Source organism: Toxotes jaculatrix, chromosome 17, assembly GCF_017976425.1.
Source record: "Toxotes jaculatrix isolate fToxJac2 chromosome 17, fToxJac2.pri, whole genome shotgun sequence".
Lineage (NCBI taxonomy): Eukaryota > Metazoa > Chordata > Actinopteri > Toxotidae > Toxotes > Toxotes jaculatrix.
Window position 1 is genome coordinate 18,718,861 of NC_054410.1, and position 111,529 is coordinate 18,830,389.

General features: G+C 39.9%; 9 protein-coding genes and 1 long non-coding RNA gene across 22 annotated transcripts in view; 5 read left to right on the forward strand and 5 right to left on the reverse strand.

Moving 5' to 3' along the window:
• Window positions 1-14,024, forward strand: part of ralgapa1 (Ral GTPase activating protein catalytic subunit alpha 1) — a 59,942-nt gene extending 45,918 nt beyond the window's left edge. For 6 of the 7 annotated variants that reach the window (XM_041060335.1, XM_041060334.1, XM_041060328.1 and 3 more), the window contains 2 exons: window positions 8,665-8,789; window positions 13,361-14,024. In XM_041060335.1, the coding sequence (XP_040916269.1) occupies window positions 8,665-8,789; window positions 13,361-13,506 (271 nt within the window). In that variant the 3' untranslated portion in view covers window positions 13,507-14,024. Of the gene's footprint in view, window positions 1-8,664; window positions 8,790-10,388; window positions 10,421-13,360 lie in introns of all 7 variants that reach the window. The other variant, XM_041060332.1, reaches the window with a different exon arrangement.
• Window positions 14,025-18,949: 4,925 nt separating this feature from the next.
• LOC121197486 (insulinoma-associated protein 2) lies at window positions 18,950-20,959 on the reverse strand. Its single transcript, XM_041061117.1, has one exon. It carries the CDS (start codon window positions 20,957-20,959, stop codon window positions 18,950-18,952), a length of 2,010 nt encoding a protein of 669 aa, XP_040917051.1.
• An 8,106-nt stretch (window positions 20,960-29,065) lies between these two features.
• Window positions 29,066-33,970, forward strand: nfkbiab (nuclear factor of kappa light polypeptide gene enhancer in B-cells inhibitor, alpha b). Of its 3 annotated transcripts, XM_041061044.1 has the most exons (7): window positions 29,066-29,075; window positions 29,971-30,254; window positions 31,523-31,628; window positions 31,786-31,996; window positions 32,773-32,861; window positions 33,016-33,273; window positions 33,387-33,970. In XM_041061044.1, exons 2-7 carry the CDS (start codon window positions 30,019-30,021, stop codon window positions 33,423-33,425), a joined length of 939 nt encoding a protein of 312 aa, XP_040916978.1. In that variant the 5' UTR covers window positions 29,066-29,075; window positions 29,971-30,018; the 3' UTR covers window positions 33,426-33,970. The 3 variants fall into 3 exon arrangements, with proteins under 3 accessions (XP_040916978.1, XP_040916977.1, XP_040916976.1); XM_041061043.1 differs by lacking the exon at window positions 29,066-29,075 and having other exon boundaries at window positions 29,935-30,254; XM_041061042.1 differs by lacking the exon at window positions 29,066-29,075 and having other exon boundaries at window positions 29,962-30,254; window positions 33,390-33,970.
• A 1,281-nt stretch (window positions 33,971-35,251) lies between these two features.
• Window positions 35,252-39,732, reverse strand: psma6a (proteasome 20S subunit alpha 6a). Its single transcript, XM_041061045.1, has 7 exons — window positions 39,574-39,732; window positions 38,852-38,946; window positions 38,627-38,708; window positions 38,066-38,221; window positions 37,423-37,601; window positions 36,783-36,877; window positions 35,252-36,281 (listed from the first exon to the last, which is right to left on the reverse strand). Exons 1-7 carry the CDS (start codon window positions 39,647-39,649, stop codon window positions 36,224-36,226), a joined length of 741 nt encoding a protein of 246 aa, XP_040916979.1. The 5' UTR covers window positions 39,650-39,732; the 3' UTR covers window positions 35,252-36,223.
• On the forward strand, window positions 38,863-46,606 carry LOC121197436. Its single transcript, XR_005896246.1, has 3 exons — window positions 38,863-39,012; window positions 40,338-40,516; window positions 45,458-46,606. It is a non-coding gene; the product is annotated as an uncharacterized LOC121197436 (long non-coding RNA).
• LOC121197430 (protein only RNase P catalytic subunit) lies at window positions 39,945-50,694 on the reverse strand. The gene is made up of 10 exons (XM_041061039.1): window positions 49,954-50,694; window positions 49,722-49,860; window positions 49,399-49,633; window positions 48,988-49,292; window positions 48,671-48,718; window positions 48,364-48,496; window positions 42,545-42,655; window positions 40,896-41,044; window positions 40,290-40,488; window positions 39,945-40,177 (listed from the first exon to the last, which is right to left on the reverse strand). The coding sequence occupies exons 1-10, from the start codon at window positions 50,402-50,404 to the stop codon at window positions 40,049-40,051; spliced, it is 1,899 nt and encodes a 632-aa protein (XP_040916973.1). The 5' UTR covers window positions 50,405-50,694; the 3' UTR covers window positions 39,945-40,048.
• Window positions 50,695-50,947: 253 nt separating this feature from the next.
• On the forward strand, window positions 50,948-56,502 carry ppp2r3c (protein phosphatase 2, regulatory subunit B'', gamma). Of its 2 annotated transcripts, XM_041061041.1 has the most exons (14): window positions 50,948-51,246; window positions 51,418-51,542; window positions 51,874-51,978; window positions 52,103-52,215; window positions 52,554-52,651; window positions 52,748-52,818; window positions 52,910-53,042; window positions 54,119-54,174; window positions 54,509-54,584; window positions 54,950-55,086; window positions 55,498-55,635; window positions 55,752-55,811; window positions 56,024-56,227; window positions 56,331-56,502. In XM_041061041.1, exons 1-13 carry the CDS (start codon window positions 51,180-51,182, stop codon window positions 56,216-56,218), a joined length of 1,374 nt encoding a protein of 457 aa, XP_040916975.1. In that variant the 5' UTR covers window positions 50,948-51,179; the 3' UTR covers window positions 56,219-56,227; window positions 56,331-56,502. The 2 variants fall into 2 exon arrangements, with proteins under 2 accessions (XP_040916975.1, XP_040916974.1); XM_041061040.1 differs by having other exon boundaries at window positions 56,024-56,502.
• A 1,362-nt stretch (window positions 56,503-57,864) lies between these two features.
• On the reverse strand, window positions 57,865-60,377 carry fam177a1 (family with sequence similarity 177 member A1). 2 transcript variants are annotated; one of them, XM_041061046.1, is made up of 6 exons: window positions 60,272-60,371; window positions 59,891-59,923; window positions 59,596-59,781; window positions 58,896-58,962; window positions 58,524-58,621; window positions 57,865-58,371 (listed from the first exon to the last, which is right to left on the reverse strand). In XM_041061046.1, the coding sequence occupies exons 1-6, from the start codon at window positions 60,338-60,340 to the stop codon at window positions 58,156-58,158; spliced, it is 669 nt and encodes a 222-aa protein (XP_040916980.1). In that variant the 5' UTR covers window positions 60,341-60,371; the 3' UTR covers window positions 57,865-58,155. The 2 variants fall into 2 exon arrangements, with proteins under 2 accessions (XP_040916980.1, XP_040916981.1); XM_041061047.1 differs by lacking the exon at window positions 59,891-59,923 and having other exon boundaries at window positions 60,272-60,377.
• A 740-nt stretch (window positions 60,378-61,117) lies between these two features.
• ttc7b (tetratricopeptide repeat domain 7B) lies at window positions 61,118-82,430 on the forward strand. Of its 3 annotated transcripts, none has more exons than XM_041060615.1 (22): window positions 61,118-61,281; window positions 62,967-63,121; window positions 63,459-63,534; window positions 63,711-63,803; window positions 64,425-64,588; window positions 66,002-66,123; window positions 67,040-67,118; window positions 67,558-67,733; window positions 67,902-67,965; window positions 68,081-68,218; window positions 68,442-68,630; window positions 68,778-68,895; window positions 69,353-69,410; window positions 70,065-70,137; window positions 70,315-70,475; window positions 70,605-70,721; window positions 71,113-71,210; window positions 71,814-72,107; window positions 77,307-77,447; window positions 78,844-79,046; window positions 79,670-79,743; window positions 79,988-82,430. In XM_041060615.1, the coding sequence occupies exons 1-22, from the start codon at window positions 61,161-61,163 to the stop codon at window positions 80,133-80,135; spliced, it is 2,862 nt and encodes a 953-aa protein (XP_040916549.1). In that variant the 5' UTR covers window positions 61,118-61,160; the 3' UTR covers window positions 80,136-82,430. The 3 variants fall into 3 exon arrangements, with proteins under 3 accessions (XP_040916549.1, XP_040916551.1, XP_040916550.1); XM_041060617.1 differs by lacking the exon at window positions 71,814-72,107 and adding an exon at window positions 74,545-74,595; XM_041060616.1 differs by lacking the exon at window positions 71,814-72,107.
• Window positions 82,431-85,260: 2,830 nt separating this feature from the next.
• calm1a (calmodulin 1a) lies at window positions 85,261-92,387 on the reverse strand. Its single transcript, XM_041060187.1, has 6 exons — window positions 92,260-92,387; window positions 87,618-87,648; window positions 87,337-87,480; window positions 87,126-87,232; window positions 86,797-86,932; window positions 85,261-86,482 (listed from the first exon to the last, which is right to left on the reverse strand). Exons 1-6 carry the CDS (start codon window positions 92,260-92,262, stop codon window positions 86,454-86,456), a joined length of 450 nt encoding a protein of 149 aa, XP_040916121.1. The 5' UTR covers window positions 92,263-92,387; the 3' UTR covers window positions 85,261-86,453.
• Between the last annotated feature and the right edge of the window lie 19,142 nt (window positions 92,388-111,529).

A 111,529-nucleotide genomic window follows, 5' to 3' on the forward strand; every position in this document is an offset into this window, starting at 1 on the left:
AAAAAATCTTCAAACCTTTTATTCACATTCCTTGGCTTAAATATTACTTTAATATGCAGCAGATTAAGCTTTCTTTATCAGTTAATCTGCAAATGATTGATTTACTCAACAGCTTAACTATCAAAAATAGTCAGAGAATTGTCTTCATATGTCTTGTTTTGTCCACCCAATAGTCCAAACCCCAAAAATACTAAGTTCACTATAATTTAAGACCAGACATCAGCAGATGAAATGTTTAGCTGTCGTGCTTGAAAAGCAACTCAGCAGTTATTAAGATCGTTCACAGTTCGCTTTCTGTTGGTTAATTAATCAATTAATATTTGCATTTATATATTATTATGATTATTATTATCATTATTATAGTTGTTTATAGTTCCTAACTTGTGCTATATAACTAATTGTCTTTATAATTAAGGCAGACAGTTTTGTGAACAGTGTAATAAGTGGAAAGATGAACATGTTAAAGGTCCTTAGCTTTGAATTTAACATCAGTACAAAACATCTGGGTTGTCAGGTGGTTTTTGTATCACCTCTTATATCCATATGTCCAGGATTCATATCTGTGTGTATATGGATATATGTGCATGTGCTGAATATTGTCTAACTGTTGTTAGAGCCTGCAGATAAGAACAGGATCCATCTCCCTAATCAGAGAATTATTATCATGGCCTCAGTGACGATCTCTAACTCCCATGCTGTGTGTGTGTGTGCGCGCGCGCTTGCACATGTGTGTTTGTGCACTTTGGTGTGTGTGTGTGTGTCTGTTAAATAAAGCTTGTAATTGCACTGGCAGCTTTAGGGCTCCCCAGTGGTGACAGGGAGGAGGGTCAGGGTCTGTGTGTGTGTGTGTGTGTGTGTGTGTGTGTGTGTGTGTGTGTGTGTGTGTGCGCGTGTGTGTGTGTGTGTGTGTGTGTGTGCGCGTGTGTGTGTGTCAAAGGGTGAAATAGTGGGATGACAAGGGGCCAATTAATGTATCACGTCTGTTTCTCTCCTCGGCCTCTGTTTTTGCATCGGTTAAAGAGCAGATGAATAGGGGTAAATATGATTGTGGAAGTGTGTGTGTGTGTGTGTGTGTGTGTGGTGCTCGTGCACATCAAGCCCTAACAATAAGTAGTGCATTAGACCAACCTATCTCTGTCCTCATCTTTGGCGTACGTGGACACACACACACTCGTAATGAAATCACAAAGCCTCCATATCATTGCTATCACAGAAAAATATAAACCCATTAGCTTGTTCCTTTGGGCATGGACACACACACACACACACAGGTTTATCATTACACGCTGTAAAGCTTTTCCAATTGTATTATCCCTCTGATGTCCTTCCCTCTGTTGTCTGTTCCAATGCCTTGGGTGGAGAGGACAGATAGGGTGGGTGTTGGTTAATGTGTGTGTGACAGTGTGTGAGAGTGAGAGAGAGAGAGAGAGAGAGCGATGCGGAGTGAGATACAGTGTGTATGTGTTCCTGAGAAGACACACAAATTAGCACATTTATGCAGGTTTTTTAAACACGGATAAACCCACTAAAAAAAAAAAAAAAAAAGGGAACAGTAAACGAGTTTGCCTTTCTGTTTGTTTGTTTTTTTCCTGGTGTGTCATGTTCAACATCACAGATACACAGGAAAACAAGATTAGTAAACAGCAGAAAGAAGCATGGAGGCCAGTGACTGTGGTCGCTGACTTACACTCACCTTGCTGTCTTGACAGTGGTGCATCTTGCAGTGATGCATATGAAAGAATTAATGTTCCTGACTGTTTACATGCCAACATGTAGATCTTCGACGCAGGTTACAGCCTCACGCCGGAAAAGAAAAATCAGCGAGTCCACCAGGATGTCATGTTTCTGTCAGTCAGAGCTACGGCCGATAAATACCTGTGACCACTGCAGAGTCATTTGACCTGGGAATGAATGTCAATTGCTGGATGTTAGTGTTTTTTTCGTCCAGTGTGAAAGGGGCTTTAGAAAATGGGCAGAATTGGTTTTGTTGCAGTTTAAATATAATCTTTCACTTTTTAGAAGCAGGTGTTCGTTCACAGTGGAAAGAAGGGAAGACTGTGCTTCTTCACAGTGACAGGGACGTTAGCGATTTCCCCAGCTGAATGATGGTGTGATCCGTTCACTGGTCTGACCAAAGGAAAGGATTCATAAAAACTTCAAGGGAAAATCTGAATAGCAGTGAGTGAACATTGTCCAGAGGGAGCTGGACTCAGCAGTGTTGGTTCCTCTAACTCTCTTATCGCTTTGGTATATTTCAGTATAAAAGCATCGCAGACCAGCCGGGCTTGTAAACATGACAGTACTGTCTACATTTAACTGACATCATATTCACAGTATTTCCAGATCTGAAAAACATTTTCAGACGAGAGGCCATTAAGAGCAGCATGGAGAATTTCTGTGTATAGGGATGGGCATTATTGGGAAATAAAAAAAGTTATGGGATGTTTCACAAACTTCACATATGTTAATTGTTGACACCAGGGCCGGTGCAGAGAGGAGAGAGGACTCTCACTCAAAGGCTATCGATCTGCTCTCTCACCATCACTGTAGCTGCTGTCAGTGAAGCCATTTCTTCACTGTTAGTACAGTGTCCATACCTGTCAGTGACAATGACTTGTATACGTGGCTGCGTGGTTTTTTTTACTGGGGTTCCACTGTTCTGTGTTTACGTTCAGAGAACTTGTTGTTTGGAAATTTTAAGATATGTATTCCAGAGAGGGAGAGTCAGTCGGGATTTTCCAAATATCTCACTTGACAGGAATATACCTCAACTGATTATTTCCCACATTAACTGCATTAGAGTGTGGTTTTCTGAACCGCTTATCTCAGGGAGGTCTGGAGGGAATTTCTTGGCACAAACGTTAACTTGGACGTAACCTCACTAAACACGCAACAGGGTAAAATGAAGAAGTGATGACATTTTATATCCAAAAGTTCAAAGGTCAGCTTCCCTGTGACATTACAATGTTCTGCAAATACATGTACCACCATACCAAAGCATTAAAGGAACTGAACTGTTCAGCAACTGGTTATTAATGTAGTTTTATTTGGGTTTTTTTGTGGCATCCTGTGCAACAATATGAGGTTCTGTTTCTTATCCCTCACTCAGACAAACACAGCGACTCAGTTTTAATGCAGCGTTCGATCTAAATGTTAAAATGCACGTCATTCAGGCCAGTGAACAGGAGTCTTTATTGTTGGGTTGTGAATTTAATGTTATTGATGTTTAAACAACATACAGCCAGCTTCTTTTAACAAAGAGTGAAAGAAAGCAAGAAAAATACAGTACCATGAGAGAATAGCCTGCGTCAGCAGTCTACAGATAGGTCAGATCTTATTGAACACGTTCAGTCGACCTGCTTCATGTACTTGTCTTTTGTATGAACTGTATGAAATTTTGTTATTCAGCAAGTTGAAGACCTGTAAAATGAGCCATGAAACTGGGGCGTAACAGAAGGTAGAGAAAGGTACTTTTTGCTTTTGACATAGAGAATCTACATACATGCTATGTGACATTACACTGAAAATAAAATCTGATTTAAATATGCGACATGTATGAAGTACTTCTAGTTGGACCAGATTACATAGAGCCTGTTTTTTTTTTTTTAATTTCCTAATGGTGGAGCTAAGTGTCCTGCCTTTTTCCCAGATGATTCAGTCACCATCCTGTTCTTGACTCTTTGAGATCCTGTCATTTGCTGTAGACACTGTAATGAACAGACTCCAGCTAAGCAATAGACACCCGTCGTGGCAGAAGGTCTGATTTTCTTTTAAGCCATGACTGACACAGTAAAAGATATGACATTATAAAATTTTCATTGTCATTTTAAAATAATTACAATCTGTAAATTGAGTTAAATGACTTAGATTATAAATTAAAACCATTTGTATTTATCCTCTGGGTCATTATGTAAATAACAACAAGAAAGAAATAGTAAATTAACCCTCTTCTATCCAAAGGCTGCCACAAACAGTGGGGGTGAACACTCTCAGTAGGTACTATACTCTCACATTTACATATACACAGTATATTCACACCATATTCTACATACAAACATTGCCCCACAAACACACACACACACACACATCCCAGCAGTGGGCTCAGCTCCTAATGCGCTAACAAGCTCCCTTTCTCCTCCTCTCGCCTCCTCTCCTCCGGCCTCCCTCAGTCTCAAGTGATCGCAGTAGTCGAACACCGCCACAATGAACTGCACTGCGGGAGAGAGAGGGAGAGAAAGGGTTGAAATGGAGAGAGAGAGGGAGAGAGGGAGCTGGTGAAAGCACAAACACTTCACTATCTCCTCTCTTTTCAGGCACACACACACAAGAAAATGAGTTTCTGACTCGACACAAAAGAGTCTTTTTATCCGCCCCCTCTCTCCTCTATCTTTCTCCTGTGTGCCTCTCTCCTTTTTCTCCCTCACCAGCCTTTATCCCTCTTTCTCCCCTTATAATTTTCCCTCTTTCTTTCCATTTCTCTGCGAAAGAGCGATACTTTGCTGCTAATGACTTAATAAGAGGAGCCATCTGAAATTCAATTACAGTAGATTTCATAGTGACGACTGCCATTTGGATGGAGGCAGAGATGTGTGAACGTAATGCGCGTCTATTTTCTTTGACCTCTCACTAGTTTCTACTTTTTTTTTTAATACCGATAATAATAACTTTATTTGTATAGCATGTTTCGTGCAGAGATGCCAAACAAAATGCCTCACATAACAGAGTTAAAATTAGGAAACAAAGTTAAGCAGGAATACAACTAAATCACAAATAAAGAAAATGTGATAGGACTGAAAGCTCTAGGACAGCAGCTAAATATCACATAGTGCTTCCAAGGTCAGGAATGAATTTTCAAATAAGGGAATATGCATTAACCTTAAAACAGTAAAACCAACTTATTAGAATAAAAGCATAAAAGATGAGGAATAGACTTTACTCAAGAATAAAAGCTTGATTAATTAACAAATGTCTTTCTTAAAAAAAAAAAAAAAAAAAACCCAAGGGAGCTCACCAGTGTTTTGCTGTAAAAATCCCTTCATGCAAAAATAGTGGTGTAGTGGGTTTTTTTTTTTTTTTTGCCAGCAGCTGCAGCTCCAGCAGCAGCAGCAGAAGAAGAAGAAGTAGGTAGATAGATTGAGTGGTGATACCTGCTGGCAAGGGAAATTTCCCTTATGTTAACATGTGCTGTGTGGCAATAGAAATGTAAAGATGAATGGCAAAGACTGGTTTAGCATGAAGACAAAAGAAAAAAAGCCCAGGAAGAATAAGGAGAGCTACCAAAATCAATTTGACAGCATGATTGGATGTAAAATAAGCTTAATTTAATTAATTTAATTAAGTACATAAACTTGCTGTTTATGAGGTAGCTCCTAGTCCACATACACAGGAGTTTTTCCTTATGTTTCCTGATTTGACCTCAAGACTGAGGCCACGTCCGCAATCACTCCCTGTCTGCTCTAATTTACACCATATTTACCCTCCGCCATTTTCCTCCACTTATGTGTTTGAAGTGTAAAAGTAATGCTCTATGCATGTCATATACCATACAGACACTATACAGTGTCTGCTTTCTACTAACAATCCCCCATTTTACAGATTCATAAATTACCATTGTACAGCTCTTCACCTGTCAGTGATGACACAAAATGATGATGACTCGTGTGTGTCGAAAACCTCGGTTTACTGCTCACTGGTGTGAAGTCCTGAGCATCTGTGACGGAGGGACACACGCGCTTGTGTGTGTCCACGTAGACTCTGCCTGATGGACAGCTCCTTCGCTTTCCTGTGCACTTTTGTTGCACCTGTGAGGGTGGGACATTTTAAGCTGTTATCATAAAGACTGTTTCCATTCACCAGAGTTTTTCTGCTCATCCAGTTGGTGTGTCGTTCAAAAACAATGGACACAGACATACACCGTGTGACAGGCAGTATTACTGCTCACGTCAAAGTTTCACATTAGGGTCCAGCCGTCTCTCTGTTGATGTTGCCTCTTGTCAGTCGGGAGCTGGTGTTTGTGACACAGTGACATAAGGCCACAGGCAGAAACCCACGCTGAGAGGAAGAAAGAAGGAGAGAGAGAGAGAGATAAAGGCGGCAGACAGAGAAAGAGTGGAGGACAGTAAAGTGATGCCCCCATCATTTATCTCAGCAGTGGTACCATGTCTGTGTATTTATTTCTCCTCATTCTCTTTCAGTCTCCCTGTCTCTGCAGACTTCTTTCTGTCCTGCAGGTGTCCTTTAAACCTTTTCACCTACTCAGAAATGAAAAAAAAAAAACATTGGGCCTTTTTTATGTGTAATATTCTTTTTCATTATTTTTTTTCTAGCTGCTGCTTTACACTGCCACACATTGTTAAAACATGACATAAAGATAAGTACGTGTTGTTTGGAGGAATATATAATACTTCTTGTTCCTAATTGCATCACCTCCCCACATTTCTCCCTCTCTCACACACACACACACACACATTCATCCACCAAAGGGGGAAGTGCGATGCGGGGGAGCGGGAAGCAGGAAAAGGCAAACGGTGAGATCACATAGAGACTCGGTGTGAGAGACACTGACACTGACACTCTGTGTGACTGCTGCTCTTCCCTCAGCTCTGACTGGGAGAAAGACACACACACACACACACACACCACATCATTTTGTTACTTAAATAACCTCCTCCCTGTCTCACCCGCTGTCCTCCCCTCTCACCTCCTCTGTGACTCGCTGCGGTATACTCACCCCTCTTCCTCTTCACCCCCACTATCCCCCCGTCTTTTTACAAGTTCTCTTCCTCCCTCGGCATCTCACTTTCTTTGCACCTCTAGCCTCCATCCCTGCCTTTCTCCCACCTTCGTTCCCTCTCCGACTAGCTCCCCCTCCTTTCCTCACCTTCATCAGTATGATTTAAACATGAGTTTGAAAAGTATTTTTGAAACAATAACTGTTTTTTATTTTTTTTATTTGTAAAATCAAGTTTGGTTAATTTCAGCAAAATGTTAGACAAACTGCATCAACAGTCTTAAGTTTATTAAAGTTTCTCCCTCTCTGCTCTGCCAGCTTTCTCCACTCATCCTCCCCACCCCCCGCCGCCTTTCTCTTTTCTGCCAGCGCAGTCTGTCCCTCCACTTTAAAGGAGCCATATTGTTGTTATTATCATTGTCTCTAACTGGATCAGTTACCATTAGACCTGAATCTTTCTCCTTCTGAGGCCCATAGACCAGCTCTCTAACCCAATAGAAAACCCATGGGCACTATTACAGATGGCTGACCCATTCACAACGCACGCACACACACACACGCACACACACACACATACACACACTGAGGCACAAACACACAGATTTCATTCTGAAAATTCATTGGCTTAATCCCATCACACACTCAAACAGGGACATACACTTACGTACACACGTTGTGCCTGTTCACAACCAACCTTAATAAACACACACACACACACACACACACACACACACACACACACATAAACACTCTGCTCTCATTGAAAATCCTCTATTATTGGAGCTCACTGAGCAAATGGTAATACTATTGGGAGACGATGGGACTGACGCGTGCACGTGTGTGTGTGTGTGTGTGTGTGTGTGTGTGTGTGTGTGTGTGTGTGTGTGTGTGTGTGTGTGTGTGTGTGCGTGTGTGTGCGTGTGTGTCAGGAGACTAACAGCTGCATATGGCTGTCATTATGGTTGGATGTATGAGTAAGACTAAGGAAGAGAGGGTAAATGTCATTCCATCAATGAGGTTATCTCTAATAGATGGACAGTTGAAGTCCTGGTTTCCATTTACTCTGTTCTCTGCTGAATCCCTGTACCTCTCTCTGAATTCATCGCTAAAGGCTGTAATAACAAGTGATAAAAGGGCTTTGGTTTACTGCCCCCCGCCCCCAGCCAGAGTGTTCTCGGTGTGTTCACATGGAAAACTAGGTATAGCGAGCTAACTGTCCTGTGTTGTCAACTGTGTTTTTATCTGCGAATCTTGTTTATTCAACAACTACATGACATTTTATTTTATAATAATTTATTCTATTATAGTTTTAGTTGTTTCCTTTGTTCTGTAATCTATTGTTGTGCTGTTGTTTAGCTTTAGTTCACTGTGTCCAGTTCAGTTTTGTCATTGTTGTTTTTATTTTCTATTCAGATCAGTGTTACTGTTTGTTTTTGTTATATTCTCATGATTTGTTCTTTTTTTTTTTAAAGCTCTTTTATGCTCAAAGATTGAACCAGCAGCACCTAAACCTTGCAACACTTTAAAAGGATGCTACAGCAATTTTTGTGCACTTACTTAAATTTCAGAGACTTCACAAGAGACAGAAGAGGGAGATTTGAAACCCTTTTTTTATGAGCACACAATTTTCTGCCAAAGTTTGAGCAGTTTGCTTTATTTCAGTTGAGAGATTTTTTCTACAATGTAGTTGTTTTCTGGTTGTTTATGGTTTATTATCAAAATTTTTCTAGTTCAGCTACAGTGGAAGTTAATTGGAGAGAACCGTGTTTTTCAGGCTGTGTATTTAGCCATGTTTTCTTAATTGATGGGTGATACTGTACAGTCACAGGATTTTATCATCATCTCCAGCCCACTTCTGTCTTATTCATTTTCCTTTTTTTATTCTGTTGGTATTTGTGTCTGTGTTTCTGTTTGGCCTTGACCTCTAACCTAAGCTATGAGGAGCGAGCTCGATACCTGGAAACCATCGTGCAGCACCACCAGGAGCCGACCACGTTTGAGGATTACGCGGCTCGAGTTTACAGTCCAGCCCCCTGTACTCACCTGCCATCTGACACAGGTAAGACCTGATCTTTCACTCGCTGAAATATCTTGTGACCGGATAAACTGTCCACCACACCAACTGATACACCTGTCAGTCAAACCTCGGTGGCAGGCTCTCAGAGAATGGGTGGCTAATGCGACTCTGTGAAACTGCTTGTCGGCCAGCAGGAGGGTTTGTTTACTTGCATGGATTAAATATTCACAATAACTTGATTTAGAGAACAAAGGCAAGTTAAGAGACACTTAACTATGCTGATTCTCCTACTCTTTAACGCATATAAGGAGAAATCTGCCTTCTAGAGTTTGAACTGTCTCCCCTTCAGCGTCATTTTAACTACAAAGAGTCGGCACACACAGTGGCAGCTCTCAGTCTGATGCAGAGCTTTGCATCCGATGAGTTCTGTTTTCTATCCAAAGCTGTGCTCGGCCTTCTTCTGTCTCCAGAACATCTCTGAGGAATTAGCTGACATCTGATCAGCCGTAGAGATGCCAGGCATGCACGTGGGAGTTATATTCTAATGTATATGTATCCTGTCAAGTTTATTAGATGGATACTGATCATTTTTTTCTGTAATGTGTCTGGCTAGGTGTAATTTAAAATAGTGCATTGTCCTTTGACGCACTTCTCATCCAATTAATTAACATTGCAGTTATTTAGAATAATTTAATTCCACAACCAAGCCACACATTATCTTCATAAGGAGGTTATATGTGTCCACAGCACAAGGGAATAGCACTGTATGGTGTAGGCCTGTGTTAGTCTCATATGAGTGTTTTAATGGAGCACCTCATAGACATAAGTACCTGATATCCAGAGACTACGTGTTTGTCTGTATGTATAATTGATCAATGTTGTTTTTCTTTACCACCCGCTCCTCATCTCACCAGCTATTGTGTTGAAAATAATAATCTTTTTATGAGAATAATCGACTTGCTTTGAGGCTGAATGACATCTAACAACCTGATACACTCCCCTTAAATCCCCTGTCAGCTCTGTGTGGGGTTGGTGGTGTGTTGTTCAGCCCCAAATGCCATTTCAGAACACAGGATCAAAAAGTTAGTGAGTCAGTCATATAACAAGATATTGAGGCCTCTCATAGCCACTGATTGCAGTACTTGCTTTTCTGTTTATACTAGTAATTGTAATAATACTACGAATGCGTATCATGTTCAAAATTCAGACTGTTTTTATTGAATCCTGTGCTCTGAAATACACCCTGCTCAAATTACTACAGCCCCCCTTCCCCATCCTCTCTGTCCAGCTATCTATCTATCTATCTATCTATCTATCTATCTATCTATCTATCTATCTATCTATCTATCTATCTATCTATCTGTCTCTCTATCTGTCTATCTTCCTATCTATCTGTCTGTCTGTCCGTCTGTGTCTACCTTTCTCCCTCTCTCTCCCTCCCCTCCCTCTCCCTATATTAACTCACAGGTTCCCCTCCCTTAACAGCACAATGATCAAACATTCTTCTCTCTTTCTGTTTTTATTTTACTTTCAATTATTTTGTTCATTTATTTTTTGTTTTGTGTTTTTTTGTTTTATTTTTGTTTGTTTCCTTTTTATTTCGTCTTTTTTTCTCCATTTTTTTGTTCCCCCTTCCTTTAGATCGTAATGTCTCACTTGCCTATAGTTAAAAGGTAAGCCTTGTCACATGATTGACATGCCCTGTTTTGATTGGCTCTTCCTATTGACATTTCAGCCTAACCTACGCTTTCCTCCGATTCCTCCGCCATTTTGTGTTTATTTCTCTCTCTTTTTTCCTGTGTCTCTTACAGCTTAAGAAGGTCTGCATGTGTTTATAGCAGTCATGTCTTACTGTTCAGAAGGATGTGTCATTTTCAACTCATCTCTGAGTGTAGTTTGGTATGACTCTCTCTGGTTTACATCAGGTCATGAGATTAAGAGAGATTTATTTATTTATTTATTCATTGTGCAGCTTCATCTTTAAGCACAAAGAACAAAGCGTAATGTTCGTGTTGTCGTCCTCCCTCTTGGGTAATCAAGTTTTTATCTCATCCCTCGTTCTTAATTGTCATTTAGAGAAGAGCATATTGACAGAAGATGTGTTGAACGGATCTGAAGCTGCTCGTGATGTTTCAGTGTTTATTTTAAACCTGCATCGCTAATTTTTTTGGCCACTTTGGGGCAGTGGAAAAGCTGTAAACAGAACACTGACATATTACCATCTTACAGTGTTGTTATGGCAAATATATTAGCAGACAGTTTCCTTTCTACAGTATCTAGTCCAATATTCACTCTTCTTTTAGCTCTGTTTTTGGTCTCTACCACCTCCTGAGGTAAGTACCTGACCCTTTGGCTGTTCAATGCTCCTTTGTGGTCTCCACCACTTTGTCTGTCTGGTTTTTGGTAACTGGTAGGTAATATCCAGTGTGTTTTTAGAGCTTTTTTTTTCTGAGAACAGCTGCCTGCTGCGGCCAAAAAAAAACTAACGCGAGTCATGAGACTGAACAGCTACATGATGGCCCTGCCCATACCTGAGGGTATATACAGTAGCCAAAAACGTACATACTCTGAAAGACATATTTAGGCAAACCTGAGGAATTCAGACCCGCAGATTCAGACTGATGATAAATTATTCATCCCATTTTTTCATTTTGAAAAAATAACTCGAATTTCTAACTGAATCAGACATTGAAATACGTTTGTGCCAATTCTTGTTCAAGCTCCTCTGAGATTTTGACCCCATTTTTCCTTGTGCATGTTGTTTCATGTTGACAGGCTTCAGTTTTTATGCTCGTCTGACTGACTGGTGTCAGCCAGGGTGTTGACTTTTATTCCTTAAACACTATATCTCATACCAAACTACACTCAGTGGCACAGTGAAAGTGAGAAATCCTTTTTTCTATAACGACGTGAGATTTCTCCTCTTCCGTCTGTTCACTCACACAATAATTTTCCCGTTTGTTCTGTTAACCTGCGGTGTCGCACTGAACTGGTGAAGCTTTACCTCTAACCTTTTTGTATGCTCCCGTCTTCCTGGTTTTGATGATGTAGCACTGTAGCACCTACTCACACACACACACACACACACATATGGACACATTTAATTATGGGTAAGAAATACATATCCTCATGGGTGTACACACTGTCTGAATGTATAACTTTAACATTAAAGTTTTGTTTCTTCTATGGTAGAGTTGTTTGTATTGTTACATTTGAGTTAAGTACCTAAGTGGTGAGAATAAGTTAAATTAATCATAAAAATAATGTAGTTAAAATGTTTCCTGTATCATCATCATCATCATCATCATATATATATATGTACATGTTGTAAAACGTTCTGTGTGTTGTCCGTCTGTGTGTCTTATGTCTTTCCATTCTGTCTGTTGAATGTTTTGGCCTGTTTCTCTTTACATGTTTGGCAAATTCTTATTCTTTGTTTTCATTCATTTTTTTCTGTTTTCTTTCTTTTCTCTGACCATCCCTCCTTCACTCTCCTGGGCTGCTCCTTCGTCCTGTCCTCCTTTTATACCTTCTCTTTTCTCCTCTCTCTCCCTCTTTCCTGTTTATTTCCTTTTCCTTATATTTTATTTCTCCTCTTTTCTGGGGTTTCCTTCTTTCCTGTATCCTCCCTGCTTCCATCTTCTCACCTCTTTTTGTTCCTGGCCATTCTTTCTCTTCCTCTCCTCTCCTCTCCTCTCCTCCTCTCTCCAGAGGAGCATAGTGTTATGTGTCTGATGGTCCCTAAACCACTAGACAGCTTTAACCTGCTCAGGGTGAAGGGGAAAGGCCTCAAACAGAAGGTCCTGCATGCCGGCTGTGAATGGTATGCTTGATAGATAGAATATCACTTGGCCGCATTCCTTTTCTTTCCTCCCAAGTTAAGTTTCCTGGTCAAGCTCAGTAGCTAATGTGGAAAAAGAAAGACCTGAGCTTCAGAAGACAAATCGAAGACGATTTTTTTAACGAGCAGTTTGTGCAGCATCAACACTTTGCTTTTGTGGTGTCACTAAGTCCTGATACTTGTCAAGCACATGTTGCCTCTAATGCAGATATATTTAGCAAAAGGCAGGTGTTAAACATTTGATGTCAAGTTTATTTACGTACTTTTCAATTACACATACTGTATCAAGGGGCCTCACAGGGAGGAAAAGATCTTTTCAGAAGCTTTTTCACTCTATTTCATTGTGTTGTTTTTTTCTGGTATGTGAAGCTTAAGTGTCAAAAAAGTCTGCTTTTCATAGTATTCATTGTATTTCTATCATATAAACTTGTCTAGAATTTTTAAAAGAGCTAGACAGAACCCAATATAAAATCATTTTTTAAAAAATAAGTTAATAGAGCTTGTATGTTGCCTGTCTTTCTAGCTGTCTGTCTGTCTGTCTGTTGTCCTTCCTGTGCCTGTGTGTGATGTCCTGTGTTTGTCTCTGTAGGAGTCTTTGCAGTCTGGCACAGTAGAACATCATGGGGTGTGATGTAATTTTCTTTTTGTCCCCTTCATCCTTTTCTCCTTGTATTTACCTCCTCCCTCCACTCCTTTATCCCTCCGTCCCCCATCAATCCATCCCCCTCACTTGCCTCCCTCCCCTCTCCTCACCCCCCATCCTCCTCCTCAGGCTCCTGCCTAGAGATTCTTCGGGGAGAAAGTCCGGCTCTTGGGGAGGCCGGGAGCGACTCGGCATCCCCCATGTCTCCTCGGACTAGCAAGAGCCGCATGTCCATGAAGCTGCGACGCTCCTCTGGATCGGCCAATAAGACCTGATCTTTGCAGGTTACTCAGCTGAACTGATACTTCATATCATGTTAGCAAACAAGAAGCAGTCTTTTCCCTTTCACCATCCTATGAGACTTAGTCCTTAAAAGGTTTTATTCTGGAGGAAATTTGGTCTATAATTGTCCTCAAAGTACAAGAAATTGACAAATTAAAATTAACTGCTCTGGAGGAATTTCACTTAGATATTATTTTCAATAGGAGAAATTATGGGCGGTATTCCCAGAAATGAACCTAGCCGCCGTGGGTGTCAGTATACCTTGATTCATCCTGTCACCTCCAGCATGTTGCCGTTCTGATCAGACACTGGCTTTTTGTGTACGGAACGCTTCGTCGCACAGTTGTACTCTCAACAGCACTTGTAATAGTATTTTGTGTACTATGCTATACTGTAACTTGCTCACAGCTGCTGTAGTTATCCTCAGCTTTACTCACAACAAAAAAAAACAACAAAAGAACACAGAAACCAGTTGAACCAGCGCTGCAGCATGCTGATCTTTGCCGTAGTGGCTAAAGCTGAATAAGTGCTGCCTGTGCAGTATTAGCTCATAATCTGTGCCATGTTAAAAACTGCAAGAACTCCAGTGTTAACTTGGACTGCTAAAAGCTAAAGTGTGCCACATTATACACTGCTCTGCGAACCGCTTTCGGAGAGCACATTCAATGACTGCCGAACAAAGAGCGGAGTCTCTTCAGTCTCTGCGTGTTGTGTCGTTGAACGTTGCCATGGGGAACTTGTATATTTGTACTATAGTCAGGCTGAGTGTGTACAGACAGACAGAACCTTGAGTTTTGATATAAAAAGAACCCAGAGTGATGGCTGCAAAGTGTTGCAGGGAGAAAGCAAGATAAAAGTCTATTTTTGTTCTCAGTGCAGCATTAGGCCTAAAAATATAAAGGGCAGGGGTCGGTCTCTATTCAGTCCTCCATAAAATGTAAATAGAATCTCATTCATTTGCTAAAAAAAATCAACATAAAACATCTGGTGGATGTGGCAACGTTCTCAAACCAAAAATGTTTTCTGTGTGCGAATTGAGAAGAAAATCCCCTCCCTGAGGTCAGGGGGGCTGAAAGTGACCCGAGCGTTTCTCTGAGTGGAGGAGATGTGATGTGAGGAACAGTGTTACTGTGTGTGGAGGCAGGAGGGCGGGATGATTCGTCTTTCATAAAACAGAGAAAAGCGTTTCTAGAAGGCAAGCTGATCAAAGAACGAGCACCTGTTACTTTCATTGTTGCTCGTGCTGTAAAATGTGGACAAGCACTGATGTTGATTGCATTTATTTACACCTTTTTTTTCTTTCTTTTTTTTTTACTGTAAAATGTGTTTTGATCCAAACAAGAATGTTGCTGTATTTTTAGTCACTATGTCGCCTGATGCAGTGGAACCACAGCTTTTCTTTCTTTGTTCATTGGAGTACATATATATATATTCTGTATATCTATATATGTATGAGTATAAATATATCACTATAACTACAATATTGTATGTATGTATATATACATATATATCTAAATTCACATATATATGTATATATACATATATATGTATATGTGTGTGTGTGTGTGTGAGAGAGAGAGAGAGAGAGAGAGAGAGAGAGAGAGAGAGAGAGAGAGAGAGAGAGAGAGGGGCGCTTGTTGTGTATATACTGTTCTGTGAGAATAGCTGCCAAAACCAAACTGGTTTAACCTCAGACCACATATCTGCTAAAAGTGGGTTGACACTACAAGGTTTCATGCGTCAGTAGTTTCTCTTTCGTAGTAACCAGTCTGAGCTTCATTCTGTAGGAATTTTCTGAGCACTTGATGCGTTCAGCTGTGGAACCACAGCCAGACTGGGGAAATTGGAGGAAACATTAGCATTTACTGTGATCTTGTACATTTTTTTTGTGGGATGCCACTTTGTGTGTTTTTTTTTTCCTCCAAAATGAACATCACTGTAACTATAATGTTTTAGTTATCAGGATATACTGTATCTTTATCATGCCTGATAACTGCCAGTCTCATTAATACCTGTGCGTTTCCCTGACACATTAGTTACTGAGACCCATTGTTTTTTTGTTAGAGGCATGTTTAGGTTTGGAAAAGGAGGAAAATCAAAGTTATACAAAACCGAGATACTACAGATCCAAGGCCAAAGAGGGGAAGGAGAGATGTCGACTTATTCTCACTTAGATGTGAATGGGGGTTTGTTTCTTTTTGTTCTTTCTCTTTCTTTCTTTCTTTCTTTCTTTCTTTTTTTCCCCCCTTAAATTAAACCTGCTCTTATATTTAGACTCGTCCCCAGCTCCAGATCTGGATGGAGGGGATCAGCATGTAATCGCAATCCAGAAAATGTAACTTCAACACTACCGCAGATGATTTACATGTATTTAACGTCCTCATTTCAGCGCTCCATCAGTTCAACTCAACTTACTAAAACTGACAAGTTTTCAAATTAGCATAAAAGGGTGAAGTACTTCAGGTTTCCCTTTAGAAAATGTCAAGGTTGTGGTTTTACAGGTTTTATCAGGCTTGAACGTCCTTCCATTAATTTAATATGATGGCTTGTTTTGCCATCATTTCTGTTTTCCATAGCCTGAGAGTAAGTGTATTCACAGCTGTATTTTCTGTTACTGTTCAAATGTTTTATTTTGTATTTCAGCCATAGTGTCTCTGTAGAGAGGAAAGGGATTGTACTTTTTTTTTTTTTCTCGTTGTAAATTGAGGCTAAATTCATGTTGTATTACTTTGTGTGTGAATATTTGAAGTCAGCTGAGATCAAAGTTGTCCCTTAAATTATTGCTGTTACAATTATTAATGCTGAGGTTGAAGCACCGTAGTAGTGCCCTGGGGCTGATCTGTACACACTGTATAAAGACTACAGCTCACCTGCCAGTAAGCAGCTGTGTCCCGGTTTGTTTGGTTACATCCTGTTAAAACTGCGACAACCTGAACCGGATCACATGACCATATCCCAGGCTCTGTCCCAGTGCCTAAACCTGTTTATTTACACTCCTTCATACTAAACTTCGCCTCCTCTTCCAATTTAAATACTTGCGACTCCACATGACGACTTGAGTCCTGATGCTGCTTTAATGTCCCACGAGAAAGACAGGAAATTTCGCACTTCCGATTTTCTTTTACAGATTGTAAATATTCCTGAGGATCTCAGGTTTGGCATGAATTGAAAAATATCTGCACCGAACTCAGATGTATGACTCCATAAATGCATGTTTGTTTAGTCTGAAAAAGCCTGAGCAACCTTAGCAGCAACCAAAATGTATAGAAAACCCAAGTTACCCAAAGCTTTTCAGTATCATCAAAAATTCATATCAGCTACGCCGAGGCACTGTCCTGCTGGAGGATTCTGACTCAGGTTGTTTAGGTAGAAATATTTTTCAGCCTTTTTTTTTTCCCCCAAATCTGACTTCTTCGTTGTCTGAAGAGGGGAAAATGTCAGACTCCCTTTGTTCCCCCCGTTTGTGCAGCCATAACAGCAGCAAAAAAAAAATTCCCTTTAGAAATAACAATTTGGAGCATCTGTGTCTGATGTGGATTGAACACGAGGGCTGTGATGGATACGGGTTCAGCTGTTGTCCAGACTTTAGTCTGGGACGAAGCTGATGTATGTAACTACTGACTATACATACTGCATGACGCCAGTTCAGTACTAACTGCCTGTGTTGACCATGTATCAGCTGTACCACGACACACACATGCACGCTTGCACATACACACCCAGTTAACTATGTTACTGTCGAACCTGTAGTATGTAAATCTGTTCCGTCTGTTTCAGAAACACAGAGAGCGTGGATGTGCAATGATGGAATTTAACAATAAATGATTCGTACCACTCACTGTTAGACCCGTTCATATATTGGACGTATGTGCTTGTGTGTGTGTACACATCAGATTTACAAAAAGTAACAGTGACAGAGTGGACAGAGGAGGACTGCTCATTGATCGTACCGTATTACCATTTATTGACAATAATTTAGAATAAATTTCACATTCAACTTGAAACATATCAAAATAGTACTGTATAGGCTTCTTAGAACCACAATTACATTTATAGCACTGGGAAGCCATTTAGCAAATATTTGAACAGTAATTTATAATCATTAAACACAAAAGACGTTTTTTCTACGAGCAGTACTAACATTAAATGTTCCATTTCTGTATGAAAATATTTTATAGCTGAGAAGATAACTGGCACATTTACTATAAAAGGCATATTATGGTCTGATGATGCGATTATTTTCTTTTTTCTTTTTTTTTTAAATTATTGTTCACTGTACATGAAACTGTCTTTGAAATAGAGTTAGGACATTGATTCTGTCTCCAGTTTTCAGGTTAAGGAAGGTCACTTTCTAAATGTGATTACAGGTCACTGATTATGGTCTGGCTCTTTGCTTCACGTATTACACCAGTCAGTAATGTAACCCACTGAACTTCTCCTGAACATCAGTGTAATCTGATTACTTTTGCCCCAGAAATATGTTGAACATGAGCTTAAACATCTGCTACATGTAGAGAGAACGCTGTCAGTCACTGCTTCAGCATGTCTGTAATATTACTCCTGCTTAATCAAAATGCCCTTTGTCAAACTTCACTCTGTTCCGTTCCTTCAACTGAAACAGCTGTTTAAATGTCAACCCATTTACAGAGCGCAGTTCTAATATGAGAAGATGCAAGAAAAGCTGAAAAGAGATGGAATCCACTTTGTAAATACAGATTAGAAATATAGAAACAGTGTGTGCCTTATGATTGTAACAACAAATTAAATACTTAGAGAGACTGTGTTTTTCTCAAAGGACTTCAACAAAAGAAACAGCCTTTTTGAACAAAGGCCACTTGAATTTAAAATGTAGATCATTATAATAATCCCGCTTTTAGTTTATTTGATTGAGTCCTTTTTTGTCTCTAAAAGCATAATCGTTTCATTCATGATGATAGTGTTACAGTCCTGCTTATACAGTAGCATGGACAGTACCATGGACAGTACCATGGACAGGGGCTGTGGTTTATTTGTACAAGTTTCAGTAGGTTGTTTGTTTACTTTCAGCACCATGGACAGTTGCAGTGTTTTGTTTAATTGTCTGGTGTCATGACCGCGGGAAGCTGTACATCCTCCTAGTGTCAGTATATCACACGTGGACCATTATGAATCTGCTTACAAGTCTGGTTGTACTGATCTTTAAAGACAAGGCACAGTGACTCAGTCGTAATTCTTGTCCTGTTACTCAAGGGATCAACTTTTTGGTTTTTTGACCGCAACTGAAACAAACAGGCCTCAGTCCGAATTTACAACAGAAGCATAGCTGACATGAACGTGAACTTCAGTGTGAATGAAAACAACCAGCCACAGTCAATAGTTTCCCCGTAACGGTAATCGATGACTCATCGTTCTGTTGCCTTGTTGATTGACTGTCTGTAGCCGATCTCGCGCGCGTTTTTACGGGCGCACGGTCATCTGCAGCAGCATCACCTGCCGATTCTCGGTGGGATGAGACTTATTGATATGTCTCGTGAGCCCCGGGGAGCTGAAGAATGTAGACGGACAGTGCTTGCACGTGAAGATCTGTTGCTGCTGCTGCTGCTCGCATTCCCCGGCGCCGCTCTCTTCTCTGTGCGCGTGGAACATTTCTGGTCTGAGTCCTCCTCCCAGTGTCCCCGCCAGTAACTCGTCCCTCATCGCGTGCCAGAGACGGTGCTTGTCCCTGATTTCGACCGACGGGAAGCGCGCGCCGCACAAGTGACACAAGAACACCTGGCCCTGTCCGCCACTGTTCTCGCGCGCCTGACCGTAAGATGATGGAGGCGGAGAAGCTCGCGCTGTCATCTCGTGCGCAGCCAGGTGTTTCTTGAGGTAAGCCTGTCGGCGGAATTTCTTCCCACAGTACCGGCACTCGTACACCTCCTCCTCCGGTAACGACTGGACGAAAGGTAAAGGAGGATGCGAGAGTGACGGCGGCTGCTGCTGCGGCAGGTCCGCGCGCTCGTCTGGGTTGCCGTTCAGTAGAAGGAGGCTGGATGGCGGGCTGTCCGCCGCTCTCACCTGCTGCTGCAGGTCCAGACAGCTCTCCCCCGGGTTCCGGTAATGAGGCGACGAATCATAGTGAGGAGGCGCGAGGCTCTCGCTGTCGGGGCTGTCCCGAGACCGACCGTGGAGCAGAAGCAGGGACGGCTCGCGCCTGATGCGGGAGCTGTCCAGGGCTCTGTGGTGCTGATTAGTGTTGATGCGCAGCAGGTCGTTCTCTTTGCCCTCCAGCTCCACCGGCTGCCTCTCGTGCTGAATGAGCCCTCGTGCCTCTTTTAATGGCTGGCTCTTGTTTGTCGGAGTCTCTCCTGCTTGGTTGGTTACCGGGCGGGGTTTGTGCCAACGGCGGTGGGAGGCCAAGTTGGCGGGACAGCTGAAGACTTTGTCGCACTCGGGACACCGGTACTCCACGCGCACAATGCGGGAGCATTTGTGCTGCGCGAGGGAGAAGGGGTCGGGGTACTCCTCTTTACAAAGTTGGCAGATGAACTCTCCCAGCGGTTGATTCCCGGTGGGGGCGGACGACTTCTCCCGCTGCCTCCTCAGCTCGGGGCTCTCCTTCTTGATCCGCAGACCCAAAACCGGCGAGGTCGTGACCTCATCCTCGAAGTTAAGTTTCCGGTTCACTTTGGGTTTCTTTGACGAGTTTCCCGCTGACGGTTTGTTGTGTCTGTTGCCGTTCAAGCGTTGATCCGGTTCAAGGAACGAGCGTTTTCTCGCTGCGTGGTGCCGATCCTGGTTCATCAGTGTTAGTGGCGGGAACAGGTGCACGTGAGTCATACTCGGGTCATACTTGTCACCGTGACCGTAGGATGGCGCGTGGTGGCGGCTGCTGCTTGCGAGTAGCCTCTCGATAGAACTAGACACCGAGGTTGGCGTGGAGCTCACCAGGAACGGCAGCTCCGGTAACTCCGACACCGGGGGTGATGTTAAGCACCTGCCGGGGAACAACGGTTGCTTCTCTCCTTCCCCGTGCTGTTCCAGCAGTCTCGTGCCGACTGGTTTGACTGGACTGCAGGACTCCGCTAATGTCAAGTCGCGTGGTGGTGGAGGAGGAGGAGGGAAAAAGCAGGAGAAATCACCATCAGGGGTCAAAACGTCCACCTCGCTCACCTGCTCCTCGGTCTCCGGTAACTGCGCGCGCCGATCCGCCTCAGCCTCCAGCGCGGACTCCACGTGCGGGCTCCACGCCTCTCTCACACCGGCGGAGTCCTCGCGGGACACCGGGAGCAATCCATCTTGTCTTTCAAACGGGAAGAGACCCAGCACATCGTTCTCCTTCACCGCCTGCGGTTTGGTCGCTTCAGAGTTGTCGCTGCTGTTCCTGTCACGATCATATGTTACAGATTTGTTATTACCGTTATTTCGTGGCCGATATGACGCCGAGCAGCGCCGGTTTCTCTTCACCAAAAATCCTCGAGGCATGGTGATGATGACGATAGTGCTCGGCGCGTGGCACCACCAGGCGGAAAGGACAACAACTCTTGTCTCGAACCCACTTTCAAGTAGATCTTTGAAGTGAGAGAGAGAGAGAGAGAGAGAGAGAGAGAGAGAGAGAGAGAGAGAGGGGCGCGCGCGCAGGTGTGATGAGAGCATGACTGAGAGACAGAGACAACAGTATCCGCGATGCGCGTGTTAGTTTTTTCTTTTCCTTTCTTTTGCTCACACACATACACTGTCCCCCTAAAGCTGGTTTGGTCTTTTCACTTTTGAATTCAAATACCAGACAGAACACAGGCGGAACAACGACTCATGACTGAAGACGTTATTTAGTCACTGTGATTAATTCCTACGGTATATTTAACTCCCACAATACATTTAAAAGGACATATTTCTATTTTCTATTCGAAAGAATAACAACAGGAATAAATAGGCGCTCACTTTTTAATGTTGAGTGTGGGGCTGTGAGGTCCAAAGAGTCTTGTTCAGTAAGGTCTGTTATCTGTCCACCCATACATGAACATCGGTGTTCGCTTATCAAATGTTTTAAAAAATTGAACACCCTAAAAAACACAAGTTGTTTTGTATACTGGCATATGTTTATAATTTTATGTGACTTTTATCAGTCTTTTATATGACATTGTTTTTACTGTTTGTGTTCTGTTTCTGTCTGTGGTTCCTCTTCTGTCATAATGTGGCTCAGCTTGAAATATGGCAGGTTTTTACGTTTAAATCAGTGGTTAAACATATTTGACAACTGCAGTTTTTTTTTTTTTTTTTGCTCTCATCTTTTCCATAAAGAAAAAAGAGGCTTGAAGCTTCTGATTTCAAAGGTAAAAAAGGAAATCAAGGACAAACCTTTATGTTGCATTAAAAAATTTAAATATTATCATTATTATTATTCATAATAATTCAGTTCACTGAATTATTCTGCTCAGAAGAGTTGGGCTTTTAATAGCCAGTGTAGTTTAGGAATAGAGTCGTTTTATAATAGTCTTTTTTGTTTGCTGGGGTGTGAAATAACTTGCTGTTGATGATATTCTGCCACTGTTCATGTTCACCTGCCACCTGATCAGATTTGTGTGTTGGAGAGTAATGAGGAACAGCATCTGTAGGGGATACAGATCATATACTAATGATCGTTTCCTTTCTTCTTAAGTGTCTGATTATCAGTGTCTTTGTTGTTGTTGGTGGGAATACCTCGGGTATAGCTTTCCCTCCGCGTGTGTGTGTTTGCATGTGCGTGCGCTCGTGCGTGTACGTTATCTCTCCAGCAGAACAGAAGGGCAATGTAGTGAAAGACTGAACGAGATGGTGATCTTGTTTCGGGGTGTGTGTGTGTGTGTGTAGGAGGGCGGGAGGGACTGTTCACACCCGTCCTCCCCCCACTAGAAGCTGCTCTGGCTGATAAGAGATCGGAGAGAGATTCGGTCATCTATCCATCCTCCTTCCCCCGGGCTCGGTCGGCCCCTCCGTGCGGGCCAGGCGCTCTATAGCTCGGCCAGTGAGCTCAGGCCAGCCGGCGTCGCTCCCTGGAAATCAATCAAGGAGGATGAGCGTGAGAACGAGCTTGAGGGTTGGTCTGCTGGCTTTGACGAGGGCCGCCTGGGGAATAGAACTGTGAATGGAGATGAGATGGGTGGTGAAGAGTCCAACACTAAAAACTAATTAAGCACCGAGCTTCCTGGATCTTCGGTTTGGTTGTTTTTCACTGTAATTGTCTCCCACTGAGAGGAAACCTTGACCCGGTTCAGCCTTTATTGACCCCACTGACTGGAACAGTAAACATGTGAGTGACTGAGGCCTTTGCTCATTTTCATCTGTTCACCCAAGCCATGAATAAGTAAAATAAAAAATACTCATGAAGAGTACTTAGAAAAAAATTCAAAATTATGACTTTTTTATTTCATAATTTTGACCAAGAGACCAAAAGTCCAAACTCATTTCCTAAGTATGGCTTAATTTCTGATAATTTTGACTTATTATGAGCATTTTTTTTCTGTACCTGGCAGTTATGGGCTTCCATGATGATATCATACCATTTATTATTACTGTAATAAATCTGACAAACTGCTTCATGGTACTCTCCCTCCCACTGTCTCTAATATACAGTGAAACACAAAGATCCAGATGTGAGAACCAAACTACGCAGCAGATGGCAAATGAGCTGTATCAAAGATGGAAGTTACACTCCAGTACTTTCAAGGTAGGCCCACCCTCCTTTTATTTTGCCACTACACTGCAGATTTACTGTTCAATAAAGTGTTTAAGTCTCACTTTAAACCCTGAGGTAATGCAACCAGCAGCAACAGGTTGTACAGTATCTTGGAATTATGGCGATATTTCTTTTGTTATTTATGAAATGACAGAATTTTTATTTACTATTGAGCTGACACATCAAATGGTAACTATTCAGAGAAAAGGATGATTCAGATCACATCATGAGACGACGGAGCAGGGCTGAGACACAGCCCTCTGCCTTGAGGTTAAAATAATGAAACTGATGTAAGGATGGACAGGACAGAGCAGGCAGCTTAAGAACGGGGTAAAAGTTCTCAATCTCCTGTAAAAATATGGATTCACAGATAGTCTGGAGAGGCTGCCAGCTAGAGGACATGAAGTGTCTGTTTGTATGAGTGTGTGTGTGTGTGTGTGTGTGTCTTTAGTTTGCATCACATCAGTGGGCAGTGAGGTGGATAATCCTCCAGACTGCTGAAAATGACTATTGATCTGTGCTTCTCAGTCACAAGCCTTTAAGTACTGCAGCATTATACAGCTGAGCTGTCTTTCCGCCTGTCTGTGTTTACATGGAGTTTACATCTTAACTACGACTGATGGGAATTCAGTTTGTGCATGATTGTGTCAGCGTGTGTTGAGCCAAATGTATAACAAAAATCTACTTGTTAATCTTAGTTGTTAATTCAGAGTCTGGTAGTTCAGTTTTAGGACTTGGAGTTCTGAGTGACTGAAAGAGTAAGAATAGGTTTCATTTAGGGTTAATGATACTGGGTGGGAACGTAGCCAGTAAGAGCAGTAATACATCATTTGACTTTCTCACCTTGAGATGACTTTACTTATTTGCCTCATGAGTCCCCATAAGTAAAGCAAGTTCCACTGTGCCTGAGTCTGGGTTCTGTTGGTTGCCTCTGTGATTGCTATGAGAACAGAACCCAGATTAGACAACACTACAGGTGGTTTATTATCTTTTTGATTACATTCATGTACTCAGTCATAAAAATGTATGTATAAGTTAACATTCAATAAGACAAATACATTAAGATCATAGTCTAACAGGAGACAGACAGAAATGTAGCCTTCTCCTTGTAAATTCAGACTTCTCACCCATCCATCAGTCAGTTTACAGTCTTACAAAAAGGCTAGTGTGTAGAACCACAACATGGTTCTTCAGGCATGCAACTGACAGTTTTGTGTCTTACAGAACATATTTAGACAGTTTCTCTTTGTCAACATTCGTGTTTTTACATATAAATGTTGTTTCAATGAACTTAATACATGAAAAACAACCACAGTAAAAGAACAGGGAGTTCCAACTGTGCAGGACCAATCTGAACAGTGACCCGGTGTTCCCCTGATGTCAGAGGCACTGACCAGAAGCTTCCATGATTCCCTGTTAATAAACTGATCCTGTGCTCCATGCTCATACTGGAGTATCATATTGGGCATCAGACGGTAGATGTCTGTCACGTCTCAGTAAAGTGGTCCTCTATCTCCATCTAGTGGTGGAGATTCCCAGGTTTGGCTCATCAGACGAACCATGGCTTAACTGGATGATTGAGTTAAAGTGATTACTGGTTTTTGAAGATGTAGTTTGACTGAACAAGTCCATCTCAAGATCTGCTAATTAGCTTTCAACCATATATAACAGATGGATTTTTAAGCTTTCTGGCCTGAACTTGCACAGATGAGAAGTCCTAAAGATGAAAACCTGATGATATGGCTGAAAGCCCCAAGAGAAGGTAATAAGTGGGCCTTGACTTGAGATTGTTTTTGTCTTTAAACTGCATGACTCATTTGACAAAACAATCTCACCTCATGTAATGACTTTTCTGGAACTTTCAAGCATATGACATGATCTTCATCAGCAGATGGCGTTTGCCCAGTTGTCACAGATTGCTGATGTTCAAATTTCACTCTTCTTTACCACATGTGTGCAAAAGCTGAAGTCTGAGGTTCATTCTTGATCATCAGCTGAATCAGGTTTAAATTTCAATGTGAGCCAACCTCTACCATGCTGACGTGACCATTAATGCTGTCAGCCCTGCCAGCTCCAAGGATGCTGTGACTGACACTGACCTTTGACCTCCCTGTGGAGGGCAGAGTCGAAAAGATTATTATCATTACAAAATACATGCTGCCTTTTCATTATCTGATCTACTGACACTGATGATGTGTGTTTCAACAGGCCTGTTTTGAACAGAAACTGCTTTGTTGACTGACAGCAGCCCTCTTACTCCCCCTGCTGACAGAGATCTTGTCTGCAGAGCAAACAGCTGCTTCAATGGTTTAATTCTTCCCAGTGATCCACCCTGGTGCCTGGCATTAATTCACCCTCCCTGACAGTGTGGTCCAGAGTCTGGGTGGCCTGCTTGGGCGTCTGTGCACCCAGTGACCAACTCAGTGCTCTCTGGCACAGATGAGGTCAGCTTTCCTCAGTCGGCGCACTGGGGTCATTGTTCAGATTTGATCCCCAGGAAAGAAACACTTGACTCAGGTTGTCTGTTGCGCACTAACACTAGATGACAGGAAACTAGAGCTGTGAATCTCTGCAGGATCATCCCCATTTGCTGAATCTGCTCAGTAACTTTTTAAACAAAGTGCTATGAGATAGAAGGAATGAAAAACAATCAGCTTCAGTAAAAAGGAAGTCTGCACTGCTGACTGCATAAAACCCCACAGCTCATTAAGGCAGACTCAGCAAAGTTCAGGAACATCAACAAATGAGTTCACAACACTTACTGCAAAGTGATGAGAACAAAGCCCAGCTGGATCTTCAAAGTGTATTTTCTATAGGAAGTTGACACAAAGGTTAACAGCACTGTTTGCTAATGTGAAACTGCTGGTACAATCCAATGTTTCTTCACAAAGAGGAAAATATTTTGGGCATTCAGTAAAATATTAGATTAATAGCTGATGAATCAAATACAGATTATATGCAATTTTGTGATGTTCACATAAGTCATGTTCACAGACTTGTATGTAAAACTGCATTTTAACTAACACTCTAAACACACCTGTGAATCAAAGCTCAGAATACATTTTTCTGTAGCTCTGTTTCGAATCACTTCTGAGAAATAAATATAGTGTGTTATATAGTGTAGTAAATATAGACAGTAAAATTCTCCTGTAAATATAGTGGAAAGTCTGCCAGGCATGAAGTCAGTCTGCAGCTCTGTAAAGGAAGCAAGAAATGGAGATAAAGAGGAAGCAGGTACAGACACAGGTGAACACAGCGAAACCCCAGTTCGTCAGGGGGTTTTTCTGTCTCCCAGTCACAAGTTCAGAATGTGATTTAATGAGTCATCATTCGCTCTGACCCTTCACCTTCATGTATTTGACTGTGTGCGGCTGGTTGAGTGAGTCATTGTGAGCCGTTCGGTGTTGAACATGTCTGCTCATGTCCACAACGCCCAGGGATTCCCACTGACACGTGTGAATGTGCACAGATACTGTACACACAGGTGTGCACGCAGTCACGCACTAATGTATCAGAGACTGTTCTTCTAGAAGATACTCAGTAGAAATATGTAACATATGCTTAACACACCTTCAGGCTCAGTTATGGAGCAAAGGCCTTCATTTAAAACGCTGTATATTCATTTATATCCTGTATTCATTACATATATATATACATATATATATATATATGTAACAAAAACCCCATTGATTCAATGATTGTTTTTTTGAAGGAATTAAATCAGTTGGTAACTTTAATATAGAGTCTTTTGGGCCATGTTGGCTGTGGTTTGTTGAAACAACTATTGATTACTGTCAACCAAACCAGGCTGGGTGACAGGAACTGGCAGCGTTAGCCCTTAATGCCAATGTTATTTTGCCGCTTACGCTCACTTTCCATGTTGTTCTTTGTGTGATCAATGAGTTTTCATTATTTTTACTGTAATCATGAGAGTGAGCGATTAGGCTGCCAAGGAAAATATCTGGCCTTCATTCAACTCAGTTCTCTCTATGCACTTTATTCAAGTGAAAGCTTAAAAACCTGTAAAAATCCAATGTTAAAAGCATTAATAATGGCAATCATATAGCTCACAAATATGCATCACAAAAGTACTGTAGATACCACATACAATAAAATCTAAATGATCTATTCTCACATTTATAAATAGACAGCCAGAAAAACAGGTCTGCTGCTGTGAAATATACTGTGTCCAGTTAAAGAGTGGTAAATCCCTCTTCTGCAAATCTGCAATGACAGAACTATCATAAACAGAGACTCGATGACTCTCTCTGTGCTTCCTTTCCCCTGGTTTTCCAGCTGAAGCTCATTCCAACCATGAGTTGGTAATCTGGCTAAGTGCTGATGACTTGAGATTACATTTAGAAAAACCCCAAAAAGACACTAAAACTACTGATAACACACAAAAACCCAGGGACATTTATTCCTTATGAAACTCTATTTGCTCCCTTTCATGTCTTAGGCTGCTACTAAAATGTTCAGACAATTTTTTTGGGAATTTTATTTCTGTACTGTTTTAAGAAACAGTTGTTTCAGAATTTCGTGTCAGATAATGCAGTGGTGTCCCTGACTTCCAGTCAGTTCAGCTGCGCTGGTTTCATCTGACTGGTTTCCACTCAAAATGATTCAGTTCCACTGAGTCTAATCATTTCTGCATCATTTAAACATATCGATATTTATTTCGAAAAAGCAGACTTAGTGTTAATGCACCCCGATGTTTCAGATTGGTTTGACTCCTCCTTGGGATCATTATCGGATGCTGTGTATCTCTGTGTTGTGCACCATCCAAAAAAAAGGGGACAGGACATAAAAAGAGTGATTGATTATAAGTATTAATTAACAAATGTAATGCTGGATGTAGAGATTTGGCAGATGTTTCTAACATACCTGAAATATTACATTCCCTCGGGGGTAAATACACACAGCTTTATGCAAATGTGTGGAGCTGCTTTGTGTTCCCTGTCTACGTCTTCCAGCCTGCTGTGTGCATTCCTTTCCTCCTTTCATCTGCCTTCTTATGGTTCAAACACAGATCATATGTTACTGTGCCTTTAAAGCTGACAGTGATCAGTATGTATTTGCAATAATCTGTGTGTGTGTGTGTGAATGTGGCTAATATGGTTGGTTGTCCTGTGTACAATCTTTCCATTCTCACTTCTGATCAACAGAAGCAGAATTCAAGGTTAAACATTAACGCAGAGTGAATTATACCTAATGTAACACAGTAAATACCTTAATCTAGTTAATGATGCACACCATCCTGAACACAAACTTTACTAGCTGAAACACTGTGCATTTGCATATACGTGCGAAATCTGCTAAATGTTGCTCAACAGCTGCTAACGTGAGAGCAGAAATGTGCTGAGAGCGAAGCCTGAGCTTCCCAGTCTAACTGGTCACACGGGCTGAACAATGGGTGGTAAAACAAGCCCGGAGTTTCCCCCAGGCCTCCAGAACATCACGTTCAGCTTGATGTTTGTTTTTAAAGGGATAGGTCACAGCCTCGTGAAGTCTCACGGCCCTGTTGAGAACTTGGAGTCCTTCCATTTTATCTGCAGAGGAATTGAATGAGTGAATTGATAGTGGATTATCAGAGGCAATCTGACAGGAGTCAGAGTGAGTTTAATCTACTGTACCGTTATTCACTGTGTTTATAAATAACTGGCAGGATATTACGCACATTTAGTAAATGCATTGCAACCTCTACCATCAATGTTTGCAAGACTGATATAGTTTTTAGCACAAAATCTATTAGTCTGTATGCACCAGAATTATGGCTTCTCAGACAAACTTATGAGCTCATTTGACATAAATTATAAAAGCTGTCACTGTTATATCAAAGTGGAATATATCTTTAAGGTCAGGCACATGAACATGAGCGTGTGGTCTAGACCTGTGGGTATTGTGGACACTCCACTGCAGGGGCCTGCAGGTTTGTTCTTGTGTTCCTCACACACTCCTCACAGCGTGATAAACAAACTGAAATCACTTTGCAATCACGCTTGAACTTTTGGAGGAAAGTCCTGTGCATACTGCAGGCCCCCTCCTGCAGGTCTGCCCACCCACTCAAACAGTGAGGGGCTGCAACATTTCCTTTTGTTTCAGTGATTCAGTGGGGGACACGCTAACAAAGGTGGAGTTTAAGGACTTTCCGTGCGTCCATCCCTTGCTCATGTCAAAACAGAAACTCATCAATGGAACACTAACGCGCCGACATGTGTGACCAGTGTTCCCTGAAGGGGAAACATAGAATGTATGAGCTTCAAGTTAAACTGACTTCCTGGATTTTAGAGTTTCCCCTTCTCGAAGCATTAATACATTTGATTTCACTTGTAAGGTTATAATCTCCTGCTCTTACTGTTGAATACTCTGACATGGAAAGTGTAAAATTCTGATAAAGCACTAAATACTAATACTGAATCGTTTGCATAATAACTCTTTTGGAGTAATTGCTGATAGTAAGTTTAAAACAGATAGAAACCGCATATGCATTGTTTTTGTAGCAATGTGGCAATTTTCTAAGTCCAAATACTTATGTAAAGGCTGAAATACTTTTAAAAAATACATATATATTTTAAGTGCAGCAGATGTAGCCTGCAAAATTACTTTACTCTCTTGGTTACAGGCTGAGTAGTGTATTTATATGTGTCTCTATAGAAATCCCCTCTTGGAGCCAGCAATCTGCTGTGTTATTCTAAGTGACAGTTTTCTGGAAATCCCCCACCTAGTTGTTAGCTCCGCCCGTCGCAGCCAAACAGAGGGCACTTACAGACTGCAGCACAACTCCGTCTGAATACAACCAAACGCACCTCGTCGCGAACAACAAACCACCATGGACCTCCATCGGACCAGTATATTAAACCAAATGGATTACAATCGGGAATCTAAATCGACAGAGGAGCGGCTCGACAGCGGTCTGGACTCGCTGAAAGAAGAGGAGTACCAGGCTGTGGCGGCCGAGATCCGTCGGCTCCAGGTGGACTGTGATCCGCCGCAGCACAAACAAGCTCCCGGTGTCAGCGAAGAGCTGCAGGAGTGGAAAACACAGATCACAGAGGACGGAGACACGTAAGTCTGACCAGAAATAACGTTACCGAACAAGCATGTTGATATTTACGAGGTCTCGGGGGTATAGCTAGTGTTGCACCATCGCCTGACTAGGCCTAGCTCGGGTCTTGGAGGTAATTTGATCCCTTTCCTGTGGGGAATGTGTTCCGCTAGCTTGTCATTACAATGCACAGGCCCAGGCCTAGCTTAGTCCGGGTTTGAGCTCGACCGTAAAGCTTCGCGGCTCATAAAAAAAATACGCCGCTGCCGTGCTAACAGTACACAGAAGTGGTGTCCGGTTTGTTACGGGGTCTATCTGCGGTCAGACTCCGTGGTACTGGACGTAAACAAAAGGCTATTATCAGGAGGGAATCTACTATGGCCGCGGGTCAGGCTGGGAAAGTCCCGGGCGCGCCGCCAAGGAATCTGAGCGACGCGCGCGCCCGTGAAGCGAGAAGAAGGAAAAAAAAAAAAGTAGAAAAAAGTACCTTGAACTACTGCAGCGTGGAGTCAGTGGAGGTGGAGGGCGAAACCAGACCCTGACACCGACGCCTGCGGGTTATTGCTCTAATAAAACCGAGGGGAAAAACTTTAAAATAGTCCCCCCAATTTTTTTTTATTACAACACAATTCCTCTGCTGAGAAATATAGTTCAAACCCAGTGCAGCCCATGCACTCATTATATTTCACTGGGCCAAAGTTGAACAGCGTGATTTAAGTAATCAAAACTGAGGACAGGAACTGTCTCATTCACAGCACTGAAGCGTGAAACGGTATCATACTGATTTTAATCAAAGCAAATGTTTCAGTGTTTAAAAGCGGGCCAGAGCAGTGGTTCTTAATGAGAGGGTTCAGAGATCAGCAGCAACCTTTAGAGGGGTCATTGTCTATTTATTAGAGTAAAACTAAACATAAATACAAACATAAATGCAAACTTGGCGACCAGCTGTATTATAGAATCCACAGATATATTTTAATCAGAGGAAATCAGCATTTTCAGGGCTGTTTTCTAAATTGTATGCAATAATCGCAAAGTAAAACGGTTGTCGTCTCATTCTAATCCTTAAGGTTGTCATCAAAACCTTTAGGTATTAGGTCTGTCAGCTTTCCACTGTTCAAAGGTGGCAGTATGTGATGTAGATAGAAAAACACAATCGGGGTATATAATTGTTATATTTGCTGTTGTTTACTTGCGTACAACAAAATGTCAAATTTCCTTGTGGAACATATTCTTTTTGTCTTGTACATTTAGGTGTGTTGTTTATTCTATTTATTATCTCTCTCTATAGGCTTCTTCACCTGGCCATCATCCATGAGGCCAAGGACTACATCAAAACTATGATTGATGCATCCAGGAACACAGACTTCCTCAACACACAAAATGACCTGAGACAGGTATGAGAGCGACACTTCTGAAGAGGATTTAAAAAAAAAAAAAAAATATATATATATATATATATATATATATAGTCTGTCGTCACATGAAGAATAATTAAAGTTCCTGCTGACTCAGTAACTCACCTGTCTTACTGGGATTTTTTTTCCTCTCCAGACTTCTCTCCACTTAGCAGTAATAACAAACCAGGCCGACGTGTGTCAGCATCTCCTGGTGTCCGGCTGTGACCCCACGCTGGTGGATAACAGAGGGGACACACCACTTCACATTGCCTGTCGCCATGGTAAACTGCTGTGCTTCAGCGTCATCACACAGTACTGTCAGAAAGAGCATCTACAAACAGTGATGGCCGCCTGCAACTATCATGGTAAGACTGTAGCTGATGAGCAGTGTTTTCTTTCCTGAACTGACGTAGTTTGGACTTTGTCTTTGCTGTTGTCCTTGTCCCACTTTGGACAAACTGAGCTTTTAATGTTTTTAGCATTTCTGATAAACACTGTGGTTGCCAGCATTAAAACTGCACTTGATGCATGTTAGGCAACAAAAAATGTTTGAATTTTAGCAGTAATATGCTAAATTATAATGTTTCAGTACTATTAGAATATTGTATTTTGTGGTGATGGTAATTGCCATGCCGTGGCGGCCCACCCATGCTGCATGGAAACAGACAGAGTACTGACCAGTCTGCTTCTGGTCTTAACTACTATTTAAAAGTAGACTGGTGGGTACAAAGAGTAAATTCTGCTGCCCATTATCCCTGAACACTATGGTTAAGAGGAAGGAAACATCTAAGCAAGCAAGGGGAATCCCATAGCTTTTCATAGCATTACTTCCTGACTGAAACCCTTCTATTACATGGCACATAATGTTAGATGCTCAGGCTCCAAAATAGAAAGGTGGAAGGTTCCTCTTTTAGACTTGTACACAGACATTTTTAAGGCGTTGTTGACTTATTTACAGATTCCTTCAGGAAACCAAAATTTCAAAATAAAATTAAATTTAAAAAAAACTTTCTTTGAAAGTCTGTTTTCCTGTATCATCTGCATTGGGCTGCTGGACTTTCCTGCTGACCTGCTGTTATAAAATGACAGGTACTGGTCTGGTATCAGCTGTTAAACTGTTCCTCTGATGTTGTTTGTGCAGGTCAGAACTGCCTCCACCTTGCCTCAGTTCATGGTTTCCTCTCACTGGTGGAAAACATGGTGGAACTAGGAGCCGACATTAATGCAAAGGTAAATAACCCGCACACCATATCTGTATGTGAGAATACACACTTTATTACTCAGAGTATCTGGACCCACAGTCAGCAGCCAGCCTTCTGGTTGTCTTTAGGCTTTGCCTCTCCCTGTGTTAATAAGAGTCTCCTGTCCTCTCCCTGTCCTGTAGGAGCAGCATAACGGCCGCAGTGCACTGCATCTGGCCGTGGATCAGCAGAACCTCTCACTGGTCAAACTGCTGCTGAAAAAAGGTGCAGACCCCAACCTCCTGAGCTCCGGAGGCCACACCCCCTACCACCTCACCTACGGCTACGGCAGCTTCGACATCAGGGAAGAACTGTACGCGCTGACCGATCCTGACCTGAGGGAGCTGCCTGACAGTGAATCAGATGACAGCGAGGAAGAGGACGATGAGTCTGATGAGGAGGTGAGTGTTGAAAATGTAGAATTTCCACTGCACAGACAGTCTGGCATTAATGAAACATAAAAATTCCCTGCTTAGCGTATAACAGGGTTTTTTTCCTGCTCTCTATGTCCCAGCAGGTGGGTTATGACGACATTCATTGGAATGGACATTAGCAGGAAACAAGACAGAGAGAGGAAGTTACAGAGGCAGGAGGCTGTGATGATGACGGTAAAGGACAGGAGAAATGGCTCGGCTCGTCTACTACTTCCTGGAATGACGTCATAGGAGCCCGACAGTGTGGGTATTGCGGTGCGGCCGTGACCGCTGACTAAATGGACAGACAGGCAGCTGCAGACAGGCAGGCAAATAAAACAGAGACTGAGGGCCGAATAATCCAGAGAGAGCGCTTCAGGCTGCAGGAGAGCAAACACACAACGAGATGTGAAACCATGACACATAATGATGGGATGGCATTGCTGTATGATAAGAGGATCACTTTTATTCTGTGGACACTGCATCATTGTCTCCAAAAAAAAAAAAAAAAAAAACCATCCATCCACACAGATGTACCTGCAACAGCTCTGTTGTATGATATTGTAAATTCTGTCTATACTAAGATGTATTTTTTATGTGAATGTGTACAGTTGAGAAGGTTGTATATGTCAGACAGCAAACAGCCCAACACACTCCAGTTAAATTAAAAGACTCATATTTAACAGTTGAGACCTCCTGTGTGAATGTGTTTGTGGAGATGTGGGACACGGTGGGGGAGCAGGTGGCATGTGATTGGAAAATTGCACTTGGTCCGGGATGGCACTTTGGCAGTTTGGACTGGAATGCTTTCACATGCGTGTACATTAGACGCCACAGTTTTGGTAATATCACATTATAAGGCTCAGACAGATCCTAGCATATAATCAACAGCGCCTGACAATATTACAAAGCTGCAATTAATGGGGAAATTACCATAACCACGTGCCTCTCTGCTGCCGTCAGTGTGTCTGTATAAATGCCTCCATCAAAGCATGACAGCTGAGTTTCACTTCTGACATGTGGCTCTTTATTTTCATACGATGCATGTCACTCTGGGAAGAGCCGATAATTCGACAACTCGCCTCCACTGAATGAGGAACTGGCGGCAGAAATTGAGCCTGCGCCCGAGTTCTTCCTGCTGCGTGCGTGAGTGTAGACAGAGATAAGAGGTTTTGGGGAATTTTGTGTGTGTGTGTGTGTGGAATGAGGCTGATCGCTCAGTTATGTAAATCAGGAAGTTTTTTTTGAAGGGTGGGGCTAAGAGGAAAGGGACAGGAAATTCCCAAGAGCACAACACTCAGCTGTTAGCGACATTCCTGCTTCTCATCCTCCAAAGAAGGGAATTACTGCGGAACAACCGGATGCTTCAGTCAAGCACTGGGAGGAAGGGAGTTTTACTTAAAGCTGAGTAAAATAAATATCCAATGTCATCTAAACACTTGTGCAACTCTATGATCCCACTGTGGATTTGTGCTTCAAATTAATCAGCAGCTCAGTGAATGCATTGTACAACAAAATACTGTAATTTATATTTTAAGCAAGTAAACTGTATGCCTAAATTCTTGTGTAGACTTGTGTATTAAAAGGGCTGCTGTAGACCTGTTAGTTTACTTCAGTGCATTATACAGTCTGATGTACACCTGTGCATTAGACTGTATAGGTGAATCTAATAAAGTACCCACTTTATTAGGTATGCCTGCACACTCTAATATAATCCAAGTGTTCTCCCCTCAGGTGGACTTGAAGGTAACACAGATCTACTTTTATAACACCTATGCTGTTCAGTGTTCTTTGATGCTGTCACAGAGTTGTTAATGAAATTGTATGTTTTAGCACTGAGGTCATTGTGATGTTGCACTGGGCTGCACTATTTTCAGAGGTGCTTCTAATATTCTAACATTTCTAACACTGTACAAGTCTGAACTGAATGTCATCACACAGGGAAAAAAACAGACAACCTTAAGTGTTCAATAAAAACACTTTTTAATAGAGGTGCAGTAGTGTACAGCAATGGCAGCAGAGGAGAGGAGGATCAAGACACAAGGGAGAGACAGAAATAATAAGCGACTTCCCATTGACATTGACCTGAGCAGACATAAGCAGGGGTGTGACGATGGTGACTGTCACAATGGGAGAATTCCCACAGCTGTTCCCTGGGTCATCGAAAAGTACGTCAGAGAATAAACATCACCCTGGGGCTAAAGACAACAGAGAGGAGACACTTTGAGGCAGATGAATAAAATGAGAGATTCGGAAAGTACAAGTCATGGCAGCCCTGAGTAGAGATGGTTAGGAAGCACTGTTTTAAATACAGTGACTCAAGAAGCTACTGGACCATACCGAGTCCATACTTCAGAGGTATTGTGCTGTAGTTGTAGTGTTACCACACCTCCGTCCTCCAATCTGCTCACGTCACACTTGACAACTGAAGTCATTTGGGCTGAGCTGCATACACAGAGGCCACTGTGGTCAATGGCTGTCTGACACACAGAGACCGAGGAGCATATCAGGCCGATGTGTCATGGTGGACTGATGTCAATGTCCAGCATCTTTCCAGGCCCTGTGAGATGTCTCAGTGTGTCTAGAAGGAAAATGCAGGAGGGGGGCGCGATTTGTGGATAATGTTGTGTCCAGTCAGGTCCTGACTATGACCAGGGAGGATGGAGGGGGTGTAAGTGCCATGGTGGGAGCACAGACAGTGGAGCTGGGTGACGTATTCTACCCACCTGGTAAAACATGACCTTATTGTTCTGTATTGTTTTGTCTCAACTTTACTGTGTTGTTCATGTCTTCTAAACAAGATGATCCCAGCTCCTCCTTTATCTTCCTTCTAGATGAAACCTTTGTGTGAGTGAGGTGGGGTTTTTCTGGATCTACCATTCATCATCCTTTTCAGAGCACGTAATGACGACGGCTGCACAATGGCTGCCAACTTTCCTCACTCTCTCTCAGACAAAGCCACCAGGTGAGCATCAATCTCAGACTCTGACAAAATCCTGGAACACAAACACACAAGTTAAAGGTCATATTTTTTGTTCTGCCAGATTTTGTGAGCCATACACACACACGCTGAGAACTCAACCATGTAAGCCCTTACTTTGATCTTATCCCTGGTTTTAGTTGTAGGGAATTTCCATTACAACACTTTTTTCTCAAATTTAAAACATAACTCCAATGTATTTCCAGAGCCAACACATTATTCACAACAACACATTCAATTTTTTTTTTCTGTTTCAGCAGAATCATAAAAGACTTCAAAGGCAGCAGCGATGGAGCTGCATGTTTGGTTGGGCAATAAAGTTTAATTTGCTTTTCTTTGATTCTGTGAAGTTTGGCTAAACCCATGCACCTTTTTCAGCAATAACCTACTTCACTTTTTCTCTCTAATACCCATACAGCAGCCTCTGGCCACTGAAACCACTGAAACGTCCTGTACTTGTGGCAAAAGATCATATTCAAAACTTTTGGGATGTTTTCTATCTCAGAAAAATACTCACTTGAATCGAGGTTCCTGTGTTGTGACGACTCCCACCTCCAGCTCTGACGGCTTGAAGTCGATGGACAGTACCGTTGACAAACATGAGATAGCCGTCTGGAGGGGGGAGAAGTGGAGAGAAGCATGAAAGCAAGAAGAAGGAGGAGAAGAAAACAAACATTACATCTGAGAGATAGATCATATGCGATTACAAAAAGTAGATGTAACATTAAACTGAAATAAATTAGAACTATCAGGACTCTTACAGATATTTTCACTTTGTATAACTAAATCCATCCAGTGACTGTTTGGTTTTCATTCCAGCTGGCCAGAAAACCACCAAATAATTTGGTGATATTCCAGTAAGGTGACACAGACATTTCCAGACATTTCCTGACATTCAAAAAAAATGACCAAGACCCCCTGACCTTCCCTGTTAAGAAAATATCCAACAAAATTCAATGACATTCCAGAAAATAAATAACCAGTGAAAACCCTGGAATGCAAAACAACTTGTTTGACTGACAGACCTAATCAACACTGTTGTTTTAGGACAAATTCCAATGTGGCATGTTAAATATGACTTTACTGGGCTTCTACGAAAAACAGGGGAAGTTTGGCCACACTCTTTTTGTGTGTGTATGTGTTTGTGTGACTGATACCTCTATAGTTTGCTCATAGGTCCAATCCAGCTTCTTCTTGACTTTCTTCTCCAGGAAGCTGGTGGCCTCTGTCTGTTTGACTCCAGCTGCTGTGGCCTTAAAGCCACAGTAGTAGCCGGCCGGGTCACACTTATACAGCTGTGGACCCAGTTCTTCATCAGTTCCAACCACTATCATACCTGGAGGAAGGATGCAAGGCAGAGGGAAATTAAAACAGGACTGTAGGAAAGAAAAACATCCGGTTTATGCTTTAAACAGCAATTAATACGTTTTACTTTTGGCAAAAAATCTGGAATCACTGCTAAATGAAAAGTGACATGTGGGCCCACAAACAGTTTTAGTAACATTGTGCAAGAACATAAAGGCTTGACCAATATCAGCTGTTAAAGATACAACATTTAAATTGGAGATGCTGATAGCAGATATTGTGCGCTGATATTCTGTGAACGCTCTGAAACACCATTTATACAATAATGGAAAACTAAACCTTTTCATTCTACTTATTCTCCTTCACAAACAGGTTTCACTGTAGGTCTTAATGCACCACACAGTGATTTTGAGTTTTGGTTAAAACCACGTAAGACAAAAACAATCATTAAGAACAGGTTTCTAATATACACAAACACACATGGACACTACTCACAGCATCCTAGTGGCCTCATCTCAGCGTTCTGTGTGTAGACTTGGCAGATGTCAGCCATGCGTTTACACAGCATGTCCACAGGGATCTCATAGCCATACTTATACATCCAGTTAGCTGCTTCATACCGGGCCCTCTGTACCTGAGACCTGCTGTCAGCTGTGGGGGGGGGGGGGGGGAGACAGAAAGAGCATTTCTGGGCTGCTCTAGAGGTATGAGCTACAGGTTTTGTTTTAGTGTTTTATTTTCCTAGCTGTACAATGCAGCTCATATGGAACTATGTCTTTCCATTTAATACAGAGGTAACATGTTAACTACTAATTTCAAAATGGATAAGTGGGTTTTCTGGCTAATATTGTGTAATTTACTGCTGGAACTAGTTTTATTGATCCAGTAGATTCATTCCAGCTCCAAATAAGAACATTAGTACTATGGAAACAAGGCTACACACTGTAGGATCTTTTTAAATTTATATGATTGTTGACAGAAGATTTTTATAGTTTTGACCATTAAATGGCTCAAAGTTTTGGGCATTCGCCGTCAGCTGGACAAGGCATAACTTACCAGTCATGCCGGTCATAACACAGCCAATGTTCTCTGTGATTCTGAACAGATGTGTGACTGTCAAAGCATCCAACAGCTTATCCTGTGAAAGACAGGAGACATAGACATGTACACCAGTGATAACCATAACCATCAGGACATCTGGGCATCAGATCACACAATTTAAAAAAAAAAACTGAGAAATGTGATCTTCTGTGTGTTTATAATGTGTCTGTGTTTACTGACAGGGACTTTCTTCTGTGTGACGACCACAACGCAGTCCTTCCCTCTGACCGCTACAGAGGTCAGTCCTCCCTGGTTGATGGCTTTGAAGGCATACTCTGAGGAAAGATTAAAACAGCAACAGCACCTTACTTTAAACTGTTCACTTCTATGGGCAACGTTTGGTATGATGTTTGTTTGTTTTTTTTAATCAGATACCAGGCTAGCAAGTAGTTTTGCATGTAAATATACATGACTCTTTATGTACTATGTTTAACACTATGTACACCTTTGTAATATATAGTAGTATTTCCCAGGTCTGAGGCTAACATGTAGTACAGCTCAGTAATGAGGACTTAACTAATGAAAAACTGTCAGGATATATCAGGTGTGTTACTTATCTAGTAGCCATATGAGTTAGCAAAATACGGAATTCAAAATTAATATATGTTTACATATTAACTAATTCATGGTAACACAAAGCTAAGTTTAGCTAGCTTGTGGATCTGTTAGGTATCACATTGAAATAGCACGTTATAAAACAATTATTACAACTGTTTTACTTGAAGTTAATAATATATTAGCTGCAGTTATTCTGATCATACCACGATTTTCTGAAACAGTTATCTGTCCATACAACACTGAACTATAGATGAGTAAGCTAGAAGCTGCTGGCTAATGTTAGCCTGTTAGCCAGTGGTGATGACAGGGCAAGTTGAGTTTCGTCCGTTTGTTTCACTACTGACCGACTTGGTAGAGTCTTCCCTCCGGGGAGAAGATGGTAATGTGGCGGTCAAATCCTGCACTTGACCCCCGAGACATGACGGCTGGAGAAAACTGAGGTAAACTGGTGAAAACTGAATGTGAAACTAAACTGAGAGGCAAAACATGGCAAACACCTGCTCCGGATGTGATCGGTTCGATTAAGGCATTCCATATCCGGGTCAACTTCTCAAGCGTTGTAGTTTTGATTTGTCCCTTCTGATAGTGCCCTGCTGCTTAATTTCGTTATTTTTAATGCGATGGCACAAATATTTATAACATGTATTGATAAAAAAAAATCAAAACAAATTTCAGTTTCTTGTGGTTGCATGTTCAATCAAAAAATACAGGCACCTCAGTTGTAGTAAATGTTTTATTCTCCTGTTCACTGTTACATTCAAAGCATAAGAATCACAGAAATTATTTAACACCAAAATGCTGTGAAATCAGTGTGTCTCTTCAGTGCTTTTGCGTGAGGCAGAGCCATTGTTGGGGTACTTCATAGGTGCTCCTGTCGTCTGTGTCATCATAGGGAATATGCCACGAGTCTCCTGAAGTCTGGACAATGGTGTCATAGCTGGGAATACTCTAAACACACACACAAACACAAACACAAAGTTAATTAGTAAGCTTCTTTCTTTGTGCCTAATTATCCACTCTCTCCTCTCATATCCTTCCCTCCTTCTCCCATATTCCTCACCTGAAATCGAACCGTCCTGCCTCCTCTGACACATATGTCCGCCACCAGCTGGTGGCCTCTCTGCCACTTGAAGAAGAGGCGTCTGGTGGCTCCGTCTGGCAGGCAAGCCTTGTGGTCCCTCATCAGGTCCCTACTCACAAACCGGCAGTGATTCCCAGAATGCAAAGCGGCGTACAGCAGGAAGGGGTCATCCTCGGAACTGACAGACGCAGACAGGCAGGTGTGAGGTAAACTGATTTTATATTAAGACTCTTAAGAACAAAAAGTCTGTTAATGAACAGAGGTATTGCACAACAAGGCACGCATTGAAAGCTGCATGTGAATTCAAATTCTCTATTCTGGTTTATTCTGTTAGTCAGCCACCCACGTGTTGCAGAATTTGCAGTTGTAGCACAAAAACCATTTTCAGAGCAGCTTTCAGTGGATGCACCGTGAATGAACTGCATCACTAAGTTGACTCCTCCTTTCAGCATTTTCAAATGCTGCTCCTTAAACTCCATTCACATTTTCACTAAATAGCCAGTGCTGCCCTGCTGTGTAAATGTGTTGTATGTATTGTCTATAAAGCATAGCCCTTACTATTCTTATTTATTATCAGCTACTCACATGTTGTCAGTGAAGAAGCAATAGGCTTTTTGCTGGATAAGATTCATGTTGTGTCTCTCCCAGGATCTGGAGGGACGCAGCATGTGCTTCCTCCCCAACACCAGAATAGTCAGGCCCTGACGCTCCAGCTCAGACACCACGGCCAACAACTGAAACACATACAATACACACCTGAATGCTTTTATTTATACTCTCATTGAAAAAGTAGAACATGTATATTTAGTGGCACAAATGTCTGTCTGGATGCCAGCTCCATTTAGATGCACAACCGCACTTTGGGATGTAAGTAGTAGCTCTTACATGACCAACACAGGTATTAAGACAGGTTTTAACAGTGTTTGCATCTGCTACCCTGCCACTGGCTGTTAGAATGGGTGTGTGTGATTGGTGTAGAAGAAAATGCTATGAAGTACTCCTATCCACCTCCTTATTGCCGTAGTAAACATGCTTAATGTGGCTGTAGTGAGTCTGTGGACCCTGGAGAAGCCTTTAAATGTGAATTTATATTGTCTGGTCTTAAAAAGCTAATATGATGTAAATATCCCGTTTTAACCATGCTAGCTACACGGCCCCAATGATATCAGTGTTGATCGGAGCACCACTTTGCTCCAGATAGGCCTACTGGAAGGATTCCTGCTGGAGGGATTGGCAAGCAATCTTGTAAACACATTGATGGTCCCCAGAGGGTGAAACGTAATGACTCTGGGGATTGTCCTATAGTGCCACAATAAGGCTTGTGTACAGACTGTCACGTTCCCTTGAGGATGAACTGTAATCACTTTGGTAATCCCCTGACTTTTCCTCTACCAGCATCATCAGATCAAAAAATTGTGTGCAATACTTACTGCTTTATGACCAAACACCCACAGAACTACTGACATTCCCATCAGCCTCAGCTGTACTTTGTGTTTAGAGCTAATTAGGAAATGTTAGCATGCTAAACTCAGATGGTGAATATGGCAGGTATTGGCACATTTTAATGTGTATTGATAACTACCTGCTAAACATGAGCATTTTAATGTTGTCACTGTGAGCATGTTAGCATGCTGATGTTAGCATTTAGCTTACAGCACTGCTGTGCTGTCTGTCCTGGTCCCAGTTCTGATGTAAGTTTTAATGTCTTTTGTGTACACTTAAATCATTTCTTTAACGTCTGCACAAGCTAGATGACTAGACAGGGAAATACATTTGTCAATTTGGACTTTCCTTTGTCTTGCAGCTGCATAACATCTGAGAACTGAGAAATGTGATGTATTGTGGACCGAGAGACAGACACACACACACACACATATCGTGACAGACAAGACAGATGTGGGCAGCCAGACAAGTGGGCTAGGTGTTATTAAAATCAGGTAGTGGCCATTTCTAAAGGCACCTCCTACACACCTCTATCATTCATACACAAACACACACAGTGCCCGGTTAGTCATTGTGCAACCGGCAGAAAAGCCCCTGCTTTGGACAGACATATATGTAGGACGAAAACACTAAAATCTAGACTGTAAAACTGTGTGTGCATCTGCAGAGAGGGTTCTGAATAAGCACCAATAGATTGGTTAGTGGCTATAAAATATGAAAGCTTAACGCCTTTCATCTCTTTTTATTTTGTACTGTATTTTGCATGCATGTGCATCTGTGTGTGCTCTCACCGTCGCTGACTGCTTGCTTTTGTCCTTGTTGAGATTAGCTACATTCAGCCCATCTACGACCACATCAAAAGCTGGCTTCCTCTTCACAAACGCTTTGAAACGCTCCAACTCCTAGAACACAAACATCAATAAACAGAGAGATAGAAATGAACTGAAAAAGTGTTATACACTGTGTAGAGAAAAAATGGTTCAGTGGAGGAAAAGAAAGAGAAATCGATAAAGACAGGCAAGTTATATATCTGGATATTGTGCCTAACTCAACAAAAACACCATGACATAACTGCTTTTTATTATTTAACCACAGAGGCTCAGTAAAGTGTCTACAGTAGAGTGTCTACATGTTAATAGAAGCTTCTTACAGATGAAAATGAAACAAGGCTGAGAACTGAAAGAGAAGATTTTTCTTCTTTTTAAATTTTATTTAGAGCCAAGCACAAAGTACAGCTGAGGCTGATGGGAATCTCATTGTTTTTGCAGGTATTTGGTCATAAAACCAAAGTTGGGGACAAATTAAGATTTTGATTTCATGGTGGCACTTGAGGAAAAGCCAGGGGATCACCAAAGTCATAAAAATATAATATAAAAGAATTGTGCATTATCTCAGATTTACTCAATTGCTTTTCCCATTCATGACTATAGAGCAAAAATCAGGAATGTGCTGATGTCTGACAGTTTGATAGGCTAATTACAGAGATGTCTGACTGAATACATGGTACTGGATTTGTGCAAAGTGGCTCAAGATGTAATATGGAAATATACAGAAGGAAGTTTGCAGGACTCTCTAATAACAACATCAGGGGTTGGTTCCTTATTATGGTCGAGGAGCGTAACTGAACTCCATCTGTGAGCTCACTGGCCTGATGGTTGGCTGATTTTCTCACTGACTGATCACAGGCCTGCCAGTAATCAATCTACCTGGCCTTTCTTTCTCAGAACTGAGATGGCAGAACGCCAGCTGGCAGCTTGAATTACTATAGAATACTCTGTGTTATGATAAAGTTTACGAGCTCAAAAAGTTTACGCACTGTGGACCTTGGTAATAACGGGTTTTTTTCTTCCTCGTGTGACTACACTCATTTCACTTTAGACTCAGACTAATAGGACAGAATGTGAAGTGTCATATGTTTCATCACGCTATTTCAACTGTTCAGTACTAACTTCCTCTGAAGGGGCTAAGATACCCTAAGGACTAAAGAGACTAATGTGGGGACATATCTGTAGAGATTCAGTGTCTTCCTTAAGCTTAATTTTGGCATTACCACAGCACCTAAACAAGTAGCAAATAGGCTCAGACGCATTCTATCCTTCTAACCCACCTGTTGATCCCATTCAATGTGTTGCATACTGTGTTACACCTTTGTACCATAACAGGAAGGTAGTACTGAATCTTAGAATAGGCCAGCATGGGAAGATTGTACTTTCACTTTTAGATAACGGCAGTATGGAAATAAGCTGCTGTGAATTCCCCTGGACTTGAAACTTGACTGTGTCACACTATCATGCACAATGTGCACCATCAAGCTGTCACCATAAAAAGGCTGTAATATTCCTCCTCTGATGGAACTGCAATCTAGATAAAACACCTGCAAAGCCCTTTTAAAACTTCAGTGTCTCTTTTGATGGCTTTAATTCACCAAACACACACATACAGAATAGGGTGGTAGTTAATTCTGCAACAACACCGTGCAGCTAAAGGCTGGAGGCTCATTTAGGTTGAGATGGGGGAGATGTGCGTTTTAGGTGGGAGGCTAAATGAATCGGAGAATAACACTGCTGAGTGACAGACTGAAGGGTGGAGAAGAGACGAGCGATTGGTTAGGATGGAGAAAGGGTGCAAAAATCTAAAACAAAAAGAAAATGTGTGGGGAAAAAAAAGATTCAATTGGCAAAGAAAAATTAAGAGAGCATGAGCGACGGAGGAGGAGGAGGAGAAAGATGGAGAGAGAGTCCAGTATAATTATCCAGGGACTTTCCAGAGCTGATATATGAAACCAGCTCATTGTGCTGCTGTGAATACACACACACACAGATAGACGTACATACATAGGCTTACAGTACCGCTTATACACCATTATTACACAAAGCACGATGGTATTCTGAAAACATCCCCAACAGCATTACCACTGACCTATATAATGTACAAAATCTGAATGCATAAAAACAATACAATAAGCGCCTGCTGAATGCAGGCTATAAATATGTCTATCAGTTTAATGCTTTACACTGACTTCCTGTTGAGTTTATCTCAGCTCTAATACTGATCGTGTCAGTTAATACTGAAATAAATGTGACCAAGCCCATACATGTAAGTATTCGTGCCAACCTAACGTGCTGCTGGTCAGCAGCATGTTTATTTAACTCTATAACTGTCTTATCTTATCATAATATATATATATTTGATAGCATAATGTGCCACTGCAACTGGTTTACTTAAGAAATATACTGTATGTTGTATACTGTTATGCTGCCTTATGCTAAAATCATATAAATTACACCCAACGCCCCATAGTGACAATACAAAAAAAGAATAATAGAAATGTTTCTACAAATAATTATTATAAGTATTAAAAAGGAAAAACTGAATTGTCACATTGACGTAAGTATTCAGATTCTTTACTCAGTACTTAGTCAAAGCACCTTTGGCAGCGATTACAGCCCTGACTCTTGTTGAGTGTGACACATCAAGCTTTGCACACCTGGATTTAGAGATTTTTGTGCTGTTTTCCAGAGCAGATGCTCTCACGTTCAGTCAGGTCAGACGGGGACTGCTGGTGGACAGCCATTTTCAGATCTCTCCACAAATGCTGGACTGGGTTCATGTCAGGGCTCTGGCTGGGCCACTCAAGGACTTTCACAGTTGTCCCTAAGCCACTCCTGCATTGTCTTATGGAAGTTTCTCCCATCTCCACACAGGGTCTCTGGAGCTCAGCCAGAATGACCGTCGGGTTTCGTGGTCACCTCTCTTACCAAGGCCCTTCTCCCCAGATCCCTGAAGAATTTTTTTCCTTTGCCTTCCCCAGATCTGTGCCTTGACGCAGTCCTGTCTGAGCTCTGCAGGCAGCTCCTTCCACCTCATGGTTTGGTTTTTGCTCCTATATGCACAGTCCGCCATGAGACCTCATGTAGACAAGCGCATGCCTTTACAAATCGTGTCCAAATAAACTGGATTTTTTTTAACAGGTGGACTCAAGAGAAAGGCACCTGAGCTAAATGTCATACATGTCATAACAAAGGCTCTGAATACTCATGTCAATGTCATATTTCAGTTTTTCCTTTTTAATATAGTTGCATCATATTTTAGCATAAAGCTGTAAAATAACAAAAAGTGAAAAAAGTGAAGGGAAAAAGCACAAGACTCTTGTGGGACATTTGGGTTTTACTTCTGTTCTTATTTAGGGATCTGAAGCTTGTAACTGTGCTGAAATGAGTTCTATTAGCCCGACACACGAAGCTCCTGCAGTCAGAAAAACATACTGCATGCTTGTTGTTTCATTAAACTTTCATTAAACAGTGTGGAACCCAAAAAACCCAAACCCAAAGGCAGTTGTCGGGGGGGGGGGGGGGGTACGCAATGTAATACAATTCAGCTCATCAAAAGTACAACCTCTGTGAAACTTAGGATGTTCTTTTGGGGTTTTTTTTACCAGAAACTTTAATATAATTCACTATCATACACCAGTGGTGGACACATAAGGTCCACTTTATAATATAATATATATAACGGCTGCTAGTTTGTATTCAGTTCCACAGGGTGATTCGGTATAGAGTCAAAATGCAGGTCTACTCGGCTCAAACCTTCAGTGTTTGACTTCATCTCTGTCTGCTTTGTTCTTCATCTCACCATCTATCTACACATCTATCTGGGCTTAAAAATGATTCATGCTTTCCTGCTTGCTGTGACAACCGCACTAATCACCAAATACAGACAGAAAGACACTAATTCGCTTTCTATTTGAATTGATGCCCTCCCTCTCTTCCTCCAACTGTCTCTGTCCCTCGGTGCATCTATTGCTTCACTGTTGTCTGAAGCCCTCTGTTTGCCCTTAAAATGAATTGCCTTGAATGGGGAATTAAAAATGTCGAGTTAAACTGCATGTCTGTCTGCCTTCCTCTGTCTGTCGGCTCGACGGGAGGTAGCTGTCATCCAGATTCACATGCTGCTCCACATGCTGGAAATCCCCTCAATTTAACTAACTATTCCACCAACAAACTCCCCCTGCCTACTGAAAAAAAAAAAAAAACACAAAGCAACACATGCAATCTTTCTCTGTGATCATAAATTATATATTTCATATTATTAACTGCGTATTTTAAGTTTCTTTGTGGAACTATTTCAGGTGAAAAACCTTCTTTTTAAGTTTATTGTCACTGGCATTATATAAAAAAATACAGCCAGTACATTCCAATCCAATGAAAAGCTTGTGCCCTGGCTCTCTCTCTCCACACGGACAGTGCACACATGCATGGAAGATAAAGTGATGACTGCCTTCCTTTGGTTATGAACGAGGCACACTTAAAAATACTCAGTCCGTGTTTAAGTTTGCATGCATGTGTGAGCTGCCCTGTTTGCTAGTATTAAAACCGTAATTGTCCATGGGCTAAAGCTGTCTGTCAAACAGATGGTGTGACTCCTACACTGTTACTTTGAAGGCACTTAAAGACATGAGCTGTGAGAGTGATACACTGAGCCTGCACACACCGCATTTGTTTCGTATGACTGGAAGAGTAATGATGGTCCTACCCCCTGCGAAACATGCAAAATATGTCATTTTCGTTTAAGAAAGTTTAACCTAAAGGAATAGTTTGACGTTTTGGGAAATTCCCTCGTTTGATTTCTTGCTGAGGGTAAGATGAGAAGATCGATACCACTCTCATATCTGTCAGTTCACTATGAAGCTAGACTAAAGACAGTAAACAGAGGAAAGCAGCTGTTCCGGCTCTGTCCAAAGCTAATAAAATCCACCTACCAGCAGCTCTAAAGCTCACTAATTAATATTTTATATCTCGTCTGTTTAATCCGTCCAAAAGGTGAAGCGTAGACATATCTATTACCATTACTTAAAATAGCTTCATAATGTGGCTTAGCTGACCAAAATTAACTTTAACTTTTAGACTGGATGCTAATAAACTGTGCTAGATGCTAATACATCTTGAGTCACTACCTAAACGAAACTATTATGCATAGAGTTGTAACCAAAAAAAAAAAAATTTGAAGAATGCTAACTAGTTATCTGTACTGCCTTATCCCAGTCATAAAACGTGCCTTTAAATGCCAGCCGAAAACCTAAAACTCTGGTCGAGATGAGTGGGCTGCATCATCCTCTGGGTCTTGGACTAAAAACTAAATGCCAAAGTCATACCAGTCCAAAGAAATGAATCAGTCCAGTCTCTGAACCAGAAGGATGCTCAGGGGCCTCCCTGAGATCTGTTCATGGGCTGTGTTCACCTCAGTCATCTAGACAGGGAGAGCAGCTGTTTGATAAGCTGCCTCAGCAAACCTCAGCAGCCTCTTGCTTGCACCTGAACCAACAGCGCCATCTGGCACAAGTTAAAGAGAAGAGCGGGAAAGCTACTGTAGCATGCTGCTTACAGATAAGCCTCAGAATAAAAAGCTTTAGTTTTTTCTTTATTTTACACATTTTTAAAACAACATGGCATTGTTATTTAATATTAATTATTTCCTAGTTCAAAAAACTGGCAAGAGCAGATTATTTTTTTTATTATTAAAAAAAATAAGGTATGGAAACGCTGCTTAGTTTGTGTGTGTGTGTGTGTGTGTGTGTGTGTATACGTGTGTGTGTATACGTGTGTGTTTGTACCTCTGGTGTGGTCTTCTTAAAAACATCTCGTCCCTGAATGATGTCGGCCATCGCTCTGTCCTTTAGTTGTTGGTACTCCTCAGCAGTCAGCTCGATGGACTCTAACTCTGACCCACAACACCTGCACAGACCCCTAAATACACACACATGTACATGTATGTACATAATTGACACACACCGTCATACTGTACACACATACATACATACATACATAACACATTTTGCCTATAAACAAAATTGGATGTAATAACATGATGTAATAGCTGATGTGAAGATTTTTTGTTGAGGTAGGAAGTGGTGTGATTACTTCAGGTTGGCGCTGGTCCAACTTCCTGTCCATCTCTGTCCAGTGAGACTGAAGACAGGAAGAAAAAGAAAGACAGGGTATAGAGTAAATAGAGTAATGAGAGCAAGAAGCAGTGGGGCTGAGGTGAATACAAATGGCGAGAAAGGAGACTGTATATAATTCCATAATTGATGAGACATATCAAATAATAAATTAAGCATGTCAGTTGTGTTTCTATATTTCTAAAGGTTTTAAGGCAAATTATTCTAAATTATACTTATTATGGTGTGCATCCAGCCCCCAGTTTCCCTCCTGAACAACCAACTACTCTGTTGTACCTCTCAAACCAGGTCTTGATGCTGCTGGCGAGGCTGTGCTGGGGGTAGATCTGGTTGTTCCTCATGTACAGCAGAATCCCCTGTAACCTCTCCTGGTGTTCAGACTGAGACATGGCCTCTGCTTCCACTCCTTTTACCTCCTTGGTCTTCCTCACTCCCTCAAACAGAGCTTCCCAGGTCTCCTGGTGTGGACTCAGTCCCTTTTCGATTAACTCATCATAAAGAGCCCAGGCAGTGGTCATGTCACCGTGTAACATTGCTGCTGCAATGACATCCCCATAGTTGCGTGGTGATGGGGTAAAGACCTGTTGGTTTGACAGCAAAATCAGCTGATGATATACAGCGTATGGCATGTTCTCCAGCTCCACTATGAGTTGAATTTACTTTCTGACCAAGCAAACATCTCTTCACCTTCTTAACCTCATTCAGGATGTTGATAGCCTCCCTCCACCTCTCTGTGCGGCTGAAGGACTTGATAAAAAGGCTGGAGGCTCCCGTTTCCAAAGAAGAGAAATTTTCCTGCATAATGTCATAGACATCAAACACCTCGGCATCGTGGCCATCTCTCACACACAGTGTCAGGTACCGTAGTAACAGCTCATAGGACAGCGTCCCTGTTTCCATGGCTACAAAAGTCAGCAGAGACCTGTGGCAGAAGATGATAAAAGCTGAAGGACATTTCAGCATCCGCAAAATGTTTTCAAAAATCACAGATACACCCATCCTCCACTCACTTGGCGATACCCAGCTCAGCCCCAGAGGTGAACAGCGCATTCATCATCTGGATGTCAAAGCGTTCCTGATTTCCCAGAGACTCCTTCAGCTTCCTCCACTCAGCAGCAGAGAGCAGCCGGTCAGGAGGCTGCATCTTCCCTGTGAAACATTCATGCTTTAGTGCAGAAAACTGAAATGATCATTCCCGACAATCATGACTAGTAAAGAAAGACACTTCTGAGTATGTCCTACCTGCTCCTCTAGCTGTCCTCCCTTCAGGCTTCTTCTCAAGGTCCTCCTCATCCTCAGAGGCCAGAGCTGCTTTCCTCTTCAACATCTCTGCCGTCTTTTTCGCCGTCCCAGCAGAAAACACAGATTTGGGGTAAAATGACCTCTGACTTAGGGTGGAGCTCTTACCTCTTCCATCCTCTGCGCCTTCCCACAACTCTCCTTGTCTATGTCTCATGGTTCTGTATTTTATTCCACCCTGTCCATTAGTCTGTCCAATGTTCCTTCTGACTGTCTGTGCGCCACCTGAGTTGGGGTTATTGTCTCTGGTGCACAGAAAGCGTGCTGTGAGAGGCACCTGTGGTGACTTACACAGAAAAGTTTGTATGCTGAGGAAAGCAGAACTTCCCTGGTGTGTGAACGGCTTTAAGGGTTTCAGGCATGTTCTCACTTTAGATATCAAGTTGGAGGCCATGTTATGAAGTTTAACCTCTGAGCTTATTGGACCTCAATATATTTTATTCTTACTCAGCCTTACGTTAACTTGCATGTCATCTACAACCTACAGAAACATCTATGAGACTCGCTAGCTAATCTTGCAGTTATTAAATACCATTATAACCACGTTACTGAAAGACAACTAGCACTCTATAGCCAGTTATAATAATTTGACTCAAACCTGTCCTCGATGTTCAGATTGAAAACCTAACTCAGCTTCGATCTTTCTACTGCACTTCAGAGGTAAACACAACTCCAGGCGTGACTTTAGTCGCTCACCGGTCGCACACCTCTACGTCATCAACCCTTGACAGTTCCGTTTGTGAATTGCGTCAAGTTTGTCTGAAAACTAGAGAAAGACCGGAAAGAGATATTTGGTTAAAAAGGAGGTGAAAATTGTATCACTTGAAACCTGCTTGATGCTGAAGAAATGGAAAACAGTTCAAGAATATTATGTTGATTACGTATCTGTTTCATATGAATTTCCTAATCAGCTATACATAGAAAGCTAAAGTCCATAATGTGCTTTATTCAAGCTGAGTTATCTTAATATGCAACGAATAGTTTAGTGTTTCTCTTAGAGTTGGACCTTTGTTTTGAATTTCAACCGGAAGCCATGTTCTTGTTCAGTTAGTAACTTGGTGCTAGGGTAGCTTAGCTACTTTCTTACACAAATCAACTTTCACACTGTTTTCTGTTTTTGGGTTAGACGGGTTTTACTGATGAAATAGTAAATTAACTTCGAAGCAGGTATGGCTACAGAACAACAGCCTCACTGGTCGGATATTTTAAAAAGGAGGATAGCAAACTCCAAAAAAGGTAAGAAAGAATATAAACTCCGGCTAACTGTAGCTAGCTTGCTTACTTTCATTTGAATGTACCGAACTAACGTCATTGAGCTAAATCAATATATTAACATTTACGCTAGTCAAATACTTTTCATTTAACTGATTTTGGATACGTTTTTTTCGTGTTCCTACTCCTGTATAGATGAGAGAAGCGAAGAGGAAAAGAAAGAAGACGAAACTGAGCTGTTCACTAAATATTACACCGAGTGGAAGGGAGGAAACGACAAGGACAAGTCCTACAGGGACATCCCACGATTCTACTACAGGGTATTATTTACATACATCACATTTCTGAACCCAATGAAAATTGTCGTCTTTCGTGTAATTTGGATTGTGTTGTGGTACGAGGCATGCGACTAAACTCTGACCCATCTCTAAATCCCCTAACAGTACTGGTAACGGTAAATAAATGGCTTTTTTTCCATTTAAAAACAAAGATGACAGTTCGAGGAGGAGGATATATACAGTCACAAATTTGTTTTTTGATGATGATCATGTTATTGCTGAGTGTGTGTAGTTGCTAGCAGGCTTGGTGTTTAATGGTGAAGATGTGCAGATGTTAAAATAATTCCATGTTGATGATGATGATGTTCTGCAGTTACCAGCAGAGGATGAAGTATTACTTCAGAAACTGAGAGAAGAATCCAGAGCCGTCTTCCTCCAGAGGAAGAGCAGAGAGCTGCTAGATAATGAGGAGCTGCAGGTAAAACACACACACACTTGAAAATAGTCAGACATATAAAGATTGACCTCTGCATGAATAACAGCACTGTGTGACTTTATTGTTTGTTATCTACTTAGCTGTCTTTCTATTTATGTTTCTGTAGAATCTGTGGTTCCTGCTTGATAAGCACCAGGTGCCTCCAGTCAGTGGAGAGGAGGCCATGATCAACTATGAAGCCTACCTGCAGGTGGGGGAGAGGGCAGGGCCCAAGTGCAAGTAAGTAACACGAAGTAGCGGTTTACTGGCAACAACACAATTTGAGGAAATCAGCTTATGCCTGTTTTCTGTAATAGAACGTGTAATTTTGTTTGTACGAGGATAAATTCTAGATTAAAGGTTGTTTATGGAAAATCCCTCCACCATTTTTAATGTATACCCACCTGGAATTAATGTGCCTTGGCGGATGGGATACCTGTATATTCAGCTCAGGCAAAAACTACATTAAAATGTGATCAAACAAACATGACCTCAGATGTAAACAGGGAAAATCAACTCTGAGGAAAGCAACTTAATGAAAAGTAACAACTTTTCTTTCCTTCTCTTCTTTCCTTCAGGAAATTCTTCACAGCCAGAGTTTATGCCAAACTGCTCCACAGCGACCCTTACGGCAGAATCTCCATCATGCAGTTCTTTAACTATGTCATGAGGAAAGGTCTGGATCTTCATTTGGCTTTCTTGTTCTGCCTTGTCTCTTGTAACTATGTGAAACTATGTGTTGCGCATGTCTGTTCTCTCTCTGTGCATCTAGTGTGGCTGCATCAGACTCGGATAGGTCTGAGCCTGTATGATGTGGCGGGACAGGGCTACCTCAGGGAGTCGGTAAGCATTTCCATTAGTAACCACAAAACTCAGTTTAAGTGATATTAAAATGTGAGCTGCCAAGAAAGGTGACGCTCGTCTTTCTGTGCAGGATCTGGAGAACTACATCCTGGAGCTCATCCCCACTCTGCCTCAGCTGGATGGACTGGAGAAGTCCTTCTACTCTTTCTACGTCTGCACTGCTGTTCGCAAGTTCTTTTTCTTCCTCGACCCACTCCGAACCGGTGAGACTGAACTCACTGATAAGTGACATTTTTTTTAAATGATCCTGCAATTAAGAAAAGGTTATGAGCATCTTAGCGTGTGTTTAGAAGGATGCAACACTACTGTATGTAACAGGAAGGGACGTTACAGTCAAAGTCAGCAACAGCATTTCTTTCATTGAAGGTTTACAGAACCGGTCAGACGTTTTAGAGCACCCCCACTTTTACAGTTTTTACAGTTAAGCCATTTGAAGTGTATAACCTGAAACCTGAAAAGTTTAGGTGACCAAAAACTTTAAAATCATGTACGTCTCATAGAAAACAGGCCTTTTTCTAGGATGAAGAAATTAGTTAACTTACTTCTTTCCTGCAGCAGTGGAAGTAAATGACGTCTAATAAGAAGCTTAAAAAGAAGGTTAATGTAAACAGTTCCTACAGGTGCCTCAACTTTTGTTGATTACTTACAAATCCTCTGTCTGTACAAAGGCAGCGTTGGAATAAACTGTTACTACATGGTTTATTAGGACAATACTGTACTAAAGGAAGTAGTAGTGTGTGCTCAGGATGGTGAGAAAAAGACCAGTAACAAAGGAAGACAGACTAGTGGGTCAGGGGTTCATCTTTCAGCAGGATAGTGGCTCAGAACAATAGAGGAAAGGAACTAGACCAGAGGTGTCCAAACTGTTCCACAAAGGGCCGTGTGGCTGCAGGTTTTCGTTTCAACCAGTCAAGAGCACACAGTTTGACCAATACAGTTTGGACACCTCTGAACTAGACGATGGCCTCACGTGATGAGGACCAGCACAGTCTCTAGACCTAAACCCCATGAAGGTGAAAGCAAAGCAAACTGCAAATGCAGCACATTTGTGGGAACTTCTGCAACAGTGTTGGGACAAACGTGCTGAACAATATTTCATTTCAGTCATAGAAAGAACGTCACAAGTGTGTTCAGCTGCTGAATGACTCAGAAATTTAGATTAAATGTAGGATGTGAGAATCACTGGGACATTACACTATACAAAATTCAGTAACAACTGGAAAAATGGGAGTGTTCTAAAACTTTTGACCTGTGTTTGTCTGTCTGTTTTTTTTTTCAGGAAAGATTAAAATCCAGGATATACTGGCTTGCAGTTTTCTGGACGACCTGTTGGAGGTATAATGTTTTTTCTCACATCCATGTTTTTTTGCACAAACCCTCCTGTCTCTGTTCATAGCTCATTTAGTTTATTAAGCCTTGGCTGTAGCAGCGGACAGTTAAAGGACCAAAGCCAAGATTTTTTTAGAGGGAAAAATATAGGGATATCCTGTAATTGTGATAGTCCAGCTGAATGATGTTTTGTAGTTGTGTTATAAGAATTAATCCAGTTTCTTTTATTGTTCTCCTACAAGTGGGTCAGTATTACATGGGTCATTCATAGTTAAACAATACCCAAAGTTGCTGCTTCACCTCTCACACTCTTTCCTCTCCCTCTCCTTCTGTTTTCTAGCTGAGAGACGAGGAGTTATCGAAGGAGAGTCAGGAGTCCAACTGGTTCTCAGCCCCATCAGCTCTCCGGGTCTATGGTGAGAAAACGTCTGTGTGTTGGTTTCCAGTCTGAAATGAAATGGTCCAGGTCTAAAATGATCCTCTGGTGAATGAAAGGTAGTTGAGAGCCTTGCACTGCAATTACCACAAAACTGATCAGTTCGTTAAATATTGGTGGAAGCAGTGTGTATCCAGGTAAGTTTGTTTGTAGCTTTTGCCATATACATGAACTGATGTTGGATCCAGAAACAAAAATGGTTTATATGTGTGTCATGTCAGTGAAGATCAGAGACTACAGCCTTTCTCTCTCCCTCCCTCTCTCTCTCTCTCTCTCTCTCTCTCTCTCTCTCTCTCTCTCTCTCTCTCGCTCTCTCTCTCGCTCTCTCTCTCTCTCTCTCTTAAGGCCAGTACCTCAACCTGGATAAGGACCACAACGGCATGTTGAGCAAAGAGGAACTTTCACGCTACGGCACAGCCACTCTTACCTCAGTCTTCCTGGACAGAGTGTTTCAGGAGTACCTCACCTACGATGGAGAAATGGTACAGTCAGTAACAGTATCAGCAGTAGCAGTTGCAGTAAACACAAGGCTGTAATGAAAAGGAAAAACATAAAGTGTCTTTGTAAGGTGTTGGGCCAGAACATCCTTATTGATTCTCCAATATACTGGGATATTCCCATTTAGTGTTTTGTTTTATTGTCCACCCTTTATGTTAATGTTCAACTCGGACAAACTTTTAAAGTTAATCTTCAGCTGCTCAGTGATGGAAGACAGTGTGTCCTCTCTGGGCAGCTGACACACACACATTTAATGACATCTTTTTAATGTTGAATTACAGGGTCCTGGTCTAAACCTCTTTTCCATGCATGCTTTTAGGTGATAGTTTTGCAGATGTCTGTGTGCTGGGTCTAAGTTTGGATTTATACTATCTTTCTCTCCTCTTTTATCTCAGGACTATAAGACCTACCTGGACTTCGTACTGGCCTTGGAGAACAGGAAGGAACCAGCAGCTTTACAGTACATTTTTAAACTTCTGGACATGGAGAATCAAGGATACCTCAATGTCTTCTCTCTCAACTACTTCTTCAGGGTATCAGCTGCACACCTCTCACATACGCTGTACATGTTTGCACTGCTATATAAGAACACACACACACTCATTTACATGTTTCATGACACTTTTTTTGTGTGTGTTTTGTACTTCAGGCCATTCAGGAGCAGATGAAGCTGCACGGTCAGGAGCCTGTGTCCTTTCAGGATGTCAAGGTATATTACACACACACACACACACACACACACACTCACACACACACACACACACACCGTGAATGTTACTTTCAGCTTATTTTCAGTCAGAGATGGTGACTGTCTGGTCACTGGCAAAAAGTTGACTTTTGAGCATCTGATAAGTCAAACTGAGATGATGTTTTGAGGTTAAGAAAAAAAAAGTGGACATTGTGATGTCTGTCTGTCCTCAGGATGAGATCTTTGACATGGTGAAGCCCAAAGACCCGTATAAAATCACTCTCCAGGATTTGGTAAACAGTTGCCAGGGTGATACCGTCACCAGCATCCTGATCGACCTCAACGGCTTCTGGACCTATGAGAACAGAGAGGTGCTGGTTGCTAATGACAGCGACAGCAGTAACACAGCTGACCTTGATGACACCTGAGGGTGATGAGTAAGTTTCACAGTTTTCACTCCCAACAGTTAAAAAACAAAAAAGCAAAAACATGTGCTTTGAAAGCCAAGTGTTGACTCTGAACCTCTACCTGCTGACTCAGGTCCCTCTGGATAAGTGAAAAGACATTTTGAGATGGACAGAAGAAGGAAAGTGAGGCATATTGCTCTGTGTAAATAGAGTTCTGTGTTCCTCCTGTTGTTTTCCTGGAAAGAAAACCTAATATACATATTTTTACTATTGACCTTTTTAAAATAAATCTTTCCTTTTCATTCCTCCTCTGACACTGCCTTTATGTTTCACTTTTCTTTGTATAAGGAAAGTACCTGATAATTAAGCACTGAAGTGAAACAGACGTGAGAAAATTAAACAGGTCAAACTCACAAACGTAATAAACGACTAATTAACTGCTAAATTTAAATTAAAGCAGCTATAATCAATACTTGTACATTAACAGTGGATGAAATGACGGGCACTCATTTTGACAAACCAACACAGACTAATCATCTGACTGCAGAAAAAGTAGTTATGATGGAAACGACAGAAGAATTTTATTAGATAAGAGGGATGGGATTTTAAAATACAATGGAATAACTGTGAAAGAGTATTTTATTATTTTATGAGTAACAATGAAAGAGACAATCAACTTTTTGAATGTTTAAAGATTTTATTAACACACAGAAAATATAAATATGTATATACAGATTCATTAGGAGTTTCAGTTCAAATATTTCAGTTTTGCATATGTTGGCTTTGTTGTTGTTTTTTATACACATAAAAAGCAAGAATAATATCCTGTTAACTACTGTGGTGAAAGACATTTACCCACCAAGTGTTATTACACTGTGAATATTTTATGGTCAAATATGTTTCTGCTTGAAATGGATTATTTTTAAAAGAGCAGTGTAAAATTTCTTTGGGATTGATCATGAAGAAACATGAGGATGGTTTATTCCTGCTGCTCTGCTCTCTAAGGAGACCTAAGGCCTGTCCCCACACCACACAGCCACACCAGCAGATAAAAATAATTAATAAGCTTCTGACAGCTCACGCAAGGACACTTGAAGGTACTATCAGTGTATGTGTACAACTCTGCTTCCCAATGTGATTTCACAATCATCAGTAAATTTAAGTCATTTTATTCAACATCAGCTGCACAGCTTGGTTCATTTTCAGTAAAACAATTAGTACTTCATGCAAGTTGTTTCTGTTTTGAAACAGTTTCAAGTATCAACACAGAGAAGCCTTTTACACTGTGACAATTAGAAAAAAAGCAGGTAGGAAGTTCTCTGAGGTTAGTGTTTAAGTCACTTTTAACAACAGACTGCAGACAACGACACACTGGCCCCAGTCACTCCAACACTGCAGGATGATGGAAAAGTTGCCGGCTGCTCTCTTGTATTTCTTCAGATTAAACAATATGGCAACGACAGGCTGAAATGAAAAGCAGACTATATTCTCAGTGCAAACTAACAGCACAGCAGCTCTGGCTCCTGTTATCATCACTGCCTGCTTATCTGTTTAGCTCGGACATCAAAAACTATCCAGCTCCATTACACTGCAAATGAAGTCCCACAACATGTCTACATGAAAAAACTGAAACTGATAAAGTCCAGCATTTATTTCACCTTCTCAACTAATGTCAACTTAAGGTGAGTTGAACGCAGTCCTGCTGTGGTCTACATATAGTTAAATTGCATGTCTCAGCCTTGCATTACTTTTGCATGGTGTACATAAATTTACATTCACAGATAAGGCTAGTGCAGCCACTTCCACAGCCCTTTTAATTTATCCCTGCACTGTGTACTAAGATCTTTCTATAAAGTAACGTAGAAAAATAATATTATTAATCTATACAGCTAAGTAAGTGAAAGTTTTGCCTGACAGAAATGTGTGAATGTTAGAGGTTTGTCAGTGAGTGTCAGTTTTCAGGAGGGGAGCGGGGAAGGGACTCTGTTGGTGTCTGGAGCACTGAGACGAGGCTCAGGTTCGAAATCAAAGCTAATGTTTACAAAGGATGCTCCGGACGGCTCTGGCTGCTCCACAGTGGCAGGATGAGGAGCGTCCTGCTCGCCCCTCCGCTGCTCTGCAATCCGAAGCTCCGCGTCCTCAGCCAGACGGTTCTCCTCCTCTTCCTCTTCCTCCTACAAGTAAACAGTGAGTGCAGCATTTAATACTGGATATCTGCGAGTTAATGTTTGTGTTCTTGTTCCTGCCTCTGTGTAAACAGCTTTTAAGGTGTGACTGTATTCATATTTACATAAGAGACTGACACAAAGCTGTGCGTGTGTCCTACCTCTTTCTTTATACGGTAGTACTCGTCGATAGCATATTGGTACTTTGGAGTAGTGATGCCAAAAAGAGAGGCCAGTCTCTCTCCCATGTAGTCACACACTGCAGTAAACACACACACACATATATATATATATAAAATACAGGTAACTTAAAACACATCACCCAGCTGTGTTGTTGTGACAAGCTGTAAAGTACAGTTACACTCAGATTCATTCCTGTAATGCATCTAATATGTGAACTTTGCTAACAGTCCAGCATTTCTACACTACACCTCTCAAAACTCATTTTATTTCAGGATTCATGACTAGTCAAACACCTGTGAGATATGGTCCTTGTTAGCACGAATGGCAGATTTTACAGTAAACCGCTTTACCTGAGACAGTGGAAGTGGCCATTCTCCACATTTGAAACCAGAAATACGGAGCCCAGGTCAATTTAGCCTAAAACATATATGAAGAGAAACATGACAATTAGACCAAACATCTGCTGGTCAAACACAAAAGAAGAGCTCTGATATTGGATTAGTTCTCAGGCATCAATAAAGGATTTAAAAGCATCCTTTACACTTTATGTTCACATAAAGCAGTTGCACAGTAACATCCTGATCTGCTGCCCTGAACACTGCACATCCGCACACTTTTGATAGGTGTTACCTGCTTAGGATAGGATTTTTAAGTATTTTAGTGAGAGGACAGTATATTAGAGTAGTGAGAAATGGGGACAGACATGCAACAAAGGTCCCTGGAGGCGAACCAGAAACAGTGTGATTCATGGTCAGGGTATCTCTGGGACAGCATGTTACCGGAGGTCCCAAAAGTGATGTTCATAATAAATATATAGTTTAATTAACTACAGTGCTTGGTTTCAGTTCAGTTTACACATTAGCTACTGATCTCACCCACTTATGAGCTTGTGTGTGTGTGTGTGTGTCTCCCCACACAGGCCTGAGGACAGGATTCTTGTCATGTAAACACCACCCACAGGATTGGCTTGATAACTGAGGCTGTTTCAGTGTTGATAAAATTTTGATGATTTCAGTAAAACGACTCTAAAACTTTCTGAACTCAGCCTACCGGATCTACAGTGATGACATCCTTCTTCACGGGATCCTCCTCCTCCTCTTCTTCATCAGTGCTGTACTCCTCCATGGTCTCTCCGCTGGCAAAGTAGATGGTCCTCCGGGGAACCCTCACTCTCCCCCGATTCCCCACAGAGTCTCCCATCTCCACACTCTGAAAGTCTGCCGCCCCTCCTGGACTCTGGTATGAGTTTACAAGACAATCCATGTATATCATCTCATCTCCGTGATAATTATAGGATATCTGGTGAATTTTGAATGACTTGCAAATGCTTGAGTGCCGAACTCACAAGCATAGCAGGTTTGACGTGTCCTCCTACGCTCTGGTGGCATATTGGGTAGAATGCACATAACAAATAAAAACTAATTACAAACTTTCTTAAATAAATTATTTATTATTTAAATCACGTGGCATATAGTTATATTATTCATCTCCAAATGTGGTGTGGATACACATGGAGGTAGGTGAAGTTACCACCCTGAATTCTTTGACAAACCGTTACCACAGCAAAACGCTGGTTCGTTAGTTAGCTTACTTTGCTAACATTACTTTGCGTTTGTTGACTATTAGCTAGCTTATCATCGGAGGAAGTAATTATTAATCAAACAAGTCTTTGTTTAAACATTCACAAACACCAAAAGTGACGAAAAGTTGTATCGCACTGACTAACCTCTTCAGTTTCCATAGTTTGTCCCAGGACAACGTTGATACTGCTTAAATACAACGACAAATTTGACATCTCTGTCAGTTCTTCCGCCTCAATCCGATCTGTTCCACTAGCAACACTTCCTGGCTGATTTCTTCAGAATAAAAGATTTTCTCACAAAGAGAGGGTTGTTTGACGACGTTTAGTGGAGCTGCACAATGAGTATATAAAATGCCATGCATTGCTATAGAGTAAATCAAACCAACCACCTGCCTATAAAATGACAGAGTTAGCTCCACCACAACCAACATTTAATTGCTGCTAAAATATAATAAAAAATAAATAAATAAATAACCAAGTACATTTTGCTGATAATGCTGTTTTACTTTTACTTAAGTACAGTTTAGAATGCATGGCTTTTACTCGTAATGAGTATTCTCGTAATCAAGTATTTTTACACTGTGTTATTATTACATTTCCTTAAAAAAATTTGAAAACTAACGTGCACCACAGTACATATTCTGTGGTGCAGCAGTCTGACTGCATTCAAATCAGGAGGGCTGAGGAAGTGCTGCTGGAGAAAAAAATCAGGTGGAAGATAGCTATAGATTCGAGCACTAGATGTCACCATTTTGTATTAGATCAGGGTGCATTTGCTCACTTTTTTCTCTTTTTTTTTCCTCACTGGAATACATCAGTTAACTCCACCGTAAGTTATGTCATCTAACACAAAAAATTAAACCATGACTGATTTTTTTTTTCAAAGCAATGCTGCCATTAAATGTTCAACCGCTGGTAACTAAAGCTTTATTTCGAAAGGAGTGACCGGAAGCTGTATGTCTCCTACACGTTACCTTGACAGTCGAGAGGGATCGCCTCTTGTGTTTTGGTCCGGTCGACCCCGCTCGCGAAGATGACAGCGAGGAAGTCTGGCTCACGACTGGAGACGGAGATAGAGCGGTGCCGTTCAGAGGGCCAATGGGACAAGATACCGGAGTTAGTGCGACAGCTCTCGGCTAAACTAATATCAAACGGTAAGAAAATGTGCGGGTTCCCCAGCTGTTCGTTCATTCAGGCTACAGGGCCTTCTCTCTGATCTGAGTCCTCGGTACTTCCTGACAGCTGCAGCCGATGCTGGGATTTTTCCAACACTGTGCCCTGCTCAGTGCCAATTAGCCAACAAAGGTCAAGAACGTGACATGTGCTTTCCACTGGGGATTTTACCACTTTTGGGTAGTTTTGTGTGTACACACTGAAAGATTGTTACTTTGGTTTTTAACATAAGAGGAACTTACTCTCCAGCAGTTTAGTTCCTGTGGTCTGACAGGTCTGTCCCCGGGATCGCTCAGCTCTACCATCAAGAACTCCATTCAGAAATCTGCCATTAGGTTATTGTTGTCTTTGCTTCAGTTGTATGACCGGCTAATGGCGTTTTACTAGTTAGCGACTCACACCAACAAAGACCTTAAAAGTAAAATAACAGAATTGTTTCACTCCTTCTCATTGCCGTTCATTTCACACCGCACAACCAGCTGGATGTTAGCGACTACTAACACGTCTTGCAGTTGATATTTAACTGAAGTAAAACAGTCTCTGTTGAATTTATTACTGCCGATTTTAGCAGAAGCATCCAGTTTTTTGTTATATGAGGCATAATTGATCCAGGAAGCTCTCACGTGTGCAGAATCAACAGCACATTCAAACCTGGCAGATTTTTAAATGGTGGTTTCGCTACTCAGCTAGCTTTACTTAACGTATCTATGTGGCTAGCTAGGTGCTAGCTGTCAAACTGCATGCTAATGATGCAGAGTGGTAAATGAGGTAAATAATATTTTAGCGTATGTATTTATATATATATAGCGTATATATTATATGTATTTCCTATTAGGTCCCTGGCAAGATTCTTGCTTAGCAGTGTAATGTAGTTATTAATAATAAGCCTCGGGAGACAAACGCCAGTTACTGTGAGACTGTTCAGGAAGGTAAATTCCTAAAGTTGAGATCTCCGACTTTTTCTGTAAAAAAAGAAGTGATAGCTGGATAACCACAGCCAAGGGGGCAAATCCAGAAAAGGGTTCTGTGAGTGAAAGGTTTAAAACCAAACCAAATAGAACAACCATCATGACTATTATCTTGGTGATAAGTGCTTGGAGATGTGATTATTGCATATCGTGAATCATTGTGGTGAATATTGCAGTAAATTTCATTTGAATTTTTATGAAAAATGCTGCCACTGTGGAATGTCAGCATGACTGTACTTTGGCATATGAGAGCTATTAGCTCTGGTCCCTGACTGGGATCAGTTTAAAGTGCTCAGTAACAGGATTAGGGGTCAGTTCACCATTTGAACCTCTAAACACACACACAATTTTGTATTAATTCTGTGTGTGTGTGCAAATACGATATGATTTACTTCTGACAATCAGCTGACCACGAAGACAACTCTTAAGGTGGACTGACACTGGATTGTTCTTAAATTGCAAAAGATAAATCTGACTGCATAGGGTCAGGGTTAGGGTCAGTGAATTTTAGACTGACCTCAGTACCTTATTCACTAAACCTAGACTAACTTATATTTAGTTTCGATTGACTTCAAAATGACTGATAGATTTAAAGATTGGTTGGCTGTTGAAGTGGTGGAGAGATAAGTATTGAGTACCAATAGGTACTATGCCATTGTTGCTCTTTATGCCAATGTTATTTGGATTAATCTCTGTAGATGACCTAGGAGAGCTGCTGCTGGGAGAATGTAAGCTTCAGACGTACCTGAAGGAGAATCCCATCAAACAGGGGGCCAGTCCCAGGGGCTCGCGACCTAAACTGGTGGAGGTCAGGAAACACCTCACTGCTGCTCTGGACAGAGGAAACCTCAAGGTAACCACTCATGGACTGATGGCTGACAAATGAATGACTTAGTTTGGTACTTGCCTGTGTTGTCACATTGTAAATGATCTATTTATTTTTGATTTTGTATGATGCCACTTTTGAAGTAATGTGCAGTTAGATTTGATTGTTTGGGGGCAATCAAGCCAAGTTTACATTATTCATTACTTACATTATTTTCTGTCTCTGATGTTTTCTCTGGAAAAAAAAAAGCTATACCCATTTCTTGGAACATTATGGATGCATGTGACATGTGAGTGTAGGGGCTTTCTTTTTTTTTTCTTTTTTTTTTTTTAACAAAGACAAATTTACATTCTTTGATCTACAGCCCGACTACCTCCAGGAAGCTAGCCTGCTGATGGCTAAACTCTGCTATGTGGAGGGAGAATACAGAGACGCTTTAGGTAATCCACACACATGCCACCAAATCAATACAAATATATTTTAATTAGGAAGACTTTAAAGGACGTCATATTGTTTAATTTTATTTATTGAAAAATTGCAGTTGATTATATGTCTAATATATCAGCGTACCAAATCAATCAGTTCATTCATTAATACATAACTGATGTATTGACAGGTCACTACAGCAGGGTGAGCCTGGATGACATGCAACTGGTGGGAGCTCCAGTGTATAGGCTTTCTATGATAGCAGAGGCCTATGCTACTAAAGGTACACACACTCACACACACACACACACACACACAGATACATCCAGTCATCATTTTATGTCTCGTGTCCTTCTTAACCTCACCTCACCTGCTATCAGTCCAATTGGCCTTAATCTCTTCAGTACCACTCCCCTCCACACGGTGGCAGTACAGTGTCACAGCTGATCAACAGCTGTGGGATAATGTGTGGAGTAATATGAAAAAATGTACACAGACACACAACCCACATCTCTTACTAGTGTATATTCAGTTGACATTTTCCTTTTTTAACTGTCACACTAATCTTTATTATGTCAGTGAACAAAAATCCAATTTACTTGGCCAATTCAAGTCAAGTAACTGTAGCCTGTTATGATTGATACATTGTAAATTTGCTGATATTATAATATGTATTATATTTTGACACACGAAGCAGATTGGCCTGAAAACATTAGTAAGAGAAGATGATCATCCCAGTTTCCAAAAACTACACCAAACAACTCCATCAGAAATATGACATCGTGTGTACTGTTGCTTTGATAGGCTACAATGAATATCAGACACCGACAACTGACTCACAGCCTTTGTCACAAGGCGTTTCTTTTCCTGTCACCCTGATCACTGACGCCTTCTCTCCCCTCAGGACTGTGTCTAGAGAAGGTCCCAGCTGCCTCTCCGTCTCTGTCCAATAAGAACACTGGGTCTCCATCGTCCAATAGGAGCACCACAGAGAGAGAGCAGGAAATCATCACCTGTTATGAAAAGTCTGGAGACATCGCTCTTCTCTACCTGCAGGAGGCTGAGAAGGTTTGTGTGTGTGTGTGTGTGTGTGTGTGTGTGTGTTTGAGGGTGTGAGGTTGGCTTACTCATTTAATAACTATCTGTTGCAGTGTCACACAAGTGCTCACCAAGTATCTTGTTAGCGCCTGGACTCTCAAGTGTTGTGCTGTCGCTGTGGGTGTGTGATGAATATTGTACTGACAGTGTGCAAGTTTGACTAATGCAGTACCGCTCTTGACAGCCAACTGGCACACAGATCTCTTCCTCTTTATTTGGAGATCGTCTCTTGGTACACACAGACTGAGTTGGCAAGAAGCTGTAAATTGCAATAAAAAGGCAGGAGGATACAAATGAAACAGTCCCAACATTAATATTATATTTATAATCATGTGAGATATATTCCATAAACTCATGGCTGCATTCAACAGAAGGTGTGATAGTGGTGGTGTGATATAAGGTATAATGAAAAAATGGAATATGGACTCAGTCAAAGTCTCTAAGTACAGAGAGACAGAAACATCACAAGTTGCAGGAATATTTTAGAAAATCATATTTAAATTCTAAAATTGTAAAGAGGTGCTTCAAAGAATTTAAAATATGGTGGGTAAGTAGTAAAATATGGTAATAAGGTCATTTCCATTATCATCTAATCTTCTGATTGTTTTCTCCATTGTTAATAATTTGGTTTATTAAATGTCAGAAGCAAATTAAATATACTCATGACAAATTATTAAGGCCCAAGATTAAATCTTTTAAAGCCTGTTTTTTGCAGTCCAAAACCCAAAGGTATTCAATTTACTATCATATTTTTTTTTTTTTTACAAAAAAACAGCAAATGCTCATGATTGAGAGGCTGTAACCAGAAAATTTGGAATATTTTTGTTTGAAAAATGACTTAAATTATTAATCTGTTGGCAAATAGTTTAGTCTAGTCTAGTTTCAAGCTTAGCCCCTAGCAGGAACCCATATTTCAGCAACAGCAACTTATTTATGACTTTCTTTACATGAATAAATGAAGTAATGTAAGTGAGCCGATTTGAATTTTGAAATCTTACGTGATGAAGATTATCAAAGCCACCGTCTTCCCTGAGAATTTATCGTTTACACACACAGGTAAGAGGAAAGTTGATTAATGTGAAGGCTGACAGTTCACAACAGAGCTGTGTCAAACTGAGAAACTGTCAGTCAGACAGTGTGTAGCTGCTACACAGATGACTCATCACAGCTCATTATTTTTAGTTAATCCTATTTTTCAGTCTGCCACTGGCAGCTGTTTATCAAACATGACAACCGACCTTTTGTGTTGTTACCACATGACAGATGTGAGACCATTCTGCAAACAGTGCAATTTATGTTAGTAGGATTCAGGCAAAACTTTCTCTATGTTTTGTCTTAATTCATTTGATTCATTTCTTCACCCCTGTATGTGTGTTTCTGCAGGCGTTGTCAGCAGGGATTCAGAACCGCAGCCCAAAACCCGGCCCCACAGCCCAAGACCAGGAGCTGGGCTACTTCCTGGAGACAGGCCTGCAGAGAGCCCACGTCATCCACTTCAAGAACGGGTAAGAGACTGAGACAGGAGGTGGTAGATAGATAGATATAAGAGGCAGGTAATGGAGAGAAAAGAAAATTGTATTGTCTGTAACCACAAAACTTTTTTTTAACTGTATTTAAGCTGCTCTTAAAGTTTGAACTGTTTTCTAGTTTAGAACTTTGTGGGCACTTTCCGCCCACTTTGCTGTGATTGTGTTACAGAGCTGCTGACAGGTGGTTGAAAGGAGAAAAGTGTGAAGACGGTTAAGTAACATACACAGTGCAGCTGAAAGTAGTTCCCACACTGTTGCTACAGCAGCACAGTAGCAGCTGCTGATGTCTTCTAAAAGAAAAAAAAAAAATGCTTTGCAGTGGACCAGGTGAAATCTGTATATTTCTCGTCAGCTCTGCATTTTTGCAGCCGACTCACCCTGGTGTCTGGAGAGGGGGAAAAAAGGAACCTAAAAGATGTAGACACTGTAGATGTGCCATGTCCATCCAGATTAAATTCTGATATCACTTCCTCATACAACAAGTAATAGATTCAAAGAAGAAGAAGAAGCAGACCTAGTTTACTGACATCACCTCACGTCGTTCCTGAGCATTACAACCTTAAAAAACTTGCTCTCATTTGAAGCTGCTAACATGCAAAATTGTCTGGTGGAGCATGAAATATTTACAAAATATAAACAAACTTCTGAGACATGTGGATGTTAATGTTGGGGTTGTGGTTTATTTGGCTTTACAATGTAACCTTGAGACAGGCTTTTGCTGTGTCATCTTGAAAACTGGCAACAGAAAAGAAACATCTGTTGATGCTAATAAATATTCACCCAGCCACTGGTTCATATGCACATCTGTCTGTTTTGAAATATCTTGAGTCCTCACATACTTCAGGTTCTGACAAATGTTTTACTTCCTATGTCCCCTTCTGTATCACCATAGCAACCTGACACAAGGTGTGGGCCGCTTTCGGGAGATTCTTCGGGCTGTTGAGACCAGAACCACCCAGAACCTGCGCATGGTGAGGGATGTGTAGGAAGGATATCTTCCTGTTGTGGTTAGAGATTAGACAGTGTTTACATCTCTCTTCCCCCAGACTACTCATTTGGCTTAAAAGGAACAGCTAGACATTTTGGGAAATAGCGAAATGCGCTTTTTTTTTTTTTTGGGATGTGTTAGATAAAGTTGCACTCTGATTTCTCTGTTAGTAACAGTGACTGTTAACTTTTCTATCAGTGTAAATACAAACCCATCACTAGCAAGTAGTGTTTTTTAGAAAACTAAAAAATTTTTTTAGTACTTGATGACAGAAGACAGATTACAGTCTGTACAGTGGTAAAACCGTTAATATAACTGTTCTTAACTATATTAGAAGTAAAGTAAGCCCCAAGTAAACAGATTGCTGCTGTGCTGGTGCCAAAGTTTCTTTGCCAAGTGTGTATGTGTGTGTGTGCCTGTAGACCATAGCCAGACAGCTTGCAGAGATCTTGCTCAGAGGAATGTGCGAACAGAGTTACTGGTCTCCTCTGGAAGACCCGCCCACAGTGTCGCCATTGGACGATCCCACGCGGCAAGGACACACTCACAGCAAGAACTACAGCCTAAGCCGACACCCACGAGTGTACTCAGGGGAGAAGTAAGTGATAATGTGTGTTTGTCGATGCTAAACTTGGAGGATCGAGGAAGATCTCCAGCATGGTTCTAAAATTAAATCTGTTGCCAGTGTAATTTTTCTCTCCTCTTCTTCTTTTCTCTTCCTGTCCAACTCCATCTCTCCAACTCTCTTGGTACATTTCTCTCTCAGTCTGTTTTGCCCTCAGGAGAATACAGAAGAAGCTTTGCTGCTGCTGCTCATCAGCGAGTCCATGGTGAGACACAAACACCCAGTGGAAATTATTACACACTCCTCTCTAAAACAGTGAATCCAGTACAAGGTTAGGGAATCTTCACACAGATTAATATCTATCTTTGTGTATGTTTCAGGCCAACCGTGACGCTGTCCTGAGCAGGATTCCTGAACACAATAACGATCGTATCATCAGCCTACAGTCTGCCTCTGTGGTGTATGACCTGCTGACTATAGCTCTGGGCAGGAGGGGGCAGTATGAGATGCTGTCAGAGGTGAGTAATGCCCCTGTGGGCTGCATAGTCACCATCACAGTGATTGTGAAAACTGTCAAAGGCCCCACACACCCATATTTATTTTCATAAACACATCAATGTCTTATTAAAATCTAACTGGCTTTAGAGTGGTGTTAAAATGCTTGAATATAACAGGATGAAGCTGTTGAAACAGATAGCCTAATGACACAGGTGAAATGTGTCCTACTTCCATTGCCTCCAGTGTTTGGAGAGAGCCATGAAGTTCGCCTTTGAGGAGTTCCATCTGTGGTACCAGCTCGCCTTGTCACTAATGGCAGCCGGCAAATCAGCTCGGGCCGTTAAGGTGCTTAAGGAGTGTATTCGTCTGAAGCCCGACGACCCCACCATCCCACTGCTGGCTGTCAAACTGTGTATCGGACCCCTGCACTGGGTAAGGACCATGCTGCAGGCATGAACTCAAACAATGGCTAACTGCTGCAGCAACTGAGACTGATTTTAGAGACTTTTTTCTATCGTCATCTGATTTTATCATCAAATCTCTTCCCTTTTTTCATCATTCTCTACTCCAACAATCCAGCTCGATGAGGGCGAGTGCTTTGCAAAGATGGTGATTGACATGGGGGAGAAAGCTGCTGAGTTCAGAGCCAAAGGCTACTTGGCCATTGGGCTGGTTTACAGTCTTAAAGCCACTGATGGTAAGTATGGATTTTTGTGTGTGTGTGTGTGTGTGTGTGTGTGTGTGTGCGTGTGCGTGTTATCGTACATCAGCTACTAGGAAGGATTAGAATCTTGCCAAATGGGGACACATTGTTTTGGGTTAGGGTTAGGGTTAGGGTCTTATCTTGTCTTATCTTGAAAGAATTAGAATTAAAACCCAAATTTGTCCTTAGACAACCCACCTCCATAAATATCACCAACTTGGTGAATGAAGACAGCATGGACAGCAGGTTGAATAGAAATGCATGTCTTTACATAGGACAAAGCATATATCCATTGTTGTGTATGGTTCAGATGATATTGCAGTGTGGAAACACTAAGTCCCCAGTCCAGTAAATGCTGTGGTATCTCAAATTTCAGATAACTCTGTAATGTGTTCTTGTATAATGTAACGATTGTTTTCCTCTTCCTGTCCCTGTCTCTGCGTCTCTTTAGCGTCCTTGCGAAGCACACAGGAGGACTACCAGAGGAAAGCTTTGGGAGCCTTCCAGAGGTTGGGACTGAGCCATGTTGCTCTCTGTTTTCTGTTTTACACCCACATTTCCTTCAGAATTATTTTTTACAGCACCAACTGCTTTTCTTCAGTTGAACAAAATGAGCACTTGTTTAAAGACACTACCCCATTAAGACTATTGAATTTTACCCTGTCTCATTTGACCCTTGTATTTGCTTGTACCATTGCCATCTGTGCACAAAGTGTATTACTTAGCACTAATTTCTGTCCTTAGACAACCCCCCTCCATAGATATGAACCGAGAGTGATGGTTGTATCCGAGCAAGACTGTAATGCACACATACACCATACACCATTGACACCAGCACAATCTCTAAATGATTAAAGGTCTTAATTATCTTAATTTACGTACTCTGCATTACTTGTCACATTGCCGCAGGATGTCCTCTCATGCTCTTTATTAATGAATTCTTCTTATTAATATGGTATTGTAGTTATGAATTGTGTCTAAATGTTTGAATGTCTCCTGGTTTGACTTCTCACATGTTCTTACACTTTGTGGCCTGTGCTACCCTTTTAGCATTTTGCTGCTGCAGTGACCCAATTCCCCCACAGGGATCTTTAAAGTTTTATTTAATCTTATTTAATTTTTTATTCAGCATTTCTGAACACAACATTTCTCTCTCTTTGCAGAGCCCAGAGTCTGTCTCCCACTGACCACCTAGCAGCCTTCTACTTGGCACTGCAGCTTGCTGTGTCCAGACAGGTAATACAGCATGTTGTAATATCACAATAAAATCACTATGAACGTGGAAGTTTTAGAGGTGAATGTCAGTAAGTAAATCGGGGGAACATCAGGGAATTATAAATCTGTCACTTTACATGGTACTTTTTATCCCAACTGTAGTGAAAACCTGTAGTCTGTATATATGTGTGTGTGTAGATCCCAGAGGCTCTAGGCTATGTTCGACAGGCGTTGCAGCTTCAAGGGGATGATGTCCACTCCCTTCATCTACTGGCCCTGCTGCTCTCTGCCCAGAAACACTACCACGACGCCCTCAATATTATAGAGATGGCCCTGTCCGAGTACCCGGAGAACTTCAAGTAACATTCACACACCACACCACAATGCTTCCTTTAAAGCACACACACACACACTATGTGTATTTACTTCTGCTTCACTCGACTCAGCCTCAGATTACAGTGTTTAAGTGTGTGCTGTGTGTCTTGCAGTCTGCTGTATACCAAGGTCAAATTGGAGTCAATGTGTAGAGGACCAGAGGAAGCTCTGCTCACCTGTAAACACATGCTGCAAATCTGGAAGAGCTTTTACAACCTTACCAACCCCAGGTACGCACACACACACACGTACGCACGCACACGCACACACACACAAGCAGGCTTACATTGGTTTTGTCAATTAGCTCAGTCAGACACAGTTAAACCGGTCATTTACTGGATAATTCTCCACTTAGTAAACACTTGCTGTAATATATAGTATTACTGGTTGCTGCAGCCAGCTCCTGTTGGACCACATCAAAGCCTATACTCTGTGTTCTTACAGACACCAACTAAGAAAACAAAAGGAGCCTGAGAAACTAAACGATTTTACTGTGTGTTTGTTTCAGAGACACCGTGTTTGCTTAGCAGCTCAGGCAATGCAAAAACAGTGGAGCTCACTCTCACTTTTTTTTGTCTGTCTGTGTGTGTGTCTGTGCCCATGGGTGCGTGTTTGTGGCAGTGATTCAGGGCGTGGCAGCAGTCTGTTGGACAGAGCCATCGCAGACAGACGACAGCTCAACGCCATGACGCTGCCTGACTTCAGTGACCCTGAGACCGGTACGCACACACGCATACACACCGTTTTTCCTTCCTCCTTAGGAGCCCTCAGTATCTCCTCAGTGAAACAAATCCAGTTGTGCTCAGTGTCTCTCAGTAAACAAAGATTCACACACATGCACACACACACACACACGATTAATTCCTCTTATCTAATGGTGACCCTAATACCTTTTTGTACTAGGAAAATCGACTGTTGTCAGGATTATTTAATTACGCAAACGAAATCTAGAGTGAGGTATGGCCTCCTCTTTCTTTTTTTATATTGATCCGTTCTAATTCATAGCTACAGATGTCAGAGATAAATGTCCTCAGAAAATTCTTGCCCACTCCTCTTTACTCAGATTTCAGTACACCATTGTTTTGGCATCAATATTTTTTTTCTATTTGGTTTTATTCTTTGTTTTTTTTTTGTTCTGTGTGATAAGTTGCTGCTTTATCTAGAATTATGAAACTAGTTGTCGCAAAAGTTATAAACGTTGCAATATGAGAACATTTTAGAAATATTGTTTCTGGTCATATTTAGACATACTGTATGTTTCTTTCCTTTCATTATTCCTTGATTCACTTCATTTATTGCTGTTTTTATTTCCTTTGTTTTAGCCTCAGGTTCTTCCTCTTCTCACTCTGGTTCTGAAACCTTCTCCCCCATTTCCCCGTCCACCATTTCCACCCTCTCGTCCCCGCTGTTCTTCCCTTCCTTCCCTTCCTCCCCTTCCTCCCCCGTCTTCATCCTCCAGCCTCCTCCTCTCCCACCACCCAAAAACCCATCCTCCCTTCCTCCTCTTCCTCCTCTTCCTTCTCTTCCTTCTCTTCCTCCTCTTCCTCCTGCCCCCACCAAGACCAGGACTCACTCCTTTTGCAACCACGTCACTCTCCGCCAGCTCTCCTCCAACTGTAATCTGCCTTCATGTCCACTCGCCCTGTAGCATGGTGTGGAGAGTGACCTGAAAAAGTGTTTTTGGGAGATTGGCTCATTGGTTCATTTTCACATGAATGAGTTCATTCCCAGCTTGTTTTTGCTCTGCTGCTCTGTGTTAATCTGTATGTGGTTTAGCTCACAAGCAAAATCCAAAGTAGAAGAACAGCTGTCCACTATAGGGTCAAAATTCAGAAACTGAAAAATGAACAAATTATAGCATTGATAAACAGTTATTGTCAAGAAAAGAAAAAGAAATAGAGAATGTTTTGGTGATTAGACTCCATTGATCTTCATTAAGCATAGGCCCATATGAAGAGGGGAGATAGATCCACCAGAGTCTAGATGCTGGTGATGGTGATAGAACCAACATTATCCTATAAAGAGACAAGCAGAAGGTGAGAGAAGAGACCTTCCCTACTGAACTTTCCCCAAACTTCATTATTTCACTAAGTAGGAAGCATCATCTGCTGTGCAGTGATTTTTTTTTATCAGTACACTGTACAGTTTTCCCTTGTCTGGCACTTTCATTGCCTATGGAAATATTGGTACCTTGCTGTGGTGCAGTGAGTTACCAAGCTGAGTCTTCAGTCCCTTTTCCCAGATCAGGCTGAAGTCCTCTGTAAATGGGTCCAATTAAACATTTCAGATTTTTGGTGGATAATTTGCTTAGTTGCTCTGACTGTATATTCTTGTGCTTGGCACTTGCCAGTTAATGTAAATGGATGTAAAACCAACTATCTTATCACTTCACTGGTAACACGGCTGGTAACTAGTAACACGGCCGGTAACTAGTGTCACAGCCTCTGCCTGCATTTAGGTCTATGTTGTGAACGAAGCAGATAATCATGTGAGATTACTACACGTGTCTAAGCCGATTGTCTCGCAAGTGGAAGTTCATTACCTCAGCACGTGACTTGAACGAGTCAGAGCCCTGTGTTTTTAAAGGATGAGACCGTCTATTCTTTCATTTTGTTATTGTCTCATGAAAAAACCAAAACAAATCTGTTAGTGTGTCTTGCGGGAATGAAAATTATATTTGTTGGAGATTTTTTACATAGTAATATAGAGCATTACTAGACTTATCTAATAAGCCTGAGACAAATTGTTTGTTGTAAAAATTGGAATTCAAGTAAGATCAAGTAAGATGTCCAGGATTCTTGAGTACTACCACAGAAGTCCAGCACAGACTTTAACTGTCAGACTTAGTCACGTATGAATAATTTTCTGGAGTTGCCAGTTCTCATTTTCTAACTCATAGACAACATTTAATCTCATCACAGTTTTAGCATGGAGCACTAGCATGACCAATCTGCTGGGGGGATATATTGATCGCTTTGGGATTTTTCTCATCAGTAAACTAATCAGATGACCAACAAGCTGATGGCCCAAAAACTCAGTGTGCTCCTGTCATGACCAATCACAGAGCGTATTGAACATGTGACCTCACTGAGGTTGCAGACAAGATAAACGGTGACGTTAGCATGGCCAACGAGTTTCAAACTAAAGTGACTAACCCTGGAGTATTGGATGTGCTTCGTATTCACACATAGTCCTCAGACCTGCAGTAAAGCTGTGCATGTTTATGTGTGTGTGTACAGAAGCTTTGGGTGTGAGTACAGTTCAGCCTTTGATGGAGCTTAGCTTAGCATTTTTGTGACTTACTCGAGGTCTCGGGTGAAACACACACGGGTTCAAACACCACGCGCTCACAGTTGATGCAGCTTGGATTTAGAGATCAGTTATGTTCTTTTTTTGATTTTACAAAAAAATATTTTTTCATCGATTACAGCTTTACTGTCTCTGCACATCTATCTGCTTTTTCCCGCTCATTTGTCTATCTTTCTCTCTGAGGATTTTTCATTTCAGCCAACATTCATTTGTCTTGTTTCCCAGTTCCAACCTTATGTTGTCTCTCCTCCTTCTACTAATGATGTTTGTACTGGAAAATAATGATGGTTGTTATTTATTTAAATCATTATAGCTGCATAAAAATCAAAGTAGAATTCTGCTCTAGAGCATGATTTTCCTCAGTGAGCCTGAGCACAGTTATCTTATTTAAAATCGTGAATATAAATCCATTAATTAATCGATTACATTACTGAAAATTACAATTAAACATTGTTTTCTGTGGAAATAAGTTGTCACAGCCCTGGAGGTCATGTACTTGAACAGATTCAGTTGGCAGAAAAGAGACAAAAAAAAAAGTGGAGGCAGTTTGCATCTTTTAATCTTTTCTAAAAAGCTACTGTGAAGAATAAAAATCTCCTCGCTGTTCTCTACAATCTTCCCCTTTGGAATCAGCGTTCTTCTTCTCTCATTATGATTTGGATATTTCTTCTCTGTCTCTTCCTCTCTTCTCAATCATTAACAGTCGTCTTTCTGTTTTTTTTCCCACCCCTCCGTTTTTTCAAGGCGGCCTTCAGGACGCTAACACTCTTGGTTTTTCCTCCATGTTTTCTGTTTGTAAGTAGCCATCTAACCTCCATCTGACCTTCCTTTCTCCAGCCATTGTTCTGTCCATCCTTCGCTCCCTGTCGACCCTCCATTTTCCCGATGAGGTTCAGATATATGTACGATACCTGTGCAAAGAACATATCTACATATATCCTCTGCTTTAACTTGATGTCTGCTGCCACTTTCCAGGAGAATTACACAGACCTTCATTATGTTGCTGCTACAGTCTATTAAAGGAATACAGTGACTTCAGGGGATCTGTCATGTGAATGAATTCAGGAAGCAGCTTTGTGTTTGGGTGGAAATCTTTTGGTTTCCTCACAGCACAGCACACGAAGAGGGTGATGTTTGCCTTGTAAAAGGCAGATGAACATGTAGCGTCTGATGTTGAGGAGAAAGCAAACGCTCACAGAGCGACAGCAGAAAGGAGGATAAGAAGCAGCCTCCTGATTGTTGCTGTAATCATCTGTGAAATGTGGCTGTAATAGACAAATAATACTAACAGTGCTGCTGGCATGAACCAGAGGTTACTAATAATGTCGATTGTTTGCTGTAATTTTATAAAAGCGTCGTAATTAACTTGGATTGATATCGAACAGGCTATTGTGAAAAGTTGGAACGAGGTAATAGATGATGAGATGAGGATGAAATGGTCCAGAGGAAAAATCTCTGACGAGATATGATGTTTATATTTTGATTGAGAAACAAATGCTTACATCGTTTTTAGCTCTGTGCATCTATTACCGAAATTGAATTTGTTTACTGCAGTTTATACTCACACCTGAACACGCTGTGCATACACTGAGCGTCAAAGTACCTGTTCATCATCTCACAGCTGTGAGAATGTGCATTACACTGGAAACACAGAGGGGAAATTAACATGACCAGCTTACGGTGCGTTGGCTCGTTGCATCTTTCCTGTAAGTCAGTGTATTCCTTTAATTCAGTGAGCAGCTTTAAACTGCAACTGTTGCCGGGTGAATTGTGAACATCTCAAGTTCACAAGTCACCTCAGGAAGCTTCCTCAGTAATCTGTTAGCAAACGTGTGACAATGTTTCTAATGCATAAGGATTTTGTCAGCTGTGTTTTGTTATTTTAAACTTTTTGTTTTCTTCTACACATATGCAGCTGATGGATTTACTTTATATTAAATATTAGGGACTCAAAATGGCATAAGTGAAAGCAATCCATAAGAGAATACACGGTACCACCTCTCTGCCTCCTCCTTCAGCTGTTTGACCAACTAATCACTGACTGAATAGCACTTTTTTTTTCATTCACTGTCAAGGTCACGCACCTTACTGTCTCTATGAGATATAGACATCACCGAGCACGATAGGAATATTGTATTCAGGAAATTAAAAGCGGTGGATGTACGAGGCAGATAAATGGAGACACTGATGAAAAGCGTTATTAGCGGTGAGTTTTCTTTAACCTTTGGATAAACTGACTAATAGTTTCACTTTGCACAAAAAAGTGTTTGGAGTTTCATCAATATGAGGTTAATTTAGGGAACAATGCGCGTTATACTGCTTCAGCACAAGTCTTTAAATGTTCTGTACTAAGCAGGGCTGCTGCATGATGGCACCTAATGCATTGCTTCTTACAGTCTGCCCTTCAACTCAGGTTACTCAACTTTAAATATATTTGTGTGGGAGAAAGACATCTTTCTGACATTTGCCTAAATCAGCAGCACACGTGTCCTCTCTTGATACACACACACATACACACAGAGCTTTAATGTTGAAATATTCTATTTTTTATTTTTATTTCAGTCATCTTTTACATGAGTAGTTTCTCTCCCTTAACACAAAACTCCATATCAGTGCAGTGAATGGAGAAACAGGTGACTTTGTGATTTTTCAGCCTATGCTGAAACTCAAAAATCCTGTCTGTCGAGTGTCCAGCACTCGACCCCTAAAGGCTTGAAAGGTATTTCTGAAATGTCCCACTTCTCTCTTACCAATGTGTGTGGTTTAAACACTCTTCACATTGGAAAATACGACTAACCACACTGACACTAAATATCTGATGGAAGTATCATATATATCCAAATTTAAGGCAAACATGGCTGCTTGGACCACACTTTATTCTGCAGGGGTGGTTCCTGTGGTCTATGAGATATCCAGGTATATGCAGCATGTACCATTTGAAGGATATAAAAGGATATATCTATGGAAAACATTTCGGGAGTTTCCAACCCAGACGTCATGTTTTGCTTTCACAGATCTGCATTTTTTTTAAATTTGCAGTCCAATACAGAGGCCATTTTGCATCCCTGTAATAATCTGATGTAGAGACATAATATCACAGAGACACTTCTTTTAACTACTAATCGGCAGAGTGCAGAGTGATGCAGTGTTCATGCATGGCAGTGCAGAAATTAATTCACTTTAACCTGGTTAATCCAGGGCCATAACACTGTGTGTTGCAGCGTGTGGAATGGTGTGAACTGATTCGAGGCTTCAGTGCAGGAACACAAAACTGTGTGCCAATGTGGGGCCAGAGTCTTGAGCTTTTTACTGCAACCAAACACTCCAGATTTCGCTGATAAGTTCCTATTTTCTCTCTGAAGCTGTGGGAATCTGTGAAATCTGATGTTGTGTTTGATTAAAACCCTGCATTGTGGCACGTGACCGCCTAATGCTGCTGTAGTGGTAAGTCAGTAAACTGAGGAAATGGCGCGTATGATGGTTGGTAATGGATTCTGTCCCTCCAGGTTCGGTGCACGCTACTTCCATAGCAGCCAGTCGTGTGGAGCAGGCTCTGTCTGAGGTAGCCTCCTCCCTGCAGAGCAGCGCCCCCAAACATGGACCCCTCCACCCCTGGATGACCCTGGCTCAGATCTGGCTGCATGCAGGTATGCTCTTTAACATTCACAGTACAAGGTTTTAAACAGGGTTTACAGAGAGAGCGAGACTAAACGGGATATCGATTGTGGTTCCTCTCTGACCATAGTCACACATTGTAAAATCTTTTATTCTAAAGTTTCCTGGATTAACATGTCCTTAAAGATTTTCAGTGTTTTAACATTTCCTTGTTACCAGGTCTCTAATCCGTTTACTTTTATCTGGTGGTTGTTACATGGTTACTGAGTAAAGCTCACCTGTTAACATCCTGTGGGTATCCATGTAGCATCTGGTCCCTCTGAACCTGACAGTGTCTCATAAAACATGTTTGTGGACAAATCAGTCAAGGAGGTAAAGTTAGATTTTCAGTCCATTTAATCAGAAGAAAGTGTTTTTCATATTTAGAGTGAATGGATACCTTCCTATTCCACACTCATATGAAAGGTTTAGCTTGCAGTATTGTAAACAGTGAGTGTACTGGCATTAGCTTGCAGGATTGTGTTTAACAGCAGTTTGACAGTCTCTGTAATCACACCCAATAAAATGTCCCTCAGAATTCACTGGAGCCCTGAGGATCATTTCTGCATCAGCAGCAGAGACAAACATCAGCAGAGTGTATACAAACAGAAGCAGGCAGCACACACACACACACACACACACACACACACACACACACGGACAGAGGTTGTTTGTGCTCCTGTTTATCTCTCCAGCTGCTTCCTGTCAGAGGTGGTCATTTCCAGCCTGGCGACACAGCTAATATAATCAACCAATTGCAGCACAGACGAGCAGACAGTTCAAACTCATTTCCTCCGTCTGTATCATTCTGTGTTTGTATCATTCTGTCTTCATCACAGTAATACACTCTATGCATTAGATGACCTTGATCCTGAAAATGTTTTTCTTCTTGATGCTGTTTGAGTTTGAAATTGTGTTGTGTCTCTTTCATTTTCTGCTGCTTCCTTTTGCAGTTTAAAAAATTTTCACCATTTATTATTTTCTTCTCTGTCTGTGGCTCAAACCATTCAACTTACTTTACTTATTACTGAAAATGTCTAGACCACTGTTAAATACATTATTGTACTACTGTTCAGTTCAGTCTGAGGTTGAAAAATGTCACTGGGGACAGTATTTGGGCAGCATGTCGTGCCACATCAGGATTTATGTGAAATACAGTCTTAATTTTATGAGACAGAGGGTGTCAGTTTTATTTACCATTGTCTCACAGTAATCAAATCAAGCTGTCAGTTAAGACAGCTACATCGATAAAGATTGAGATGTCTGAAACCACTGCAGCTTTAAATAAAACAAAGTGAAGCTTCCTGCACTGGTTTAGTTTGTTTATCTCATCTCAGAGTTTGACACCCCTGTTTGCAATCTTCCTCTCTGTCCGTGTTTCTCTGATAGCTGAGGTCTACATCAGCATGTCAAAGCCTGCAGAGGCCTCGGCGTGCACACAGGAAGCTGCCAACCTCTTCCCCACATCCCATAATGTGCTGTACATGAGGGGGCAGATAGCTGAGCTGAGGGGCAACATAGATGAGGCAAAACGCTGGTACGAGGAGGCTCTGTCCATCAACCCGACGCATGTCAAGACCATGCAGAGACTGGTAAGACACAAAACAGGCACACACACACTCAGACTCGCACCTGAACTTTATATTATGTGTCACATCAGTTTTATATCAGATTATTCTGATATATGAATAACTGTTGTGCACACAGTTAATGTCCAGCCTGCCGGGTGGTCACAAGGCACCACAGGTTCACATGAGCCAGATCTAGACTCCCAAAACAGATTTTCACAATCAGACTTTCAGATCTTCATGTCCACAACAAAACTCATAAATCTCCAACATAACCTGTAAATTTATAATAATGAAGACATGAGAATAAAAACCACTTAATCCATCTTTCCTTCTTTCCCATGAGCTGGACACACAGTTAGTGCAGACTCTTAAGGATCATGTACATTTACACGGAAAAAGAATGTAATATCTCTGAATAGCTGAATGAGAGAGGTGAGCAGCAGTAGACATGGTCACAGGTGTTTCCTTCTTACAGTGGAGAATAATGAATGTCTCTGAATTCAAACAGGAATCATCCACATCAGTATGATCTGTGTGACCTTAAACCGAATCATAGTGTATAACATTCAGTAGAAGCATATTAGCCTCTTAATGTTCTGCTACTGTTTCTTCATTTTCCGCTTTGTGTCTCCAACACTTTGCAGGGTCTGATTCTCCACCAGCTGCAGCGCTACAGTCTGTCTGAAAAAGTCCTGAGGGATGCTGTGCAGGTGAACAGGTAGGTGTGTGTGTGTGTGTGGGTGGGTGTGTGTTTGCCAGTGTAATGCAAATGATTGCTATTTTTTAAGGCAGTAACTACATATATTTTTTCCTTTTCATTTCTTCTTCTTTCATCTTTCCTTTCCTCTTTTTCCATCTCCTCGATCCCTTCTTTTCTGTCCCCACCTCCCTCTCTCCCTATCCTCTCCTCTCCTCTCCTCTCCTCTCCTCTCCTCTCCTCTCCTCTCCTCTCCTCTCCTCAGTACGGCTCATGATGTGTGGAATAGTCTGGGTGAGGTGTTGCAGGCTCAGGGAAACGCTGCAGCTGCCACTGAGTGTTTCCTCACCGCTTTGGAGCTGGAGGCCAGCAGCCCCATTCTGCCCTTCACCATCATACCCAGAGCACTATGAGACAGACATAGACACACACACACACTTATAGCCTCACTACTGTCCCGCAGTGGCACAAATGATGGACCTGCAAGCAGCACGCACACCATACACACACAGCATGCCTGCATGTGACTTACACACACCTCCACAAGGTTTTACTGCCATACCCTCAGCTACACACACACACACACACACAATATAGAAATGCAAATAATACACATAAACATCCATACACGCCTCCCCTTTCCCACTCACTCTTCCCACAATGCCTTGCTGTGGGTGTGACCCTTGACTGTGCGTGTGTGTGTGTGTGTGTGAGCATAAGTCTGTGTGCTGATACATTGCTTGTTTATGTCAGTCTGCACTTTTTGTGTGCCTGTTTGTGTCTGTGCATGTACACCCATGTCTGTGTATGTGTGCCAACATGATGCCTGTGCATATTTGTGTCCGGTTGTGTGACTTGTAGTATGCTGTGTGTGTTTGTCGTTTTGTCCCGTTCAAAGATGTAAATAAGATTCATTTTGAGTCATTACTCCGGCATTGCTAGCATTCAGAAGCCTAAGAGTTTACATTTTGTTTACATGTTATTAAGTACCAAAACACACACACACAGACACACACATACACTTTAATTTTCCTATTACATACTGAGGGTAGCAGATTGGACAAAAATGGATCATAGGCAGGTAAACAGTTTTATTAGTGTTTCCTTTATAAGCCAAATATCACTGATAATCTCATTCACTCCAACACACACACACACACGTATGTATGTTCACCTGTTGCTGTTCATACGGAGAGAACAGTTACTGTATGGCTAGCTCAGGACAGCCAGACGTTTGAGAATCTACTGGAGCATGGACAGACATGACAAACAGATGACTGAAGAATCAATCAATCAATCAGTAGAGTCTAACTGCCAAAACACAGGCTGCATTTACACACACACAGGAGATCAGGTTTTAACAGCAAATGTTCAAGAAATGGCTGCCTTTTTATGTGGTTGTAAACTGAAGCACATGTAATGTGTATAGCCTTTATATGTTAATTGGTTTAACTGTGTTTTGACATTCTGTGGTTTCACACATTCTCCTGTTATGTACAGTATCATTCAGATTTCCCATGGGAATCATTAAAATTAAAGGAACAGATACATTTTTTTGCTTTCTGGCTGAGAGAGTAAGATGAGAGGATCGATACCACTCGTGTGGCTGTACAGTAAATATGAAGCTAGAGTAGCTTGTAGTAGTTGTTAGCTTAGCTTAGCATAGAGACCAGAAACAGGGGGGAACAGCTATCTTAGCTCAGTCCAAAGGTAACAAAATGCACCTGTTAGCGTCTCTACAGCTCTCTCATTAATACCTTATATCTTTTTTGAATCCGTATGGAGACCTTTAAAAACAACAACATACAGATTGTGAGTCTGTGTTTCGTGTCATGTTGCTCTTACCTCGTTTTTCCTGTCTGCCTCTTCACTGTTGGCTGTTTGAAAAAGGAAAAAAGTGAAAAAATATTTGAACTATTGAACTTTAGAGATGCTGTTAGGTGGATTTTTTATCTTCACACAAAGCTATGCTAAACTAACCAGTGCTAGTGTGATCATCCCATTAAGCCCACAGACATGAGAGTGGTATCAGTCCTGCTATCTAACACAGCAGGAGGGCAAATAAACCTGTTAGCTATAGCTGTAAAATAAATTCCATTTCCATAGTAATAAATGTTCTCTTTTTAATGCTTGCAACCTGTTTGGCAAACCTGACTTAGCATGAGCAGCTGTAGTCACAATAGCTGAGAACATAAGAGTATCACCTACAGAAACTCAGTAAACTTGATGATGTTACAGATAAGTTAACCAGTTAAGTTTCATATAAACAAGCTGAAAACTGGAGTGCTAATATTTTAGTATTTTAATTTGTAATTATCGATAGGAGAAACGGACTACACGTCAGAAATCACATTTTCTGTTGTGTGTAAATGCAACCACAGCGATTCTGTTGTCTTTGTGCTCTGGCACAGCCATGTTAGATACAACCAGATGAATATAGTTTTTTTTTTTTTTTGATTATAAATACAAAGAGTTATTGTTGTATATTTGATTGTTCCAAGTGTAATATTATTGTTATTATTTTAGAAAGTAAATTATAATTCTATTTTCTGGTCAGTGATGTTACTGAGATGCTGTTGGAGGAATGAGGGGATGAACTGATGCAGTTTGTTGGTATGAGCTCTGTCAGTGAGTCTTCCGTGCTGTAAATGAATGACTGAAATTAGGATGATAATAATGACAAAGACAATAAAAGTGGTTAAAAAAAAGTGGTTCTCTCACCCTCTTCTTCTATAATTTGAACCAAAATGCTGGACCCCACAATTTTAAATGGCTGTTTAAGACTTAGGATTTGAGTTAGTCATTCATTTGTGCTGGTTAAGGTTAGGGTAAGTTAGGAAATGCATTATGTCAATGAGGGGTCCCCACAAATGTAGTACAAACACAGATGGCTGCGTGAGTGTGTGTGTGTGTGTGTGAGTGTGAGTGTGTGAGTGAGTGGCATTCCCCCTGGCTGTGACCTCGGGGGTAAGCAGTGTGTGTTACTTTCTCAGGTCTGTGTCTGTCAGCAGAAAGGTGTGTCCTCCTTTGTGTGTCTTTTAACAGGGCAATACAGCGCCGACAGGGTTTGTTCTGGAGTGTCAGGAAGCCACAGCTGAGTCTCACACACGCCACACACACCCCCACTACTGAGGTACCTGCCGGACTATCACGTATCACTAACAGTTAAGCTATTCATATCAAGTCATTTATTTAGTTTATTTGGTAGCAGTAGTTGTACTATGCCTCTTTTTACCACACGTTCATGTAAACGAAACACCACTAAGAGTTCATTTGGTGAGGAGTGGAGGTCAAAGGGCATGGAAACCTTCCATGCAGGTGCTTTGTTTCAACAGCATTCAGATTAGTAGATGTTGCTTTTGAAATACTTTCATGTAACCACCCTGATTCTGGGTCAGAGCTATGAAATTATTGTATTTTATTTTTATTTTATCATTATATCATGACTATTGAATATTATTCGACCTAATGTTGTACATAAAGTTGACGTGATCTACTTTACAGCCACATTTTGCCCATTGATTGATTGGCTTGTTTTTTCACTGACGATGTTACAGTTCATAAATTATTTTAGGTTCTTTGATGACCAAAAAATGATGACGACTGACCACATCAGTGTTTCTTCCAGAGTACAGACCCTGAGATATGATCATGATCACAAAGGTAAGATTTTATATTGTAAAGATGATCAGTAACTGAGACTACATGTGCATGTTGCTTACTTACATGAGCACAGCATTCACAAAAATGTATATATATATATATATTTTGCTTTTCTAACTCTATCTCCATTAACTGCAATTTTCTTACTGAGCTTGGTGAATGAATGGATGTTCAGTTTTGGAAGGAAGAAGACAAAGAGAGGAGAATGAAAAATAATGATAATGCTAATATACTGATACTGATACTTATCTGGCCCGTGTAATTGTATGTCCACCCATCTCTCTCTCTCTCACACAGAGACACTTGCTCCCCTCACCATTCTTCTGGCTGTCAGATGAAAAACTGAAATATTTATGTGGGTTAACACTGGAGCCAGGAGTAGGGGATTGTGTGTCTCTGTCTGTCTGTCTGTCTGTGTGTGTACCAGTATAAATAGCACGCTGATTTTGCACATTTGTGGGCATCATAGGATGCACAAAAGTTGTGTGAGGTGAATTTGAGGCAAATGTGTGAGAATCTTCTGGATTGGAAATCCTGTTAATAAGTTTGGAGTGGCAGCTCTCTCATAGCAAGCAGTGAGCAGCAAGATATATTAATACACTTCAGACAGTTACGTAACTCCAGCTACTCTGTGTGTGTGATATGTGGATAAATCCAACACCTCCTACACTTCTCCATCCCTCTGTCTTTCCTCTCTCTCTCTGTCTTGGACTGTCTTCCCCATCTCTACCTGTCTGCTTCTCATCAATGCCACAATCACATTCAATCAAATCCTATATATATTCCTTGAAAGTAGTATTATTTTAAATGCCAGCAGTACAGATGTAAAGCTATACGGCTTATTGACATAGGTCTCAAATAAATAATCATAGTTAAGCCTTTAGAGTATTTTGTTAAAACTGCCAAAGGCTGGAGCTGTTAAAAAAGCCAGAATACCAGCTTTTGAATCAGAAGACAGAGTGAGGTATTTTGGGAGAGATTTTACAGGGTGAAAGATGCACCGTGACTCTGTTCTCATTTTCTCTTTTCATCCTTCGTTCTCTTCCTCTCCCACAGGTCCCAGGTTTCTATTATTGTCTTTCAACCTCTTCATCTCTTCCCCCACTTGTCTCCTCTCTTGCTCTCTCCTCAAACTCCCACGGTTTTCTGCTCCTTCTCTTTCACATCCACCCCATCCCATGCCTGCCTCTTCTGTTGCCTAGCAACACCTCCTCATCTGCAGACAGACATTCTCAACGATCTGGACACCCCTCCATACACACACACACACACACACACTCTCTCTCTTATTGTGCCATTATATTAGTTATAACATGTTGATGTCTGTAATTGTCATGAGTGTTTGGGACACTGACATGATTTAATATCAACTTGATAACACACATTTCAAATTATAACTGTTATTTGTTTATCTGATGGGCTTTTATATTAATAGCTGTATCAACAAGGAAATATAATTAGGGTAACCATGGTGACATGTTTGAATAGATAGAGAGGATTTATTCAGTATTAGTTTCTTTCTGACCTTTAACTCATTTCTCCTACTTCCCATCCTTCCTTTGCCTTCCCATACTGTACAACCACTTAGCTGCTATGCAAATTCTGGAAACCAAACCAACTGTCTGATCCTCTGATAACTGCTCGTTCAGGAGATCTAGGAGCATAGAAGCTGACCGATTACCCTCCCAAAATGTTTTTAAGTGACCTTTAGTGTGTGTACTTACGCCCTCTTCTCAGAAGTACATCACAAGCAATAAGATGGCAGACGAGTCATTTTAAAGAAGCAATTCCCCCTGAGAAAAAGTCACTGAGGGAGGACACGGGTCGCCTCATTTTTAAGAAATAAATAAAGACATAAAGACCCAACACAAGAAGTTAGTTCATGGTATTTTATTGGAAAAACAAAATGTAAAGACTAGCATGTACAACTTGGAATGCAGATCAACTGAACTGAACAGAACAGTTGGACTGGGTTGGGCCTTGCCGCACCCACACACACACACACGCATACACACGCCCAAACTCACACACAAACACAAGATAGAAATGCCGCAAAGCACCGACCCTGTCCCCACTAAACTGAAATTAATCCCCTCGTAGAATGACACGCATGCAACGTCTGAGGCAATATACTGTACCTGAGCATGCTCCAGTGAGGAATAACCACAGATGTTAGTTCACTACTGACTTTTCTTTTTCTTTGATTGTAAATTTTCCACCTCTGAGAAATGTGATACTCACGATACTGTAATTGCCCCAAAAATTGCTCTTGTATATCATCACTTTTAAAGCCCACCCAACCCCTCCAAAAGTCTAGGACACACCCACTGCCCAAGGGGCTAAAATCTATGCCCCACCCAGGCTTCACCCTCAAAAAAGGTAAACACACAACGGATAAAGCAAGTATCCTGACATGCCAGAAACACAGAATCTAAAATGAGTTCTTATTTATTCCATTTTAATATTTTTCTTAAAAATATCTCTGTCGTCACTGACTTCATTTAGGTAAGCAAACTGCAAAGGTTCCACTGGTTCACTCACTCCCATCCATCTGTCACCTAACCCCTCCCTCTTCCTCTCAGTGGGTCCCAGGTCAACCTGAGGCCCGACAACAGCCTTCTGCCATTGGGCTCTCAACAGTCACCCATCTAAAGCTGCATGCATGAAGAACAGAAAAGAAAGAAAACAGGAAGTCATAGAAGAAAGGCGATTGGCCAGCCCAAATAATTATCATGACATCAGGCAGATGGAACCAGGAAGCAGAGGAGCAGTGGCCAAACCAGCCGGCTGCAGAGAGGCTGCTTGGCTAACGAGGTGAGATCTGACTGGGCAGCTCAATGCTGGGGAGGGTGGGGGTGGGGGGATACAAGCCAGTACATGCAGATTCATTTAGGTTTTTTTCTTTTTGTCTTTTACCTTTTTTGAGCTTGTTTATATGGACAGATTTTTCAATTTTCCAACATTCAGTTTAAGTTGTCTATACAGAACAGTATGAATAAATGTAGATTTTTGCAGTAAGAGGTAAGTGAAACATTTGACTGATTCTTTGTCTTCAGTGTGAGCCCAGTTCATTTGGCGGTCATCATCTGAACAAATTCTGTAGGGGAGGAAAACAGAGAACAAAAATCCATCAGGAGCAGTGTTTAACTCATGTACTGTAACACAATAAAAATCAAGATTAACAACACTACAAGAAACAAGCCATTAGACACACCCTCAGACACAGTGTGACTACAGAGCTTCCATCTATCATCAGTTTGTCATCTTACATCATTTGGATCTGTTCCATACACAGAAATTAATCATAACACTAATGCCAGAGGACAGGATGTGTGTACAGTTATGTGTTCCTTTAAGCATGCAAACTGTATTAGTGTGATTAACATTTTTCAACTCTTAGATCTCCTGTACCTTCATAATTGACCTGTCCGTCTCCATCAATGTCGGCTTCTCTGATCATCTCGTCTACTTCCTCGTCTGTCAGCTTCTCTCCCAGGTTGGTCATCACGTGACGCAGCTCTGCTGCACTAATGTAACCGTTGCCATCCTGGTCGAGACAGAGGATTAGTCAGTTTAACACACATACAGAATTACAGTCAGCCACACAAATTCTACTATAGACAAAGTCATTTATTATATATGTTGGGCCAAACAGAGCCAATTAATCCTCTGTTGAAGTGTCAGCTAAAGCTTTGGGAACACTTGCTTTTTTGTTTTTATTAACACACACCAAGACCTACCTTATCAAAGACCCTGAACGCCTCCCTGATCTCCTCCTCACTGTCAGTGTCTTTCATCTTCCTTGCCATCATCGTCAGGAACTCAGGGAAGTCAATGGTCCCGTTGCCTAACAGAGAGAAGGTCCGATGTAAGTTATACATAGAACTCATCAAAATGTATATACCAAGACAGGTTTAAGTCGATTAAAGTGTGGAAGGGGAGCTAGCATACCATCTGCATCCACCTCATTGATCATGTCCTGGAGTTCGGCCTCAGTTGGGTTTTGACCCAGTGACCTCATGACGGTGCCCAGCTCCTTAGTGGTGATGGTCCCATCTCCATCCTTATCAAACAGGGAGAAGGCCTCTTTGAACTCTGGACAGGCAGAGGGTGGAGGAAAGGATGAGAGAGAAAATATTAGCAACAGCACACACTGCAATGTAAGCAAATGTAAGAAACTGTGAGTTTAATGCTAAAGATGGTAGAACTGTGTTTTTATGTTGTCACCCTACCTGCAATCTGCTCTTCTGTTAGTTGGTCAGCCTAAAAAAAAAAAAAAACAGAAGGGGGGGTAAAAAATAACATTAGGTTACTTCCAAGATATTAAAAAGCTTATTTCCGTGCCAACAGCCAATCAACAACAGCATCATCAGTTGTTGAGTGACAATGGGAGATGGGAGCAAGTGAAATATCTTCCACCATGAACCCACATACCATTCGTCTTCACCAATCCTAAAGCCATTCATTAACACTAACACAAAACCAAGAGATAATGAAAGGTCTAGTGAGCCCATTCATTCTTTTCACATATCTGTGTACAACCTTTATATCATCAAAGTGGATATCTGTGAGGTCTGCCACTAGCTTCACTGCTTTCGGTTCAGGTTTTTTCACGTCTCCACCTCTGACCCCACCTCCTCTTCCTCCTCCTTCCAGCCTTAACCCAGCACCTCCTCTGCGCTGCTTCAGATCTACACCTCTTCCTCCTCCGCACCCCCCAGTTACTCCTGTTTTGACGCTGAGGCCGTCCAGCGCCCCTCGCACCATCACTAAGCCTTCGGCCAAGCACTCGGCCCGCTTGCTGTTCTGGACGCCCTGTTTTTTAACCTCTGCCAGTTCTGCCTTTGTTCTCTGCAGGCAGTTCCTCAGGTCCTGCATCTCTCTGACCAGGCCGTCCATGCGGCTGGATGACGTGTCCATCAGCATCTGTAGGAAGGCTCTGTAGTTCCTCTCCTGCTGCTGGATGAGCTCCTTGTAGTAGTGCTGTTGTTCATCCAAGAGGTCATATACGGTGGACAGGCTCACCAGCTCATCCTCCGTCGGGTACAGAGCGACTTTCTTAGGCAGCATGATGAGGGAGGGATGGCAAGAAGGACAGGAATGATGTCTCAGAATGGGAGGAATAGCTGGGTGAAAAAAATGGTGGCCAGACATCTGTCAGTCGGTCCTGACTTGTAAACGAATGGAAGGACAAACAGATGAATAGTAGATTTTGCCATCTCTCTGAACAGCTACATAACTGAGGAAAAAACTTCAGTTTGAGTCTTGATTTGAGTAAACAAAAAGATAGATGTTTTGTTAGTCCTGGACAGGTAGATAGTTGGACAGACCTAATAATGCTTATCAGATGACCGGATAATTGCAAGTCTAGTCTATCAGTCTTTCCAGAGTGAATAGATGGCTGGATAGATGACAGGCGTTTTCACAATCCTTCTGGAGTGGCAAAGGTTGGCGGCACTGGCTTGGCAATGCCTCCCTCTTCAGTGTAGCTGGATGACAAGCTGATGGAATAGTTGGTCCTTCTGTTGATGTTTGCTTGGTTACGTGTCCATCCATCTGTCCATCTCTCAATAAACCTGTCTGCCTACCTGTCCATCCTTCTTTCTGTTCTTGTGTCTTGCAGCACTGAGAGTGTTTGTGGCCGGCCGCTGTCCTTCCCTGGCTCCATCTGACTCCAGCTGGGTGAGACTTTGGACAACCCCACTCCCTGTGCCTCCATGTCAGAGTCTGTGTGTGTGTGTGTGTGTGTGTGTGAGCCCAGGCATGACAATCAAAGGCTTAGCTGTCTGTCCATCTCTCCAACAGGAAAGATGGATGCACAGATGAAGTGTCCACCTCCTGCAGTAGTTCAGCACATGAAGAGCCTTCAATAGATTGACAGAGAAAGAGAATGTGTGTGGTGGCCAGGAGGCCAGGCTAGAGGAGGTCATCCGAATGTGTCAGGAAAATTGATTTAAGGTGTGTGAGAGTAACAGTGTCCAGACAGGGGGAGGTCACAGGGGTTTTATGTGTGTCTCCATGCACATGTTAACCTGTGGCCTGTCATCTCACTGCTACAGTTGCAGCTCCTAGGGGGGATCATTTGGCTGGTCATCTGACCTCCTCGACAGCATCACTGCTAACACCAAATGGCCCCCTTTGGCAGGGCCCCTGTCCGCACAGTTACAGCAGTTTCTATGAGTGACACACCTGTGTCGACACCTGAGTCTCAAGCTAAATGAGCCAAAACAGAAAACCGCCTTTCTTACAAAACTCAATACTGTCACCAATATTAGTACATATAACAACATGCAAGAATGCAATCTAACCAGATCATCAAAGGTTAAAGTGTGTCCTCTACAAGATACTACTGCCAATCATATTTTTATACTAGACAGATCCCATCCCTTTTCTTGTGCATCTTTTAATTTCTCTCTTCTCCACAGGTCTTAAGTATGTTATGCTGTCAGTATAACCTCTGATAGCACAGCAAAATATACATGGATTAATCTTAATACTGAATACTATTAGACATTTCATCATATCATTTTCAGAACATAGTATAAAGTTGAATGATAAAGAAACTGTCTGGAAGGTTTTTAGAAACCAAAGTGTAAAGGTACCGCCCATGAGTAATACTCTAAACCTTGACATCTGATCCTAACTATATTCTGTATATGTCTGACCTTAAGAGCAGAGTGAAAGAGAGGGAGGAAGGTTGAGATTAATGTACAAAGCTGAAATGTTTCAACCACAAGGTATTAGTACCATCAAGCAAAAATAATGAGACTTTCAAAATCTGGCTGATGATAATGATAGTGATGGTGTGTGTGTGTGTGTGTGTGTGTGTATGTGGGCTCTAGCAATAGTTAACAAGCTGCTAACCCCTCTAATATCCAGGCCAAATTCCTCTCAAGGCACTGCAATGCCTGGCAATACGGACCACATTCCTGTTAAGACAGTCCGAGTGTAGCATGTAGGCCCTATGATTGACTATTACAGCACCAGCAAACAACAATGCCTATTTTGTTTCCCATATATTCTCACTTCAAGCTGACTGTAGTAACCAACTGCAGTAAGATGATTCACAAGACAAGTCTTTCTGCTTTTTAAAAAAAAACCTACATAAGGAACCGTGACAACTGCGACAGTGATGTCTCAATCCCACAGACTACTTCCTACTTCCTGCATTACAATTTGCCAACCCTGTAACTATAACAAACACAAAACAACAGTGAACCTATAGTAACTAATCCAACAGGTAGTTACAGAAATTAACACGACAGAAGCCTGTGAGGGGCCAGATTATGGATGAATGATTTTTAAATCTTTTCCTCAAATGAACAGCCATTAGTTCAACAGAGTTCATTCCACTTGTCATTGTAAAAACTTGTCAGACTACTTCATTAAAGATTCAGATGTCATACAAAGGCAAATATTATAAGCTGCAACCAATTATATCTTTACAAAGTAATGTCTGTCATGTTATAAATGCCTCAAATATCTCCAGAAATTAAAACTGGATTTGCACACTACTGAGCTCAACTACCAGCAGATTATAACACCAAATACTGACAGTACTAAAATTCACTTACAAAACAAAGATAATCAACTACAAACATAAATTTGAGTGGCGTGCTGCTGAAGGATTTCTTAGAAATGTATTTACATAGCTGATGTTTACTTAAGTAGAGGGCTTTTCCTGCATAATGAAAGACCCAGCAGCCTATGATGTGTTCAGCAGATTCCATCTGTCAAACAAGATTTGTGTCCATTTAAGACTTACATGTAGCCTGTGGAAAAAGTCCACTTTACCATATAATCATTTTTTTTCCCTACATGACAACAGAGCACTGCATGTGTAAATGTAAGCCACACACTGTACGTAACACTTTTCTTCTTGCTTTCAATGTTCAGGTGGATGGGAAGGACCAGACCTGAGACATTTCTTCTGAAAATCAATAATTGGTACTAAATAAAGACGACCTGAAACAAGTCAAATATGAGGTTTTTAACTGCCAGCATGTTTGGTTTATTCTCTCGTAAAGTGGCCATATATACGGGTTTCACACCATATTCTATGACCTAATTAGAAGTGTCACCTGGTCCCACCGCAGGTTTTACAGTGGCTACATGTTGTACTTTGATAGATGGTATTGATAATTGCTATGGCAACAGCTTTGAAAAAATGTGATCCTGTGAAGATAATCTTGGCATGACGATAACGTTTGATGGCTGCAGCAGCCGAGCCTGATGACCAGAAGCGTAGCTCCGTCTGTGCCCCGCCAACACCTCTCCCATCAGTCTTTTGTCGTGGCTGAATGTCTAATGTGAATCCCACTGGTCATAAATTAAGGTGCAGCACCGGCATAAAAAAATCTGCGTTGCGATTCAACGCTAACGACTGCGTTTCCAGCATCAAAACTACCCAACGCTAGCGCTCTTGAGGCGAAAATGCAAAGCTGACTGATGTTACAGCTGTCAGATACCGGAAAATCAGTCATTCGGTATGTTACACTAGCTGTGATGCTAACACTGGCAGCCAACCGAACCGCACCAACTGCTGCCAATATGTGGCCACAACCTGTAATAAGAGGTTCGCGTCAGCTAACATCAAGTATCGCTATAATTTCGGAAACGATGACTCGATAAGCCTCTCGCTCACAGCGACGAGCCGCTATGTGTCGCCGCCAGTGTTAACAGCTAGTTAGACGGCTAACTCAGAGGTGCAAACGAGTCCCTTCAACTCGCGTTCTCTGCAATGGAGGCTTCCGTTCATTTCACCAAAACGACTCTCCGACAGACACTTAAGAACCCCCCGACCTGGCACTTCGGTCAACCCCACGACATTTCCAAGTCACACATACCAAATACCACGGTTGATTCAATACTCACCATGTCTGTTTGAGTTAGAAACGTCGGTCTGCTAACGCTACCGGAGAGAGGAAATGGACGGTTGCCACTGAACAAGGTTGGCAGGAGGCGGGTAGGCAGGACGAACCACCGCTGCACAGCTCACTGTATTCCTCCGCACAGTGGAGAAATTAACTCCGTCAGAGAAGGGGCCACGCGCTTTCTTCGTTTCTGCACTCGTGCTCGCGCGCGCAACCTGTTTCACCTGTACCTCAACATGTGTTTCACACAGGGAAGTTACTCTGAAATTATTCGGTTGGCTGAGTTGAAAAGTTAGTCTTTATTTAGAAAGAGACGTACAGGTACATAAAGCAGTTTTTGTGTAGAAGATATGCTGCGTATGGCCATTTCAATTTGTTAAAAAAAAAACAACTGCTCATTATATTGTTAAAATATTAGCTAATACCGCAGCACCTGTCTTAGTTTATGTTGTACTTAAACATTATACGTTCCTTGACAATTTTTTATGGGAGATACCCAGTAAACCTGGGGCCCCAGGGCAGCTGCCTGCTTTGCACTTTTGGTAACCCAGCCTTAATGCTGGGTAACCGGAGGCCCAGGAAAGTCACCTGGTGTGTAACATCAGTATCACAACATTAAATGAAATGAAGCCCACCTCTCTCTTATTGAACATATCCATAAATCAGACCCACAAGTACTGAACTGCCTTCAGTGAAACTGTGAGAAAAGTTTAGGATCTATCCATGATCAATAATCAAAAGCTAATCATTGTTGCCTTAGATTCAGGGACTAACAATACTTAACTAGCTTTAAATGTGGGAATGATGAAACTGTAGCAGTAAGACTTAAATTTCAACTTATGTTGATCTCAAGGTCAGTTAAAAAAAAAAAACAGGCAGGCTGACTTCTCACAGTCAGATTTGTGGTGAGCTGTCAATCAATACATCAGTCAAACAGTTGGCATTGCCAAGTTATCTCTAAGTTATCTCTCAATTAAAAATTTTTAAAAACTATTTTGTGCCAAAATCTGTGAACAAGGTAAATATTCCCTGCATTCTCTCTTGTGTTTGCATCAGAACCCACAAATCAGAAATATGTGATCTAATTCTACATGTTATTTAAAACGTTGCTTAAAATGCAGTCACACACCATTAAGTTGTTTTTTTTAATTGATGAAATGAATACATTTCTGTGGTTGTATTCTAGGACTGTCAGAATAATATTGTGTGATCATGAGTATCTGTCTCAGAGCCAGACAGACAAAATTTTCATTGAGTTACTAGACAGGTTTTGGCTGTGGGAGACTTCCTCATAAATATTGATTGAAGCGTCTTGAATAAAATATAACATATGATTTCATTTATGCACTGAGTACTCACTGTTCTTCATCAAACAGACTTTAATATGTGCTCTAGTATCTATCCACTCTAAGACTCTTATTGCATTATCCTCTGTGTGGCCACATGTCCCATCCTCCTGGCACTGATCATAAAGTCTGCTGATATCTATTGGCCAATTGGCTGCCATTACAACTGGTCATCAAAATCATAGCCAGATAGTGTTAGTGTAATCTGAACCTGTTTAACTGCAACCGGCGTCTAATCTTACCTGTATGCAGTGATATTATGTAGGCCTAAAATGAAATGTGAATGTGGAATCATTACTGCAAAAACAACAACCTAATAAAATAACAGTGTTTTCAGGGAAAGGTTTATTCTCTGGCCCATCTCACATAAGATATAACACTGTAATAGGCTATACACTGTGTATTTATTATCATAAACATGGCCTAGTGAAATTTAGTGGAGGATTATAATGAGAACACCCTTGTCTGTGGATAAAGATCTTCATAACTTTTATTAAAATAAGTAAGTTGCAGATGATAGTGATTGTTTACCTCTAAAGAAAAGGTGAGAAAAATAACTTTGAAGGGGTTACTGCGTATATTTATTCTATTATTCAAATCTGTTGAATATATGTGAATGCACAATTTGACGGCACGGCAAAACAGAAAGTGACGGACTATTTTGTCTTACACGGAGTTTTGTGCAGGCGGAAGGATACGTTATAAACGTTGAGTCTGACGGCGCTGGGGAAGTTGCGGTTTTGTGTTTGAGAGGCGTATTCTGATTGGGCAGAGCAGACCCGCAATATCCTTCACACTGTACAGAAGCCGCTGATTGGCCAGGGCAGATCTGCAATGCGTCAAACCACGGCGCGGCAACCGTGGCAGGAGGGAGCGACTTACCGCTGATGTGTTCAGTAGTGATGGGAATTCTGGATCTTTTTAGAGAACCGGCTCGTTTAGCTCGGCTCAATAAAAAGAGCCGGCTCTTTGGGCTTCCAAGCGGCTCTTCAGATTGTTTTGTTGATAAAATTAAATGACATTGTGAGCCCATACCAAAGTATGCCTTTCTTGGCCTATTTTGAAGCCTTACTATACTATGACCATTTTTATGACATTTTGAGAACATACTAAAGTATGACTTTTTTGGCCTATTTTGAAGCCTTACTGTACTTTGACATTTTTTGCATATTTTGAGACCATACGAAAGTATGACTTTTTTTGCCTACTTTGAAGCTTTACTACACTATGACATCTTTTGGCATATTTTGAGGCCATACTAAAGTATGACTTTTTTTTGGCACATTTTAAAGCCTTACTATACTATGAGGTTTTTTATGACATTTTGAGGTCCAAAAAATGTTTGACTTTTTTTGGCCGATTTTGACGCCATACCATATTATGACGTTTTTTATGACATTTTGAGGCCAAAAAAAATGTTGACTTTTTTTGGCCGATTTTGACGCCATACTATACTATGACGTTTTTTATGACATTTTGAGGTCATACTAAAGTATGACTTTTTTTGGCCGATTTTGACGTCTTACTATACTATGAGGTTTTTTATGACATTTTGAGGTCATACTAAAGTATGACTTTTTTTTGGCAGATTTTGACGCCATACTATACTATGACGTTTTTTGGCACTTTTTGAGGTCATACTAAAGTATGACTTTTATTGGCCGATTTTGATGTCTTACTATACTATGAGGTTTTTTATGACATTTTGAGCCCAAAGAAATTTTTGATTATTTTTTGCCCGTAAAAAAAACGCCATACTATACTATGACGTTTTTTATGACATTTTGAGGCCAAAAAAAAAAGTTGACTTTTTTTGCCCGAAAAAAACGCCATACTATACTATGACGTTTTTTATGACATTTTGAGGTCAAAAAAAATGTTGACTTTTTTTGCCCGAAAAAAACGGCATACTATACTATGACGTTTTTTATGACATTTTGAGGCCAAAAAAAATGTGGACTTTTTTTGCCCGAAAAAAACGCCATACTATACTATGATGTTTTTTATGACATTTTGAGGCCAAAAAAAAGTTGACTTTTTTTTGCCCGAAAAAAACGCCATACTATACTATGACGTTTTTTATGACATTTTGAGGCCAAAAAAAATGTTGACTTTTTTTGGCCGATGTTGACGCCATACTATACTATGACGTTTTTTATGACATTTTGAGGCCAAAAAAAATGTTGACTTTTTTTGCCCAAAAAAAACAGCATACTATACTATGACGTTTTTTATGACATTTTGAGGCCAAAAAAAATTTGGACATTTTTTGCCCGAAAAAAACGCCATACTATACTATAACGTTTTTTATGACATTTTGAGGCCAAAAAAAATCTTGACTTTTTTTGGCCGATTTTGACGCCATACTATACTATGACGTTTTTTATGACATTTTGAGGCCAAAAAAAAAAGTTGAATTTTTTTGCCCGAAAAAAACGCCATACTATACTATGACGTTTTTTATGACATTTTGAGGCCCAAAAAAAAAATCTTGACTTTTTTTGCGCGAAAAAAAAACGCCATACTATACTATGACGTTTTTTATGACATTTTGAGGCCAAAAAAATGTTGACTTTTTTTTGGCCGATTTTGACGCCATACTATACTATGATGTTTTTTATGACATTTTGAGGCCAAAAAAAAGTTGACTTTTTTTTGCCCGAAAAAAACGCCATACTATACTATGACGTTTTTTATGACATTTTGAGGCCAAAAAAAATGTTGACTTTTTTTGGCCGATGTTGACGCCATACTATACTATGACGTTTTTTATGACATTTTGAGGCCAAAAAAAATGTTGACTTTTTTTGCCCAAAAAAAACAGCATACTATACTATGACGTTTTTTATGACATTTTGAGGCCAAAAAAAATTTGGACATTTTTTGCCCGAAAAAAACGCCATACTATACTATAACGTTTTTTATGACATTTTGAGGCCAAAAAAAATCTTGACTTTTTTTGGCCGATTTTGACGCCATACTATACTATGACGTTTTTTATGACATTTTGAGGCCCAAAAAAAAAATCTTGACTTTTTTTGCGCGAAAAAAAACGCCATACTATACTATGACGTTTTTTATGACATTTTGAGGCCAAAAAAATGTTGACTTTTTTTTGGCCGATTTTGACGCCATACTATACTATAATGTTTTTTATGACATTTTGAGGCCAAAAAAAATGTGGACATTTTTTGGCCGATTTTGACGCCATGCCATATTATGACGTTTTTTATGACATTTTGAGGCCAAAAAAAAATGTTGACTTTTTTTGGCCGATTTTGACGCCATACTATACTATGACGTTTTTTATGACATTTTGAGGCCAAAAAAAATGTGGACTTTTTTTGCCCGAAAAAAACGCCATACTATACTATGACGTTTTTTATGACATTTTGAGGCCAAAAAAAATTTGGACATTTTTTGCCTGAAAAAAACTGCATACTATACTATGACGTTTTTTATGACATTTTGAGGCCAAAAAAAATTTGGACATTTTTTGCCCGAAAAAAACGGCATACTATACTATGACGTTTTTTATGACATTTTGAGGTAAAAAAAAATGTTGACTTTTTTTGCCCGAAAAAAACGCCATACTATACTATGACGTTTTTTATGACATTTTGAGGCCAAAAAAAATTTGGACATTTTTTGCCCGAAAAAAACGCCATACTATACTATGACGTTTTTTATGACATTTTGAGGCCAAAAAAAATGTTGAATTTTTTTGCCCGAAAAAAAGGACATACTATACTATGACGTTTTTTATGACATTCTGAGGCCAAAAAAAATTTGGACTTTTTTTGCCCGAAAAAAACGCCACACTATACTATGACGTTTTTTATGACATTCTGAGGCCAAAACAAATTTGGACTTTTTTTGCCCGAAAAAAACGCCATACTATACTATGACGTTTTTTATGACATTTTGAGGCCAAAAAAAATGTTGACTTTTTTTTGGCCGATTTTGACGCCATACTATACTATGACGTTTTTTATGACATTCTGAGGCCAAAAAAAATGTTGACTTTTTTTGCCCGAAAAAAACGCCATACTATACTATGACGTTTTTTATGACATTCTGAGGCCAAAAAAAATTTGGACTTTTTTTGCCCGAAAAAAACGCCATACTATACTATGACGTTTTTTATGACATTTTGAGGTCAAAAAAAATGTTGACTTTTTTTGCCCGAAAAAAACGGCATACTATACTATGACGTTTTTTATGACATTTTGAGGTCAAAAAAAATGTGGACATTTTTTGCCCAAAAAAAACGGCATACTATACTATGACGTTTTTTATGACATTTTGAGGCCAAAAAAAATGTTGACTATTTTTGGCCGATTTTGACGCCATACTATACTATGACGTTTTTTATGACATTTTGAGGCCAAAAAAAAAAGTTGAATTTTTTTGCCCGAAAAAGACGGCATACTATACTATGACGTTTTTTTCGGGCAAAAAAACGCCACACTATACTATGACGTTTTTTATGACATTCTGAGGCCAAAAAAAATTTGGACTTTTTTTGCCCGAAAAAAACGCCATACTATACTATGACGTTTTTTATGACATTTTGAGGCCAAAAAAAGTTGACATTTTTTGCCCGAAAAAAACGCCATACTATACTATGACGTTTTTTATGACATTTTGAGGCCAAAAAAAATGTTGAATTTTTTTGCCCGAAAAAAAGGCCATACTATACTATGACGTTTTTTATGACATTCTGAGGCCAAAAAAAAAAGTTTAATTTTTTTGCCCGAAAAAAACGCCATACTATACTATGACGTTTTTTATGACATTTTGAGGTCAAAAAAAATTTGGACATTTTTTGCCCGAAAAAAACGCCATACTATACTATGATGTTTTTTATGACATTTTGAGGTCAAAAAAATGTTGACTTTTTTTGGCCGATTTTGACGCCATACTATACTATGACATTTTTTATGACTTTTTGAGGTCATACTAAAGTATGACTTTTTTCGGCCGATTTTGATGCCATACTATACTATGACGTTTTTTATGACATTTTGAGGCCAAAAAAAAAAAGTTTGTTTTTTTTTGCCCGAAAAAAAACGCCATACTATACTATGACGTTTTTTATGACATTTTGAGGCCAAAAAAAAAAGTTGACATTTTTTGCCCAAAAAAAACGCCATACTATACTATGACGTTTTTATGACATTTTGAGGCCAAAAAAAATCTTGACTTTTTTTGGCCGATTTTGACGCCATACTATACTATGACGTTTTTTATGACATTTTGAGGCCAAAAAAAAAAGTTGATTTTTTTTGGCCGATTTTGACGCCATACTATACTATGACATTTTTTATGACATTCTGAGGCCAAAAAAAATTTGGACTTTTTTTGCCCGAAAAAAACGCCATACTATACTATGACGTTTTTTATGACATTTTGAGGCCAAAAAAAAAAAGGTGGTTTTTTTTTGCCCGAAAAAAACGCCATACTATACTATGATGTTTTTTATGACATTTTGAGGCCAAAAAAAAAAGTTGATTTTTTTTGCCCGAAAAAAACGCCATACTATACTATGACGTTTTTTATGACATTCTGAGGCCAAAAAAAATTTGGACTTTTTTTGCCCGAAAAAAACGCCATACTATACTATGACGTTTTTTATGACATTTTGAGGCCAAAAAAAATGTTGACTTTTTTTGCCCGAAAAAAAACGCCATACTATACTATGACGTTTTTTATGACATTCTGAGGCCAAAAAAAAGTTGGACTTTTTTTGCCCGAAAAAAACGCCATACTATACTATGATGTTTTTTATGACATTTTGAGGCCAAAAAAAAAAAGTTTTTTTTTTTTTGCCCGAAAAAAAACGCCATACTATACTATGACGTTTTTTATGACATTTTGAGGCCAAAAAAAAAAGTTGAATTTTTTTTCCCGAAAAAAACGCCATACTATACTATGACGTTTTTTATGACATTCTGAGGCCAAAAAAAATGTGGACATTTTTTGCCCGAAAAAAACGCCATACTATACTATGACGTTTTTTATGACATTTTGAGGCCAAAAAAAATTTGGACTTTTTTTGCCCGAAAAAAACGCCATACTATACTATGACGTTTTTTATGACATTTTGAGGCCAAAAAAAATCTTGACTTTTTTTGCCCGAAAAAAAACGCCATACTATACTATGACGTTTTTTATGACATTTTGAGGCCAAAAAAAATGTTGACTTTTTTTGCCCGAAAAAAACGCCATACTATACTATGACGTTTTTTATGACATTTTGAGGTCAAAAAAATGTTGACTTTTTTTGGCCGATTTTGACGCCATACTATACTATGACATTTTTTATGACTTTTTGAGGTCATACTAAAGTATGACTTTTTTTGGCCCATTTTGATGCCATACTATACTATGACGTTTTTTATGACATTTTGAGGCCAAAAAAAATTTGGACTTTTTTTGCCCGAAAAAAACGCCATACTATACTATGACGTTTTTTATGACATTTTGAGGCCAAAAAAAATGTTGACTTTTTTTGCCCGAAAAAAACGGCATACTATACTATGACGTTTTTTATGACATTTTGAGGTAAAAAAAATGTTGACTTTTTTTGCCCGAAAAAAACGCCATACTATACTATGACGTTTTTTATGACATTTTGAGGCCAAAAAAAATCTTTACTTTTTTTGGCCGATTTTGACGCCATACTATACTATGACATTTTTTATGACATTTTGAGGCCAAAAAAAAAAGTTGATTTTTTTTGCCCGAAAAAAACGCCATACTATACTATGACGTTTTTTATGACATTCTGAGGCCAAAAAAAATTTGGACTTTTTTTGCCCGAAAAAAACGCCATACTATACTATGACGTTTTTTATGACATTTTGAGGCCAAAAAAATGTTGACTTTTTTTGCCCGAAAAAAAACGCCATACTATACTATGACGTTTTTTATGACATTTTGAGGCCAAAAAAAATCTTGACTTTTTTTGCCCGAAAAAAAAACGCCATACTATACTATGACGTTTTTTATGACATTTTGAGGCCAAAAAAAATTTGGACTTTTTTTGCCCGAAAAAAACGCCATACTATACTATGACGTTTTTTATGACATTCTGAGGCCAAAAAAAATTTGGACTTTTTTTGCCCGAAAAAAACGCCATACTATACTATGACGTTTTTTATGACATTTTGAGGCCAAAAAAAATGTTGAAATTTTTTGCCCGAAAAAAACGGCATACTATACTATGACGTTTTTTATGACATTTTGAGGCCAAAAAAAATTTGGACTTTTTTTGCCCGAAAAAAACGCCATACTATACTATGACGTTTTTTATGACATTTTGAGGTAAAAAAAAATGTTGACTTTTTTTGCCCGAAAAAAACGGCATACTATACTATGACGTTTTTTATGACATTCTGAGGCCAAAAAAAATGTGGACATTTTTTGCCCGAAAAAAACGCCATACTATACTATGACGTTTTTTATGACATTTTGAGGCCAAAAAAAATTTGGACATTTTTTGCCCGAAAAAAACGCCATACTATACTATGACGTTTTTTATGACATTTTGAGGCCAAAAAAAATCTTGACTTTTTTTGGCCGATTTTGATGCCATACTATACTATGACGTTTTTTATGACATTTTGAGGCCAAAAAAAAAAGTTTTTTTTTTTTTGCCCGAAAAAAACGCCATACTATACTATGACGTTTTTTATGACATTTTGAGGCCAAAAAAAAAAGTTGATTTTTTTTGCCCGAAAAAAACGCCATACTATACTATGACGTTTTTTATGACATTCTGAGGCCAAAAAAAATGTTGACTTTTTTTGCCCGAAAAAAACGCCATACTATACTATGACATTTTTTATGACATTTTGAGGCCAAAAAAAATCTTGACTTTTTTTGCCCGAAAAAAAACGGCATACTATACTATGACGTTTTTTATGACATTTTGAGGCCAAAAAAAATGTGGACTTTTTTTGCCCGAAAAAAACGCCATACTATACTATGACGTTTTTTATGACATTTTGAGGCCAAAAAAAATGTTGACTTTTTTTGCCCGAAAAAAACGCCATACTATACTATGACGTTTTTTATGACATTTTGAGGTCAAAAAAATGTTGACTTTTTTTGGCCGATTTTGACGCCATACTATACTATGACATTTTTTATGACTTTTTGAGGTCATACTAAAGTATGACTTTTTTCGGCCGATTTTGATGCCATACTATACTATGACGTTTTTTATGATATTTTGAGGCCAAAAAAAAAGTTTTTTTTTTTTTGCCCGAAAAAAACGCCATACTATACTATGACGTTTTTTATCACATTTTGAATCCAAAAAAAAAAGTTGATTTTTTTTTGCCCGAAAAAAACGCCATACTATACTATGACGTTTTTTATGACATTCTGAGGCCAAAAAAAATTTGGACTTTTTTTGCCCGAAAAAAACGCCATACTATACTATGACGTTTTTTATGACATTTTGAGGCCAAAAAAAATCTTGACTTTTTTTGCCCGAAACAAAACGCCATACTATACTATGACGTTTTTTATGACATTTTGAGGCCAAAAAAAATTTGGACTTTTTTTGCCCGAAAAAAACGCCATACTATACTATGACGTTTTTTATGACATTTTGAGGCCAAAAAAAATGTTGACTTTTTTTGCGCGAAAAAAACGCCATACTATACTATGACGTTTTTTATGACATTTTGAGGTCAAAAAAATGTTGACTTTTTTTGGCCGATTTTGACGCCATACTATACTATGACATTTTTTATGACTTTTTGAGGTCATACTAAAGTATGACTTTTTTCGGCCGATTTTGATGCCATACTATACTATGACGTTTTTTATGACATTTTGAGGCCAAAAAAAAAAAGTTTTTTTTTTTTTGCCCGAAAAAAACGCCATACTATACTATGACGTTTTTTTATGACATTTTGAGGCCAAAAATAAAAGTTGATTTTTTTTGCCCGAAAAAAACGCCATACTATACTATGACGTTTTTTATGACATTCTGAGGCCAAAAAAAATTTGGACTTTTTTTGCCCGAAAAAAACGCCATACTATACTATGACGTTTTTTATGACATTTTGAGGCCAAAAAAAATCTTGACTTTTTTTGCCCGAAAAAAACGGCATACTATACTATGACGTTTTTTATGACATTTTGAGGTAAAAAAAAATGTTGACTTTTTTTGCCCGAAAAAAACGGCATACTATACTTTGACGTTTTTTATGACATTCTGAGGCCAAAAAAAATTTGGACTTTTTTTGCCCGAAAAAAACGCCATACTATACTATGACGTTTTTTATGACATTCTGAGGCCAAAAAAAATTTGGACTTTTTTTGCCCGAAAAAAACGCCATACTATACTATGACGTTTTTTATGACATTCTGAGGCCAAAAAAAATGTTGACTTTTTTTGCCCGAAAAAAACGCCATACTATACTATGACGTTTTTTATGACATTTTGAGGCCAAAAAAAATGTTGAAATTTTTTGCCCGAAAAAAACGCCATACTATACTATGACGTTTTTTATGACATTTTGAGGCCAAAAAAAATTTGGACTTTTTTTGCCCGAAACAAAACGCCATACTATACTATGACGTTTTTTATGACATTTTGAGGTAAAAAAAAATGTTGACTTTTTTTGCGCGAAAAAAACGCCATACTATACTATGACGTTTTTTATGACATTTTGAGGTCAAAAAAATGTTGACTTTTTTTGGCCGATTTTGACGCCATACTATACTATGACATTTTTTATGACTTTTTGAGGTCATACTAAAGTATGACTTTTTTCGGCCGATTTTGACGCCATACTATACTATGACGTTTTTTATGACATTTTGATGCCAAAAAAAAAAGTTTTTTTTTTTTTGCCCGAAAAAAACGCCATACTATACTATGACGTTTTTTATGACATTTTGAGGCCAAAAAAAATCTTTACTTTTTTTGGCCGATTTTGACGCCATACTATACTATGACGTTTTTTATGACATTTTGAGGCCAAAAAAAAAAGTTGATTTTTTTTGCCCGAAAAAAACGCCATACTATACTATGACGTTTTTTATGACATTCTGAGGCCAAAAAAAATTTGGACTTTTTTTGCCCGAAAAAAACGCCACACTATACTATGACGTTTTTTATGACATTTTGAGGCCAAAAAAAATCTTGACTTTTTTTGCCCGAAAAAAAACGCCATACTATACTATGACGTTTTTTATGACATTTTGAGGCCAAAAAAAATTTGGACTTTTTTTGCCCGAAAAAAACGCCATACTATACTATGACATTTTTTATGACATTTTGAGGCCAAAAAAATGTTGACTTTTTTTGCCCGAAAAAAACGCCATACTATACTATGACGTTTTTTATGACATTTTGAGGCCAAAAAAAAAAGTTGAATTTTTTTGCCCGAAAAAAACGGCATACTATACTATGACGTTTTTTATGACATTCTGAGGCCAAAAAAAATGTTGACTTTTTTTGCCCGAAAAAAAGGCCATACTATACTATGACGTTTTTTATGACATTTTGAGGTAAAAAAAAATGTTGACTTTTTTTGCCCGAAAAAAACGCCATACTATACTATGACGTTTTTTATGACATTTTGAGGCCAAAAAAAAAAGTTTAATTTTTTTGCCCGAAAAAAACGCCATACTATACTATGACGTTTTTTATGACATTTTGAGGCCAAAAAAAATCTTGACTTTTTTTGCCCGAAAAAAAACGCCATACTATACTATGACGTTTTTTATGACATTTTGAGGCCAAAAAAAATGTTGACTTTTTTTGCCCGAAAAAAACGGCATACTATACTATGACGTTTTTTATGACATTTTGAGGTAAAAAAAAATGTTGACTTTTTTTGCCCGAAAAAAACGCCATACTATACTATGACGTTTTTTATGACATTTTGAGGCCAAAAAAAAATCTTGACTTTTTTTGCCAGAAAAAAAACGCCATACTATACTATGACGTTTTTTATGACATTTTGAGGCCAAAAAAAATTTGGACTTTTTTTGCCCGAAAAAAACGCCATACTATACTATGACGTTTTTTATGACATTTTGAGGCCAAAAAAAATCTTGACTTTTTTTGCCCGAAAAAAAACGCCATACTATACTATGACGTTTTTTATGACATTTTGAGGCCAAAAAAAATCTTGACTTTTTTTGCCCGAAAAAAAAACGCCATACTATACTATGACGTTTTTTATGACATTTTGAGGCCAAAAAAAATGTTGACTTTTTTTGCCCGAAAAAAACGGCATACTATACTATGACGTTTTTTATGACATTTTGAGGTAAAAAAAATGTTGACTTTTTTTGCCCGAAAAAAACGCCATACTATACTATGACGTTTTTTATGACATTTTGAGGCCAAAAAAAATCTTTACTTTTTTTGGCCGATTTTGACGCCATACTATACTATGACATTTTTTATGACATTTTGAGGCCAAAAAAAAAAGTTGATTTTTTTTGCCCGAAAAAAACGCCATACTATACTATGACGTTTTTTATGACATTCTGAGGCCAAAAAAAATTTGGACTTTTTTTGCCCGAAAAAAACGCCATACTATACTATGACGTTTTTTATGACATTTTGAGGCCAAAAAAAATGTTGACTTTTTTTGCCCGAAAAAAAACGCCATACTATACTATGACGTTTTTTATGACATTTTGAGGCCAAAAAAAATCTTGACTTTTTTTGCCCGAAAAAAAAACGCCATACTATACTATGACGTTTTTTATGACATTTTGAGGCCAAAAAAAATTTGGACTTTTTTTGCCCGAAAAAAACGCCATACTATACTATGACGTTTTTTATGACATTCTGAGGCCAAAAAAAATTTGGACTTTTTTTGCCCGAAAAAAACGCCATACTATACTATGACGTTTTTTATGACATTTTGAGGCCAAAAAAAATGTTGAAATTTTTTGCCCGAAAAAAACGGCATACTATACTATGACGTTTTTTATGACATTTTGAGGCCAAAAAAAATTTGGACTTTTTTTGCCCGAAAAAAACGCCATACTATACTATGACGTTTTTTATGACATTTTGAGGTAAAAAAAAATCTTGACTTTTTTTGCCCGAAAAAAACGGCATACTATACTATGACGTTTTTTATGACATTCTGAGGCCAAAAAAAATGTGGACATTTTTTGCCCGAAAAAAACGCCATACTATACTATGACGTTTTTTATGACATTTTGAGGCCAAAAAAAATTTGGACATTTTTTGCCCGAAAAAAACGCCATACTATACTATGACGTTTTTTATGACATTTTGAGGCCAAAAAAAATCTTGACTTTTTTTGGCCGATTTTGATGCCATACTATACTATGACGTTTTTTATGACATTTTGAGGCCAAAAAAAAAAGTTTTTTTTTTTTTGCCCGAAAAAAACGCCATACTATACTATGACGTTTTTTATGACATTTTGAGGCCAAAAAAAAAAGTTGATTTTTTTTGCCCGAAAAAAACGCCATACTATACTATGACGTTTTTTATGACATTCTGAGGCCAAAAAAAATGTTGACTTTTTTTGCCCGAAAAAAACGCCATACTATACTATGACATTTTTTATGACATTTTGAGGCCAAAAAAAATCTTGACTTTTTTTGCCCGAAAAAAAACGGCATACTATACTATGACGTTTTTTATGACATTTTGAGGCCAAAAAAAATGTGGACTTTTTTTGCCCGAAAAAAACGCCATACTATACTATGACGTTTTTTATGACATTTTGAGGCCAAAAAAAATGTTGACTTTTTTTGCCCGAAAAAAACGCCATACTATACTATGACGTTTTTTATGACATTTTGAGGTCAAAAAAATGTTGACTTTTTTTGGCCGATTTTGACGCCATACTATACTATGACATTTTTTATGACTTTTTGAGGTCATACTAAAGTATGACTTTTTTCGGCCGATTTTGATGCCATACTATACTATGACGTTTTTTATGATATTTTGAGGCCAAAAAAAAAGTTTTTTTTTTTTTGCCCGAAAAAAACGCCATACTATACTATGACGTTTTTTATCACATTTTGAATCCAAAAAAAAAAGTTGATTTTTTTTTGCCCGAAAAAAACGCCATACTATACTATGACGTTTTTTATGACATTCTGAGGCCAAAAAAAATTTGGACTTTTTTTGCCCGAAAAAAACGCCATACTATACTATGACGTTTTTTATGACATTTTGAGGCCAAAAAAAATCTTGACTTTTTTTGCCCGAAACAAAACGCCATACTATACTATGACGTTTTTTATGACATTTTGAGGCCAAAAAAAATTTGGACTTTTTTTGCCCGAAAAAAACGCCATACTATACTATGACGTTTTTTATGACATTTTGAGGCCAAAAAAAATGTTGACTTTTTTTGCGCGAAAAAAACGCCATACTATACTATGACGTTTTTTATGACATTTTGAGGTCAAAAAAATGTTGACTTTTTTTGGCCGATTTTGACGCCATACTATACTATGACATTTTTTATGACTTTTTGAGGTCATACTAAAGTATGACTTTTTTCGGCCGATTTTGATGCCATACTATACTATGACGTTTTTTATGACATTTTGAGGCCAAAAAAAAAAAGTTTTTTTTTTTTTGCCCGAAAAAAACGCCATACTATACTATGACGTTTTTTTATGACATTTTGAGGCCAAAAATAAAAGTTGATTTTTTTTGCCCGAAAAAAACGCCATACTATACTATGACGTTTTTTATGACATTCTGAGGCCAAAAAAAATTTGGACTTTTTTTGCCCGAAAAAAACGCCATACTATACTATGACGTTTTTTATGACATTTTGAGGCCAAAAAAAATCTTGACTTTTTTTGCCCGAAAAAAACGGCATACTATACTATGACGTTTTTTATGACATTTTGAGGTAAAAAAAAATGTTGACTTTTTTTGCCCGAAAAAAACGGCATACTATACTTTGACGTTTTTTATGACATTCTGAGGCCAAAAAAAATTTGGACTTTTTTTGCCCGAAAAAAACGCCATACTATACTATGACGTTTTTTATGACATTCTGAGGCCAAAAAAAATTTGGACTTTTTTTGCCCGAAAAAAACGCCATACTATACTATGACGTTTTTTATGACATTCTGAGGCCAAAAAAAATGTTGACTTTTTTTGCCCGAAAAAAACGCCATACTATACTATGACGTTTTTTATGACATTTTGAGGCCAAAAAAAATGTTGAAATTTTTTGCCCGAAAAAAACGCCATACTATACTATGACGTTTTTTATGACATTTTGAGGCCAAAAAAAATTTGGACTTTTTTTGCCCGAAACAAAACGCCATACTATACTATGACGTTTTTTATGACATTTTGAGGTAAAAAAAAATGTTGACTTTTTTTGCGCGAAAAAAACGCCATACTATACTATGACGTTTTTTATGACATTTTGAGGTCAAAAAAATGTTGACTTTTTTTGGCCGATTTTGACGCCATACTATACTATGACATTTTTTATGACTTTTTGAGGTCATACTAAAGTATGACTTTTTTCGGCCGATTTTGACGCCATACTATACTATGACGTTTTTTATGACATTTTGATGCCAAAAAAAAAAGTTTTTTTTTTTTTGCCCGAAAAAAACGCCATACTATACTATGACGTTTTTTATGACATTTTGAGGCCAAAAAAAATCTTTACTTTTTTTGGCCGATTTTGACGCCATACTATACTATGACGTTTTTTATGACATTTTGAGGCCAAAAAAAAAAGTTGATTTTTTTTGCCCGAAAAAAACGCCATACTATACTATGACGTTTTTTATGACATTCTGAGGCCAAAAAAAATTTGGACTTTTTTTGCCCGAAAAAACCGCCACACTATACTATGACGTTTTTTATGACATTTTGAGGCCAAAAAAAATCTTGACTTTTTTTGCCCGAAAAAAAAACGCCATACTATACTATGACGTTTTTTATGACATTTTGAGGCCAAAAAAAATTTGGACTTTTTTTGCCCGAAAAAAACGCCATACTATACTATGACATTTTTTATGACATTTTGAGGCCAAAAAAATGTTGACTTTTTTTGCCCGAAAAAAACGCCATACTATACTATGACGTTTTTTATGACATTTTGAGGCCAAAAAAAAAAGTTGAATTTTTTTGCCCGAAAAAAACGGCATACTATACTATGACGTTTTTTATGACATTCTGAGGCCAAAAAAAATGTTGACTTTTTTTGCCCGAAAAAAAGGCCATACTATACTATGACGTTTTTTATGACATTTTGAGGTAAAAAAAAATGTTGACTTTTTTTGCCCGAAAAAAACGCCATACTATACTATGACGTTTTTTATGACATTTTGAGGCCAAAAAAAAAAGTTTAATTTTTTTGCCCGAAAAAAACGCCATACTATACTATGACGTTTTTTATGACATTTTGAGGCCAAAAAAAATCTTGACTTTTTTTGCCCGAAAAAAAACGCCATACTATACTATGACGTTTTTTATGACATTTTGAGGCCAAAAAAAATGTTGACTTTTTTTGCCCGAAAAAAACGGCATACTATACTATGACGTTTTTTATGACATTTTGAGGTAAAAAAAAATGTTGACTTTTTTTGCCCGAAAAAAACGCCATACTATACTATGACGTTTTTTATGACATTTTGAGGCCAAAAAAAATCTTGACTTTTTTTGCCAGAAAAAAAACGCCATACTATACTATGACGTTTTTTATGACATTTTGAGGCCAAAAAAAATTTGGACTTTTTTTGCCCGAAAAAAACGCCATACTATACTATGACGTTTTTTATGACATTTTGAGGCCAAAAAAAATCTTGACTTTTTTTGCCCGAAAAAAAACGCCATACTATACTATGACGTTTTTTATGACATTTTGAGGCCAAAAAAAATCTTGACTTTTTTTGCCCGAAAAAAAACGCCATACTATACTATGACGTTTTTTATGACATTTTGAGGCCAAAAAAAATGTTGACTTTTTTTGCCCGAAAAAAACGGCATACTATACTATGACGTTTTTTATGACATTTTGAGGTAAAAAAAAATGTTGACTTTTTTTGCCCGAAAAAAACGCCATACTATACTATGACGTTTTTTATGACATTTTGAGGCCAAAAAAAATCTTGACTTTTTTTGCCAGAAAAAAAACGCCATACTATACTATGACGTTTTTTATGACATTTTGAGGCCAAAAAAAATTTGGACTTTTTTTGCCCGAAAAAAACGCCATACTATACTATGACGTTTTTTATGACATTTTGAGGCCAAAAAAAATGTTGACTTTTTTTGCCCGAAAAAAACGGCATACTATACTATGACGTTTTTTATGACATTTTGAGGTAAAAAAAAATGTTGACTTTTTTTGCCCGAAAAAAACGCCATACTATACTATGACGTTTTTTATGACATTTTGAGGCCAAAAAAAATCTTTACTTTTTTTGGCCGATTTTGACGCCATACTATACTATGACGTTTTTTATGACATTTTGAGGCCAAAAAAAAAAGTTGATTTTTTTTGCCCGAAAAAAACGCCATACTATACTATGACGTTTTTTATGACATTCTGAGGCCAAAAAAAATTTGGACTTTTTTTGCCCGAAAAAAACGCCATACTATACTATGACGTTTTTTATGACATTTTGAGGCCAAAAAAAATCTTGACTTTTTTTGCCCGAAAAAAAACGCCATACTATACTATGACGTTTTTTATGACATTTTGAGGCCAAAAAAAATTTGGACTTTTTTTGCCCGAAAAAAACGCCATACTATACTATGACGTTTTTTATGACATTTTGAGGCCAAAAAAATGTTGACTTATTTTTCCCGAAAAAAACGCCATACTATACTATGACGTTTTTTATGACATTTTGAGGCCAAAAAAAAAAGTTGAATTTTTTTGCCCGAAAAAAACGGCATACTATACTATGACGTTTTTTATGACATTCTGAGGCCAAAAAAAATTTGGACATTTTTTGCCCGAAAAAAACGCCATACTATACTATGACGTTTTTTATGACATTTTGAGGCAAAAAAAAATGTTGACTTTTTTTGCCCGAAAAAAACGCCATACTATACTATGACGTTTTTTATGACATTCTGAGGCCAAAAAAAATTTGGACATTTTTTGCCCGAAAAAAACGCCATACTATACTATGACGTTTTTTATGACATTTTGAGGCCAAAAAAAAAAGTTTAATTTTTTTGCCCGAAAAAAACGCCATACTATACTATGACGTTTTTTATGACATTTTGAGGCCAAAAAAAATCTTGACTTTTTTTGCCCGAAAAAAAACGCCATACTATACTATGACGTTTTTTATGACATTTTGAGGCCAAAAAAAATGTTGACTTTTTTTGCCCGAAAAAAACGGCATACTATACTATGACGTTTTTTATGACATTTTGAGGTAAAAAAAAATGTTGACTTTTTTTGCCCGAAAAAAACGCCATACTATACTATGACGTTTTTTATGACATTTTGAGGCCAAAAAAAATCTTGACTTTTTTTGCCAGAAAAAAAACGCCATACTATACTATGACGTTTTTTATGACATTTTGAGGCCAAAAAAAATTTGGACTTTTTTTGCCCGAAAAAAACGCCATACTATACTATGACGTTTTTTATGACATTTTGAGGCCAAAAAAAATGTTGACTTTTTTTGCCCGAAAAAAACGGCATACTATACTATGACGTTTTTTATGACATTTTGAGGTAAAAAAAAATGTTGACTTTTTTTGCCCGAAAAAAACGCCATACTATACTATGACGTTTTTTATGACATTTTGAGGCCAAAAAAAATCTTTACTTTTTTTGGCCGATTTTGACACCATACTATACTATGACGTTTTTTATGACATTTTGAGGCCAAAAAAAAAAGTTGATTTTTTTTGCCCGAAAAAAACGCCATACTATACTATGA

Excerpts from the sequence above, each read along its gene's own strand:
- LOC121197486 (XM_041061117.1), bottom strand. The coding sequence starts at position 20,959 with ATGCCTCGAGGATTTTTGGTGAAGAGAAACCGGCGCTGCTCGGCGTCA.
- nfkbiab (XM_041061044.1), top strand. The coding sequence starts at position 30,019 with ATGGACCTCCATCGGACCAGTATATTAAACCAAATGGATTACAATCGG. Across the intron at positions 31,629-31,785 it reads CACAAAATGACCTGAGACAG|ACTTCTCTCCACTTAGCAGT; the intron begins GTATGAGAGCGA and ends TTTCCTCTCCAG. Across the intron at positions 31,997-32,772 it reads GGCCGCCTGCAACTATCATG|GTCAGAACTGCCTCCACCTT; the intron begins GTAAGACTGTAG and ends TTGTTTGTGCAG.
- psma6a (XM_041061045.1), bottom strand. The coding sequence starts at position 39,649 with ATGTCTCGGGGGTCAAGTGCAGGATTTGACCGCCACATTACCATCTTC. Across the intron at positions 38,947-39,573 it reads GGGAAGACTCTACCAAGTCG|AGTATGCCTTCAAAGCCATC; the intron begins GTCAGTAGTGAA and ends ATCTTTCCTCAG. Across the intron at positions 36,878-37,422 it reads CCTATGAGCAAACTATAGAG|ACGGCTATCTCATGTTTGTC; the intron begins GTATCAGTCACA and ends TCCCCCCTCCAG.
- LOC121197430 (XM_041061039.1), bottom strand. The coding sequence starts at position 50,404 with ATGGCCTCCAACTTGATATCTAAAGTGAGAACATGCCTGAAACCCTTA. Across the intron at positions 49,634-49,721 it reads GCTGAGCTGGGTATCGCCAA|GTCTCTGCTGACTTTTGTAG; the intron begins GTGAGTGGAGGA and ends CTTCTGCCACAG. Across the intron at positions 40,178-40,289 it reads GCAGGACGGTTCGATTTCAG|AGTATTCCCAGCTATGACAC; the intron begins GTGAGGAATATG and ends GTGTGTGTTTAG.
- ppp2r3c (XM_041061040.1), top strand. The coding sequence starts at position 51,180 with ATGGCTACAGAACAACAGCCTCACTGGTCGGATATTTTAAAAAGGAGG. Across the intron at positions 54,175-54,508 it reads TTCTGGACGACCTGTTGGAG|CTGAGAGACGAGGAGTTATC; the intron begins GTATAATGTTTT and ends TCTGTTTTCTAG. Across the intron at positions 55,087-55,497 it reads TCACCTACGATGGAGAAATG|GACTATAAGACCTACCTGGA; the intron begins GTACAGTCAGTA and ends CTTTTATCTCAG.
- fam177a1 (XM_041061046.1), bottom strand. The coding sequence starts at position 60,340 with ATGTCAAATTTGTCGTTGTATTTAAGCAGTATCAACGTTGTCCTGGGA. Across the intron at positions 59,782-59,890 it reads ACGTCAAACCTGCTATGCTT|AGTCCAGGAGGGGCGGCAGA; the intron begins GTGAGTTCGGCA and ends AACTCATACCAG. Across the intron at positions 58,372-58,523 it reads ACTACCGTATAAAGAAAGAG|GAGGAAGAGGAAGAGGAGGA; the intron begins GTAGGACACACG and ends GTTTACTTGTAG.
- ttc7b (XM_041060615.1), top strand. The coding sequence starts at position 61,161 with ATGACAGCGAGGAAGTCTGGCTCACGACTGGAGACGGAGATAGAGCGG. Across the intron at positions 64,589-66,001 it reads ACCTGCAGGAGGCTGAGAAG|GCGTTGTCAGCAGGGATTCA; the intron begins GTTTGTGTGTGT and ends GTGTTTCTGCAG. Across the intron at positions 77,448-78,843 it reads TCAGATCTGGCTGCATGCAG|CTGAGGTCTACATCAGCATG; the intron begins GTATGCTCTTTA and ends TTTCTCTGATAG.
- calm1a (XM_041060187.1), bottom strand. Across the intron at positions 87,481-87,617 it reads AACAGAAGAGCAGATTGCAG|AGTTCAAAGAGGCCTTCTCC; the intron begins GTAGGGTGACAA and ends CTGCCTGTCCAG. Across the intron at positions 86,933-87,125 it reads CGTTCAGGGTCTTTGATAAG|GATGGCAACGGTTACATTAG; the intron begins GTAGGTCTTGGT and ends TGTCTCGACCAG.